At 39.0% G+C, this 144,179-nt stretch overlaps 2 protein-coding genes and 1 long non-coding RNA gene across 4 annotated transcripts; all 3 read right to left on the bottom strand.

Moving 5' to 3' along the window:
* Positions 1 to 5,526: 5,526 nt before the first annotated feature.
* LOC131942368 (uncharacterized) lies at positions 5,527 to 49,276 on the bottom strand. Of its 2 annotated transcripts, none has more exons than XR_009386742.1 (3): positions 49,136 to 49,276; positions 47,096 to 47,372; positions 5,527 to 5,990 (listed from the first exon to the last, which is right to left on the bottom strand). It is a non-coding gene; the product is annotated as an uncharacterized LOC131942368 (long non-coding RNA). The 2 variants fall into 2 exon arrangements; XR_009386743.1 differs by having other exon boundaries at positions 47,096 to 47,348.
* Positions 49,277 to 78,129: 28,853 nt separating this feature from the next.
* Positions 78,130 to 133,980, bottom strand: LOC131942367 (A disintegrin and metalloproteinase with thrombospondin motifs 6). Its single transcript, XM_059302203.1, has 25 exons — positions 133,857 to 133,980; positions 129,267 to 129,694; positions 115,785 to 115,935; positions 114,569 to 114,710; positions 113,978 to 114,146; positions 113,285 to 113,368; positions 108,977 to 109,113; positions 108,471 to 108,514; positions 101,400 to 101,505; positions 97,949 to 98,095; positions 96,961 to 97,099; positions 96,173 to 96,280; positions 95,806 to 95,951; positions 95,285 to 95,348; positions 94,754 to 94,862; positions 93,813 to 93,946; positions 93,135 to 93,258; positions 92,422 to 92,502; positions 91,959 to 92,134; positions 91,306 to 91,447; positions 84,889 to 85,018; positions 82,747 to 82,951; positions 80,690 to 80,866; positions 80,220 to 80,376; positions 78,130 to 79,567 (listed from the first exon to the last, which is right to left on the bottom strand). The coding sequence occupies exons 1-25, from the start codon at positions 133,945 to 133,947 to the stop codon at positions 79,419 to 79,421; spliced, it is 3,540 nt and encodes a 1,179-aa protein (XP_059158186.1). The 5' UTR covers positions 133,948 to 133,980; the 3' UTR covers positions 78,130 to 79,418.
* A 5,924-nt stretch (positions 133,981 to 139,904) lies between these two features.
* On the bottom strand, positions 139,905 to 144,064 carry LOC131942369 (MORN repeat-containing protein 3). Its single transcript, XM_059302205.1, has 5 exons — positions 143,603 to 144,064; positions 141,953 to 142,107; positions 141,702 to 141,861; positions 140,807 to 140,991; positions 139,905 to 140,108 (listed from the first exon to the last, which is right to left on the bottom strand). Exons 1-5 carry the CDS (start codon positions 143,745 to 143,747, stop codon positions 140,040 to 140,042), a joined length of 714 nt encoding a protein of 237 aa, XP_059158188.1. The 5' UTR covers positions 143,748 to 144,064; the 3' UTR covers positions 139,905 to 140,039.
* Between the last annotated feature and the right edge of the window lie 115 nt (positions 144,065 to 144,179).

Below are 144,179 nucleotides of genomic sequence, written 5' to 3'. Positions count from 1 at the left end.
TCTAACTCACATTAGGGCGTAGTGCTGACCAAACTATCCCTTCATGTGCCGAGGTCACAGAAACAGGTGAACTCTACTTCACTTGACTCATAAACCGTCAGGTTTAAAAGGGAATTTTACTTGTATTATAGGGATGTATTAATCCTGCACGTGTATTATAAAATTATGTGTAGTGCTTCATGTATTATAAGAAATGTAATATTAGAGCTTTGCATTGATACTTTTCTTGTATGGTAAGGGATATTTTAATTCTTCACACATATTATACTTTACCATTTCAGACCTGACGGCCAAGAGAGCAGATGAAAGTAGAGTTCACCTGTTAATACGGCCAAGGCTTATGAAGATATACTGTTGTCAGTTCTATGCCCAGCCGTCTTTATTTTCCGTAACGTTAGCTAGGTACTCATCAGAGTTATGTGGACTAAGAACGTCTAATGGACAGATTGGGATCCGAACTCGAGACTTTTGGGTTAGCAGTCGTGCGCTTCTTCTTATTGTGGTGTGTATGACGTTATCCTTGATACTGCTATGATGTTCTTTTCTCGACGAAAGAGAAGCTATTGCTCAAATGTATCACTATGACAAACCCTCAAGTGTCACAGATAGCACCAGGTTATGACAGAACCAGAGCTTGCTATCAACTAATTTCTGTCACGATATATTTTTTTTTCGCGCGTTTCCATTCACTACCGGATAATTAACCCGGAACTTAATTAAACTTAAACTCACAACCCTGTACCATAGTCACGAACCATAACCCCTGCTACACTTGTTGGGTTTAAACGCCCCTGTTCCCTCTCTCCCTCCAAAATCATTACACCCCCCCCCCCCCCCCATTTAAGTTGTAGACAGCCAGCCATGTGATGTTTATTACATTGTTATGGTTTGCTAACAGGCTAAGAGGAACGAATTATTCTCCAATGTCTCGCAAGGTAAGATTAAAAAAAAAACACTCCACACATACAAACCAAAGCTTGTCTGGATTCACATTTTATTTTCTTCTCTTTCTTATTCGCCGAGTTAACTCAAGAAAGAGGAGGGGGGAGAAATTTTTTTTTATCCCCCTTGATAGCCACAACAAGCAGGTTAATGAAGGCGAAGAGATACCTCATCAGGCATGGGTGAGATACCTCACCGGCATCCTGGTTATGGCTTGCATAAAGCGGAGAAGTAAAAACAAAATGTGCATGTTTTTTTGTAAAGGTCTGGTTGAGCATATTGCCGGGTCAGTTTAGACCTGGGGATTTTTATTTCGTTCCAGGAAATTGAAACCGTAAGACCAGATCTAATCATGAAACATATGACCTCGCTAATTTTAACACTCATGACGCACCTTATTAAGATAATTATGATTCCATCTCATTTAAAAAGCTTAACACAACCTATAATTTAATTATTTTTTTTTAATTTTGAGACGTACAACTCACTTTAATTAAGAAACTATTGTTCTCTTCTAATCATGAAACTTGCAATCCTCTCGATTTATACAACGTAGGAACCTTTTCAATTATGAAAAGAACGATCCACTAATTAAGAAATAAATGACCCCCCCCCTCTTGTTATAAAAAGCAGGACCCCTTCTAATTATGCAATGTACGACCCCTCTGATTGAAAAATATATTACCCCTCTCCTGTTATGAAACTTAAAACCCCCTCTAAATGTTAAATGTACTAACCTTCTAAATTTGAAACATACCCCCCCCCCCCCCCCCACCGTCACCTCCCTTATTACGAAACTAATGAATCTACTAATTACAAAATATATCCATCTTTGTACCCAACACGTAATCGCGATGAGAGCTTATTAATTAATCACAGGAAGAGGCAATAACGGTAAGCAGTTTTAAACACCTAATCAAACACAATTTAACGGTAGCAATTTTAAACACCTAATCAAACACAATTTAACGGTAATGGTTTTAAACACCTAATCAAATATAATTTAACAGTTGCAGTTTTAAGCATCTTATCAAACACAATTTAACGGTAGCAGTTTTAAACATCCAATCAAACACAATTTAACCGCAGCAATTTTAAACACCTAATCAAACATAATTTAACGGTAGCAGTTTTAACGCCTTATCAAACACAATTTATAATCATATACCGGAGAAACTTCAAGGTGCCGGTTTGCAGATTTTGGATGCCGTCCAAAATTTGATTTTTATAGTCAAGTAGTAAATTCTCAGTGCAGTTTTGAAAACGCTTGGGTGGGGGTTAGAGCAAATCAGCTCCATGGCCAAGATATACGCGCACGAATTTGACGCTCTGATAATAGCGAATTTTATTATAGTCATATACAAGAAGCGCTATCATAATATTTTTTTTTATTCTAAGATTATTTCGTTGTAAGCGCAATTTTCGTCGCGTTTTTTTTAATATATACGGATGCAAATTTTCAAGATGGCATTTTTTTTTTTAGTTTTCAGGTTGTTATTTTATAATTATAACACCGAGCGATATCTCATGCTTGGATTATTATTTTTTCGCCAATGACGTTTTTTTTTCTGAACCGAAAACTTCAGCGGAAGAAAAAAACAACTCGCGAAGAATTACAACCGAATTTCCAGCGTTTCAAGTAAAATGCTGGCGATAGTTATTTTAAATTTTTTTTTTTGGTTGAGTTTCATTTAAATGGACATAAACTACTTCCGTGAACATAACATGAAGGTATATGTATAGGGACGTAAGTAGCTTCATAGTACAACTGAAGCGTTGGGGATTTTTTTCCCCAAAGGGAAATAACCATCACCATGGGACGTAACCAAGAGGTATATGTTATTTTAACGTTAGAAGGGATGTAAGTATCTTCTTGGTACTACAGGGACATAGGTTACTTCAAAAGGACATACTCAAAGAAAGTATAGGTTACTTATAATGGACTTGAGTTTTCTACATGGTACTCTAAGAGGCCAAAGTTACTTTAAAGGGACGAAACCCACTTCAGGGGACATAACGTTAAAAAAAGTTCAACATTAATGTAGGGTACATAAAAATTACTTCAAGAAAAGAAAAAAAAAACGAGAGAGGATTTTCAAATACACACATGAGCACCCGGGTGGTTTAGGTTTTATGACCTCCCCTTGGTATGTAGATTTTTGTATGAAATAACACGTTTTAGCAGGATTAGATAATTAGCCGGCTAAACCGGCAAAGACAGGCTTCAGGTTGGAACCGGCGTGGAGGTGGGGGAGGGGAGGGAAGAAGAAAGCTTAAGTACATGTCATAACATGGGGAAGACGAGCAGTTCTGACATCCCGGAGTGCTGGGGTCTGCCCCGTGTCACGTGTTGGGAGGGGGGGGGGGGTGGGGGGTGGGATTTGTTTTAGTTGAAGGTCGGGGGTGTTAGGGGGAGGCTGAGGGGTGGGGTGGAAGGAGAGAGATGATTGGGGTGGGGGGGGGGGGGGGGAGGGGCAACATTCCCTCTAAGAGGAAAAGTCTAGTGTGCAACTTGTATATTGTGTGCGCGGTGTTCTAAAAGTCTTAAAGATTTTTGTATTTTACAAAGGACTGCGCGGCAGGGTCAAAACTATTGCGCGGCCGCGCAACCGCGCAGCTTAGAGGGAGCCCTGGGTGGGGGTATATTGAAGGGTGGGGATGGAGGGCTAGAGGTGATTGGGGTGGGGAGGGGAGGTTGAATGGAGGGGGAGATGTGGGTTAGCGTAAGATGGGAGATTGGGGTAACAGATGTATGACAAGAAACCTATAAAAATGTGTGACTAACTACTTTAAGGAAGAATTATGTAGGTATTTACTTCTACCTATTCAGGCTTTCAACACAGGTTTAAAAAAATAACCTAAGCTCTCCACAACAAGAACATATGTTTTTACCAACGTATACAAGCATAAGGGTCGACAGTAGCCTGGTACCATACAGCGAAATAAAATAAAAGCGGGTCTAAATATATGTACATGCATAATAGAGGAGACTACTTAGCTACAGTAATAAGCAGTTAAACTACTTTATTGTCTGCCCGTGTTAAATGCCATAGGTGTGCCAGAATTTTAGCGGAAGTTGCCGCCTCTGGCACTCCAGCACAGGTGGGACAAGGTACCTGTTGCAGGGTCTGGCATTGGCCAGGTAGACAAGAGTAAGGCGCTAGGGATATTTCACAGTAGTCAAGTCTTTAGAGAGGTTTTACGAAAGTTTCAGTTTCACACTAGCCAGTAGTCAAGTCCTAAGAGAGGTTTTACGAAAGTTTCACACTAGCCAGTAGTCAAGTTTTGAGAGAGGTTTTACGAAAGTTTCACACTAGCCAGTAGTCAAGTTTTGAGAGAGGTTTTACGAAAGTTTCAGTTTTACACTAGCCAGTAGTAAAGTTTTGAGAGAGGTTTAACGAAAGTTTCAGTTTTACACTAGCCAGTAGTCAAGTTTTGAAACAGGTTTTACGAAAGTTTTACACTAGCCAGTAGTCAAGTTTTGAAAATGTTGAAAAATCAAAACTAATTCCAAGAGTTTCAAACTCGCGGTCGTAGCTGATTATAGAGCTAGTATGTCTGGCTGAGCTCTATCTAGAAAACTAGACCTCACCCTAACCTGAAACTAGTTATTATAATAGTCCACTAGCCCTGAGCCTAATCCTAACAGCAAAAATTTTTAATACATGCTCACCATGTAAGCTAACTTGGTTACCCAAAAAAAAAAACAAAGAAAAAAAAAACAACAACAACCGACACCCGTGTTTTTCCTCTACAATAAGCCAAAGTTGTATATACAAAGTTCCACCTATCTTTTTAGTAGTTCTACCCTGTGTCGAGTTAATCAATGCTAAAATAATTGTAGACTAGACCAGGTTTATGCCCGACGTATTACTGATAACTGCCGTGTACGGCTATATTCTCTTATCGACTTCCCGACTGCTGTACCACCGACAAATGGCCTGAGCTAAAGGGCTGAGGAAGGGGGCAGGGTGCTTTTTTGTTGTGTTTTACACGAGTAATAGGCGAAAGATGCAATATAAAAACATGTAATGATATTAGCATAATTTATACGCATTAGATATGGTGTCTTCATCAGATTTAATATAAGTACCAATAAGAGTACAACAACAGCTAAAATAAAATAATAATATTTATACTTATATTAAAGTAATAAATTTATAAAATTAGTAAAATTAATAAAATATTATAATAAAATAAAAACGTATAATTAATAAAATTAGTAAAATTAATAAAATATTATAATAAAATAAAATAAAAAAGTATACAATTATTATTATTATTATTATTATAATTAATATTATTATTGTTATTGTTATTATTATTATTATTAATAATAATAATAATAATAATAATAATAATAATAATAATAATAATAATAATAATAATAATAATAATAATAATAATAATAATAATAATAATAATAATAATAATAAAGAAATTAAGGTAAAAAATTATTACGATATTTATTGTGTTTGTGATAGTAATATAATAATGATAATGAAATTTTAACAATTACGCATAAAAAAAAAAAATTCATTATAAAAATGAAATGGACCTACCGGCGGATGGATACGTCCGACTCTCTGAGTGACCGGGTCCGTCGTGACGACCTCTATCCGGCAGCTCTCCCCCTTCCTGACGCTGGACACCACCAGGTCGTCCCGGGCCAGGTAGGTGGCCCTGCCGATGTCCACCACCACCTCCCTCTGCCGGACCACCAGCTGGGCCCCGCAGTCACGTGACGTCAGCAGCAGGATGCACGTCACAGCCGCCAGAGCGGCAAGTTTGGCCAGGTTGACGCTCGACGCCATCACGATCCACCGGATGTGACGTAGGCGAGAGCAGGCTGTGTGAACCGGAACGGTTAGATTCGGCCGGCCGGAACTGGATGAATCCAGTGGGGGGTTATGGCGTGTCCCATCGGTAGGAGCTATCCATAGTGAGGGGCGGGGCTGGGCGGAGGTGACGTCATTCGACCGGAAGTGGATGACAGTGATGGTCGTATGTGAGGTGGATGGAGACAGAGGCTACGTCCTAGCTAGCATCTGAAAAAGAGGTACAGAGGCATGGTCGCTTTATAACGAAATCAAGTACACTCATAATTATAACAGTTATGTAAAGGGCAGAGGCGTAGCGAGGGGGGGGGGGGGGGGGGGTGGGGGGTGCGGACCGCACCGGGTGACACCATTTAGGGGGTGACACCAAGGCAAAAAAGAGCAAAATAGATAGAGAAAAACTTGAGGGTGCAAGTTTAATGGGGGGGGGGGGTGCAAATCGAAAGTTTGATGGGGGAGGGGTGCAAATCGACGAAAATTTGAAAGTTTGTCCCCGGGAATGGTCACTACGCCACTGGGGGGTGACACCATTAAGTGCCGCACCGGGTGACACCCGACCTCGCTACGCCCCTGGTAAAGGGTCATTAAAATAGTTTTTTTTAAAGCTGAGGTAATTAATAACCGTGTGAGGTAACTTCATTGATTACTTTTATCAAGTCAAGGTCAATGATCGTTGTAAAAATTGCACGATTCTTTTTTAAATGTCAAGGTCACTGAATATTTATTTCTTTATTTGAACAAACCTGTAAATAATCTAATCCGACTTATCTACGCCGTTAATGATATTAGCACTTTAAAAGGTAATTTCTACTTAGATTATAAAAGGTCAGATATACTTTTTTAGTTGATTAAGCTCATTATAATAATTAGCTCGTACTTTTAACAAACAAATATAACTCATACATATTAAAAGTCTTGTCTAAAGGATTGCTAATTGTAATTGGAATAAATCATTTTTTAAAAAAAAATAATGGCGTCTTTTTAAAGAACATGTATCACGTGTATAAAATATCATAAAAAAGAAATAAAGTAAAAACCCATGAAAGTCCTTAGATTCATTAGCATATCTATATACTACTAAAACTCAACTTTGTTTACATGTTTGAATATTTATTTGTTTGCCTGATCGACTATTGTGATATGTTCGACTCTATCTGGAAAGCTGTAAAATAGTATGCAGGTAGAGAATAATTTTTTAATGCAGACAGACTGTTGATCACAAATTTATTTAAAGACGTTAATTAATTTATTGATTTATTCATAGTTATATTAACCGTATTTTTTTAAAAATGTTAATACTTTGAATAAACTTTGTGGGGATAGTGACGTCCCTTGATGTGTTTACATTTTTGGTACAATAAAAATGGCGGACCCCATCATAGACTTTGTGGCCCGTTCAAAAGTTTAACGCGTTACAAAGCTAATTTTCTGCCGGCTATAACTTAAACAATACGTCCTCTTGCTGTATTTATTACGTTCCAACACTTATATCAATTTTCAACTGTCTTTTTCATTTAGTTTTACGATAAATTTCTCTAGATCTAAAGATCAGCTATCGAAGGAAATTTATGAATCTAGCCTAGATCTAGATCTAGATCTAGATCTAGCCTAGATGTAGGTCACTAGATTCAATGTAAATTCTACATCTAGAATCTATTTCAGGCCTTAATTATTTTATATAAATCTTTGTTTGGCTTATTTAAGATAAAATTTAATTTGAAAGTTAGTACTACTAGACTTATTTTTAGATCTAGATCTAGAATCTATACGCGTAAATCAAGTTGCATAAGGAGACACATAGTATAGTATAAAAATTCACTTGTGACGTCACGAGTAAATAGCTAAAATGGTAGCGTAGTCAGCTCTCATGCAGGAGGAACGGGTTCTAGACCAATATGTCAATGAAATTTTTTTTTTCAATTTTTTTTTAGATGTGAATGATAACGTTGCCTATCTGAACTTGGCAAGATACAGGGCAGGTGAAGTAGAGTTCATCTGTTTCTTTGTCCTAAGCATATGAAAGGATAGTGTGGTCAGATACATGCTCGGCTGGAATTGTTTTTTAAACGATAAAAACATGTTGTCTGAGACTTGGCAGGACACTGGGCAGGTGAAGTAGAGTTGAGTAGGTCACCTGTGACGTCAGTTTATGAAGGGATAGTCCGAAATCGGTGTTTTCGGTGTTTTTAAAAGATCATATATTTGAATGTGGGGTCTGTTTTTTGTGACGATAAGTGACACTGCAGTAGCGTACCGAGGAGGGGGGGGGGGGGACGGTAGGGGAGGGGAGGCGGGGGGTGGGGAGGGGAGGCGGGGGGGGGGGGGAAGAGGAGGCGGGGGTGGGGAGGTGGAGGGGGAAGGGGGGGGGGACATATGTTGGGGCGCCAAAATGGTTTGGAAAAATAAATTGATAGGTTGAGGGGGGTTCAAATCGAAAGTTTGAGTGGGGGGGGGGGAATTGCACATCAAAAGTTTGAGGGGGGGGTTCAAATCGAAAACTTTGTCCCCGGGCGCCGGGAAGGGTCGCTATGCCTCTGAGTGACAGACGTGATGTTTTTTGATGGATGACCCCCGAAACCCACAGTTATCCAACGGATGACGGGTATTCTAGTATTATATAAAAATGAAAGCAAAAACCAATTGTTCGCTTAACTTTGTACCGACAACATCAAAACTCGAATTACGGAAAACAAAGTTGTGGCTAATGTTTTTCCTAAAGAAGGAGTGAGGTCAAGGTGACATTAGCTATGTTAAAAAAATATAAATCCAGAATAGTTGTGTTTTCCTCAGGACGAATTAAGGAAGTATCAAGGGAAACTTCATCAAAGGCTTTCGTCAAAGACCGAAATCCTCAAACTGTTACTCGCTAAGCTGACGTAATGACACCCGCCCCAAACAAGTCAGAATTACGGGGAGTAATCATGGGAGACAATTTAAGCTAAACAATGGGTTAAAAGAGCTGCAAAGACCGCAAGCAGGTTGGGTTTTTCTTAAAAGGAAGCTGCGCTCATACATTATTTAAAAAGAAAAATGAAATCTTTTGATATTGGCCACATAATTTTCTTTTGTGGTTGAGAAGTTGTAATATAATCCGTTTTTTTTATTAGGTAGTTTTAACAAACCTACCAGCATTATCAAAAGCATAATGTATTATTTTAGACAGACGTAGTAAAGATCATTTGTTTTTGTTGCATAGACTTATAAAAGAAGATTTCGAGTCACATACACTTTCCTCGACTGCTGTCAGGTACCCATCAGAGCTGAGCATACTCAAGTTCGTCATACAGACTCAAATTTTGAGGGCCGAACTTAAGACTTTAGGTTAGTAAGTTAGCAGTCGTACGCTCAAAACCTAAAATCTCGAGTTCGAATCCGGGTTTAAGTCAGTAGTCCGCCGCTGAATCCATCTGATGAGGTACCTAACTCACGTTAGGGAAAGTAAAGACGTCTGGGCATAGTGCTGACCACACAATCCCTTCAAATGCCGAGGTTACAGAAACAGCTGAACTCTACTTCACTTGCCACGTAGACCGTCAGGTTTGGAAGGGAAACTTTACTTCTACTTTACTTGCACTCAGGTTTGGAAGGGGAACTTTACTTCTACTTTACTTGCACTCAGGTTTGGAAGGGAAACTTTACTTCTACTTTACTTGCACTCAGGTTTGGAAGGGAAACTTTACTTCTACTTTACTTGCACTCAGGTTTGGAAGGGAAACTTTACTTCTACTTTACTTGCACTCAGGTTTGGAAGGGAAACTTTACTTCTACTTTACTTGCACTCAGGTTTGGAAGGGGAACTTTACTTCTACTTTACTTGCACTCAGGTTTGGAAGGGAAACTTTACTTCTACTTTACTTGCACTCAGGTTTGGAAGGGAAACTTTACTTCTACTTTACTTGCACTCAGGTTTGGAAGGGAAACTTTACTTCTACTTTACTTGCACTCAGGTTTGGAAGGGAAACTTTACTTCTACTTTACTTGCACTCAGGTTTGGAAGGGGAACTTTACTTCTACTTTACTTGCACTCAGGTTTGGAAGGGGAACTTTACTTCTACTTTACTTGCACTCAGGTTTGGAAGGGGAACTTTACTTCTACTTTACTTTACTTACACTCAGCCTCGCCGTCCCATATATATACGTATTATAGTTATAATTTATTGACACATACCAACATATATAGTTCACATTATACATACATTATCAAAGTAGTAACAGATAGATCGATTTCTGGAACATTCTAGTACCTGTCTAGCACTGAGGTGAATTTGAGCATGTTACGTACACGTGCCCCTTAAAAAGTATAACATAACTTTTTTATTTTATATATATATATATATATATATATATATATATATATATATATATATATATATATATATATATATATATTCAATCTTTTTAACATAACTTAACAGATGGAACTTAGTGAGTAGAAAGAAAACAAAATATTGAAATTTTTTTTTAATAACAAGCTGCAATAATAAAATTAACGGAGGCGCTTCAACTCTCAAATTTTATGCTTAACCGGACCATATGCTCGGCTAACATCAACACGAACAGATGCCGGCCGAGCTTTCGCCAGACGCGTTACATACAAACACAAACACGGCACTGCAAACATCAAGACAAAATATGGCTGAAGCATCCGCCATTCACCACAACATACAGTGCTTCCCAAATTTGTGTTTTCTAAACCCCTTTATATCGAAACAATGCACAAAATATGGCTGAAACATTCGCCTTTCATCACAAAATACAGTGGTTCCCAAATGTGTGTTTCCTATACCCCGATATATCGAAACTATGCACAAAATATGGCAGAAACATTCGCTTTTAACCACAACATACAGTCGTTCCCAAATTTGTATTTTCTATACCCCAATATATCGAAACTATGCACAAAATATGGCAGAAACATTCGCTTTTAACCACAACATACAGTCGTTCCCAAATTTGTATTTTCTATACCCCAATATATCGAAACTATGCACAAAATATGGCAGAAACATTCGCTTTTAACCACAACATACAGTCGTTCCCAAATTTGTATTTTCTATACCCCAATATATCGAAACTATGCACAAAATATGGCAGAAGCGTCCGCCGTTTACCACAACATACAGTGGTTCTCAAATTTGAGTTTCCTATATCCCGATGTAATACGCACACGGCACTGTAAACATCAGACAAAATAGTGCAGAAATATTCGCCATTCACCACAACATACAGTGGTTCCCAAACATGTGTGTTTTATGCGCCCCTATCGAAATGCCTATACTATAGAAACGGCGCGCAAAACACATCAGACAAAATATTAAGGGAACATTCACCACTCGCCACAACATACAGCAGTGTTTCTTGCAGGCATCTCTTCGGGGGGGGGGGGGGGACGACGACAGAGACCCCCGAAAAATGTCTACCGCCCCCTCCGCCCCCTGAAGGAAATATAATTTATATAGAAAATATATACCTTTACCAGTGTCCGCCCCCCCCCCCCCCGAAAATTTTAGTCAGCCCCCCGAAAATTTCTAGCCCCCCCCCCCCCTCCCCGAGAAAAAAGTGGTTCCCAAACATGTGTGCTTTGCTTTTTGAAAAGGTATGTTAGAAACAAAATAAATTAATTTCAGCCTTTTTTTTCGCTTTTAAAAAATTTTTTTTGTAGATATTAATATAACTTGATTAGTATACTCAATTAAGACTGAGCGCAGTAAATATTTTTTAATGTGCAATGTAAAAATGCCGCCATTATACAGTCAAAGTCAATGTGGGGACCAAATGCCGCCATATACATTATACAACATTACTCCGTGCAAGGATAAAATGCGCCCTACTCGACATTACACTAGTCAAGGACACAATGCCGTCATATCCAGCCCTACTAAAGGCAATGACAAAATGCCTCCATATTTAACAAAGCCGCCATATACAGCCTAACTGGTCGGGGTCTTCTTCTTCTTCTTCGTTCTTAATTTTTGAATATGGTGGAGGATTCAGACAACAAGTCCAACTTCGTGGACAAACCGGACTGTGGTTTCCAGTTTGTCAGGTGTCCCATATAATTTTTCCCTGAGTGGGGTGGGCTGGGGCCAGTGTCTGACTCTTGCCCGGCTATACAGAGTACATTCCTGGAGTACGTGCTCCGTGTTTTCCGGGGCCTTGCAATATAGCACCATATACAGCCTAACTCTGGTCGGGGACAATATAGCACCATATACAGCCTAACTCTGGTCGGGGACAATATAGCACAATATACAGCCTAACTCTGGTCGGGGACAATATAGCATCATATACAGCCTAACTCTGGTCGGGGACAATATAGCACCATATATAGCCTAACTCTGGTCGGGGACAATATAGCACCATATACAGCCTAACTGGTCGGGGACAATATAGCACAATATACAGCCTAACTCTGGTCGAGGGCAATATAGCACCATATACAGCCTAACTCTGGTCGGGGACAATATAGCACCATATACAGCCTAACTCTGGTCGGGGTCAATATAACACCATATACAGCCTAACTATGGTCGGGGACAATATAGCACCATATACAGCCTAACTCTGGTCGGGGACAATATAGCACAATATACAGCCTAACTCTGGTCGGGGACAATATAGCACAATATACAGCCTAACTGGTCGGGGACAATATAGCACAATATACAGCCTAACTCTGGTCGGGGACAATATAGCACCATATACAGCCTAACTGGTCGGGGACAATATAGCACACTATACAACCTAACTCTGGCCGGGGACAATATAGCACAATATAGAGCCTAATTCTGGTCGGGGACAATATAGCACAATATACAGCCTAACTCTGGTCGGGGACAATATAGCACCATATACAGCCTAACTCTGGTCGGGGACAATATAGCACAATATACAGCCTAACTCTGGTCGGGGACAATATAGCACCATATACAGCCTAACTCTGGTCGGGGACAATATAGCACCATATACAGCCTAACTGGTCGGGGTCAATATAACACCATATACAGCCTAACTCTGGTCGGGGACAATATAGCACCTTATACAGCCTAACTCTGGTCGGGGACAATATAGCACAATATACAGCCTAACTCTGGTCGGGGACAATATAGCACAATATACAGCCTAACTCTGGTCGGGGTCAATATAGCACCATATACAGCCTAACTCTGGTCGGGGACAATATAGCACATTCCTCTGGCCCAGACATTTTTACAAACTAAAAGTAAAATCAATTCTCATTATAATATAAAACTTTACTAGATAATTTAAATAAAGTTAAGATTCAATGCGGTGTTAAAAAAGCGGGGGTGATCTCCCCTAAATTTTCTAGAATCTATATATATATATATATATATATATATATATATATATATATATATATATATATATATATATATATATATATATATATATATATATATATATATAATTCTCTCCTTGGAGACGTTAGAAAACAAGCTGTAGGCGCGCCTAGCAGTCCCCTCTCTTCCTCTCTATGCATATCGCAACCACCCTCACCTCTCATGGTCTAGTGAGCTGTGGTTCACGCTAAATGTTTACAATCGTAGAGCCGGGTTTAGTGACGCCTATTAGGGGCAGATAATTTAGTTCGAAACTATTTTAAACTTAGGGGGGGGGTGTAACTAAGAGGAGGCTGCTTTCACGGGGTGGGGGGGGGGGGGGTGGGGGGGTTGGGAGAAAGGAGGGTTTTAGTGTTTTAAAGCAAATTTTTTCCAGTGACAGCAATGGTACTGTCAAATTCACAAATTATGAATTACTGAAAAGTAGAAAATAAAACAACTAAATAGCGGCGTGTGATACGCTGCGGGTCGGCTCGTGTTCTTATATAACACTACGGGGAATGGGGGGGGGGGGGAATGGCAACTAAGGATAAAATAGACATGATTTTTTTTACCAATTTCTTATTACTTAAACTTTTTAAAATAGAATATTATAGCACGGAATATTATTACTTTATAAATTCATATGCGTTTTAATTTAGAAATCGGAAATACCGTAAATTTTTACTTCTGTTCAAGAGAAATTTCTCAGAATTTCACAGAAGGCAAAAAAATCGCTAAAAAGTTGGTAAAGAACTACAAATTTGATACAATACTTATATATTAAATTTCATCAACCTAGCTGTAACTGTACTCAAGTTATCGTGTTCACAGATACACAGACACACACACATATACACACACATACACACACACACACGGACAAAATTGCAAAACCCAGTTTTTCCTACTCGATTATGCGTCAAACGCCGACATTTTGATGAATCTGGATTAGTATTTTTGCCTGATTAAAATAAGTCGCCTATACTCCGTATTTGATGAAGGTCAGAGGTGTAAAACTGTAAAAATTGTCAACATTTCAAGTGATTTTTGTGCACTTACACTATACTCTGTATACCAGAAAGTAACAAGATTATTTTTCATTGTTAATATTAAACTTTGAAACTATTTACGTCCCATGTGAAAGATTTAAAACAACCAAGGGATAAAACCAATGAATATGTTACCTAAGTCTTTAAAAAATATATAGATACTCATTAATATAAAATGGAAATTAAAATTACTTTTTACATTAAAGAAATACAAAATTAGTAAGTAATCTTAAAACTTTTAAGTCAGATACTTAAATATTTTAAATTTTAGAATTATCATTTTGAATATATGTTAAATAAAAAACTATTAGATTTTTAGAATGCTCAATTTGTACAAGAGTGAAAGTTTTAAATGGTGAGAGGCTACTGTTAACAGTTCATCGTGGTTATTTTGTCGTAAATACTGACAGAAACCCTCAGATAAACCCCAGCCCCCCCCCCCCATCTCAATGCCTCCAACCCCATGACCTCTCCTCCTTCTCAACTTTGAAGATTTCACTGGTACATCCTAACTGTTTATTATCACCTTGTATACACACTGTATAATAAAATACATGTTGTTAAAATTGTCGAAAATAAGTTTTTGTTATAACCTTTGTAAGCTTATTTATTCCCTAATGAGAACACTGTATACCACACTAGTTGTAATTATGTAAATGAGTTGGATTAAGTTTTCCCTTTTTTATAATTGAAATAAACATATTTTTTAAAAAAGAGTTAACACATTGACTTTTTCAGGTTTGAAATTAAAATTATGCGTTTTGTATAGCTAAACCATCTTCAATAAATGGAAATACATGTCAGAAAAAAAGTATTTTAGTATTTACTATATCCAGCCCACAAGGAAAAGAAATACCCTTATATTTTTCTTTTTTTTATAATAATAATATTATTTTTTTTTTATTTCCAAATTTATTTCAGCTCCATTTATAAGCCCATTCACTCATTGGCGTCGCGAGGTCGGGTGTCACCCGGTGTCACCCCCCCAACCCGAAAAAAACCTGTTATATATATATATATATATATATATATATATATATATATATATATATATATATATATATATATTTATTTATTTATTTATTTATTTATTTATTTATTTATTTATTTATTTATTTATTTATTTATTTATTTATTTATTTATTTATTTATTTATTTATTTATTTATTTATTTATTTATTTATTTATTTATTTATTTATTTATTTATTTATTTATTTATTTATTTATTTATTTATTTATTTATTTATTTATTTATTTATTTATTTATTTATAAAATGTCTAAATATTCCTATATATATATATATAGGAGAGTAAACTCCAAAATCAAACAACCGCTGCCTTGCAGTTAGTTATTGGATGGACAAAGGCTATGGAAGCAAATCCATAAAGAAAAAACAGGTTGAAATAGGTGGTTAACCCCGTCGAACATTATATTTAAGAACGAAGAAGAAGAAGAAAGTAAGCTAAACGAGAATGAGAACGTTGGTGAGTTGAAATATTTCATCTGCGCATGTCTACCACTTCACGACTCAATCAGACGTCTTCCTTCCAGATCATGCAAGCGTCGCCTGATCTAAAGATTCCTCCCAGCAGACGACATGTGGAGAAAACACGTGCTCCTGGCCTGGTTTAGACCCCCGGGATCAGGTAACCCCCAGGTTAACGTAAGGTAACCGCCGGATGCCAAACTCCATCGTTAGAGAATTTTTTTTTCTTGCCTTCTCTCCATAGCCGCCTAAGGGTTAACCTCTCTCTGTTGGGTTAATTCTCGTCTGTCAGGGTACTTAGCGTTGTGGTAACCAAAGGGTTAAAAGGTAGGTTTCTGTGAATTTAATTGGTCGATATCGCCACGCTAACGTAGGCCTGTCGGTGTGGCGTTGAGAGCCGGGCGGATACGTAGGTTTCACCGCGTAAGGTTAAAGGTTTCGGATATTTCCGCAACCGCGTCGTTCTCGAGGAAGGAGCGCTGGGATAGCGAAAGTTGAACAGGCAGAAAGACACGTGAGCTTGCGGTGACGCAACTTCCGTTAATGACTGTTGTTTTTTTTGTCGTGTACTAGGAAACATTGGGTTAACTTATAAAATAGAAGGTTATCTATAACAAAACGCTTGCTGTGTCTCTACACTGTTTTTAGCGCAATTTCCATTCTGGAGAATTGCGTTTATTAACCCGTCATTTCTGGATGGATGGATGGATGAATGTATGGATGTGTGTCCGCAGCTTTAAGTCGTATCTCCTCCTCAACGAAGCAATATCGATGACTAGTTACAAAAACAATTATGTTAAGCAAGTTACGAGGATGAACATAGGCCATAAAAATTCCGGGTTTCTTTCATGGATTTCCCGGAAAAGCCAAAAAACCTCGAAAAAAAGCAGTTTTTTGGCCCATATCTCGGCAACCAGACCACTTAGCGACTTGAAACATGTACCTATCGATTCCTGCCATAATTTAGAACAATATTGCCGAAGAAAGTTTTCAAAAATATCCTTTCGTTTGGTCACACAATTTTTTTTGAATTAATTAAAATTTGGACCGAATTAGTAGGCATTTTATGCAACCACACCACACGCGTCATCACGTTCAATAGCTGCGCCATCACGTTCAATGGCTGCGACGTCACGTTCGGTAGCTGGGCGCGCAATGGTTTTTAGTCATGTTACTCTATTGTAAATAAAACATGTAAAATACTGAAAAAAAATTTAATAAAAAACGTTTTAATAACTAACCAATGGTTTTACTAACACTGCACTTGATTTACGCTACGACAGAGCTATTTTTAGATAACACAAGGAAATTGCGCTAAAATTGTCACTAGACTTTTTTTAATTACTTGTTTTTTTAATGTAACATTTTTTTTGAAGAATATATTAGACTAGAACAATGTAGATTTCGTACTAAAGAACAAGGTTGAAATATTGTTCTACTGGAGGGCGAGATTAGGACAATATTGAATTAGAATTAGAAGAATAACAGCAAAGAACATTTCTGTATTGGAGAGCTAGAATAGAACGATATTTTATTAGAGAACTAGACTAGAACCATATTGTATTAGAGAAGTATACTAAAAGGATATTTTATTAGAGAACTAGACTAAAAGGATAAAGTATTAGAGAACTAGACTAAAGGGATATTGTATTAGAGAACTAGACTAAAAGGATATTATATTAGAGAACTAGACTAGATCGATATCGTATTAAAGAACTAGTCTTAAAGGATATTGTATTAGAGAACTAGACTAAAAGGATAATGCATTGGAGAACTAGACTAAAAGGATAATGCATTGGAGAACTAGACTAAAAGGATACTGTATTAGAGAACTAGACTAAAAGGATATTGTATTAGAGAACTAGACTAAAAGGATAATGCATTGGAGAACTAGACTAAAAGGATAATGCATTGGAGAACTAGACTAAAAGGATAATGCATTGGAGAACTAGACTAAAAGGATACTGTATTAGAGAACTAGACTAAAAGGATATTGTTTTAAAGAACTAGACCAGACCGTCAAATAACGTAGTGTGCCAACCCTCTAGACCTGGTTGTCAGCGAAGATATAAACCGCTAAGTGGTTGATTGGCCTAACATAAACGGGCTGGCACCGCCCATTAACCAACCATAAAAGAGGTAGTCGTACCAAGCAAATCCCAGAAAATGTATCTCAAATTACATCTGGAATGGGGCCCCCTACCCGTGTCTTCGGGTCCCCCTACAGTTAAACGCTGGGTCCCACTAGTTCATCAAGATGGTACCATGCTGGTTTAATGACCCATCTAACGATCTTATTTCTTTTCATTTCACCCTACGCTGGCACCCGAAACATCTCATCCCCGGAAGATGTTCCAATTTTGAGCACGTTAGCATTTTCAAGACGAGATTACAGTTAACCCAAAACAGATTAAACTCCCCGAGGTTAACTACCACTTGTGATACTAACCCTAACGCAAATCAACGCCTTTGACTAAAAAGCAAAGCTTAACATCCTACACACACAGCGATGAGATTAGCCTTTTAAACCGGGTTTTTTTTTTTTTTAAAACGTGGCGAGTTAACGAATACCGATAGACAACCCATCCTCGAAGATGGAACGCGACCATGAGAGTGCTTGCCCCTGCCGTTTCATGGCCGTTTCCCTTGATGGGAGGCTGCTAGCCCGCTGGGTAATGGCTGTTGAAGATGGGGGGAGAGGAACATGCAAGAGGGGAGAAACTGATTTGCAGACGAAATTAAGGACGGGGGTTTAATAACGGGAGGCTTGGTTGGAGATCGTAGACTTTGGCTCTCGCGGTATGGAGGAGGATGAATGGTTCTTGGGGTTTTTGTTTTTGTAGTGCTCACATTGGAATTACAATAAGATGGGATGGGATTTGAAGGGGGGGGGGGAGATATGAGTAACTGAAGAAATTATAGCCTCTGGATGTGAGAGATGTGCGGTGATTTGTGATTGTTTTAAGGGTGAAGTTTCACTTTCGAACCTGACGGTCCACGGAGCAGGTGAAGTAGAGTTCACATGTTTTAAGAGAGGTGTCTTAATTTTATTAGCATGTTGAGATTAATAAAACATTGTGAAAATGTTGGATTATTTGAATTTCTTGTGATTTTTATTGATTAAAGAGATTTGTAATTATTTAATCCCTTGAGTCTTACTTGATTTAGACATTGGTACTTGATCTAGACATTGGTAATTATTTTACTATTTAGATGGTTTTTGCTCAATTAAACATAGGGAGATTGTTTTACTGTTTAAAAATGTAGGCGAGTCTTGATTGTATAACACTAAGCAGATAATGATTGTGTAGACATTGATAGATTGTTGACAGTATTTTTTAGGAGCGGGGGTTGATCGCTGTGTAATGGAAATTGATATGACGAAACAAATTAGAATGGCGACATTCAAAGTCTATGTCTAACACATTGAGAAACGTACATGGAGGGAGAGAGAGAGAAAAGAGAGGGAGAGGGAGAGAGAGAAAAGAGAGGGAGAGAGAGAGAGAGAGAGAGAGAGAGAGAGAGAGAGAGAGAAAAGAGAGGGAGAGAGAGAGAGAGAGAGAAAGAGAGGGAAAAAACGGCATCTTCGAATTTCCACCAGAAACTCAATTTGATTACAATTTGAACTTGCGCTTTACCTGACCAAACCCAACTTTTTTGCACTAATCCATCTTTGGACTTACCTAGTAATATATCAGTTATGGTCTCACCTGGGACCTACCTAACCTTTACACAAATCTACCTTTTACCTCACACATACCCCCTCCCCCCCCCCCCCCCCACACACACACACATACACTCTCCCCATCACTAATGAAATCCGCATAAAAACCTTGTTTTATAAGACGATAAAAAAACAACGCATGGAACCAGCATCAGGCTACAAACCTAAATTTGTTCATATTCTCAAATCAGGCACGGCTACAGTAATTTTTTTTTACCACAAGTATGTTCAGTTTGGTTGGACTTAGGATGAAACAAAACATGAAGATTAAAAAAAAAACGTTTAAACATGAGTATTTTACATGATACTTTAAAACGGAGATGATCCGTTTCTTAGACAACGATAAAACAAATAATTAAATGCTAGACAACTATAAAACACACATCAATTGCTAGACAACTATAAAACACAAAATATCAATAGCTAGACAACTATAAAACACAAAATATCAATTTCTAGACAACTATAAAACACAAAACATCAAGAGCTAGACAACTATAAAACACGAATTATCAATTTCTAGACAACTATAAAACACAAATTATCAATAGCTAGACTACTATAAAACATAAATTATCAACAGCTAGACAACTATAAAACACAAATTATCAATAGCTAGACAACTATAAAACACAAATTATCAATAGCTAGACAACTATAAAACACAAATTATCAATAGTTAGACAGCTATAAAACAGAGAACATTTTAGGCAATAATTAAACAAACAATCAAGACATTTTTTTTATAAAAAAATAAAACAGAAACGAACTTTTTTAGACAACTATGAAATATTCGAATATCTTCTAAGATAACGAAAAAAAAAAACAGACAATATTTTTAGACAACGATAAAAAAGATTTAAATTGTTTTAGATAACGATGAAATAGACATAAACTTTTTTTATTTTTTTTTATCAGGCAATACACATCATGAACTGTGTTTCAACTAGTGCAAGATTTTCTGAAAATCTGGCTAGCCACTTGCGGCAGGGTAGCCATTTAAATTAGGGTAGCCGACATAATTATGATTGCTACGTAAACGAGAGGCTACCTACTATAGCCAGGGTAGCCACTACACTAAGGTAACAGGTCAACGAGGTTCGAATGCTATCTCTCACTCCCCCACCCGTACTGTTTTTAGAAGAAATAAAAACACATAACATTACTGAGTACAAGTTTGTATACAAATGTTAAATCGAAATAACATTTAAATAAGTATTTGATAAAAATAATTAAATACACGCACACACGCACGCACGCACACCCCACCCGGTGAGTGAACGCCCCTGTCAAAAGAATCCTAGCGGCGCTCATGAAACAAATTTAACGACCGACATTACAGTAACTTGAACTCACCATTGATGTCTACTTTAAGCATCTCTACGGTTTGCGGGGGATAATAAAATGATATTGTTACACCCGGTGACAAATACAATAAATAAAGTAATACTTTAAATCACTAGTTTTTGTATTTCCTGCATGATTCGTTACGTTACTTAGAATTTAGAGTTAGAATAACACAAGCTGAAATGATACTCCACAAGGGTTGACAATGCTGACGAAGCCGTAATGTCGAGGCGAGATAATTTCCTGGAGAGTTTTCAAACCGCTTCTCTAATCCTAAGATCTCCAGTCTGTAGTACGTCCTTGAGTCCACTCAGCTCTGATGGGTACCTGACTCAAGTCTATGGGTGGGTGTGGGCGGAAAAGTAAAATAAGGCTCTACCTGGTGTAATATACACGATTTAAAAAAAAAGACCGAAGACAGAGATACACTCTGCTAGATCTACATTTGAAAGGAAAATTTGCTTTCTGTAACTTCTGTTAGATTTATTTTCGCGAGGATAGGTTCATATGAAAATCCCTAATATAGAAAGAGATTGCAGAATTAGGACACAATACACTCTAACAAAGGGGCATAATTAAGTTAAAGGAAGATAAGTGGAATAAAAGGACATAAAATAACTAGGCTTGTGTACACCAGAATTAGGATAAGAAGACGTACAAGAATAAGGATAAAACACACCAGAATAAGGATAAGAACACATACAAGAATAAGGATAAAACACCGGAATAAGGATAAGAAGACATACAACAATAAGGATAAAACCAGAATTGGGACACGGTCTAAAAAAAGATTCCTCTTTAGACCCAGCGATCCATTGGGCTGATAGAGATCACTTGTTTCTTGACCTCGGCATATGAAGAGATAGTGTGGCCTGCACTATGCCCTTCCGCCTTTACTTTCCCAAACACGAGTTAGGTACCCATTAGTGCTGGGTGGACTTAGGGATGTTCCCCTGACTTAAACCCGGGTTCGAACTCGAGATTTTCTTGTTGGCAGTCTAGCGCTCTACCGCTAGGCCACTTCGTCCCACATCATATTAAGGATAAAAGACGTAAACAAACTGGCATTGACGGGGTAAGCACATTTCGATAATTTGATACAAGGATGAAAAGATACAAGGGTATAAGGATATAAGGATATAAGGATATAAGGATATAAGGATATAAGGATATAAGGATATAAGGATATAAGGATATAAGGATATAAGGATATAAGGATATAAAGATATAAGGATATAAGGATATAAGGATATAAGGATATAAGGATATAAGGATACAAGTATATAAGGATATGAGGATATAAGGATACAAGGATACATGGATAAAATTGTACAACGTCTTCATGCACGCTCACCAGTCCGTTAGAGCACTAATTATGATTAGAAAGTGAGCAATAACCGAACTGCATTTTCCGCAAAGGTGGAGGAGGGTTAGGGTGGAGGTAGGGATCCAATATACCTACCCCCCCCCCCCCCACCATTATCTCTAAGTTAAAAACTTGCTCATACCTATACATAAAAAAGTATCCTCTGAAACCGAGGAACGAAAAACGGTTATTTCTAAGAGATATAAAACCCTGCATGGCGCCAACCACCTCCATTAGGCTCTGGTTATCATCCAACATATGAGGGCGCGCCCTCTCCTCCCCCCAGATATTACTTTCCACCAGGCACCCCCCCCCCCCCTACCTGTAATGCGACGACTCAACCAGACAAACACACGTACATTTAGATAAGCCAGTCTAGCTTTAACACTAGGATCGTTACAGGGATCGCCGTATTACCTCAGGATCCCATGGCGTTAAAGGGAACCCTATAAATGTCGACCATTTATTTATTTTTTGCAGCTCATAAAGGAAATAATTCATCATCATCTCTCCAGCGCCGCTATCATTTTATCTGACCCCTAAGTAATAAACTAGGCAGTTAATTGCACGGGAATACCCGAAAGATATTGTTATCTGTCTGCAAGTGTATATACGGTCAGCAGCCAACACCTCGCTATAAACACAGGTCATTAATATCTGCTATAACACGGTCATTAATATCTGCTTTATAACACAGGTCATTAATATCTGTTTTATAACACAGGCCATTAATATCTGCTTTATAACACAGGTCATTAATATCTGCTATAATACAGGTCATTAATATCTGTTATAACACAGGTCATTAATATCTGCTTTATAACACAGGTAATTAATATCTGCTTTATAACACAGGTCATTAATATCTGCCATAACACAGGTCACTAATATCTGCTTTAAACACAAGTCATTACAATCTGAAAGCTGTTTTTAACAATTTGATGGCCGTTTGCTTCTAGCGATCTGCTGATCGTTGTTTTGAATTTAGGGAGTTATGGTTGGTCGATTGATTATAGCAATTAGTTCCTAGTCGGTAATTAGCATTTTGTGTAACAGTGTTTAGCTATATCCTTGTACTTTAAACATTTTGGAAAACAGTTTTTTGCTCATGTTCAGAATTTCTTTCAGTTACAGCTTCAAAATGGGGGTGGGTGCACTGCCTCCAGAAACACGCTCACCCCCCCCCCCCTCACCCCTCCCCAACGAAATAGAGAAAAAAAGTGTCTTATATCGAAAATATACACTTAAACCAGTATCCGATCCCCAAGAAAATTAAGTGCGGACCTCCCCATCTGCCCCCCCCCCCCCAAGAGTAAAAGAAATAAACAGTATTTGTGTTAGGGAGCCGATGTAATCATTCAGGGTGTATTATGTCGTTTCGCTATTTGAAACAGGAGTTTGGTTAGGTACCGATGTTTCCATCTACACATCTTATAGGATCAGGTGCACACTTGTTTCTGGGATAGGAGTTTACAAAACACGAAATATATACAGCATTTTTATTTAAATTTGTACAATACGGATAAATAAATATGTAAACATAAATTAATGACCAATAATTTCCTGCATGAGAATTTCACGCCCACTCATAGTGACATCAATGCTGGTTTTATCCACATCCGACGTATGAGGGTTGCGTGCCTACACCGACCCGCGGGCCGTCAGCATTGAATGCTACACCGACCCGCGGGCCGCCAGCATTGAATGCCTACACCTACACCGACGGACGGTGTACAATTTCTGGAGGAATCTCTGGAGTGTGCGATAAAAGGGTGGACGAGTCGCTCTCTCAGCGAATCGTTAGCGATCCGGCTAAACATTGGATGTTTGACTAGCGACACATTTTTTTTTATTTGGATGAGCAATGGTAAACTTTAGTAGTATTCGTGGTTGAAGTTTATTGTGGTATTTGGCATTTGGAATAGTATTTTATAGAGGTACTTTGCTCTTGGAATAGTATTATTGGTTGAAATTTATAGTGGTATTTTGTCTTTGGAATAGTATTAATGGTTAAATATGATGGTGATTTGCATTTGTAATAGCCAAGCTAAAGTTCCCCTGTAAGATCTAACGATCCAATAGGTGGAGTTCACATCTTGACCTCGGCATATGTCCAGCTGCCTTTACCTTCACTAACATGGGTCAGGTACCCATCAGAGCTGGGTGGACTCAGGCACGTCCTGCGAACCGTAATCCGAATTCGAGACCTTCGGGCTAGCGGCCGAGCGCTCTACAATTCGGCCACGCCGTCCCATATTTGTAATATTTGTTATGTGTTACCTTTCTAGTAGAAGTTTTCATTTGTAACAGCAGAAATATTTACAAGTTCTCATGTCTATGTTTATTTGTTTAAAAGTGTTATCAAAGTAGAAAAAAAGTATCATCTTGTAAGCATAAACTTTGAGAAAAACACTATAGATAAGATGTGAGTATAAAATAGGCCGTCCCGGAGAAAATATTTGCCATTGTTGTCGCTCTTTTGTCTATTAAGGATTATTTCCCTTACCCCCCCCCCCCCCCCCCCCCCCCCCCACTAAAAAAACCACGCGACACTGTAGCCCAACGTTTATGTTTATTTGAACTCGAGCGGGAAGTGCCAACAATAAACACAGAAGGAAATTTCTCTACTCAGTTCGTTTTTATCTGGGTACAGTTCAGCTACAATTACTGGGTACAACTCAATCACAGGGTAAAGTTTTACTTCAATTACTGGGTACAACTCTACAATTACTTGGTACAACTCTATTACAATTACGGGGTACAGTTCCGCTACAATTACAGGGTACAGTTCCACTACAATTACTGGGTACAGATCTACAAAAATTACTCGGTACAACCCTTCAGCCATTTTCTGGCAACTTCTATACAACGTTTTCTGCTTACAAATAAACCAAATACCCAAAAGTCCTGACTAATGAAGGCGTCCCCCTATTTCAAACTAATAAACATGTTCTTGCAATTTAAAGTAAACTAGACTTTCTCCCCAGTTCCTCTCTCCCCAGTTCCCTTCTCCTGTTCCTCTCTCCACAGTTCCCTTCTTCCCCAGTTCCTCTCTCCCAAGTTCCTCTCTCTCCTGTTCCTCTCTCCCAAGTTCCTCTCTCTCCAGTTCCTCTCTCCCCAGTTACCTTCTCCTGTTCCTCTCTCCCCAGTTTCCTTCTCCTGTTCCTCTCTCCCCAGTTTCCTTCTCCTGTTCCTCTCTCCCCAGTTTCCTTCTCCTGTTCCTCTCTCCCCAGTTTCCTTCTCCTGTTCCTCTCTCCCCAGTTTCCTTCTCCTGTTCCTCTCTCCCCAGTTTCCTTCTCCTGTTCCTCTCTCCCCAGTTCCCTTCTCCTGTTCCTCTCTCCCCAGTTCCCTTCTCCTGTTCCTCTTTCCCCAGTTCCCTTCTCCAGTTCCTCTCTCCCAAGTCCCTCTCTCTCCAGTTCCTCTCTCTCCAGTTCCTCTCCCCAGTTCCTCTTTCCCCAGTTCCTCTCTCTCTCCCCCAGTTCCTTTCTCCTGTTCCTCTCTCCCCAGTTCCTTTCTCCTGTTCCTCTCTCCCCAGTTCCCTTCTCCTGTTCCTCTTTCCCCAGTTCCCTTCTCCAGTTCCTCTCTCCCAAGTCCCTCTCTCTCCAGTTCCTCTCTCTCCAGTTCCTCTCCCCAGTTCCTCTTTCCCCAGTTCCTCTCTCTCTCCCCAGTTCCCTTCTCCTGTTCCTCTCTCCCCAGTTCCTCTCTCCCCAGTTCCCTTCTCCAGTTCCTCTCTCCCCAGTTCCCTTCTCCAGTTCCTTTCTCTTAAATTTCTCTCTCCCCAGTTCCCTTCTCCTGTTCCTCTCTCCCAAGTTCCCTTCTCCTGTTCCTCTCTCCTCAGTTCCCGTGGCCTCAATACCTTGAGTACCCTCCCCTTCGATACTCTACCGAGCGATCTATACGGAGTATATTTAACAGCTCGCAGTTTTTGTTATTGACAAGTTTGACAAAGACGTCCCGAGTTATTTATTTTTCATTTACCTTCGCAAGATTAGACTCCAAAAATAAACAGAGCGGATACAGAGAAAAAACTAACCACAAACAGTAAAAAAAAAAAAATAAAAAGAAAGTAAGAATCAACAAAATGACGTCAGCAAAACAATAATACAAAAAAAAATATTTCCGCGTTATTCGTAGGGGGAAAATAGAAATAACAAAAACATAGCATCCTGGGAAACTTATGATGAGTCAAATATAACTCATCCATTTGGATGTATCATCCGGCGCATGCGCAACACTTCCAATGCAGAAGCGATTATTTATTATCCGTTTGGATGGCTGGAAATATGATGCTTGATTAGATATGCTCCCAGACAAATTTATTTGAGGTGCGGTTGTAGTGTTTGCACTGGGCGCTTGTGGTGGGTTCGTTGGTTAAATAAAGTTGTACTCAGGTTAGTGTTGAAAGTTTTCGTCTTGTTATGGTTGGTGTCTTTGTTTAAGGGGGGGGGGGGGGATGTACCATTGTTGGGGGGATGTACCATTGTGGTAAATTGGTTGGCGTCTTTGTTTAAGGGGGATGTATCGTTGTGGTAAATTGGTTGATATCTTTGTTTAAGGGGGATGTATCTTTGTGGTAAATTGATTGGTGTCTTTGTTTAAGAGGGATGTATCATTGTGGTAAATTGTGTAAGAAGTGGTAGGATGGTGGTTAATATTTTTCATATTGGGTTGTGTGTAGCAGGATGGTGCTTTATAATAATTTGTATTGTGTTATATTAGGGATGTGTGTGTGGGCGGGGGGGGGGGTGTGGTGTGCACGTAGTTTTGAACCTGCTTCGAAGTCATTTTGTCAAATTCATATATCCATGTATAAGACTTTTAGAACCCCGCGCACACAAAAATACACTTAGCATACTAACTTTTACCCCTTATAGGGAACATAGAGGGGGAAGGATGGGGTGGGAAGTTAGTTCAATGATAAGTAATTTTAGGAGTGGTGGTCAGTAAAATTGTTACATAATGTTATATCAGGAGGGTGTGTGTAAAAATGTTACAATGTTGTGTTACGTAATCTGTGCATGCTCCCATACCACACAGTTACCTGTAGGGACAATATTTTTTTGTTAAGGTTTTACCATAAGACGAGCGTTGTAAATGTAAGGACCCTGGCAGTCACAGGTGGCGTTTGGGTGGGTTGTAAATATGTTGTCTGACATATGTGACATGTTGTTGTTGTCAATGATATGCCATAGATAATCTGTTATCTGGCTAAGATAATGTGTTAGATAACTATCTGACAAGCTTCAGGTTTCTGACGAACATTTAATTTAATCTTCCATTGTCATTTTTTTTTTTGCATCACAAATTCATACTCAATAAAAACAAAATTGATTCGAGCATATTATTAAAAATTGTCTTGTACTAGTATGAAGATTGTCTCAGTATTATTACTTCAAGTTTTAAATTAGTTTTACTTTTAACGATAAATAAAAGAAATTGTTTCATTGAATCCAATGAGACAAGTTTTGATCTACAACTACCACGAATGACTGCAATGTAAACACGACTATTCCCCCCGCTGACTATTCTATTTAGTGCAAACATTTCAATTCTCCATTTCAGACACACTACACAATTTGCACGCCAAGCGTACAACAATACAATAAATCATGGGTAAGCAAAAAAAAAAAAAAAATTCTCCGGCAGAAAAAAAAGTCGTAAAACTTTTTTTTATGACTACGTCGAACTTTGGCATGTCTGTAAGTCTTTAGTGTCCCGTAAACCTATCTTAACTGAACCGGATCCCAGCGATTAAAATCGAGTCCTGTACTGCTCATTTTTGTCAAGGTAGAGGGGAGGGGTGGGAATACCCGACGATCACATGACGCGGGGGGGGGGGGGGGGGGGGGGGGTAAATATTTTGTTATAGTTCCTAGATGGACGTTACCGCCAAAGACGTTTTATTTTTTTATTGAAGGCTGTGTAAACACATACATCAGAAGATTTGTTCGTATTCACTAGCTAACACAATCACATGCTAGGCATTGTGGCAGCGAACATACCACTGGCATTGTAAAGACGAGCTTCAGTAAATAATAATAATCATTAAAAAAGTTTAAAAAACCCCACGTTTTCTGATTGAACTAAAAAGTAGAAAATAAATGCTATACATCACAATAATGCAAGCGATCACTCTACTATAAGCGATGAAAAACGTGGGGCGCCGAAGTAAAAGTTATATTACTATTGATTAGATAATACTATTGACTTTTATTAGGGAGCTTGTAGAGAGTCAACAGTATTAGAAACTGTAAGAAAATCACGGCGCCCAACGTTTTTCATCGCTTATAGTAGAGTGATCGCTTGCATTATTGTGATGTATAGTTTTTATTTTCTACTTTTTAGTTCAATCAGAAAACGTGGGTTTTTTAAAACTTTTTTAATGATTATTATTTTCTACTTTTTAGTCTTTGTCTGTTTGTTTGCATTGAAATCTTGCTATCGATTTTATCTTTTCACTTTTTTTTGGGTAAACGAAGACAACTCGTAAAAAGACAACTCGTAAAAAACGAGAGACCCTTTCTTCTTCGGTCTCAATCGCAAGTGAATGATTGTCAGAGGTCTAAAATGCTCAATAAAATGTTTCCATTGATCAATTTAGTAATAATAACAATTGAATATTCTATGGTCATCCAAAAGAAAGCTTCCCTGAAAATTTCAGCGCGCTAGCTAACTGGGAAGTACCAGAAATTTCGATCGCAAGATTTGATTGGAAAAACAAACAAACAAACAAAGAAAGCAAGTTAAAGAAAACGTGGGAAAATTAGCGAGCGAGCGGACATATACATAGAAAGCCGACAACCACAACAACGAAACAGGTCCACACTTGGAATCTCAAGTGGGAAAAAAAAAGAGAGATCGAGAAAATCTTTGAGTAACAACACATGCAAGATGGGTTACCACTGGTAGCACTAGCACAATAAGGTGGGTTACCACTGGTAGCACTAGCACAATAAGGTGGGTTACCACTGGTAGCACTAGCACAATAAGGTGGGTTACCACTGGTAGCACTAGCACAATAAGGTGGGTTACCACTGGTAACAGTAGCGCAATAAGATGGGTTACCACTGGTAACACTAGCGCAATAAGGTGGGTTACCACTGGTAACACTAGCACAATAAGATGGGTTACCACTGGTAACACTAGCACAATAAGATGGGTTACCACTGGTAGCACTAGCACAATAAGGTGGGTTACCACTGGTAACAGTAGCACAATAAGATGGGTTACCACTGGTAGCACTAGCACAATAAGGTGGGTTACCACTGGTAGCACTAGCACAATAAGGTGGGTTACCACTGGTAGCACTAGCACAATAAGGTGGGTTACCACTGGTAACAGTAGCACAACAAGATGGGTTACCACTGGTAACACTAGCACAATAAAATGGGTTACCACTGGTAACAGTAGCACAACAAGATGGGTTACCACTGGTAGCACTAGAACAATAAGATGGGTTACCACTGGTAACAGTAGCACAATAAGATGGGTTACCACTGGTAACACTAGCGCAATAAGGTGGGTTACCACTGGTAAAATTAGCACAATAAGATGGGTTACCACTGGTAACACTAGCACAATAAGGTGGGTTACCACTGGTAAAATTAGCACAATAAGATGGGTTACCACTGGTAACACTAGCACAATAAGGTGGGTTACCACTGGTAAAATTAGCACAATAAGATGGGTTACCACTGGTAAAATTAGCACAATAAGATGGGTTACCACTGGTAACACTAGCACAATAAGGTGGGTTACCACTGGTAAAATTAGCACAATAAGATGGGTTACCACTGGTAAAATTAGCACAATAAGATGGGTTACCACTGGTAACACTAGCACAATAAGGTGGGTTACCACTGGTAAAATTAGCACAATAAGATGGGTTACCACTGGTAACACTAGCACAATAAGATGGGTTACCACTGGTAACACTAGCACAATAAGATGGGTTACCCCTGGTAACACTAGCGCAATAAGATGGGTTACCACTGGTAGCACTAGCACAATAAGATGGATTACCACTAGTAACACTAGCGCAATAAGATGGGTTACCACTGGTAACACTAGCGCAATAAGATGGGTTACCACTGGTAACACTAGCGCAATAAGATGGGTTACCACTGGTAACACTAGCGCAATAAGGTGGGTTACCACTGGTAACACTAGCACAATAAGATGGGTTACCACTGGTAACACTAGCACAATAAGATGGGTTACCACTAATAACACTAGCACAATAAGATGGGTTTCTACTGGGGACAGTTGGAAAAACTAGCACAAGAAAGGTGGGTTACCACAGGGGACAGTTATCCGACCCCAACAATCCAAACAACACGTCTTCACCTCGCCTTAATGTAGTTATAGATAATCAGAAAAATGACATGTTTTGTACGATGTTTTTTGAGACAAAAGAAGACGTGTGTTCGTTAAATTACATCACGTTTTGTAAGGACAATGCCGATTTCGTTCTTCAACAGCAAAGAGAATTAAGGTGAAAATTCAAAGACATAAGAAACAAAAACAATATAGAAAATACATGCAATTTAAACATTTCATTCCTGGCAACGAAAGAGATTTTTATTTTTGGGGTGGGGTAAGCCAAAACTTCAAGTAGAGCAGTTACAGGGTTTATTTATCCGCATAAGTATACATGTATATATGTATAAATAAGTAAATAAATAACTATATATATATACAATATACATTATATGAATATATATATACATATATATATATATATATATATATATATATATATATATATGCACGCCGCGGTATTACAAAGGCTCCCACCCATTTAGCGGGTGCCCCCTTAAGCATCTCGCTACCCTAGGGACTGTAAGGCATGAGAACCGGCGATAGCTGACACGGTAGGTAAATAGATGCAGTTATTTGCCGTGTGCCAACGCCTACTTCAGGGGTTTAATCCGTATGTCAACCCCGGCACCTGCCCCTTGCAGGTGTCGCACATACAGGTTCATTCATAGACTTAACACATACAGGTTCATTCATAGACATAACACATACAGGTTCATTCATAGACATAACACTTACAGGTTCATTCATAGACTTAACACATACATGTTCATTCATAGACATAACACATACAGGTTCATTCATAGACTTAACACATATAGGTTCATTCATAGACATAACACATACAGGTTCATTCATAGACATAACACATACAGGTTCATTCATAGACATAACACTTACAGGTTCATTCATAGACAAAAAACTTACAGGTTCATTCATAGACATAACACATTCATGTTCATTCATAGACATAACACATACAGGTTTATTCATAGACTTAACACATATAGGTTCATTCATAGACATAACACATACAGGTTCATTCATAGACATAACACATACAGGTTCATTCATAGACATAACACATACAGGTTCATTCATAGAATTAAAACATACAGGTTCATTCATAGACTTAACACATATAGGTTCATTCATAGAAATAATACATACAGGTTCATTCATAGACTTAGCAGTGTCGCACATACAGGTTCATTCATAGACATAACACATACAGGTTCATTCATAGACACATACAGGTTCATTCATAGAATTAAAACATACAGGTTCATTCATAGACTTAACACATATAGGTTCATTCATAGAAATAATACATACAGGTTCATTCATAGACTTAGCAGTGTCGCACATACAGGTTCATTCATAGACATAACACATACAGGTTCATTCATAGACATAACACATACAGGTTCATTCATAGACTTAACACATATAGGTTCATTCATAGACTTAACACATATAGGTTCATTCATAGACTTAGCAGTGTCGCACATACAGGTTCATTCATAGACATAACACATACAGGTTCATTCATAGACATAACACATACAGGTTCATTCATAGACATAACACATACAGGTTCATTCATAGACTTAGCAGTGTCGCACATACAGGTTCATTCATAGACATAACACATACAGGTTGATTCATAGACATAACACATACACTATGTATAAATTATTGACATCATTACCACTAAGGTCAAATTTGTCAACAGACCACTCTATTTGCTGACCTCTATGTCCGTTGTCTAGTTTGTTCACAGAATAACATATCCAATGACCCTTGTCCACTAACCACTATTCACGTCAAATACCACTACACCAACTGATCACTGTCCACTAATAACTATATATACCAACAACATTTGAACCAACTGACCAGTATCCACTAATCACTATATACCAACTACCACAAAACTGAGCACTGTCCACTAACGACAATATATACTAAAACATTTGAACCAACTGAGCACTGTCCACTAACGACAATATATACTAAAACATTTGAACCAACTGAGCACTGTCCACTAACGACAATATATACTAAAACATTTGAACCAACTGAGCACTGTCCACTAACGACAATATATACTAAAACATTTGAACCAACTGAGCACTGTCCACTAACGACAATATATACTAAAACATTTGAACCAACTGAGCACTGTCCACTAACGACAATATATACTAAAACATTTGAACCAACTGAGCACTGTCCACTAACGACAATATATACTGAAACATTTGAACCAACTGAGCACTGTCCACTAACGACAATATATATTAAAACATTTGAACCAACTGAGCACTGTCCACTAACGACAATATATACTAAAACATTTGAACCAACTGACCACTGTCCACTAACGACAATATATACTAAAACATTTGAACCAACTGAGCACTGTCCACTAACGACAATATATACTAAAACATTTGAACCAACTGACCACTGTCCACTACAACTATATATACCAACTACCACTACACAAACTGGCCACTGTCCACTACAACTATATATACCAACTACCACTACGCCAAATAACCATTGTCCACTACTCACTACCTCCATCACACCCACAATTAACTTCTCAGTAGCCTCCCAACATTCACACCAAATCCTCACACCCCCCCCCCCCTTCAAACTCTTTCCCCCACCCCTGCATACCACGTCTAGACAAGCGCAACAACCCGTGCCTTACGACACACCGGAACATTGTTTTTTCTTTCCCCTCACTAGATCAAATTTGTCACCTTTTGAAATCTCTATTGAAGCCTCGGCAGAGAAAACACTGCCATCAGATATGGCCTAGTTGTGAAAGTCTCACACATCCAGTGCTTTGGTTCTCGTGAAACCTGACCCCCAGCGTTTAAGGCGAGACCGAATTCTTGTAACACAAAACGGTTGAAAGTTTGGAATTTTTTGCTTTTAATGTATGACCAGGAAGAAAACAAAGTTTTGATGGAATTTTAAAAAAAAAGTTTAATAGGGTAGGTGATAATAGCATTTTTGTTGAAATGGGAATAACATCATTTAGATGGAGCAGTGGAGATCTTTTGAAATAGTGTTTTATAATAGTTGGAATAGGGACCTGTTTTGTCGGCATTTAGTTTAAGCAGATTCAAAGTCCAGAAAAAAAGTCATGTTTTATGACGATTACCTTCCACACTACGTCTTACAAACACGCATCGACATAAAAACCGAAATCCATAAAAATGAAAGTATCCCCATGCTTACCATCCTGCTTCTAAGAAAGGCCTATATGTCCGCTGAAGATTTTTTTAAAAATATAAAATAAAAGGCTGCTCACAAGAAAACAATTATGATCTTTAAATTACTATTGCAGATATTTACTTTACAGACTTAGTTCTACAGACTCATTGGTTTCTTACTAGAAAACTATTATGATATTGTATTTAAGTTTCATCCATTACGTTTTTTTTTGACGATTTTACCTCCCCCCCCCCTCCGTCACACAATGTCACAAAAAGCCAGACCCCCTAAAATGACGTCACTACTCAGCCTCAGAGTTTCTTCCAGGCATCTCTTCGGGGGGGGGGGGCGAAGCCCCCCCGAAAATTTTTTACCGCCCCCCCGAACGAAATGAAATTTATAAAATTTATATAGAAAATATATACTTTTAACAGTGTCCGCCCCCCCGAAGAAAGTTTACCGCCCCCCCCGAAGATTTCAAGTGCCCCCCCCCGGAGAAAAAAGTCTGGAAGAAACACTGCTCAGCCTACAACACCCCCCCTCAAAATTGCAGCTGAATTTTTCTTAAAACAGTTTTCTAAAACGCAAAATAAAAGCTAAAACTCGTTTCCTAACATATCTTTTTTATAAAACAAAAGTGTGACGTCGCACCATCTGAACCCCCCCTTTCCCTCATCACAAACCGTCACAAAATTACGGACCCCTACCCCCTACGAGTGTGACGTCATTTATGTACGACCCTTTATGTTGCAGATATTTACCTTACAGACAAATTAAAAAAAATATTAAGGTTTCAATTCAGCAACTCATGTTTGTAAACACAATGTTCGCCGCGTCACATTTTAAAAACTCACCTCATTTCACACCACACATCGTCACGAAATTCACCACCCACTTCCCCCCACTTCCATCCTCCTAGAAGTTGGACGTCAGTTATAGTCAACTCACAAGCTCATACATTTACAATCTTTATTTTTATTTTTCATCAAAACCAAAATGCTTAATTAATTAAAAGCCATATTAGGAAATAGAAAATGTCATTTTACTATCAAGTTTATTCAGTTACACTATGACTAAAAATACATTATAAAATACATTATTTTTTTTCTCTCTTATATATTCCAAGAAAAATACATATTAAGATTTAAATATTTTTAACAAATCCCCCATAAAAATGGTCCAACTTGTCAAAGCATTTGTGAAAACTTAGTCTGAAACTCTTCAGTACTTGACCTTACCTTCGTTCGGTATCGATTTAGTATCGATTGCATAATATAGAGGGGATCGTGAACATTCTATGTAAGACATAATCTTGACATATTTAAACAACTCCCTACCCGATATAACATTTTTAACATTTACATAACATACCCAGCGCAAACCCCGTGAATAAATCAAAAATCCATTTGGTGCTACGATGAGTCTTATTACAAAATAATTACGTGAGTGAAAGAAAACGGTTTTATTCAAATTGACTAGAGATCTTCTCAAAGGTTTCTTTCTTTTAGCCTGTTAATCTTATTCGCCTTAACATTCTTAACAGACATTTTGCAAGAAATAATAAATTTTTATAATATAACCCTCTATTTAGGTATATATCACACCTACACGATATAACATGGAATAACAAAATATTTTAAAAAAAAACGCACATCTCCTTTGTGTTATATAATATGAGTACGTTCCCTTTGTATGTGTTGTACATGATATAATCAGTTATTTAATTAATCATCAGCCATTAATTACTTTTCCTTGTCTAGCTGGTAATTAGCGTACACAATTTGCATCATCGGGTGCCAGATGCACTGACGTCTTTAACTCGAATGAGAAAAATTAACACATTAGGAGCTGTGTTTCTTTCAGACTTTTTTATTCTCCGTATGGAGGGGGGGGGTCGCCACTTAACCACTTAAAACTTTGGGGGTACAAGTATATATTTGCCATATAAATTATATTTCGTTCCGGGACGGGGAAGGAGAGTTGCCTGAAAGAAACACTGATTATTAGAGCCCATTTATGAGGCGTACTACAGTATGGCATCTTGGACAGTATGGCATAGCTTGCAGGAAACGACGTAATGTGAAAACAATAGTGTGAGCGTTCTAAATGACCGGGAGCATTTCGTGACATTGTGGTGAGAATAGGACGTCGTGGTATATTACAGAACTGCGAGATATAGAACAGAACTATGTACCGACTCAAGGACACGGGCTCAAATAAGGATATACAGCTGTCCTTAACAACAGCTCACAGATACCATATACCATATACAGTTATCTGTAGCAGTTCACAGAAACAATATACAGCTATATGTAGCAACAACATATATGTACGACATACAGCTACCTGTAACAACAACACACAGATACAATATATATTTATCTGTAACAACAGCTAACAGATACTAACAGCTTACAGATACGATGTACAGCTATAACAACAGCTTACAGATACGATGTACAGCTATAACAACAGCTTACAGATACGATGTACAGCTATAATGACAGCTTACAGATGCGATGTACAGCTATCCGTACCAAGAACACACACAAAGACACTCAATCCTGACTAGAGAACACACACACTGACATAAATAACCCTGTGTTGACGTTTGATGTTCAATACTCTCTTGGTAAATACGCTGTGATTATGAACACATCGACTATCGTCACCCTACACAAATATTGACGGTAAATATACGCGAATAGCAAGATATACTTACGTTGAAATATTGACCCGAGTGGTACACGAATTACAAGATTTATTTTCGTTGAAATATTGACTGTAAATATACACGAATTACGAGATTTATTTTCGTTGAAATTGACTATAGCTGTACACAGAAACATTAAGTCCGCTGTTGAACGAGTACTGAACATCCTACAGACATGTACACAAATTAATACATCAATGATAGTTTCACACTTACAGACAAACATGCATATATGAATCAGAGGCGGAGTGGTCAAATGGTAGAACGTACGACTACCTAGCCAAAAGTCTAGAGTTCAGATCACGACTTCGAATTCGTAGGACATCCCTGGGTCCACTCTACTTCACCTGCTCCTACTTACACCTACACCAACACCACACTTTAACTAGACCACAAAATCCCACAGCTGTTTCAGATCAAACATCAAAGTAAGTGCGTGACGTCATATTTACAAAATTGTTCCAGTTTCTGGATGCGAGCCATCTCCGCCATATTGAACCCTAAATAGACCCGTGTATACAAAAAACGAGCCTTTCGGGCTCTTATGAACCTACTAACACAGAAGCTTTCACACACGCTATACAATCAACATGACATGTAATCGCTCTACTATTGTACGTTTCATACTCCGGAGTATCATACACGTATAATACACGATGTCATGCATATAGTATGAGATAATTGATACAATTTCATACGTGTTTTTTTTTATTTCAAACATACAAGCTTGCTGAGTATTCCAGGTCTTAATTTATCAAAAAAAAATTTACCCCTTTATTGACACTCCCCCCTCCACTAATCGGAACCATTATAATTTGTTATAGTTTTTTACTTTTATTTCCCTATTTTGTAGGAAAATTATGGTTAAATTGAGATTTTTTCCAATCCCCCCTCCCCCACCCCTGTTTGTGGGACGTCAACCTGTTCTGGGTGTCTGATAGGGTGAATGACCTTGTCGGTGATTTCTTGTCATCCATTGGTGTGTACAGAGAGTGACATGTCACTTTTGATATGTCACATGTCACTTTTGATGTCACTTGTCACTTTTGATGTCACTTGTCACTTTTGATGTCACATGTCACTTGTCACTTTTGATGTCACTTGTCACTTTTGATGTCACATGTCACTTTTGATGTCACATGTCACTTTTGATGTCACTTGTCACTTTTCATGTCACTTGTCACTTTTGATGTCACTTGTCACTTTTGATATGTCACATGTCACATTTGTTATGTCACATGTCACTTTTGATATGTTCCATGTCATTACCGAGACGGTCAATGTCATAAACGACATGGAAATACTGACGGCTGTCACATCAGCCTAGGAGTGGGGGGGGGGGGGAGGGGTAGAGAAAGAGGGAAGTTTGTGACGATGTGCATTAGGGGGAAAGGGAACAAAGATATTGATACGTTTATTTTGTAAAATTTTGAAGAAAATGCGATAAGTATAAAAGTGTGTGTGTGTGTGTGTGTGTGTTGAAAGGGGGGGGGGGTAAATATGTCATCTAATATATGTCATCTAAATTAAGGTTGAGATGGGGGGTGTTGACTTTTTATTTCATGTTCTCGTGTGAAGATGAGTAGTTTATGGTACACATCTGCTAGAATGTTTAACGTCGTAATAAGAATGTGATTCGTCATAACGGAAAAATAACTCTAATTCTCAATTACATTTTTTTCAAGACTAATCTAGAATTCACTATTCCTTAATTATTATCAAGACGTTTTTTTTATTACTTTTATTGAAAAAGCTTGTTTCATTTTCTTTGTGTTATTAGACAGATTGATAGAAATCGCATTTATGACAAGTACCAACATTCCCCTTGCTTATCATACGTTTAGATGCACTTCTAAAAGGTTTTTAAAATACCAAAACTACACTCTCGGCATGGGAATCCAGGTAAGTGGATTTATAATTCCCTCACACGGTTAGTTTAGCCAAATCAATCCCTGAAAAATGAAAAATGGTTGGAATTTCGACTTGTTTGGATGAGTTGTACTTTATCATGTTTTAACCGAGTGGGTTGTTTAATACGTGTATGCTAGTTGCAACATTGCAGACGTTATATTAAATTACATGATAACATATATATATATATATATATATATATATATATATATATATATATATATATATATATATATATATATATATATATATATATGTAAGTACATACTTATATATATGTATATATTGTAGATTGACTGAAGAAAAGGTGTATATGAATTCTATGCGTGCATACATTTTGTTTACATCTCACGACAACACTGGTAAGCAAGACATGGATGGCGTACGTACCCTGCTGTGAATTAATTAAGCGCACCAAGAATGCATTGTTGCCGACAACCCCACTGTCTGAAGAAAAGAGCTTCCACGTGAAGGCATTAGCAAGGCACGGCTTGATAACTACGCGAAGATTGTGTTATTTTAATATTCGCGTAAATTTGTCCGGGTGCAAAAAGTTATTTTCCTTTTCGTTTGTTTTTTCTAAGTTTTTGTTTTTGGTTTACTTTTTTTTTTACCTTTTCAATTTATAAACAAAGTCTTCTATGTTGTTAAGTATATTCACATGTTTAAACGTAGACTCATACTCGTGTAGGTGTGTAGATGTATTAAGATGTGTAGGTGTGTAGATGTATTAAGTTGTGTAGGTGTGTAGAAGAATAAAGGTGTGAAGGTGTGTAGATATATCAAGGTGTGTAGGTGTGTAGATGTATCAAGGTGTGTAGGTATGTAGATGTATTAAGGTATGTAGGTGTGTAGTTGTATTAAGGCGTGTAGGTGTGTAGATGTATTAAGGTGTGTAGGTGTGTAGATGTATTAAGGTGTGTGGGTGAGTAGATGTATTAAGGTGTGTAGATGTATCAAGGTGTGGAGGTGAGTAGATGTATTAAGGTGTGTAGATGTATTAAGGTGTGGAGGTGAGTAGATGTATTAAAGTGTGTAGGTGTGTAGATGTATTAAGGTGTGTAGGAGAGTAGATGTATTAAGGTGTGTAGATGTATCAAGGTGTGTAGGTGAGTAGATGTATTAAGGTGTGTAGGTGTGTAGATGTATTAAGGTGTGTAGATGTATCAAGGTGTGGAGGTGAGTAGATGTATTAAAGTGTGTAGATGTATCAAGGTGTGTAGGTGTGTAGATGTATCAAGGTGTGTAGGTGAGTAGATGTATTAAGGTGTGTAGGTGTGTAGATGTATCAAGGTGTGTAGGAGAGTAGATGTATTAAGGTGTGTAGGTGTGTAGATGTATTAGGGTGTGTAGATGTGTAGATGTAGTAAGGTATGTAGGTGTGTAGGAGGGGGGGCTCTGCCGCCCCCCAAGAAAGTCTACCGCCCCCCCGAACGAAATAGAATTTATGTCCGCCTCACCCCCCCCCCCCCGGAGAAGTAAGTCTGAAAGAAACACTGGTTTTGGTTAGGGTCTGTGGTTTAAGATTAGGGTGTTTTGTGTCTATGGTTTAGGGTTTAAATGTTTGTGTTAAGATTTGGGCGTTTTAGGTCTAGGGTTTAGGGTTTGAAATGTTAGGATTAGGGTTCGTGGATAGGATTTAGGTTTATGGGTAAGAGTGGTTTAGAGCAAGAATGTTTGGGTTAAAATATTTTATTTGAGTTTTTGGGTTTTATGTTAGGGTATGCACCATAAAGGATGGTAGCCTTTGTGAAAGTGTAAATTGAAGTATAATACTATGATAAAAAATATATTTTAGAAATTTTTTAAGTGCTAGGTTAATTAAGCGGAGGCATGTAAAACTAAAGTGCTATATTGAAAAGTTTTTGTAAAGCTAAGCTGTTAAGTTGCAAAGTGCGTGCAAATCTAACCTGTTGGGTTACTGGGTGCGTGTAAAGCTATTATATTGCTGATCAGGGGAAGCTGTTTACAATGTCAATGATATGATAAACGTAAGACCAAGTTAAACAAATACAACAAGAAAATGTGGCTTTGAAATGTGTTATTTCTTCACTTAATAGGCATCATCGCCGTCTAATTTCCAAAAGTGATAGCGAAATAGGTCACCTTGACCTCGAACAGCTTAACTTAACCTCGGGTTAAGAACTTAACATTTGTTTAAACGCAGGTTTCCCCCCCCCCCTCCCCATCCCCAATTTCTTACTTTTTCTTTAAATCCCAAAAAAAAAAAAAAAAAAAAAAAAAACTTTAAAACCCGACTCAATCTATGGATGATTAGAATAGTTAGGGTACAACATCCCTCATCACAAAGTCTAACCCTGCGCGCGTTAAGCGAGGCGTCTGTTGTTATTTCACCCTCATTGAACTAAGCACGCTACTTTACCAGCGAAAGGTGGGAGCGAAGGGAACTGAATGTTAAGAAATCAACGAGCGTTGAGGAACGGGGGAGGGGGTGGAAAATGTGCTAATTAACTCACAGTTCACAGGTGTGAATGTTTCCTCCATTCCAGGGGGGCAACATCAAAAAGTAATCACCCTGCGCGTTCAAACAACGATTACGATTCTGGATTAAGTCGCTCATGCGTGCTCGTGTCATGCGCTTAAGGAATCGATTTCCCTTTTCAATTAGCGATCCTGTGCATGTAAGTATGATAACACGCTTTTTATCCGGGGGAATCGATTCCAGGCTTTTCAATAGGTTTCACTCGATTATTCACAATCTTTTTTTTTACTGACTGGCGTGTGTGTATGTGTAGTTAGTGTGTGCTTTTTTATGTGTAGTTAGTGTGTGCTTTTTACTAAGTAGTTAGTGAATGCTTTACATTTGCTCTTGTCCACAGCACAACATTCACAAGACTTTTCATTTATATTTTTATACTCTCTCTCTCTCTCTCTCTCTCTCTCTCTCTCTCTCTCTCTCTCTCTCTCTCTCTCTCTCTCTGTCTATCTATCTTTTGACTTTTAAGTACACACACATACAAAATTAATAGTGAATTTAGATAAAGCGTATATTTGCAGTTTCTGTAGCGGTTTTTTACGAGGTAAGGTTGCTGGCCTTATGTTTCAACCCCCAACCTGGAGGACCAGGGCCAAAAATATCGTGGAGAAGAACGGTAGAAGACGAGGCAAAGACCGCTGGGCTCACGTGGGCACAGATAAAGTGAGCAGCCCAAAACCGAGTCCGTTGGAGAGGTGTGATTGCAGCCCTTTTCTCCTCAGGGATCACACAGGAAAAATGAACGATGATGATGATGTTAGATAATGTAGAAAAAAAGCCAAGTACGACATACAAATGATGTAACTATCAACATTCCCGGGTCCGTGTGGTAGGTAGGGTCGATAGAGCTCAAGACTCAAGGTTACCAAACATTTAAAGATGCCGAGTTCCAACCCCACTGGCACATGAGGCCCTATAGCTGGCGACAACAACTCTTCTAGGAGAATCCCACTCTAGGGGAGTTAAACAACTGCTGCCGTGTAGTTTGTTCTTGGTTGGGCAAAGGCTATTGAAGAAAAGCAGGCTGAAATAAATCGGAGTCTATGGCGCATAACAGGATGACACGTAATACTGAATTGTGTTAAAGGAAATCCCTTTAAACATTACAATTAAGAACGAAAAAAATCCCAGTGTATTCTATATAGACATGGTATGCGAAAAAGATCTAAAATTAGTGAATATATTGGCCGAGATACTAGAACAGTTGTTAAGACAATCGTCAAAAAATTGTCAAAATATAGTCCAAGATATTGTCAAACTAATCGTCTAATTACTCGTCAGATTATCCTTTCAAAAACCTATCGTTAAAATATTCGTCAAAAATGTTCTAAAAATGCACATAATATACCTGGTCTTGTACGCATTATCACTCTCGTAAAAGTAAATTCACATATTAGATCAAAACGAAACGTCTTAAAGTGTGTAGATTTTTAATAATTGAATTTGGTTACATTGACTTTTTTTGTGTTTATATTTTTATTGGAATATTTTTTCTACGCCAAACCCAATACAAATTCAAACAATGAAATAAAATTGATTTTATAAATAAAATATAAGCGGGGAGCTTAAGTTGACAGTGAGCTTAATTTGGCGTTGAGCTTAAGTTGACGGGGAGCTTAAATTGGGGATGAGCTTAAATTGATGGTGAGTTAAAGATGGCTGTGAGCTAAATCGATGAGCGGCCTATCCACAGCTTGACGTATATTTTGTTTTGACTGTTAATTAATTCGGCGATGGACTGTGAGTTTGGGTGAGTGAGTGATTAGGGATGTGTGTGGTGAGTGAGTGAGTGATTAAGGGTGAGTGAGTTGAGTGGGTGAGTGGGAGTGACTTATGTGAGTGTGGCTGACACTACGCCGACAGTAAAAGAAAAAAAAAACGGACTTAATTATGCATGCAGCTACATAGACCATAAACACGGCGTAACCGACGCGCGAGCTCGACTAGCACTCACCCTCAGCGCACACAGTGTTTACCCAGCACTCCGCACCCACGGGTATATGCATCGTTCACCCCCCTCCCCACTCCAGCATGCAATTTTACTCACTTAATGGAGTCACTATGGTACATGCATTATCCCCCACCCACTGGAAATCTTCTCACTTGATGGGATCATCATTTTGCTATCATTTACTGATCTAGTTAACTTTTTCTGCAGCCAGTCTAGACAGGGAACCAAAATTGCCAATATTGATAGGGAACTAAAAATTTGGTAAAACAAAGATGCATGTAGGCCTACTATTATATTGGCCATTTATGTTGTTAGTTTATCGATCATAAGAAAAGTTCTGTACAGATGATACAGAGCTATTAGTTAAATAAAGGCTAATGACACCTTTAATCAAATGACGTCTTTAGGCTATTAACACCTTTAGCTTATTGAAACATTGAGTCTTGGGACACATAGTAAAAGATACGGCCTTGTAAAACCATAACCTAATAAAACATGTAGCCTAATGAAACATTTAGCCTAGAACATCTGTGGCCTAGCAAAACCTTTAACAATAGATCTGCAGTCAAGAACGGCCTCATCTACAATAGTAAATCCTCTAAAATTGAGACCTTTCACTTGTGATCCAGCAAGGATTTATTTGTGTTGTTCAAATTGTGAGACGAGACTACCAAGACAGTGAGGCTATAGTATAGGACGTCCTAGTGCGTCTAGAACCTAGGATGATTGTGATATTATAGTCTAGTGAGATTGTGATATTGTAGTCTAGGAAGATTGTGATATTATAGCCTAGGTAGATTGTGACACTATAGTCTAGGAAGGTTGTGATACTATAGCCTAGGAAGATTGTGATACTATAGTGTAGGAAGATTGAGATATTATAGCCTAGGAAGATTGTGATACTATAGTGTAGGAAGATTGTGATATTATACCTATGTAGATTGTGACACTATAGTCTAGGAAGGTTGTGATACTATAGCCTAGGAAGATTGTGATACTATAGTGTAGGAAGATTGAGATATTATAGCCTAGGAAGATTGTGATACTATAGCCTAGGAAGCTTGAGATATTATAGCCTAGGATGATTGTGATATTATAGTCTAGGACGATTGTTCTTCTATACCCTAGGAAGATTGTGATATTATAGTCTAGGAAGATTGAGATATTATAGGCTAGGGATATTGTTAAACTATGAAGATTGTGATAATATAGCCTAGGAAGATTGAGAGGCCATTGCCTAGTTAGATAATGAGAATGCGACTATAAAGAAAGTGAGATTATAACGAAGAAGAATTTTACACTATAGACTCACAAATATACTGAGACTATACCAGATATGTGTGAACCTCAGAAATGCTGAGTAAATTAGTGAGCCTGAAAAAAAAACTCTCGATGAATTCAATTAGTCCGCGTCGTATAATCTTCACCCCCCCCCCCTCTCCCCATCGCCCCCGCGTCTAATACTATTTTAAACTATTCCAAATGCTCGTAAGTGAACGAGCAGGCGGTGAGCTAGGTGGACGAGTTGTGGGAGAGGGGGGGGGGGTTGATTGGCTGGCTCACGTACGGGGTAACATCTGCCTACCTGCCTAATTGTGAAACCCGAGGGGGGTGAGGGGGGCGTGTGTAGGGAGGGATGGGGGGGGGGGGAGGTAGAGGCGCTAGAGCGGCGTGGAGTGTAACCATTAGACGGGGACAATTTGAGAGCGGGATTAATAAAGAAAACATGAGGTGAAATCAAAAGTAAACGCAGCACGACAGGTGAGGGGAGAGGACGTCCATTTGGTGTGGGAGGGAGGGGGGGGGGGGGTGAAGGAGTAGTAGGAGTAAGGGGGGGGGGGTAATTCCTGAAACATGACAGGCGGATATGGATTGGCATGTCCGGGCGACGTAGGTGTTAGGATTATGGTTAGAACAATAAACCAGACTTAACTGGAGTTCTGGTACCTGGTACTTAATCATAGAGGTGTCGCGGCCCAGTTGGTCGGTGAAGTGTGTGTATATGTGTGTGTAGAATAGGGGGGGGGGTAAGTTTTTGCTTTATGGCTGTTTCCGATCTCCCAAGGCGCTAGGGCCCTAGTCTTCTTTATGACCCTTTCCCATCGTCCCAGGCGCTAGAGCCTCGCCTGGTTTATGGGCCCTATCGTGAGCCGAGGTGTTGCCGGCGAGACGGTCTTACACGCCAGCGTACGCTAGTAACGGACCGTGACGGGACCCGATGAGCCAGATAGAAGAAATAAAAGTTCAAAAGTTCAAATATCCCCCCCCCTTTCCTCCCCCACACGTACAATATTTTTTTCCTCTCTTACGTCCATGTCCAGGTAAGTTAGTAGTTAAAAAGTTGATCACTCTACGCCAATTTTAAGCCACCGGAAACTACCACCCCCACCTCTTTATTTCGCCCCCCCCCCCCCAGAGAGCATACGATGAACAGAAGGATATTCAACATGTCTAACTCCGACCGCGGCTGGATTAACATTCCCAACCTCGACTCTTCAGTCAAGGGAAATAAGAAAAAAAATATTGCTCGACCAAGGGATACCCTTATCTAAAAGTATTCGTTGGTAGCTTATTTGAAAAGTTAAAAAAAACAAAAAAACTATGGTTATCGCCCCTTAAAAATATATTTAAATATTCCCAGAATCTGTTGAGAGTGTTGATTATTGTTATAAAACTATTAGATCAAGTTTCGTTTCATAAGTGTTTATACTTTGGGTTTTATGTATGTATTGGGATCTTGTCTGTAAAATTCAAATACAAAAGTCTATTGTTAAAGTAGTATAAGGGGGGGGGGGGGGTTAGCGTAACAAAAAAGTTAAAACATTTTATCTACTCTACACGCACATGCCACAAAATTTCAGACTGATCTAACCGCACCCCTAAAATGATGGCCCGATGCAGACATAAAGTATTCTTTCAGGGCCAAAGTAGACATAGGTACGTAATATAAAGCGCATACATCCAACTTATTTTTAAAAAATTCATCATGTTTTAAAAAATAACTAATGCATGTAATTTTTTATTTCCCAAGCAGAAGAGGGCCACAGAGGTTACAATCTCCCCTTCTCACCCTTCCCCACTCCAATCCCATCCCCTCCTTTAACTTGGCGAACTACCCCTTAGACACGACTAGTTAACAAAAACAGTCCTTGAGCACAAAAATACAATCTCCACCGTAACCAAAACCTAATTTAACCATAGCCCTAACTCCTCCGAATCATAACAATAGACTAATTTGATCCCCACCTTAACCATCTATCTATCTTAACACTATAACACTCATTCTGAACCATAACACATCGCTCAATAAACCCTATCACTTAGAATTATCTACATGTTATACTTTTGGCGTGCTATGTCGAAGAAAAGACAAATACCACAAAAAGGAAAAGTACTCAACAACATAAACATTGATGGGATTTTGAGTTGAAAGAGTTGAAAGTCTGTCCTAGGTTTAACATGACTGACTTTTCTACAACTTTTTCATGGTCACAAATGACACGACAATGCCCCCCTCCCCTGCCCCCTCTCCCTTAATTTACATCATTCTTACTGCCAGTAGAATTGCTCTTTACTAAGAGATTTTTCTGCAAGTGTTACTATTTTTGTATGCTGTTTAAGGCTTATTATAAACAGCTTACACAACGATACATATCGTTTAGGAAGAACTGTATTACAAATTATATATATATATATATATATATATATATATATATATATATATATATATATATATATATATATATATAAACATACCTTAAGTATTTTATGTATATATTTTACATCTAGGGATAATTCACAACATACTGCAGGCATGCAATTCCTCCATGAACACACGAACCGATCTTTAATTTACCCCCAATGAAAACTTAATTACCTCCAGCATATCAATACGTGTGACAGTGTATTGTCGTTTAACTGACAATCAATAGCAGAAAATAAAAAAAAAGCCTTTGTTGCTGGCGTACATTGTACCCTTCGATCCCAGCAGACGGAAGACATTTGTCAGCTTGTAGCTCCAACATTGCGACATTCATTGAGCCAGTTTTTTTTTTTTTTTGCTAAGTAAAATATCTTTATCGAAAAAGGGGGTGGATTGGGAAGTGTGTGTGTGTCGGGGGTGATGGTATGTAGGATAACAAAATTGCAGACAAAAGCAGGATAGACAGGTGAATTGTGGGTATAATAACAGGTCTGGGTTCAACTAAAAGCTTCCTACACTATCGAGACGGCGTCGGCCTCAACTATATCTCCCTACCCCCTTCCCTAACGACGACGCCCCCTCCCCCCTCCACGACCCCGTTGAGAACCCTCAAGGAGCCGCATCTCACGGGGCGGGGGTTGTCGCACAAATGACAATAATTAGTACTTACGTTGACATTAAAAATCCCTCATCCGCCTCAAGAGGAGAGCAGTATCCAGCAATCTTCAACCGCGAATGGGAGTTTATACAACAGAGAAAACTGGCATTACACAATTCGCTATTTTGTCGGGCTTTTTTTTTACCCTAAATATCTTTTTTCCTGTGCACTTTCTTCTATTGAAATTGTGTAGTTACTAGAATTTACTTTCCATTTGGTGAAATCTTCTCAGTGCAGCCAAACTAGGAAATAATGTTACCACTATCTATATTCAGGTTTTTTAAAAAGCCTTAAAATTAAAATACCACTATTAAAATAAGTATCGTAAATAATTAGAAACAAGAAAAAATATGTTCAAATTAACAATTATCTTTTAGATTTACAAGTATTTTATCAGAAAACATTTTTAACACAAATAACGTACTGTAGGAATCTAACCAACAAAATTAACTGTAGATCTACGAATTCAACTACAAAATTTTACTTTAAGGAGTTGACAGTAATCTAATATGAAGTAAATGTTTTATATATAAGAGCTAATTGTTTTTAATAATTTTGTTTTTTAAAAAAAACATTACCATGAAAACTCCCAAATACCTGTCCCACATAAGTAAAATATCATTTGATTTATTGCGTAAAATCCGCTATGTAAATAACTATTAATCACCATTAAAACCTGTTTCAAAACGTGTCATTATCATAATATTCCGATTAAGTACTTTATAATCTGGGTGAATGTATGCTTCCTCTGTGTAATTTACACACGATTAATTTGTTTTCTTGAAAACTTTTTTCTTACACCTAGTAAACACAGAATTACATATTCCTTTCTCATTTAGTTTACTAAGGTTTACATTTACCTTAAATTTATTTCATCAATTTTACATATTTTCCTTACATTTACTTTAATTCATGAAATTTTTTTCTTACAACTAGTTTACCCAACCTGATATTTTTCCTTAGTTTATCCAGAATTTGACAGTTTTACTGTCTTAAAGTTCCCCCCAGCTGAGGTTTGTTTACAGGAAAACAAAATTTAATTCTCCAGGTTGTGTAAACAAATTTGTATTCATCTTCACCTCCAACTTTTGTTGAAGTTTTCATCCGTACACTATCCGACGGTATTTAATTCTATGTTCAGGTTATCTATGTGTAAAATAGATTAAATAGATTAGTGTAAAAAAAAGTCTTGATGACCCATGTCGAAGTTACGATTTATTGTCTAAGTTACATATGAATGTATGTTACCTATGTTTAAGCTGTACACGTTTATGTTACCTATATGTCTATCTAAGTTATCATTCATCGTCCAAGTTATTTATATTTAACTTGCATTCATTTATGTTACCTATGTTTAAGTTACCTGTAAAGGTCTGTTACCTATGTTTATTTTGCATTCGTTTATGTCTAAGTTACCATTAAATTTCTGTAATACTTAGTAATACCCAATCACTTATCTTTAAGTTGTTAAAATAAATTCTATGTAAACTATGTTTACTCATGTGTCTTACCTAGATCTAAATAACTTATATTGGTTACCTATGTCTCAATTACCTATATCTAAGGACGGCTCACAACAAGATCTAGATCTAGTGGAATCTAGACAATAAACTGCCGATACTTAACTCTAATGAAGCCGGTTATTACTAAGTTCAGACACAGTTAACATCCCGTATATTTAAACCCATGATCTGATATTTTGACAGCTTTATTAAAGACTGTTTATATTTTTTAACGTCAATTTTTACACCAAAACCATCATTTTATTCAACATTTTACCGATCTAAACAGATTTCCTATAATATACAATTAAGAGTAGATTTAGATAAAAACAAAAAGAATTTAATAATTTAATAAATTTAAGCTTAACTTAATCCCAATATTAACGAAAATTTTAATTTAATTATCAATTGATTTAATGAAATAGACCCATTAGGCCTAATTATCAGTATTAATATTATTTTACATTTTGCGATTTTTCTGTTGGAATTTTAAAAAGATAAAAGAACTGAAAGATTTTAGGTTTAAAAAAATTATTTTACTTTCACTTACTGACAATCTGAATTGTTTACATAAATCACACTCAATCCAATCAAGTTATCCGATTAAAATTCCAAGCCTACACACCGTGTCCGTAGTTCGAACTACACCAAAATAAACGGAACCTAACCTATAGCCACGGTAATTCCGTACAACGATTCAGCGCGCGGGCCCTGGTCGCCTAGTCCACGCTCCGCTGTGTTCCGCGATAGCTCGGCGGGCCGCTTGCTTCGCCGCCCCGATTTCTGCTGCCTGTCAGGGTGTCAGGCTGGGGTTCGTTGACTCTCATTCGATTCTCGGGGCCCGGGGGGGGGGGGGGGGGGGGTGGATTTAAAAAAATTCGCACGAAAATTTTTACATATTATCACATGAGATTGTGTTAGGGTTAATTTAAAAGAATAAAAAGAAACACGAAATAATGACAATTCTTGGTGTGTTTAAAAGTTATAGTCACATTATAGTAATCACTAACGAAATCTGTTTCGGATTCAACTAAATTTTAAAAAAAACAAATTAATAGGACAGCTGAATCGTCTTTATAGTAGGACGATTGATGTTTATAATAATTGTTAACACATATATACATAAGCAGTGTTTCTTTCAGACTTTTTTTCCGGGAAGGGGGGGGGGACACTTGAAATATGTTTGGGGGGGGGGGGGGACACTGTTAAAAGTATATATTTTCTATATAAATTCAATTTCGTTGGGGGGGGGGTAGATTTTCTTCGGAGAGGGGCAGAGCCCCCCCCCCCCCCGAAGAGATGCCTGCAAGAAACTCTTTACATAAGTAAACAAGTTGTGTATACATAAAAATAGAAACATCTTGTTGAATCTTGTTGTTTTGCTCTTTCATTCAAGGAGACATTGTTATTTTTTACATTTATGTTTTCTGTTCTATTTTTTAAAACTGTAACATTGCTGGAAGGTACAGTTTAACTGCCGTTGTTGTGGTTTTGAAGTACAAGGCATATACACAGGCGAAGACATACAACGAACAATATTTAGTCGAACAATTTCAATACAGATTTGATATTCGTATTGGTAAAGTCATCTTATAGTTTTTTTTTTCTTCAGCCTTCACCTTCGTGTTTCGCACCCGACCATTCCGTGTAACTTAGATCTACTATGAATAATACCACAGTCAAACCTAACCCTAATCTACTGTCTTTCTCGGACTTTCACGTGTAATTAATTAAATAAAAAACAAATACCAATAGCTGAAGCGCTTGCTAAACACCACCCATTATTCCGTGAGCACAAGCAGTGAGCGTACTACAGCAAGGTGGAAATGGGGGTGTGGGGTGGGGAGGTGGGGGGGGGTTTGGGGGGCTCAACCAGGAGGTGTCAGTTCCAGTTCATTTATTTGAAGACGATTGGTGCAGAGATAAGACGCAGGACTCATGTAGGCCGCTCACGTGAGTAATTGTTGGGTCGTTGCGTCACGCGGCAGGGCTACCCCCTCACCCCCCCCCCCCCCCCCCACCCTCACAAACACAGGATCGGAATGCCAGCGATTTCGGTTACGAACCGGTCGTATTAAAATTGGATTACCTTTCACCTTTGTGGGCAGAGATGGGGAGCAGATGGGCAGATCAACAAACACAGACGGCAACCGGAGAGTCCAAATATTTCGACACGAGACTGTGGAGGTGATGTGGATGTGGATGTAATGTGGATGTTATGTGGGTGTGATGTGGATGTCATGTGGATGTCATTTTGATGTGAATGTAATGTGGATATGGATGTCATGTGAATGTGGATGTAATGTGGATATGGATGTAATGTGAATGTAGATGTCATGTGGATATGGATGTCATGTGGACGTGGATGTAGATGTGATTGGGGATGTGGATCTGATGTGATGTGGTCGTGGATGTAATGTGGATTTAATCTGGATGTAATGTGGATGTGGTTATGGATGTGATGTGGATGTAGATGTGGGTGTGGATGTGGGTGTGAATGTGCATGTGAATTTGGATGTAATGTGGATGTGATGTGATGTGGATGTGGATGTGGTTGTGGGTGTGATGTGGATGTGGATGTGGGTGTGGGTGTGGGTGTGAATGTGCATGTGAATTTGGATGTAATGTGGATGTAATGTGGATGTGGTTATGGATGTGATGTGGATGTAGATGTGGGTGTGGATGTGGGTGTGAATGTGCATGTGAATTTGGATGTAATGTGGATGTGATGTGATGTGGATGTGGTTGTGGGTGTGATGTGGATGTGGATGTGGGTGTGGGTGTGAATGTGAATGTGAATGTGGATGTAATGTGGATGTAATGTGGATGTAATGTGGATGTGGGTGTGATACGTCAAATTATGTACAAACAAAAAGCCATTATTTCTTTAACAGCAAAAATTCTATTTGATTATAATTCTATTAAATGTTTGTTTTTTTAAATGGAACTTTGTTTTTATTGTTATCCTATCGTCGTGGTTGACAATGTTGGAAACTTTATATATAGATCTATTTCTTTCTTTCTGTGAGCAAGATTTGCCACCCAAGTTTAACGAAAACATCTTGTTTGCAAGGATGAACTAGCCTGGAGGATTTGTCATTCTGGAGATTCAGGTATTTATAGTTTTAAAAGGACAACCATTAAGCATTAGCCAACAATCACCATGAACTTTTTCAAGAACCTAACATCGACGCTGACGTTTCGACCGGATGGCTTCATCAGAAAATGAATAGGTCTGTCAAGCAGTGAACGGATCTACGTGTAGATGCGACTTGTTAGAGTAGGGGGAGAGGGAGTGGTGGGGAAAATAACAACTATCACAAACATTTCGACATAGAATTTTTCCTCCCCCCCCCCCCCTAGCCCGACCCCCACTGTCTGCCACATCGTTAACACAGGTGGGCGGAAACAATATAAAAAAAAATTTACCTATTGTAAAAGTTCTTTACAAACAGATGAAGACGTCGGCTTGTGAGGGTTCTGATAACATCTGGTGTACAGGTGGGGTATTGCGGGGGGGTGGGGGGGGATCAGGTGGGGGCACGCCGACACGTGTTGTGTGGTCGGTTGTTTGGCTGCTGAGAGAGAGAGAGTAGGTCAGTTTGGTGCATGGTCGTTAAGTCGTTGGTAACGGTCAAGGGTTTTTGTAGTTGGGGCGGGGGGGGGGAGGGGTAAGTAGCCGACTAGAATTGGAATTGATGAGATTTTTGGTGGTGACAGGTATGATGCTGTTGTTGAAAGATGTTGGTGCTGCGGTCAGTTGGTTGGTAGATACGGTAATAAGGTGGGGTTTAAAAAAACAAAACATGGGTAACTGTTTGTACTTTAGAATCGCGATTGTTTGTTTTGATTTCAAGTGGTTTTTGTGGTTTCTTATATAAAACTGACTTTGTTGAATACTTTACTTTTATTGTTGTTGTGACATGTTGTTATTGATTGTGACGTGTTAGTGTTTGTTATAACGAGCTACTGTTGGTTTTGGTGTGTTAATGATGGTTGTGGTGTTGGTTGTGATATGTTATTGTTTGCTGTGATGTGTTACATTTGGTTATGATGTGTTACTTTTGGTTATGATGTGTTATGATATGTTATTGTTTGCTGTGATGTGTTACATTTGGTTATGATGTGTTACTTTTGGTTATGATGTGTTATGATATGTTATTGTTTGCTGTGATGTGTTACATTTGGTTATGATGTGTTACTTTTGGTTATGATGTGTTACTATTTGTTGTGATGTGTTATTGTTGGAATATATTGTGTTACTGTTGACTATGATGGGCTACTTTTGGCTGTGATGTGTTACTGTCAATATTTGTTGTGATGTGCTACTGACGGCTGTGGCATGCCCATGTAACGTGTTACAGTATTATACACGCCACATCGCTATACCCAAGGTCAAGAAAAGATTTAAAATCAACCAATTTCAGCATACAATCCACTGAATGCGAAACTAACCGGACCTTCATTAAACCGGACCGCTTGTTTAGCCGGTTATCCGGTCGTTTGGGGAGTCCTGGGCAAACTATTATCTTTACATTTAACGGGTCAGATCATTTTGAATACAAATCATGACCCCACGAGTGCCCCCCCCCCCCCCCCTGTCCCATTCCCTCAGCTCGTGAAGGGTCGCTTGACACTTCTTCGTGTCAAAAGTAAAGGGAAAGTTGGTGTGGGGGTGGGGGGTGAGATTTAATCGCAATCAGGTTTTTCACAATACAAACTTCACATTAAACAGCCACCAACGATTCAATACGAAATCAATTGATTACCGACCAATTATTGAACCCCCAGGTGTCGTCCACAGTGTCGCCATTATCTCACACATATTGTTAAGGGGAGGTAACGCGGATTTTTTTCCCCCTTTCTTCTTCTCTCCCCTTAAAGATAACAACCACTGTCCAGTCGAAAAGTGACATTCTTGACCGGTAAATGGGAACGGTCACGTCCAGGGGCCTCAACTCCGGCCTCTCATTAATGAGAGTTAACGGCCTTTTGAAATTACGGTTGTCGCTCCTTGGATGAATGTACAATTGCGGCGCGATTTCTTCTTAAGCCTACTCATTTACCGCTGGTTGGCGGTAGAGAGATATGGAGCCAATTTACAAGGTGGGAAGAAAAAATGCCTGATGTAATCAATTTACTATTTAGACAGCGCAGTGGGCGGAAATGTAATCGTTGGCTACACAACATGTTTTAGTTTATTCAGCGGAATTAACGGCACTACAGTCGGTATTGATAGGATCGATTGGTAGATTATAAACTAAGGTTTATAGGCTTCATGGTTGGCCGGTAGTTGAAGCATATTTCGGATGGCACATGAAGCGACGACCAGCAGTTGAAGCAATGATTGGTCGACAGTTGAAGCAAAGTTTGGCCGGCAGTTGAAGCAAAGATTGGTCGACAGTTGAAGCAAAGTTTGGCCGGCAGTTGAAGCAAAGATTGGTCGACAGTTGAAGCAAAGATTGGTCGACAGTTGAAGCAAAGATTGGTCGACAGTTGAAGTGAAGATTGGTCGACAGTTGAAGTGAAGATTGGTCGACAGTTGAAGTGAAGATTGGCCGACGGAAGATATCTACAGGTGACTACTAACATGAAGTGGTCGGAAAAGTTTCAGCAAAAGACCTTTAAAGGATATTACGTCATTTAATGATGGTCTAGTAAGGATCCGGATGTTTTGATACTTTTGACTCATATTTAGTGTGTCCTTGTTACCCGTGTTCTAGACTATTCTAGTCTAACCTCTAAATGACCCGAAACATACCTTGACTGCCGAGGGCGTATTTTGTCCTTGACAAGCTGTGTCCTTGGTGTACGGTGTCCTTGTCCTACTGTGACCTTGACGAACTGTGTCCTGGAGTATCTTGAGCGTGTTGTATTCTGCACTTATCAGATTGTGTCCTCTGTGTCGGTCTACTGTGTCCCCGGAGTGCTGTGTCCATGACCCTTGACACATTTATGAACTGTATCACTGGCTAAGTGTGTTGTCTCCGCTTTTGTCCCTGATCATTATATTTTATATCAATGTTTTTTTTAAAATTACTGTATAATCTCGTATCCAAATTTGGATCTATGGTTTCCATGTAAAGTCAAGCACGGTATCTTATTGATAAAATATTCAAGACTCGCAGCATCTTGTAGATAGGGGTGGGGGTGTGAGGGGGTGTGTAGATGGGACTTAACCGATACTCACTTATGCTTCAACACACAATGCGTGTACAACGACACGTGTTAATGCTTGAGTGTTATACGACTCGTTTTAATGTTTGGTATAATACAATGAGATGTTTTCATGATGATATGCGACGTCGTGTTATAATGTTCAGTATACAACGACACTTTTAATTTTGAGTTTATGGACATGTTTTAATGTTGATTCTATGGATGTTTTAATTTTGAGTTTATGGACATGGTTTAATGTTGAGTTTATGGACATGTTTTAATGTTGAGTTTATGGACATGTTTTAATTTTGAGTTTATGGGCATGTTTTAATTTTGAGTTTATGGGCATGTTTTAATGTTGAGTTTATGGACATGTTTTAATGTTGAGTTTATGGACATGTTTTAATTTTGAGTTTATGGGCATGTTTTAATGTTGAGTTTATGGACATGTTTTAATGTTGAGTTTATGGACATGTTTTAATGATGAGTTTATGGACATGTTTTAATGTTGATTCTATGGACATGTTTTAATGTTGAGTTTATGGACATGTTTTAATGTTGAGTTTATGGACATGTTTTAATGTTGAGTTTATGGACATGTTTTAATGTTGAGTTTATGGACATGTTTTAATGTTGAGTTTATGGACATATTTTAATGTTTAGTTTATGGTAGAGGCGTAGGGGGGGGGGGGGGGCGGGGCGGGGGTCATATGTCCCCGGGCGCCGACCTTAGGGGGGGGGGCGCCAAAATGAGTTGGAAAAACAAATTGAAAGTTTGAGGGGGGGGGGTGCAAATCAAAAGTTCGAGGAGGGGGTGCAAATCGAAAGTTTGTCTCCGGGCGCCGGGAAGGGTCGCTACGCCTCTGGTTTATGGACATGTTTTAATGTTGAGTTTACAAGCGACACGTTTTAATAATGTTTCATGCGCACACATAATAAAAGATTTCAATGTAAACAATAGCCGTGATAATTTTTATTTCAACTCGTGACCTCAAAGAGGCAACGCCCCATCCGTAAATTCCACCATTTACTCGCGGTTTTAAAGAGACAATTTTAAACCTTAAACCTCTTTATCTAAAGAAATATTTACTCAAATCTTTAAGAAAAATAATTTTTGTGTTCGTTTCAACCTTTACTTAAAAAAAAATAATTGTAGACAAATCTTTGTTTGCTTATGCTCGACGGTTGAAATTAGGTCATTTTTAAACTAAGAAAAAATAATGCCTGGAATATCTTTGCATTGAAGAGGGCTACACACAACCGCGACTTGCCAGAAAAAAAAGTCTATTGATGGGGAGACAAACGTGGGGAGAGAAAAAAAAGCGAGACCAAAAGTCTCACAAAAATCGTCTGGTCTACTTGGATTAATTCTAAACACGGCAGGTCATGTGATGCACATAGCCGGGGACGGGACCAATCGGAGCAAAATGCGCTGTTTAGCCCTGCCATTATGCTGTGCCGTTGCTCGTATGTAAACATTCGAAATCGTTCATTGCGGGGAAGAAAAAAAAAAGGGATGGAACTCTTACGGCGGAGAATTGATTTCAATAAGAGTTGCCGTTCTTGGTTTGAAAAGACCCGCGTACCCTGAGGTGACAAAATGGAGAAGAAAGGGGAAGTAATTGTGTACGGCCAGAGGGCGGAAATGTGAAATTAAATGGAATTTAATTTTCTTTTAGAATACGGGGAATGCTCAATAGATGTCACCAGAAAGCGCGTGGAGAAGGGTTTTTTTTTTCTTCTCTCCCTTCATTAATCGGAGTGTGCGGAGGTGTGCGGAGGTGTGCGGTTGGGAAAATGAACGAACGCAACGACGTGTAAACTGTTAATGCCTGCAGACTTGGTGGGGGTGGGTGAAAGCAGAGGTTTCGCTGATCCAGACATCCGGACATAATTGGGGACCTAGCCTAGTGAAGGGGGGGGGTAGTTTAATAGGTGTCGTGGGTTATAGGTGTGTGTGTGGGGGGGGGGGGGGGCTTAAACAAGTGGAGCACTAGGCTATGTAGGGGGGTCTAGGTTATAGGGGTCAAACTGGTGGAGTTCTAGGCTAAAGGGGTCCCGGGCTAGCTTTTGGGGCCCCTAGATTAGTGGGAGCACCAGCCTAATCGAACCCCTACGATGTTCGCGCACCTTAGCTAGAGGGGCCCTAGTCTATTGTGGACTTCAAGGTTTATGGGATTAAAGGATAGTGGAATTCTAAACTAATATAGCGCTTAGACTGGGGTTTCTAGGCTTGTCGCCTTTTGCTAATGGGGCCTCGACTGATTGAGGTTCTAATCTAATGTGGCTCTAGACCAGGGGTCTCCAAACTTTTCAGCCCGAGGGCAGCATTAACTATCAAATATCAGTTGGGGGGGGGGGGGCAGTGTTTCTTCAAGACATCTCTTCGGAGTGGTAACCCCCCCCCCTCCGAAGAACGTTTACCGCCCCCCCCCCCCCCTTAACGAAATATAATGTATATAAAAATATATACAAATTTCAAGTGTGCCTCCCCCGGAGAAAAAAATTCTGAAAGAAACACTGTGGGTGGCTAACAACCCATTGGAGGTCCAAGTTTGCTGTCAAATTATTCTTCCAAAAATTTGAAAGGTACTTTGATGCAAAAGTTTTAATATTAGGAAAATCTTCCTTTTGCAAAAACTTATAAAAACCCACCGCCTTCTTTGAACGTGTCTCTAATGACCTCCAGCTGCATTTCATCTTTGCAACTGGCCACATTTGCTTCAAATGGGTTCTGAAACAGTTTCACTTTTCTGCCTTTAAATCCAAGTCAGAAAACCGCTACTGAAACTGCAGCTTGAAGTCTTTGATTATCTCGTATGCAAATGACGTGGGGAACTCAGTGGTTGCTTCAGCCGTAAAGACCTTGCACTACTGAGAGTGCGTCAAGTTGTTGGCTTGTACTTGTTCCAAAAACATGACAAGTTTGGATCTGAAGGCCTTTAGGTGGATGTATAGATCAGAAACTAGGTTTCCATCTCTTGTAGTTTTAGGTACAGAAAATTTAAATGACTTGTTACGTTTGCAGCAGAGGCCAATTTCTATACCAACTCTTCATCAGACAGTAAGTGTATCAGCTTGTGGCTTGCCTTTACTTTCAAGAAAGTCACTTATTTCCTTTCTTAACTTAAATACTCTGCTCAGAAAAATTTCTCGCAAATTAGCCATCTTACTGCTGTGAAATATGGTAAATCTTGTGATTCTGTGTTTCTATCTTTTAACATGTCTCTGAACTATCTATATTCTCTCCGGTAACAGTGCCATACATTCTATGTAGGGAAGCCAGCTCTTGTGTTATGTTTATGCCTTCATCCACACCTCTAATGAACATAAGCAGTTGAGATGTTAAACAGCTGTCCAGCAACTGATCCAATACCATTTTAAAAAATGCGAAACTTGCTTGCATTTTTCGCTATTTGAGTCACGATGTTTTCACCAATGTCTGAAACACGGCGAGAAATGATATCTGCACCCAAAGCTACATTTTCAAATTGTTTTGAATTTTCTGGGCATAGTTTCTCAGCCACCTCTAACAAACATTTATTCAGTGGACAAAAAGATCGCCGCGGGCCGGACGAGAGGACCTCGCGGGCCGCATCTGGCCCGCGGGCCGTAGTTTGGAGACCCCTGCTCTGGACCAATGAGGGGCCCCTATGCTAGCGGGGGCCCTGTCTACTGATGGCCCCCACCACGTAGATAAAACCACGTATCACGATTCATCTTTACTTTGAGAAGAAAATCAAAGTAAATACTTTCTATTTATCAGTTGGGCTATATTTTGAAACAGTTTATTTTTAAAGATGGGTCGAATGTCCTTATTAACGTAAATCATTGCCATTTTAGTTTAATTAAGAGCTGTCGATAATTGATATATTTTAACTCAGAGCTATAAGCAGGTATGTTATTGGCGTTTGTAATTTTATGTTTGGGTTTTGGTGCGATGGGTGGGGACAGGATGTTAATGTAGGGTTGGGGGGGGGGGGGGGAGATCAGATATAATTAATAGTGGCTCGATGTTTGATCGAACTATTGAATTGAATGCGATACCACGTTATTGGCGTTCTTGTAAGGAAATCTGGACATCGATTTCGCAAGTCAATCATCCAATCACCCCCCGGCTATATATCAGAACCAGAAGTTGGTAAAAAATGTTGTGTGAGGGATACAATTGTTGATGCCTAAATGTTTTTAAGAGGGGTGGGAGGTGGGCTGGGTGGCGAAGTGTCGATGGTGGGGGGGGGGGTTCTGGAGTTAAATGCAACATGTAATAGAGCTTACTGCTTAATTAAAAAATAACGATAACGCGAAACACACTAACCAAATCAGCGACTTTTTATTTTAGTACCACCATATTAACGTCACTACCACTCCAGTGGTAAAAACATCATTTCCTGTCAGTCAATTCACACATTTAAAAAGATTGACATTTTCACACTTACGATATAACTGAGTCTAGGTTTACTCTAGCTAACCCTAATCCTATATATAACCGTCCAGGTTTAATCTAACTAACCTTAACTTATATATAACAGTCAAGATTAAATCTAGATAATCTTAACCCTATATATAAACGTCCAAGTTTTACCTAACTAACCTTAACCCTATATATATGTATATGTATATATATATATATATATATATATATATATATATATATATATATATATATATATATATATATATTATATATATATATATATATATATATATAAAAAACAGTCCAGGTGTAATCTGGCTAACCTTAACCCTGTCGTCTAACACAGGGGTCTCCAAACTTTTCAGTCTGAGGGCCGCATTAACTATCAAATTTCAGTTCGGGGGCCAGTTTCTTCCAGGCATGTCTTTGATTTTTCTGGGCAAAGTTCCTCAGCCATCATCAACAAACGATTTTTCTTTGGACAAAAAGATCTCCGCGGGCCGGATTAGAGGACTTCGCGGGCCGCATACGGCCCGCGGGCCGTAGTTTGGAGACCCCTGGTCTAACACATCCTGGGAAAACACCAAAAACATTTTTCATATTGTCCACCGACCGACTGGACCTACCAACCTTACCCCACCCCCCTCACGTCCCCCCCCCCCCCAACCTCTTCTTCTCATACAACATATTCACCATGTCCATCCCATCAATCCTGCCCCGGGGCTCAGTCTTTGCCCCCCCCCCTCCATTCATCCTCTGTGTCTAACCCTCGCTAATCCCTCTAACACTTTCCCTGTCGGAAACAGGAGTCGTCCACACATAGAGGAAATATCTCATTCGTCCCACGGAAAAAAAAAACAGTTTCATCAGATCATGATTTACTTGTCACTGGACCTCACGATTCACACTTCAAAACTACCATTGCTACTAATGTGGGACGGCGTGGTCGAACGGTAGAGCGTTTGGCTACTATCCCGAAGGTCTCGAGTTCGTATTTTGGTCCGGACTCGGTACAGTAGGACGTCCCCTGAGTTCACCCAGCTCTAATGGGTACCTGGTTCACCAGCACATCGTGTTGACGTCATTTATATACTGAGTTCAAGAAACATGAACTCTACTTTATCTGCCGTATTGATAAACGTTGACTATTTCCTTGTGCACAAAAAAAAGAGGTCATGAACCGTAGAAAACATCACGTGTGTTCATGTTATTTTCTCAACTCTTGATGATTTATGGACCAATGAGGGGCCCATATGCTAGCGGGGGCCCTGTCTTCTGATGGCCCTTACCACATAGATAAAAACACGTATCACGATTCATCTTTACTTTGAGAAGAAAATCAAAGTAAATACTTTCTACTAGATCATTTATTGAGCCAGACCTATAGACAACGTAGCAGGATATTAGAGGACAAATCCTATTGTTACCAAAGACCCGTCTCAATAATCTTTGGCTGTCTATAGGAGGACCAGAAACACTAGAACTACTAATGTACAGGTCTCACTTTTGCTATTTATTACATGAATGATCTCATTTTGGCTGTCTATTGGAGAACCGGTCTCACTTGGACTACAAAAACTGTCTCACTTTTGCTGTTTATTGAACTTTGGCTGTATATTGGAGGACCCACCTCGTTAATCCACAAACCCGCAGACTAGCTGTTTCTCCCTCTCATCTTGAAGCGACACCTAGCGACAAAAGCCAATAACTTCACACAGAATCTATCATCTCTCTTCCGTCAAATCCATTGATAATATTCATCCTTTAATCCAACTCGCCAGTGACTCTTGGAACTATTGAAACACATCATCACCTCAACAACACAAAGCAGCCCTTCTGCAAACACCCCGGTAATCTCTGTGGTAAAACTTGGAACTATTGAAACACATCATCACCTCAACAACACAACGCAGCCCTTCTGCAAACACACCCTTAGGTAATCTCTGTGGTAAAACTTGGAACTATTGAAACACACCATCACCTCAACAACACAATGCAGCCCTTCTGCAAACAGCCCCTTCGGTAATATGTGGTAAAATTTGGAACTATTGAAACACATCATCACCTCAACAACACAACGCAGCCCATCTGCAAACACCCCGGTAATCTCTGTGGTAACATCGTGTTAATTAGCTATCGGCGGAGTCTTCCAATTTTTTTTTTTACCACCGTTCCGACAGACGTAAAGGTTTTTAGCCCGGGGGTAGGGGCTCTAATGGCGAGTTGTCTCAGGCGTTAAATACAATAGGGCAGACGAGGGGAACACGTGTTACTATAAATAGCGCTCATTAAAAGACGGAAAAAAAATGAGATTTACATTATTTTTTGTGTTGGTACAAATATTTCTTTCTTTAAAAAAAATAACGATTCAGATTTAGCCATTGTCATGTTTAAACATTTGTCGTCAAATAAAAGCTTTTTTCTTTTTTTTTTTTTTTTTTCTTTTTTTTTTTTTTGAAAGAAAAAAAGGAAAAAGGGGTTTTGTCGTTATAATGATACAAACAACAACAAAAAAAAAAAAAAAACAATATTTTATCACCGATGAACACCAGTACATGGTTCAGATAAAACCATTCCTCTCTTAGCACGTGCTTACGAGGCTTGCAACTTGCCTCATCAGATAACAGAAATAATTAATTAGTTAATTTAATCAGAAGGAAAGTAGATGTAAAAAAAAAAAGAACGGTGGACGTTAAAAAATTTAAAACCACTTGAGCTCAGGTTATGATGACAACAGGATTACATGATTACCATTTGTTTGGATCCCCGTGGGGGTGGGGGGGGGGAGGCGGGAGATGAGTGTTGTTTGCTGAGGGCAGCAACCTATTTAGGAGGAGAAAACTCCAAAGGCTATGGAAGCAAATCCACAAAGAAAAGCAGAATAAAGTGTGTTTGGGGTAATCCTCTTCAAATTATAATAAAGAACGAAGAAGAAGAAATCGTCACTATAACACCCTTTGCCTGTTACATCCCTACACCACGAATAGAAAAACATGTCGACATACATTCTTGTATCCAAATACATTTTATGTCCGAAAAATATTAACCACACAACTACATTTTCACGCAACCAAAGTAACAATCAAGTAAAACGAATGTATTCAAACAAGCTTCCGGACCCAGCAGAAATGTTATTACAGTAACATTGATCACACAATTCTCCCAAAAATACCAACAGACCATGGTACTGTCCCTTTGAAAATGACAAGTTCTGTCCTCTGGATACAAAATGACAAGTTCTCTCCCCTTAAAACCAACTGACCACAGTACTGTCCCCTTGATACCAGCTATACATAGTACTGTCCCCTTGATACCAGCTATACATAGTACTGTCCCCTTGATACCAACTGCCCGGTTTTGTACCCACGTTACCAACTGCCCAAAGTACTGTCCCCCTGGAAAACAACTGACCACAGCTATGTCCATTGAACCAACAACCTGCTTTATTGAGCTGACCCCACAGCAAACGCCAACCACTTGTATTGATATATTCCTCTACGCCGATAGTAGTTCTATTCTTAGCTCCTGAGGTCACTTCCGCCTGAACGAACGGATATTTTTTTATGGACCAGGGGTCAACAACCACGGATCACAGAATGTTAATTTTGATGGTGGGGGTGGGGGGGGGGGTGAGGCACCGGAGGGAGGGTGAATTATTCAGTATCGATTAAGGACGATCGCAAACTTGGGGGTAAATGTTGTTTGACGGGGTGAATCACTTAGACGGGTGTAAACAGTAGGGAGGGGGAGGAGGGGGAGGGCGACGAGTGACGTGCACTATTGTCTAAAAATACCCAATATTTGACTTTGTAGAACGCCGATGAAGGCACTCGTTCTCTTGATATTTTCTACTTGCTGTGAGAGTGATCGCTCACGTAGGCCATACAATCAGAAGGTTTATGAATTCCACCATGTTGTATAGTGCGGGGGTTAGGTAAGGTTTAAGGGATAAGGATCAAAAGTTTCACACTGCAATGGCTGTTCGGTAATCCGTCTAAAAAGTACGTTTACCTGTGGGATGAAAGTATAATTTGAAGTCATTTAATGATAAATTCACTACTGTTAAATATCTTTGTTACCATCTGATATGCAATAGTCACCGATGCTGCCATTATCATATGAAGTTGATAACGTTAGATGACGGTATGAGGTTGTAATTGTTGTTGACATTATATATATATATATATATATATATATATATATATATATATATATATATATATATATATATATATATATATATATATATATATATATATATATATATATATTTTATATATATCTGTGTGTGTGTGCGTGAACAATGCCGCTGCTACTATTTAAACTAGAAGAGCCGTCGTCGCTCTCAGTATAATATATAGCACAGTTCACGCCGTGTCTTTGGAAATGTCCAGTCAACATTTATACAGCAACTAGATTTTGTCCGTGTAAATATTTCACTCACTACTTCCACTGTGAGACTAAATCATCACATTACCAAACCAACAGCTACATCATCGCGCATGGTGTCAAACCAAGGACAACATCAACACATCAAACTAACGGCTACATCATCATGTTACCAAACCAACAACGACATCATCACGATATCAAACCAACACCTACATCGTCACGTTATCTAAACAACACCTACATCATCGTGTTACTAAGCCATTTGCTACATCATCTCGTTACCAAACCAACGACGACATCATCACGATATCAAACCAACATCTACATCATCACCTTACCAAACCAACAGCTACATCATTCCAATACCACCGACCCAACTCACGACTCGACTTAACCGCCGTAAGTGCTCATCTATTAGAAGCTATCGACTCCCCCCTGCAAGTAGAACGAGTAGCAGCAATTATCAACCCCACCCCCACTCCCCGTCCCCACAGCTCAGCAGGAAATCAAAGACTATTACGTGCTACAGTTTAGGCAGGCTAATTTAGTTTGATCAATAACAACACCAAACTCCGACATTATATTTCTTGTTCCCACTCGCCCAGTAGCTGTTGGTATGGAAGATGTGTTATTGTTTGATATAAATCATTGCTGATGATGTTTTATTGTTGACTTCGTTGACTGTGTTGTTATTTGTAATGTGACAGCCTTATTGATTACTAAAAATGCTTGTTTATAATAGTTCATCGTCTACAAAATATAATTGTTAATGAGTTTCTCATTAATTTTGGACTGGTTGTATCGATGAGGTCCGGGAAATTTTAATAGGGGCCCCAACCCCCAGATAAATAATTTCATTGTGCATTCCCCCCCCCCCCCCCCCCCCCCCCCCCCATCAAAACCTGATGCTCATCGTCAGCTTGATGGAAATTCTTGCGACAAATTGTTTAAAGAAATATGAAAATACTTATAGACATAGTACAGCTCCATTTTTGGGGGACGACCGGAATATTTTACCTGGGGGCCCATCGGGATATTTTAACTGGGGGCCCATCGAGATTTTCCCCGGTAGACGGGCGGGCCAGTCCACCCCTGCATGTCATTGTTAACTGTGTGATCATCGTTTATGTTACTATTGACGCACAAATGGCCAGTAGGTTTTATTTGGATGAAAAACTTGCTGAGATAAAACACGTTAGCTTTTGTCTGGCTGTTTGACAGCTCGCAATGGCATAATATCTACCTAAAATGTATAGACCCGAATGCTAAATGTTCGATAGGAAAATAAATATCAACCCGTGGTATAGGAGCTTCTACGTTCACCATCCTATAAAATCCTTTATATATACCCGACATGTATGGATCGAATTGTCATCAGTCATAAGTAGACCTTAATGGACACGTGTCGTATAGGGACCTAAACGTTCACCTATCCGCTATCCAATATGGACAGGAATTTCCACCCATTTAATACGGAATATCCACACATTCAATATAAGCATGAATATCCACCCACCCATCCGATATAAACCTAAAAATCCACCCACCCATCCATCCAATATAAACCTAAATGTCCACCCACCCATCCAGTATAAACATGAATATCCAACCATCCAATATAAATATGAATGTCCACCCATAAAAAAAATCGGAATGTCCACCCACCCATCCAAGATAACCCAGAGTATCCACCCACCCACCAAATATAAACCTGAATGTCCACCCATACAATATAAACCTGAATGTCCACCCACCCACCAAATATAAACCTGAATGTCCACCCACCAAAAATAAACCTGAATGTCCACCCACCCACCCAATATAAACCTGAATGTCCACCCACCCACCCAATATAAACCTGAATGTCCACCCACCCAATATAAACCTGAATGTCCACCCATACAATATAAACCTGAATGTCCACCCATACAATATAAACCTGAATGTCCACCCACCCACCAAATATAAACCTGAATGTCCACCCACCAAATATAAACCTGAATGTCCACCCACCCACCCAATATAAACCTGAATGTCCACCCATACAATATAAACCTGAATGTCCACCCACCCAATATAAACCTGAATGTCCACCCACCCACCCAATATAAACCTGAATGTCCACCCATACAATATAAACCTGAATGTCCACCCACCAAATATAAACCTGAATGTCCACCCACCAAATATAAACCTGAATGTCCACCCACACACCCAATATAAACCTGAATGTCCACCCATACAATATAAACCTGAATGTCCACCCACCCACCAAATATAAACCTGAATGTCCACCCACCAAATATAAACCTGAATGTCCACCCACCCACCCAATATAAACCTGAATGTCCACCCATACAATATAAACCTGAATGTCCACCCACCCACCAAATATAAACCTGAATGTCCACCCACCAAATATTAACCTGAATGTCCACCCACCCACCCAATATAAACCTGAATGTCCACCCATACAATATAAACCTGAATGTCCACCCACCCACCAAATATAAACCTGAATGTCCACCCACCAAATATAAACCTGAATGTCCACCCACCCACCCAATATAAACCTGAATGTCCACCCACCCACCCAATATAAACCTGAATGTCCACCCATACAATATAAACCTGAATGTCCACCCACCCAGCAAATATAAACCTGAATGTCCACCCACCCAATATAAACCTGAATGTCCACCCACCAAATATAAACCTGAATGTCCACCCACCCACCCAATATAAACCTGAATGTCCACCCACCCACCCAATATAAACCTGAATGTCCACCCATACAATATAAACCTGAATGTCCACCCATACAATATAAACCTGAATGTCCACCCACACACCCAATATAAACCTGAATGTCCACCCACCAAATATAAACCTGAATGTCCACCCACCAAATATAAACCTGAATGTCCACCCACACACCCAATATAAACCTGAATGTCCACCCATACAATATAAACCTGAATGTCCACCCACCCACCAAATATAAACCTGAATGTCCACCCACCAAATATAAACCTGAATGTCCACCCACCCACCCAATATAAACCTGAATGTCCACCCATACAATATAAACCTAAATGTCCACCCACCAAATATAAACCTGAATGTCCACCCACCCACCCAATATAAACCTGAATGTCCACCCACCCACCCAATATAAACCTGAATGTCCACCCATACAATATAAACCTGAATGTCCACCCACCAAATATAAACCTGAATGTCCACCCACCCACCCAATATAAACCTGAATGTCCACCCACCCACCCAATATAAACCTGAATGTCCACCCACCAAATATAAACCTGAATGTCCACCCACCAAATATAAACCTGAATGTCCACCCACCAAATATAAACCTGAATGTCCACCCACCCACCAAATATAAACCTGAATGTCCACCCACCCAATATAAACCTGAATGTCCACCCACCAAATATAAACCTGAATGTCCACCCACCCACCCAATATAAACCTGAATGTCCACCCACCCACCAAATATAAACCTGAATGTCCACCCACCCACCCAATATAAACCTGAATGTCCACCCACCCACCCAATATAAACCTGAATGTCCACCCACCCACCCAATATAAACCTGAATGTCCACCCACCCACCAAATATAAACCTGAATGTCCACCCACCAAATATAAACCTGAATGTCCACCCACCAAATATAAACCTGAATGTCCACCCACACACCCAATATAAACCTGAATGTCCACCCACCAAATATAAACCTGAATGTCCACCCACCCAATATAAACCTGAATGTCCACCCACCAAATATAAACCTGAATGTCCACCCACCAAATATAAACCTGAATGTCCACCCACACACCCAATATAAACCTGAATGTCCACCCACCAAATATAAACCTGAATGTCCACCCACCAAATATAAACCTGAATGTCCACCCACCAAATATAAACCTGAATGTCCACCCACCAAATATAAACCTGAATGTCCACCCACCCAATATAAACCTGAATGTCCACCCATACAATATAAACAAGAATGCCACCCACCCAATATAACCTTGAATGTCCACCCACCCACCCAATATAAACCTGAATGTCCACCAATCCTGAACAAAATGTGTTCACCATCCTCTTATAAATACCCATCTCAACAACTCCCTGAATGCCCAAACACGAACCATAACCCGTGGTTGAAACTCCTCTAAAGAAATCTACCAGTCTCAGACCATCAACTCCGGGCTCTGTGAATCGCCAGGATTATCGTCCTTAGCCCGAACAAACACCACACAAAACCCCTCGGAGATCTTCGATTATTAGGCTGTTCTTCCATATCGCCTTCCTCCCCCGGTTGAGCTGGCCAACAGAATTCGATTGTCCCCCGCCTCTTGACTCTGCGGCCCTCTCGGCAATACAAGGCTAATGGAAATTATAACGTGTTCCTCGGCTCGAACAGGGTTACACAAAACACGCGCAATTTCATCGCTGTATTCATGACGTCGCGCCGAACAAGCGTAATGTAACAGCGGTTCTGATTGGATAAGACGCGAATCAAAATCACGTCACTAAGTGTATCATACCGAATGTGTGCCCGTGCTCAATAGAGCTCTAGAAAACAAAGAGTTCAAAATGGCAGCGATTTAAGTTTTGTTTACAAGAAGAGCAGAGTAAACGACGTAAGCGTGGATTAATTTTACATTTGGCAGGGTTTATAAGGGCTCTGTTAAAATAGCACGCTATAGCGGAGAGGAGGAGGAAGAATAGAGGGCCCTGGACTTTGGTGAGATGAGGGAAAGTCGGGCTCCGGAAGCGTGAAGCACTCATGTAAAACTTGTTTTTTTTTTTTACTTTTATTAAGAGTAAATGTTTAACTGAATTTTTTTTTTTTTTGCAACCATTTAGCGTTATTTAAAAACACATTCGTCATCTATGGTCCACGTTTGTCCTTTTATCATCCATTGTCCACGTTTGTCCTTCTATCTATCATCCATTGTCCACGTTTGTCCTTCTATCCATTGTCCACGTTTGTCCTTCTATCCATTGTCCACGTTTGTCCTTCTATCCATTGTCCACGTCCGTCCTTCTATCCATTATCCATTGTCCACGTTTGTCCTTCTATCCATCATCCATTGTCTACGTTTGTCCTTCTATCCATTGTCCACGTTTGTCCTTCTATCCATTGTCCACGTTCGTCCTTCTATCCATTGTCCACGTTTGTCCTTCTATCCATTGTCCACGTTTGTCCTTCTATCCATTGTCCACGTTTGTCCTTTTATCATCCATTGTCCACGTTTGTCCTTTTATCATCCATTGTCCACGTTTGTCCTTCTATCATCCATTGTCCACGTTTGTCCTTCTATCCATCATCCATTGTCTACGTTTGTCCTTCTATCATCCATTGTCCACGTTTGTCCTTCTATCCATCATCCATTGTCCACGTTTGTCCTTCTATCATCCATTGTCCACGTTTGTCCTTCTATCCATTGTCCACGTTTGTCCTTCTATCCATCATCCATTGTCTACGTTTGTCCTTCTATCCATTGTCCACGTTTGTCCTTCTATCCATTGTCCACGTTTGTCCTTCTATCCATTGTCCACGTTTGTCCTTCTATCCATTGTCCACGTTTGTCCTTCTATCCATTGTCCACGTTTGTCCTTTTATCATCCATTGTCCACGTTTGTCCTTTTATCATCCATTGTCCACGTTTGTCCTTCTATCATCCATTGTCCACGTTTGTCCTTCTATCATCCATTGTCCACGTTTGTCCTTCTATCCATTGTCCACGTTTGTCCTTCTATCCATCATCCATTGTCTACGTTTGTCCTTCTATCCATTGTCCACGTTTGTCCTTCTATCCATTGTCCACGTTTGTCCTTCTATCCATTGTCCACGTTTGTCCTTCTATCCATTGTCCACGTTTGTCCTTCTATCCATTGTCCACGTTTGTCCTTTTATCATCCATTGTCCACGTTTGTCCTTTTATCATCCATTGTCCACGTTTGTCCTTCTATCATCCATTGTCCACGTTTGTCCTTCTATCATCCATTGTCCACGTTTGTCCTTCTATCATCCATTGTCCACGTTTGTCCTTTTATCATCCATTGTCCACGTTTGTCCTTTTATCATCCATTGTCCACGTTTGTCCTTCTATCATCCATTGTCCACGTTTGTCCTTTTATCATCCATTGTCCACGTTTGTCCTTCTATCATCCATTGTCCACGTTTGTCCTTCTATCCATCATCCATTGTCCACGTTTGTCCTTTTATCATCCATTGTCCACGTTTGTCCTTCTATCCATCATCCATTGTCCACATTTGTCCTTCTATCCATCATCCGTTGTCCACGTCTGTCCATCAGTCCGTCACACAGACGTATGTTTTGACCCATTGAACGCCATAATAACAGATCTGATGTCTCGATGTACCGTGTCCCCAAACAAGGGGAAGCTACTCCGGCACCAAGCAGGGGAATGAACTCAACCAGTTGAACGTTCAGACACATCTTATTTTATACCGTACTTTTTTTTCCCCATGTTATATATTGATATATTGTATGTGTTTCTCAGACATTTCCAACCATGTTATGTGCCATATGGCCAGTTCACTCCAAATTATTTTCATGTCCGGATATGATTCCAAAACTTTTGTCAATCAAAGAAAAAATCTACAAGGCAGAATTTGATTTGGCAGTTTTCTCTCCTAGATGGGTTGCCTCTTCTACTCGGGGTCCGAACTCTGGACTTTTGGTGTTAGTAATCACACGCTCCCTCCCGAGTCAGCTCGTCTCGGTCCGTGGCTCACGAGTCAGCCATCCATCACTCGCGGCCTGACATCCCCCAGCCAGCTCCCTCGGCCGTCCGCGCCCCAAATCATGTCATCCAACCACCGCGCTTAACCCCGCCGGCGGGTAGCAGACTAGATGAATCCCAGGGGCTGTCAACTGATCCAGTGGGGCCCAGCAGGACCGCGGGGACCCCGCTATTGTCTCCCTCACCCTCACTGACACCCCGGTCACCTTTAACTCTAGCCGTAATTCTGCTAAACGATAGATAGTCACAAGACCCCCCCCCCATCCCTAAGACCGCCCCTGTTTAATAATACGTATGATAAGATAACTTTAAAACCGTTTGAGAACCTCCCAGACCAACATGGATGCGGGTAATGCAGACGCCCCAAAAAGAGACGGAGTCACCAACCATAAAATGACTTGTAACCTGACCCCCCAACCATTTCTTTCACACTGACGTTTTTTTTTTACCCGTTCTCTGGCGCTTTAACCTGTTGCTGTCGTGGGGTGCTTACGTGTACACGGGCGCTTTTGTTGTCGTACCCTAGTGGGGTAGGGTATTCTTGTTATCAAATGAACAAAGTGTTATTTTTTTAAAAAATATATTTAATTCCCTTCAGAAATTCCCATCAGAAATACAAAAATGTAAGGGGTAAAATCACATAGTAGTAGGAAATGTGTGTTAAATTGTGTTTTTTTTTTTTTTTTTTTTAAAGTGCATTTTCATTTGCTTGCAGTGTAGAAAGAATCAGTTGTATCTGTGTTTTGTATGAGGGTTTGTGTGCTGTGTGTGACATTGTGTATTTGAGTGTGTAGTTAACTGTCTCGAATTTTCTGTATGTGCTTGTGTTTTGTGTGCTTGTGTTTGTGTGTGCGCAAGTGCACATGCATGCGTATGCGCATAAGGCGCCATATTTTGTATACGAAAATTTAGTTAAAAATTAAAAAAAAAAATCCTTAATAGCTTATTTCTCGAGATCGTGTTTTCTTACCTTTTTATGGCGTGTCAATGAGGAATACAAAAATAATTAGCCAAAACTGCAGGGAGAAAAAAACTGACGCCCAAAATTGCGCGTTTTTTCTTATAATGCACAAAAAAATGGATATTCCCGTTTCTGAACCTGAATATAGCTTCACCCGAGAAGAAAGTGCCTCTCTCTCGTTAAAAGCATTGGCTACTACCTTTCAGCTAAGATCTTTTGCCTTTTTTATAAGCTTCAGTTTATTTTTATACATCGCTTGTTTTTTTATTTTTTTTTTTCACTTACCAAGACTAACATTTTTGCATGTCTTCTCTTTCAAAAAATTAGTTCTGTCTTTCTATTTTTCATTCTTTCACTTGGTCCTTTGGCCAGACTTCCAGTTGATAATTGTGCACATACCTTACTTTTCTTACCCTCCCTACCTCTCTTTTTAAACCCCCCCCCTCATCTCTCCTCTCTCTTTGTCTCCTCTCTAATTCTGCTTCTCTTCTTCTCTTTCTCCGTTCTTCTCCACACCTCGTTCCTCAGTCTGTCTCCTCTTTCTTATTGTCTTCTCCCTCGCTGTCTCTTTCTCTTTTTGTCTCTCCTCTTTTGACGTCCGTCTCTTATTTTTTCTCTCACTCTCTATAGTTCTGTCATTCTCTACACATTTTTCACTTTATCTCTATCACTCTCTATATTCTCTTTCTCTATTTTTCTCTGTTTCACTGTTTTTCTTTTTTTTCTCTCACTCTCTCTCTGTTCTCTCTCCCTCCCTTTCTCCCGCTCTCTATCTCTCTCCCTCCCTCCGTCCCTCTCCCTCTCTCCCCCTCCATCCATCTATCTCTCCCTCCCCCTCCCTGTATCTCTCTCCCTTCCTCTCCCTCCATCCCTCCCTCCCTCCCTCGCGCCCGCCCTCCCGCCTACCCCCCCCCCCCCCTACCACCATGTATTTCTATCCCTGCACGTCACTTGTCACTGACTACGAATCTCAAATTCCTCCATTAGGGCGCTGAAAGAACCGGAAGTTGTCACTCTGAGAATTTCGCGTGAACCGAAATCAAAGTCGAGCTCTTCATTCAAATTCTTTCCCCTCTTTTTTTATCGGCCGACACCTCCTAGCCGAATGTTTTTTTTTTTTTGGCCCCTGCCCACATATTCCCCACACGTTGCTGTATCCACGAAACGTTACCTCAATGAATGGTGTCAATTTGTAACGTACTTGAAATCCACACACCTTAACCATTCTCAAGCCCATTCAGCCTTTTTTTTTATTGCTCTTTAAATTGTCATAAACATGGACTGCGCATGCGTGAAGCGTCTGGTTTCCTGTGATAAGCCTTGGAAAAAAAATATTTTTCTAGAATCAGATAACTAATACGTTTTTATTTATTAGACTGTGTATTAATAAACTATAAATGTTTTTTTAGCGTAGATTAGGAGATAGTGGATGTAAAAAAATTGTTCGTCAAAAGTTGTTTCTAATTTTTTTTTTATGCAAGAGCTGCTCAAGTTTTTCATCACCAGAGACATTTGCTTAGTCAAAGTATGTACGGTAAAGTAGAATTATATTCGGTAACGGAAAATTTTGTTCGGTAAAGTAAAATTTTGATCGTGTAAAGTGTAAAGTAAAATTTGTTCGGTAAAGTTAAATTTTGTTCGGTAAAGTTAAATTTTGTTCGTGTAAGGTTAAATTTGTTCGATAAATAAAAATGACAAACCGGAAGAAATTAAGAAATATTTAAATCGCACATCCTTCACGTAATGCCCCCACCCCCACACACACTGGGAGCAAACTGCCCGAAAGAAACCATGAGTCTCCTACTCCCACACGATTCTAGTCAGTAAAATGTAAGGACAGCTAGGCATTCTGATGACAACACGGGTATTTTAAAGAGAGCTACAGTAAATGTAACGTTTCGAACTCGGCGGTCCATGTGGAAAATGAAGTAGAGTTCACCTGTTTGTATGACCTCGGCATTTGACGAACGTCAACTTAGGGGCGTCGTAGAGGTTCGAACCCGGGATCCGAACTCGAGACATTTGTGTTCGCAGTCGTACCAATTCCGACCATGTTGTCTCATATATACATTATTAAGTCACAAATCAGCTGCGAATGTTGAACGTCTAATTTAAAAAGGTGTCTTTAAAAAAAAATAACAGAATAAGTTAAAAGGTTTGTCTAATCTAATCACAGTACAGCCGATTTTACTGTTCTAAAAATTGTTCAATTCTACAATCAAATAATGTAAGGAAATTTTATTTCGTAGTTTGTTCTTGGACATTTAGAACATCTTAGTGTTTTTTTTTTGTTTTTTTTTTTTTTTAAAAACCGGTTTCACATATTTCAAATATCATAATTATTAATGTTTTACCATATGCGTTGCACAAATACGACAGGTTTAAATAATAATTTCTTTCTTTCTGATGCTCTTTGGTTTTTTTTTTCTTTTATTTTCTTTTATTAGCTGCTGCAAGTTTCTTTTATTTTCAAGGGCACCTGCACTGTAGGTCAAAGGTTGAAAGGTCACGTCTTTACTCTCAACATCTTACAAATAACTCAAATAACTAGGCTTATGTACTGGGGGAAAAGCATTACATCAAAACACTTGAAAGCTCTTATAATCAATTATATATTCTGGCTTTATGAGTTTTAATTGATTTGTTAAGCCATCTATGTATACCGAGTTGTGAATAATAGAACGGTCTCCGCGTTTATAGCCTCCTTAACAGAACCCACCATAGCACTTCTAGTACATTCTAGTAAATTACCGTCTACATTATCCATTCCTACACCCCCACCATAAAATCACTTGTAAATTACCGTCTATATTATCCATACCTACCCCCCACCATAAAATCACTTGTAGGCCTATATACCGTCTATATTATCGATATATCTTCATAAAATCACGTGTACATTACCGTCTATTTTATCGATACATAATCCTCTTCATAAAATCACTTGTAAATTACCGTCTATATTATCGATACATAATCCTCTTCATAAAATCACTTGTACATTACCGGCTATATTATTCATACCTACACCCCCCCCCCCCCTTACCATAAAATCACTTGTACATTACCGTCTATATTATTAATACCTAACCCCCACCACAAAATCACTTGTACATTACCGTCTATATTATCCATACCTAACCCCCACAATAAAATCAATCGTACATTACCGTCTATATTATCCATACCTTACCCCCCCCCCCAATCATAAAAATCACTCGTACAAGATCGTCTATAGGTAGTCAAAGTTCACTGACATCTTTACCATCTCCGCCCCCGTGGTCAAATCACGTGATACCCGTCAAACTCCCTAGAGAGGCGACGAGTACCCGCGTTAAGAAAACGTTGGACGAAACGACACTTTAACGAAATGTAGAATGCTGGACTACGTATTGACACGTCGGTAAAGCGAGCCGGGCTTATCAATGCTGATGGCGAATACACAGTGGTAGTTATTCCCTAAGGGAGGTAATGAAGGTTGAACAGATCAGAGTTGTGGTACTTGAATTTTTGTTTTAAACGAAAAATTTACTTAAAAAAAGTAATTTTTAAAAAAATCCTTGCTCGTATATTTTGCTCCAACCAGGAAGTAAATAAAAATTATCTTCAGTATTTCAGGAATGATTTGTGTAACCATTGCTTTAGTCAAGTGGAGAATTGCAAAGTACTTAAGCGGCTTTTTAAAAGCTGGAAAGTAATATTAGCGATGAATGCGTTGATATTGTCAAGCTTTGATATTCTGTATAGAACTAAGGGCGTCATAACCAACATAGAGAAATATTCTTGGAATTTACTATGCTGAAAAGGCAAAGTTTGAAAAATTGGAAATTAGGATATGAACCTCTATCTGTGTAACATGAAGTACAAAGTTCTTTTGAAGGACACTGAGACAGTGAGCAGAACAACTTACAGTGGTTCTCATTTTATAAGTGTAAGGGGGCTTTTTGTTGTTGGCTACTGTGTATATTCATTCATTCCTATTTAACTTCATTTGAAGGTCCCTTCATTCGTATGTCACTTCATTCACAGGTCCGTTCATTCATAGGTCCCTTCATTCCTAGGTACCTTGACCAATAGGTCCCTACATTCGAATATCTGTTCATTCATAGTTCCCTTTATTCACAGATCCTTTAATTAGTGTTTCCCTTTATTTATGTCCTTTATGTGTATGTTCATTTTTCGGTTTTTATCTAATTTACATGCATTTTTACATGACCTTTTCATCTAATTTATAACTTCATGTTTTTGTTCTTTTTTTTCTCTAATTAACATCTTCACTAACTAGACCCCTTTTGGTTGTCATTTAGAGTTCCAACAATTATCAAATTGAAAAACAAATCAACACTTTTGACTAAATACATACACTGCTGGTAAAACTGAAAATTGGGGAGAAAAAACAACAACAGCGGTAATCACATTATGTGTTTAAAAAAAAAGAAAAATCTGAAAATAACATTTTTTAAAAATGTTTCTTTAAAAAAATCTGGTCACACCCGGAGACTGCTATTATTGCCCAGGCGCTGAATGGGGCAGATAGTACATCATTTTTCGCACGGTTACTCCCCGAGAGTGTCGACCAAGACAATTTTATAACGATATAATCTGTATCGTCGAGTCGGGCTAATCTTTTTATCGGGCGTCCTCTTCGAGCCTCTTGGCCCGGGGGTGGGGGTGTGGGGGGGGGGGGGGGGACACATGCGGATAAAAGCGCCGCGCAGTGCTGGTCTGAGGGTGGGGATTGGACGTCGATGAGGGCAGGAATTACGGACTGCTGAGTCACACAGGGGGGAAATTAAATACAATTTCAAATACTTCCTCCCTCGGTGACAGTACCTCAACATCGGGCATACACGCTTTAAAAGTGTGCTATTTAGGTCGGCGGTACCCCCGGCACAGACACGCTCTCAATAGAGCCAGGCACTTGTCATTCTCGTGGAGAAAATCTTCATTTTCTGTGCGGCACTCCAATAAAATGTAAATCTCTTTGTGGTTGCTGTCTTTTAAAAAAAAAAAAAGTCTCTTCTCGTTTTACCGACATCAACAAGAAAATCTGGCCATCCATTCGTGTGGCCTTTTGTACGGGGCGATTTCTTTTCGAGTTGCCACTTAGTTGTGTGTGTGCGGGAGAGTGGCGATACAGAAAGTAAATAGATATTTTAAGCTGTTTGCTTCAATGGGCATTTAGTGGAGGAACTAGGTCATGTTAGATTACATTTTATTTATTTAGAAGTAAAATAAGCTTTTGTATGGGGACATCATCACATAATTAAAATAGGGACATAAAACTGCGGGATCATACACACTTACAAACACACACACACACACACATATACATATATATATATATATATATATATATATATATATATATATATATATATATATATATATATATATATATACAGTGCTATCTCGAGATGGGGCTTTATTAAATACCATACAATTGTTGGTAAGCCAAATTGCTATTCTATCAAAGCTATTTTTTCATTTAAATTAATAGAAATGCCATTAATCTGTGCTAGTCCCCAAAGAAAATTGAATTTTTACACGACAATAATACTGTATAACAGCACACTAATATTATATTGTAAAGAAATAAACTGCTTTAAAAAAATGTATTTACCTTTGAACCAGCTGGCTTGAAATTACCCAAGATGCTGGCGGTGGTGTATAGGGTGTATGGAGCTTCACCCTTACACTTTGGTAAGTGTAATTATATAGTCCATGGTAGTTTTTTCCCCCCACGATCTGTGTAACCCGCTAATCCACTTCCTCGTATCTCAAACTTTGCTCGTAATTCAAAGCAAATGATCGCACGCTCGACGGCTCATACCCAAAAAATATCGTATGCTGGGGCGCTTTTATTCAGAGTACGCCTCTTGTGTGTCCGCAAAATATTACTAGCTGTGACATTATTTCTTCTCGCAATACCATGAATGATATTTGGGTGTAGGAATTAGGTAGACAACCACTACTGAATTACAGCAGTAGTGTCATCTTAATGCTATTGACTGGCACCTAGCCCTGTTGCAAGTAAGATGCATATTTTGTAATTTTAATGGATCCGCCACGCCCAAATCTAACGTTTATGTGCCTTAAGCTGCTGCTACCTAAGGGGAATTATATACATCATTAGATAATTTAAAAAAAAACACATCTCTACTCTCTAAGAGAAAGAGAGAAATATAATTGTGTTAAATTTATTTACATTTCGACTTTTTAATAATACCCAACTACTACACTTTCTCGCTAATAAGTACACGTAAATAAAAAGTTTTTATGGTGTGTGAAATTATGTATAAAATAAATTTTTTTATGGCTAGTAGTAGTTTTTATTTTCAAGCAGCTATTTATCTTTTAAAAAGTTAAAACTGAGTATAAAATTATTCTAATTTAAACAAAAAAATTATTATTATTCTAAATCGCAATTGTTCTAAACAAGATATACATACACATAAAAGGGATATAATCACTGTTTATGACTAAATTACTTAAAGCTTAGTATTGTTTCCCTTTAACATTAATATGTGATAACAGCTATTTTCTAATGGAATTGATCACAAATGAAATGTAATATTAAAGAATATTGAAATACTTTCAAAAATAATTTTAGCCATCTTTAATTTCATCAGTGCAATTCTCGTAAAAATTATTTTTATTTTCATCCACATTAAAAGATGTTTAATTGGAGTAATTTGAAGGTAGGGGGAAGAACTCTTGGTATAGACAGCTTTCAAGGAATGAGCTGACCAAATCCATGACATTCTAAGATTTATTAGACAGACAAAAACAAAAGGAAACAGTAATAACATAAGCAACTTTATTAATTATATTGCTAAAAATTAAATTGTTACAGTAAACAATTACGCTCATTTAACTAAATTCCCCAATGAAATTAAATTTTCTAAATTTAAGTGATGCATAAAAGCTAATAATATCATCTAAGTGAAATTGATTTGAATATTAACCAACTTTCACGGGAACCACTGCAAGAATCACTTCATTTATTCAATCGTAATTTAGCCAGCATGTCTTTATGACTAGTTATATTCCAACCTTTAATAGATTATTTTAATAATTGTTTGCATTGTCCATTATGTTATTTATACACGATGTCTGTAAAAGATGCGCTGATATAATTTATTCCTTTACTTTATTTACTAGCTGGAAAGAAAATGGTTTTAATTATTTTGTTTACTAATAAATCTACATAGTTTTATTTCCACAATAACTAACAGTACATTTTGAGATAAATACTAGATCTAGCAAGCAAAAGAAAGACGGTCTAAAATATTAATATGTACATCTATTTATTTTGAAATCAACAAAGTAGGTTTCTTACATTTAAAAAAAAATAATATCAGCAACAAGTGTTTATTTTTATTTTTATGAATAATGTCTTTACTATATATCAATTAGACTAATTGTTAATTTCATTTTAATATCGTATTCCTAAACGAAAGACTAGAATTTAAATCAAATACTATTAGTGAAAGAAAGAAAATCCCAGAATCTTGTTAAGAAAAAATTATTTAAACTGAAATAGATAATGTGTTTTTAAGCATCTAAATTTAGGTGTTGTGATTTAATTTCCATTCGACATATTTCATACGCAAGTCTAATTAGGATGTTGGAATGTATTATCCAGTACTGGAGATATTAAGGTTAATTTTTAAATTAATTTAATTACGAATCTTTAATATATCTTTGCTGTCTAGCAATATTGATTAAAAATTTCAATCAAACAAATAAGATTTTAAAAAGCTTCAAACACAAAATTAATCAATTTTTTTTTCTATTTCGATATCTGTTTGCCATTTCAATAAATAACATGAATATGGGGCATATTTTTGTAAAAAACTAAACAACCTCAAGATTCATGCTCAGCACAAAATAAAATAAAAATGCATGACCTTGTGGTAATTAATCAAATCTAGTTCGGTGACTATGATCAATGTAAAAAAAAATATTTAAATCTAATTATGCTAATGTTACTTTACAGCAAATAAATGTACCCATTGGATTACGAAAACGTAATCTTGATATTCAATATTTGAACAATGTCTACGAATAAATGTAACTAATACTGATAGTTTCATCGTTGGTGTCGTCTGCGTCTTGAGGTCATAGTGTTCTCTCCCTTGGAGCACGTCTCACAGCACATCGTTTGGAAGTAGGTGCGTTTACAGTAGCCGAACTTTAATACAAGGGGACAGTAGGCCACACGAAACTTGTCCACACAGACTGAAAACAGAATTACAGTAGACAAACTTTAATACAAGAGGGGGGGGGGGGCAGTAGGCAGAGTTTCTTGCAGGCATCCCTTCGAAACTTTTAAGTGCCCCCCCCCCCCCCCCGGAGAAAAAAGTCTGGAAGAAACACTGGCAGTAGGCCACACGAAACTTGTCAACACAGAAAAAACAGAACAGTTTTTTTTATAGGGGATCTACACATTATTAACATAGGGAGTAGTCAATATAAAAAAAAGACTTACATTTACATTAAGAAATGCTAATTAAAAAATGTTGGAATGACTTAAGTTCAAAATTAGAAAAAAGGGGAAAGAAAAATGATCCTTTCTAAAGTATGTAATTCCTTGTCTAGTGAATGTGATTATTCAACTATCTAATGAATTCAATTAATCACCTGTCTAATGAATGCAATTACTCACCTGTCCAATAAATTTAATTACTTGCCTGTCTAATGAACGTAATTACTTACCTGTCTAATGAATGTAATTACTCACCTATCTAATGAACGTAATCACCCACCTGTCTAAGGCATCTAATTACCCACCTGTCTAATGAACGTAATTACCCACCTGTCTAATAAACCTAGTTACTCACCTGTCTAATGAACGTAATTACTCACCTATCTAAGGCATCTACTAACTCACCCACTGCCTGAGCTGTTAGCGACTCAGCTTTTTTGTCGCACGAGCTGTTGCACTTCTGACTGGCCTTGGGTTCTATCTTGGGGTCACAGGTCTCAGAGGTGAAGGATTGGCACTGGACTAGCCTCACCTGGGTGCCCTCACCGCAGGTTACTGAACACTGGATCAATGACAATAAATAACATATTTCCAATTGCTGTTTTTTTGTGTGTTTTCTCACAATGTAACTTTTAAAAAAACTAAGGTTTTGTAGTTTTGAATATGTACTGATATTTTATTTTCTAAAACAAGAAGGAAAATAAATCTCCTAATATTGTTTTCCCTGGATAAAACACAATGTAACTTTATAAAAAACTAAGGTTTTGTAGTTTTGAATATGTACTGATATTTTATTTTCTAAAAAAAATTGAAAATAAATCCACTAATTTATTTCCTCTGGATAATACACAATTAAAATTTTAAAAAAATCTTACCTGACTCCATTCCCCTTTCCTCCACTGTGGAGGGGGACAATCCCTATTGGAGCATGCCATTTTTTGTGGGGGTTTGTCCTCAATCTTACACCTCCTGTCCTCTAAGTACGTGGAGGCATCGCTGGGCATACAGAACACACGGCGTGTCTTCTCCCCGGGCCCACAGGAGGGCACACACTGAGTACACAGAGATAGAGAACACATGTGTACATAACAACACAGTGATCATGTATAAGGACATAGAGGTGAGTATACAGTGATCAGAGAACACATGTGTACATAACAACACAGTGATCATGTACAATGACACAGGTGAGCACACAGAGATAGGGAACACATGTGCACATAACATCACAGTGATCGGCATACACAGGTGTATAAAACAACACAGTGATCAGGGTACACAGATGTATATAACAACACAGTAATCATGTACAAGGATACTAAGGTGAGTACACAGAGATCAGCATACACATGTGTACATAACAACACAGTAATCATGTGCAAGGACACACAGGTAAGTACACAGAGACCAGAGAACTCATTTATAACATAACACGTAGCTCATCATGTACAAGGACACCAACTGAGATGAATATAGGAAACAGATCAAATAGCTGATTTATTGCATAAAAACAAAGTGATCACATACAAGGACACAGATTGAGATGCTAACAGGAAACAGAAATCAAATGGCACATTTATTTCATAACAACGTAGAGATCATCAAATATTATTTAAGGGCAAGGGGCAGTGAGCAGTTTATTGGGGTAAGGTAATTGTAAAATTTCGCGATTTACATTTAGATTGTACTGACTGGTTAGCTATCGCAAGTCTACCGTTTAATCATGCCACATAGGATACCACATGAGAAATGAGAATGAGAAATGAATGAAGATACCAGACAGAATGAGGAATGTATTTGGATACCAGACAGAGTTAGAAATGAGTTAGGATACCACACATAATGAGAAATTAGTTAGAATACCAAAAATAATGTGAAATGAGTTAGGATACCACATAGAGTTAGAAATGAGACAGAATACCACACAGAATGAGAAATGAGCCAGGATACCAGACATAATGAGGAAGTAGCCAGAATACCAGACAGAGTTAGAAATGAGACAGAATACCAGACAGAGTTAGAAATGAGACAGGATACCAGACAGAGTTAGAAATGAGACAGGATACCAGACAGAGTTAGAAATGAGACAGGATACCAGACAGAGTTAGAAATGAGACAGGATACCAGACAGAGTTAGAAATGAGACAGGATACCAGACAGAGTTAGAAATGAGACAGGATACCAGACAGAGTTAGAAATGAGACAGGATACCAGACAGAGTTAGAAATGAGACAGGATACCAGACAGAGTTAGAAATGAGACAGGATACCAGACAGAGTTAGAAATGAGACAGGATACCAGACAGAGTTAGAAATGAGACAGGATACCAGACAGAGTTAGAAATGAGACAGGATACCAGACAGAGTTAGAAATGAGACAGGATACCAGACAGAGTTAGAAATGAGACAGGATACCAGACAGAGTTAGAAATGAGACAGGATACCAGACAGAGTTAGAAATGAGACAGGATACCAGACAGAGTTAGAAATGAGACAGGATACCAGACAGAGTTAGAAATGAGACAGGATACCAGACAGAGTGAGAAATGAGACAGGATACCAGACAGAGTTAGAAATGAGACAGGATACCAGACAGAGTTAGAAATGAGACAGGATACCAGACAGAGTTAGAAATGAGCCAGGATACTAGACAGAGTGAGAAATGAGCCAGGATACTAGACAGAATGAGAAATGAGCCAGGATACTAGACAGAGTGAGAAATGAGCCAGGATACTAGACAGAATGAGAAATGAGCCAGGATACTAGACAGAATGAGAAATGAGCCAGGATACTAGACAGAATGAGAAATGAGCCAGGATACTAGACAGAATGAGAAATGAGCCAGGATACTAGACAGAATGAGAAATGAGCCAGGATACTAGACAGAATGAGAAATGAGCCAGGATACCAGAGTTAGAAATGAGCCAGGATACCTCTGTCCACTCAAAAGTGTGCCACTCTGGCGGACACTCCGCCATATGACACTCACTCTCCGAGGGCGGCTTGGTCTCGGTACACTCCGTGTCGTCCAGCACGATCTGATCGTTGTCCCCCACCAGCTGCAGACACACGACCTGACGTGACCTATGACCTTCACCGCACGACTGGCTGCACTCAGACCATGGACCCCAGGACCATCTGCACAATTGGGAAAATAATAGTGGTGTTTTATTTGTTTTTTTTTTAGTCTTGATTACTTAGGGGCTAGGGTTAGGACTAGGGTTAGTTTAAGAAAATAATATTAATTATATTTTCCAGTCCAGAACAAATGTTAAGACATTTTAACTATATCAATGAAAAAAGAATCTTTTGATGCTTATATCAACATTTTATTATTTTTATGTAGTTTGTTTTCCCTCATACAATTTCATCATACTGTAGAGGAAATACGCATGTGCTTATATTCTCACTCATCCTGTCAAGGAAATAAACACTGTGCTTATGTAACCCTCACTCAGTGGGGATGCTTTTACCCACTGAGGTGTTGTGGTTAAGACGGGCTGACCCTGAGATTAAGTACACACCGACACCGACAGTTGTTGTCCAGTACTCGCTTTATTTACAGCATCGAGCAGAGGCGTAGCGAGGGGGGGGGGGGCGGGGGGGGGGACATATGTCCCCGGGCGCCGACCTTAGGGGGGGCGCCAAATTGAAAGTTTGAGGGGGGGTGCAAATGAAAAGTTCGAGGGGGGGGGGGGTGCAAATCGAAAGTTTGAGGGGGGGGGGTGCAAATGAAAAGTTCGAGGGGGGGTGCAAATCGAAAGTTTGAGGGGGGGTGCAAATGAAAAGTTCGAGGGGGGGGGGTGCAAATCGAAAATTTACTCCCGAGGGGGGCGCCAAATTGAAAGTATGTCCCCGGGCGCCGGGAAGGGTCGCTACGCCTCTGGCATCGAGCCATGACGGCGATGCAACACAGTAGTACAAAACAAACTAGCCAAGAAGAAAAAATCCAAAAGACCAAAACCAAAAGACCAAAAGAAACTGTAGCCCTAAAACAAATGTAAATAAAAAAAGTTACATTCCTGACAACACCATGTGTACTCTACAATATACACGGGTAACAATAAAATATGTTTTGGCCAGTACACAGTACTGCCAACAAGTACCAATACGTAGTACTTCAAATAAATACTTATATTAATACTCACCCTAACTAGTGTGCACATGCAGCACTAGCAGGAATACACAACTAAGTATTTTAACAAACATAATTTATATAACTACCTTCATTAGGTCTACATCTTGGTCCACAGACAGCAGCCTTGCGTGTGCGACACGGCTAGGCATGAAACTACCCACAGTCCCATGTCACATGACATGGAACACAGGTAACATCGCTCACAAAAGCATAAAAAAACAACGTCAACAGTTCAGTTGCAGTCCCACAGGGGCCGCAACCCAATGAATAAAAACTTCATATTTTTATCCCCCTTTGGCTGGTAACCATATGTGTTACACTTATTTCCTCTGAACTGTAAGAGGATATAAGCACGTTGCGTATTTCTTCTATTGTTAGCTGAAATAAGCACTATCCATAAAACTTATATAAAAGGTCTTAAATACTTCATTTAGAAAACAATAATTACGTATATCAATAACTCTAGCAGTTTGTTATAAAATGTTACGACTTGCTTACAGATATCTAACGACTCCGCTTTAAAAAATCTTTTGACTTGCTTAAAGATATCTAACGACTCGCTTTAAAAAGTCTTACGACATGCTTAAAGATATCTAACGACTAGTTTTAAAAAGTCTTACGACATGCTTAAAGATATCTAACGACTAGTTTTAAAAAGTCTTACGACATGCTTAAAGATATCTAACGACTAGTTTTAAAAAGTCTTACGACATGCTTAAAGATATCTAACGACTAGTTTTAAAAAGTCTTACGACATGCTTAAAGATATCTAACGACTCGCTTTAAAAAGTCTTACGACATGCTTAAAGATATCTAACGACTAGTTTTAAAAAGTCTTACGACATGCTTAAAGATATCTAACGACTAGTTTTAAAAAGTCTTACGACATGCTTAAAGATATCTATAATCTAACGTCTTGTTTTAAAATGACGCTTACTTGGGCGGGCAGGGCTGTTCATTACATTTTCTGGTGTGGTCAGACGGACGAGGCTGTCTGTCACAGTAGCTGTTCTCGGCTGTCCGACCGTCGGATTTGTTGACACATCTCGCTTTAGAGGTACTGGTTCCTGTAATAGTGACAGGAGTTAGTACTGGTTCCTGTAATAGTGACAGGAGTTAGTACTGGTTCCTGTAATAGTGACAGGAGTTAGTACTGGTTCCTGTAATAGGACAGTGACAGGAGTTAGTACTGGTCCCTGTAATAGTGACAGGAGTTAGTACTGGTTCCTGTAATAGGACAGTGACAGGAGTTAGTACTGGTTCCTGTAATAGGACAGTGACAGGAGTTAGTACTGGTTCCTGTAATAGGACAGTGACAGGAGTTAGTACTGGTTCCTGTAATAGGGCAGTGACAGGAGTTAGTACTGGTTCCTGTAATAGTGACAGGAGTTAGTACTGGTTCCTGTAATAGGACAGTGACAGGAGTTAGTACTGGTTCCTGTAATAGGGCAGTGACAGGAGTTAGTACTGGTTCCTGTAATAGGGCAGTGACAGGAGTTAGTACTGGTTCCTGTAATAGTGACAGGAGTTAGTACTGGTTCCTGTAATAGTGACAGGAGTTAGTACTGGTTCCTGTAATAGGACAGTGACAGGAGTTAGTACTGGTTCCTGTAATAGGGCAGTGACAGGAGTTAGTACTGGTTCCTGTAATAGGGCAGTGACAGGAGTTAGTACTGGTTCCTGTAATAGTGACAGGAGTTAGTACTGGTTCCTGTAATAGGACAGTGACAGGAGTTAGTACTGGTTCCTGTAATAGGGCAGTGACAGGAGTTAGTACTGGTTCCTGTAATAGGGCAGTGACAGGAGTTAGTACTGGTTCCTGTAATAGTGACAGGAGTTAGTACTGGTTCCTGTAATAGGGCAGTGACAGGAGTTAGTACTGGTTCCTGTAATAGGGCAGTGACAGGAGTTAGTACTGGTTCCTGTAATAGGGCAGTGACAGGAGTTAGTACTGGTTCCTGTAATAGGGCAGTGACAGGAGTTAGTACTGGTTCCTGTAATAGGGCAGTGACAGGAGTTAGTACTGGTTCCTGTAATAGTGACAGGAGTTAGTACTGGTTCCTGTAATAGGACAGTGACAGGAGTTAGTACTGGTTCCTGTAATAGGGCAGTGACAGGAGTTAGTACTGGTTCCTGTAATAGGACAGGAGTTCAGTGGAGGCAACCAAGAGGTAAAAGTACGCTTTTCAGCAAAGGTCAAATAGAACAAAAAATGTATAATTATTTGGTGTTATTTTAAGGGATTTTGTTTGTTGGTTTATTTTTAAAGGTTTCAAGTTAACTTACCTGTAGAGCAGGACTTGCAGCAAGGTGTCCAACTCACCTGTGGAGTGGGACTAGAGCAAGGTGTCCAACTCACCTGTAGAACAGGACTTGGAGCAAGGTGTCCAACTCACCTGTGGAGCAGGACTTGGAGCAAGGTGTCCATCTAACTAACCTGTAGAGCAGGACTTGGAGCAAGGTGTCCAACTCACCTGTGGAGCAGGACTTGGAGCAAGGTGTCCATCTAACTAACCTGTAGAGCAGGACTTGGAGCAAGGTGTCCAACTCACCTGTAGAGCAGGACTTGGAGCAAGGTGTCCATCTAACTCAACTGTAGAGCAGGACTTGGAGCAAGGTGTCCATCCAACTCACCTGTAGAGCAGGATTTGGAGCAAGGTGTCCATCTAACTCACCTGTAGAGCAGGATTTAGAGCAAGGTGTCCATCTAACTCACCTGTAGAGCAGGATTTGGAGCAAGGTGTCCACATTAACAAACCTGTAGAGCAGGACTTGGAGCAAGGTTTCCAACTCACCTGTAGAGCAGGACTTAGAGCAAGGTGTCCATCTAACTCACCTGTAGAGCAGGACTTGGAGCAAGGTGTCCAACTCACCTGTGGAGCGGGACTTGGAGCAAGGTGTCTATCTAACTCACCTGTAGAGCAGGACTTGGAGCAAGGTGTCCATCTAACTTACCTGTGGAGCAGGACTTGTAGCAAGGTGTCCATCTAACTGACCTGTAGAGCAGGACTTGGAGCAAGGTGTCCATCTAACTCACCTGTGGAGCAGGACTTGGAGCAAGGTGTCCATCTAACTTACTTGTAGAGCAGGACTTGGAGCAATGTGTCGAACTCACCTGTGGAGCAGGACTTGGAGCAAGGTGTCCATCTAACTTACCTGTAGAGCAGGACTAGAGCAAGGTGTCCAACTCACCTGTAGAGCAGGACTTGGAGCAAGGTGTCCATCTAACTCACCTGTGGAGCAGGACTTGGAGCAAGGTGTCTATCTAACTTACCTGTAGAGCAGGACTTGGAGCAAGGTGTCCAACTCACCTGTAGAGCAGGACTTGGAGCAAGGTGTCCATCTAACTCACCTGTAGAGCAGGACTTGGAGCAAGGTGTCCAACTCACCTGTAGAGCAGGACTTGGAGCAAGGTGTCCAACTCACCTGTGGAGCAGGACTTGGAGCAAGGTGTCCATCTAACTTACTTGTAGAGCAGGACTTGGAGCAATGTGTCGAACTCACCTGTGGAGCAGGACTTGGAGCAAGGTGTCCATCTAACTTACTTGTAGAGCAGGACTTGGAGCAATGTGTCGAACTCACCTGTGGAGCAGGACTTGGAGCAAGGTGTCCATCTAACTTACCTGTAGAGCAGGACTAGAGCAAGGTGTCCAACTCACCTGTAGAGCAGGACTTGGAGCAAGGTGTCCATCTAACTCACCTGTGGAGCAGGACTTGGAGCAAGGTGTCTATCTAACTTACCTGTAGAGCAGGACTTGGAGCAAGGTGTCCAACTCACCTGTAGAGCAGGACTTGGAGCAAGGTGTCCATCTAACTCACCTGTAGAGCAGGACTTGGAGCAAGGTGTCCAACTCACCTGTAGAGCAGGACTTGGAGCAAGGTGTCCATCTAACTTACCTGTAGAGCAGGACTTTGAGCAAGGTGTCCAACTCACCTGTGGAGCGGGACTTGGAGCAAGGTGTCTATCTAACTCACCTGTAGAGCAGGACTTGGAGCAAGGTGTCTATCTAACTTACCTGTAGAGCAGGATTTGGTGCAAGGTGTCCAACTCACCTGTAGAGCAGGACTTGGAGCAAGGTGTCCAACTCACCTGTAGAGCAGGACTTGGAGCAAGGTGTCTAACTTACCTGTAGAGCAGGACTTGGAGCAAGGTGTCTAACTTACCTGTAGAGCAGGACTTGGAGCAAGGTGTCTATCTAACTTACCTGTGGAGCAGGACTTGGAGCAAGGTGTCCATCCAACTCACCTGTAGAGCAGGACTTGGAGCCAGGTGTCCATCTAACTCACCTGTGGAGCAGGACTTGGAGCAAGGTGTCCATCTAACTTACTTGTAGAGCAGGACTTGGAGCAATGTGTCGAACTCACCTGTGAAGCAGGACTTGGAGCAAGGTGTCCATCTAACTTACCTGTAGAGCAGGACTAGAGCAAGGTGTCCAACTCACCTGTAGAGCAGGACTTGGAGCAAGGTGTCCATCTAACTCACCTGTGGAGCAGGACTTGGAGCAAGGTGTCTATCTAACTTACCTGTAGAGCAGGACTTGGAGCAAGGTGTCCAACTCACCTGTAGAGCAGGACTTGGAGCAAGGTGTCCATCTAACTCACCTGTAGAGCAGGACTTGGAGCAAGGTGTCCAACTCACCTGTAGAGCAGGACTTGGAGCAAGGTGTCCATCTAACTTACCTGTAGAGCAGGACTTTGAGCAAGGTGTCCAACTCACCTGTGGAGCGGGACTTGGAGCAAGGTGTCTATCTAACTCACCTGTAGAGCAGGACTTGGAGCAAGGTGTCTATCTAACTCACCTGTAGAGCAGGACTTGGAGCAAGGTGTCCATCTAACTTACCTGTGGAGCAGGACTTGGAGCAAGGTGTCCATCCAACTCACCTGTAGAGCAGGACTTGGAGCCAGGTGTCCATCTAACTCACCTGTGGAGCAGGACTTGGAGCAAGGTGTCCATCTAACTTACTTGTAGAGCAGGACTTGGAGCAATGTGTCGAACTCACCTGTGGAGCAGGACTTGGAGCAAGGTGTCCATCTAACTTACCTGTAGAGCAGGACTAGAGCAAGGTGTCCAACTCACCTGTAGAGCAGGACTTGGAGCAAGGTGTCCATCTAACTCACCTGTGGAGCAGGACTTGGAGCAAGGTGTCTATCTAACTTACCTGTAGAGCAGGACTTGGAGCAAGGTGTCCAACTCACCTGTAGAGCAGGACTTGGAGCAAGGTGTCCATCTAACTCACCTGTAGAGCAGGACTTGGAGCAAGGTGTCCAACTCACCTGTAGAGCAGGACTTGGAGCAAGGTGTCCATCTAACTTACCTGTAGAGCAGGACTTTGAGCAAGGTGTCCAACTCACCTGTGGAGCGGGACTTGGAGCAAGGTGTCTATCTAACTCACCTGTAGAGCAGGACTTGGAGCAAGGTGTCTATCTAACTCACCTGTAGAGCAGGACTTGGAGCAAGGTGTCCATCTAACTTACCTGTGGAGCAGGACTTGGAGCAAGGTGTCCATCTAACTGACCTGTAGAGCAGGACTTGGAGCAAGGTGTCCATCTCACCTGTATAGCAGGACTTGGAGCAAGGTGTCTATCTAACTTACCTGTAGAGCAGGATTTGGTGCAAGGTGTCCAACTCACCTGTAGAGCAGGACTTGGAGCAAGGTGTCTAACTTACCTGTAGAGCAGGACTTGGAGCAAGGTGTCTAACTTACCTGTAGAGCAGGACTTGGAGCAAGGTGTCTATCTAACTTACCTGTGGAGCAGGACTTGGAGCAAGGTGTCCATCCAACTCACCTGTAGAGCAGGACTTGGAGCAAGGTGTCCATCTAACTCACCTGTGGAGCAGGACTTGGAGCAAGGTGTCCATCTAACTTACTTGTAGAGCAGGACTTGGAGCAATGTGTCGAACTCACCTGTGGAGCAGGACTTGGAGCAAGGTGTCCATCTAACTTACCTGTAGAGCAGGACTAGAGCAAGGTGTCCAACTCACCTGTAGAGCAGGACTTGGAGCAAGGTGTCCATCTAACTCACCTGTGGAGCAGGACTTGGAGCAAGGTGTCTATCTAACTTACCTGTAGAGCAGGACTTGGAGCAAGGTGTCCAACTCACCTGTAGAGCAGGACTTGGAGCAAGGTGTCCATCTAACTCACCTGTAGAGCAGGACTTGGAGCAAGGTGTCCAACTCACCTGTAGAGCAGGACTTGGAGCAAGGTGTCCATCTAACTTACCTGTAGAGCAGGACTTTGAGCAAGGTGTCCAACTCACCTGTAGAGCAGGAATTGGAGCAAGGTGTCCATCTAACTCACCTGTAGAGCAGGACTTGAAGCAAGGAATCCATCAAACTTACTTGTAGAGCAGGACTTGGAGCAAGGTGTCCAACTCACCTGTAGAGCAGGACTTGGAGCAAGGTGTCCATCTAACTCACCTGTAGAGCAGGACTTTGAGCAAGGTGTCCAACTCACCTGTAGAGCAGGACTTGGAGCAAGGTGTCCAACTCACCTGTAGAGCAGGACTTGGAGCAAGGTGTCCATCTAACTCACCTGTAGAGCAGGACTTGGAGCAAGGTGTCCAACTCACCTGTAGAGCAGGACTTGGAGCAAGGTGTCCATCTAACTCACCTGTAAAGCAGGACTTGGAGCAAGGTATCCAACTCACATGTAGAGCAGGACTTGGAGCAAGGTGTCTATCTAACTTACCTGTAGAGCAGGACTTGGAGCAATGTGTCTAACTCACCTGTAGAGCAGGACTAGAGCAAGGTGTCCATCTAACTCACCTGTAGAGCAGGACTTGTAGCAAGGTGTCCATCTAACTCACCTGTAGAGCAGGACTTGGAGCAAGGTGTCTATCTAACTTACCTGTAGAGCAGGACTTGGAGCAATGTGTCTAACTCACCTGTAGAGCAGGACTAGAGCAAGGTGTCCATCTAACTCACCTGTAGAGCAGGACTTGGAGCAATGTGTCTAACTCACCTGTAGAGCAGGACTAGAGCAAGGTGTCCATCTAACTCACCTGTAGAGCAGGACTTGGAGCAAGGTGTCCATCTAACTCACCTGTAGAGCAGGACTTGAAGCAAGGAATCCATCTAACTTATTTGTAGAGCAGGACTTGGAGCAAGGTGTCCATCTAACTCACCTGTAGAGCAGGACTTGGAGCAAGGTGTCCAACTCACCTGTAGAGCAGGAATTGGAGCAAGGTGTCCATCTAACTCACCTGTAGAGCAGGACTTGAAGCAAGGAATCCATCTAACTTATTTGTAGAGCAGGACTTGGAGCAAGGTGTCCATCTAACTTACCTGTAGAGCAAGGTGTCATCTAACTTACCTGTGGAGCAGGACTTGGAGCAAGGTGTCCATCTAACTTACCTGTGGAGCAGGACTTGGAGCAAGGTGTCCACGGCGAGTGGGCCCAGGTAAAGAGAGAGATGTCTGGCTGTGACTTGTCCGTCTTGTTGATTGGCAGAGTATACTGGTACAAGATCCCTCGATTGTCTTCCTGCATCAGGATCTACAACACAAGTTTCTCAACATTCAGTATGACATTCAATGGTTTTCTCACCATCCAGTATGACATTCAATGGTTTTCTTAACATTCGGTATGTCATTCAATGTTTTTTTTTAACATTCAATATGTCATTCAATGGTTTTCTTAATACTTCGTCTTGTATCCAACAATTTCGTTAACAGTAAGTCTTGTATTCAACAATTTCTTTAACATCGAGTCTTGTATTCAACAAATTTGTCCTATATTCAACAATGTTCTTAACGTTCATTGTAATATTCAACATTTTTTTTCGCCTTGGTGTAACCACCCTCAACGGTGTCCACCAGTTTAGTCCTTATTGTATGTTACTGGCCAACTCTTCTGTCTATCACAAGAAAGAATTGCCAGGTAAAATTTTAACATTTCTGTCAGGAAATAATAAGCTAATCTAAATGGAAAATATTTCTGCAATAAAAAAAAGATATCAGAATATATGAGAAGAAAAAACAGAAAACAAAACTCTGGCAACTCTCACCATAATGACCAAGTCTTCAGAGGTTGGCCCGTTGGCTCTCAGAGACTCCGGCTCATGTTCGGCCAGCCTGTAGGTGAAGACTGTGCCGGCCACACGGAACCTGCGTGGCCAGTCAATGGTCCAGTCACCGTTGATGAAGTAATTCTCTTTACTGTTTCCTTTTGTATCCTTCAGAGCTAATGAGTATGCATGTCCACTTACATATATATATATATATATATATATATATATATATATATATATATATATATATATATATATATATATGTGTGTGTGTGTTTTTATGTGTGTGCATATATATATATATAGGCCTATTTATACATATATACTGTATATATATATATATATATATATATATATATATATATATATAAATTATGTGTATAAATAATTAATGTGGCTGTTTATACACAAAAGTTGTTAAGCTTATCTGTTGTTAATAAAAGAGTAAAATTATTGGTACCTAAATAGTTTCTGGAAAATTTGGCTTCTGACACTTTTATATGCATAGCACCTTTAGGAATAGTGACAACTTCTTGGTAGTCTAAAAATGAGACATTTGGATGTTATTTCTTAGTTACACAATGTAACATTTTATAATATTTTTTAATTAAAATTTCTACTATTTACTTTAAACAAAAAAAAACAAAAATTTTAATTCTCTTTGGTTATACAACAAATACTGGAAAATAATCCAACAATTCATACTACTGTCAAGATTTCATCAAAGCAATGCGCGGACATCATTGCTTAGTTAGCTAAAAATAAAACAAGTGATATGCGGCATTCAACATCTACAATAAAGCCAAGGAAATGTAAAAGAAGAAATAATTGACTGATATGTTGATTCACTTAAACTTTACTTTGTACATTAGTACCAACATTTTTTTAAAATCTAGTTATTTTAAAACGATGTGCTGTTATGAGACACATCACGATGAAGTTGAAAAATAAAATATTTTTTATTGTTAAACCAATAGGAGAATTTATGTGACCAACATGATTCACTTCAAGTTGACTCTTATAACAAATTGTTAGTGAAAATAAACAAGGTATTCACTTTAATTAACGAAGATGCTATTCACACGAAATAAATCTATTGATAAAAATTAGACAATCATCTTGCTCTCTTCTAAATAAATGTGTATTTTCGCAAGTTTAAGCAAGGGAAGGCACCTCCTCTGGGCAAAGGTTTATCAAAGAGTCCAGATATTGTCTTGCATGCTGAGTTGTCTCCTCCACAGACCCTGCAGTTGTCTTCCTTGACTTGAGATCCCAAGTACCCATCACAACCAACAAACTGGAATAATTCATGGAAAATCTTGAACACGTGATAACAAGCGTATAAGAAAAGAATGCATGAACATTTTTATTTGTAATTAAGTTACGCTTCTATTTATATTGCATTGATGCCCTAGTTAATTATAAATAGTAAAAAAAATTCCCTTTTCGGAACTAACGGTTCATAGAATAAATGACGTAGAAAATATGTTTCTTGACCAGGGCTAGTCGTTGTTATTGTCAAAACTTTGCCCAGCCGCTACTTCTCTTCACATTAGTCAGGTACCCACCAGAGTTGGGTGGACTCAGAGACGTCCTATATAATGAGAATCCGAACTCGAAACTTTAAAGTTAGTTGCAGAATGCGCTACCACTCGACCACGCTATCCCAGTAAGTAAAGTCTGTCAGGTTGACAATGTCAAGGTCCCAACACTTGCTACAGTAGAGCAGATGTGCTCTCGGCGTGGCTTACGTTACATTCGCTATCCCAGTAAGTAAAGTCTGTCAGGTTGACAATGTCAAGGTCACAACACTTGTTACAGTAGAGCAGATGTGCTCTCGGCGTGGCTTACGTTACATTCGCCGTTGATGCAGACGTGGGGCAGGTCGGAGTAACATTTGGTGCCGTCCTTCACCTTGGGCGACCTCTCCGTGTAGAAGTTTTGGCCGTCGGCCATGCAGACAAGGGAGCAAACTTTGGAGAGTTCTAGACGGAGAGAGAGAGAGAGAACTACACGTCAATATGGGTGTGGGGGGGGGGGCGTGTGTTTAGTGTGTGTGTGTGTATTTGTGCGTGTGTGTGTGTGTGCGTGCGTGCGTGTGTTGATGTGTGTGTGTTGGTGTGTGTGTGCGTGCGTGTGTTGATTTGTGTGTGTCGGTGTGTGTGTGGGTGGGTGGGCGTGTGTTTAGTGTGTGTGTTGGTGTATGCGTGTGTGTGCGTGCGTGTGTTGATGTGTGTGTATGTGTGTGTTGGTGTGTGTGTGTTGATGTGTGTATGTGTGTGTATGTGTGTGTGTGTGTGTGTGTGTGTGCGTGTTTGTGTTGGTGTAGCTGACCGACATAATACACGTGGTCTTGATCCTTATCACAAATTGTTAGTGAAATTGTTGGCGCTGTAAGCAAATGAAGCATTTTGGTGATGGCGGGGGCGTGATCGACAGGGTGGAGGGGGGGGGAAATGTCCTGCTCCCACTTTTTATACAGCATTATTCAAATCTTTTATTCATATTTACACATTCACTTTGAATTTTTCAACTTAACGAAAACCTTTTTCCACGAGTTGTACATTTCTCTCCACTTGTTAGTACACACGGATCTTCCTTCTTGCACTTTGATACAATCCATTTTTCCAGCCACTTAACTGTATATATTTCGCAATCCTCTACCCACTAATGCCACAATACCCTCATCACGCTGCCACATTACCCTGCCCAAGAGTGCCGTATTACGAATATCACAATGTCCTGCCCATCAATGGCATAATGCCTTATCTACGGATGATACTAAGCCCTACCGTCATTTCCTGAGTATGGCACCCACTTGTAGAGCTTGCCACGGAATGGAACTTCATTGAAACTGCTGCACTGGACATGGCGGAAATCCTCACTGCCCGCCGGACATGGCTAGAGGGAAAATTAAAGGAAAACAAAATTAAAGGTTAATGAAAAAAATAATACCACACTAGAACATATATATATATATATATATATATATATATATATATATATATATATATATATATATATATATATATATATATATATATATACTTATTTATTTATTATTAAAATTTTAAAATATTTATTTACATTTTTAAACTTTTAAAATGTCTCTTATTTATCTTAGTCTTCTAAGTTTCGGAGGTAATTTATGAATAATGTATTCTCTTTGCACCAAATTTTGTTTTATTTTTATAGTACACCAAGTTTATACTTTAATCAGTTTAAATTCCGCCGAATGCCATTCAACATACAGAGGGGAGATAAACGTATTTTAAACCCTCAGCTTTAAAGATGACAGAGTTATCTACACATGGTTCACTCACCGTGACGTTGCAAGACCGGTATCTCCTCCGCTGCCCGATACAGTATCGGCCGCCATCTTTGGGCCTAGAGTTAAAGCAGATAAGAGCAGTAAAACAAGAAAAATTTGAGGTGCGACACCCTACTAGTGTCGGCAAGATATAGGTGGGGCTGCCGCCCCCCTGCCTTCAAAAAATTCGGCCTACTAGATAAAATGTTAGATTAAAACTGGAGCGTAGACTTATTAAATCGTGTGGGTGACTTAGTCCACCTTACTTAGTTTGTGTTTGTATCGCTACACAATTTATGTTTGTATTCCCCTCACAATTTACATCAAAGCAGCCAAATAGCAACAAATTTCAATGTTAAAACTCGATTTTGGAAATCTTTTTAAAAAATAATAATAGCGAAGTTTGTATTATATTTAATAAACCTTAAATAACAATATATTTGGTCTGTAACGGTATTTTTATTTAAAATTTTTGCGTCTCTTCACTTGTCGGTGATATAAACTATACTGTGAATAGTGGTATAAACTACTTACTGAGGATTATCACATTCTCTCTCGCTCGTGGAGACGCCGCCCTCGCAAGTTCTGGAACATTCTCCCCACCCTCCCCAGGGCCCCCAGCTCCCGTGGACAGTGACAGACTCGTACTTTGGGTTACGGCACTCTCCGTGGTAGCACCACTGTGGGGAGGTAGAGAAATTACATCAAATTAGCAACATTGTCTCACCATATCCAACAGTATATATATATATATATATATATATATATATATATATATATATATATATATATATATATATATATATATATATATATATATATATATATATATATATATATATATATATATATATATATATATATATATATATATATATATATAAAGGCAGATATTCCTCACCCCCTTCTTGTGTCTGGGCATGGAACATTCGGTGCCCTCAGCTGCTGGCATGCCGAGTGTCTCGCAAGTGCTGTTGTCGTTCATACACCACAGCTCCAGGCATGCGTACTAAAAGAAAAAAAAAAGATCAATACGTTACTAAAATGTTTGTTCACGGAGTGAGAAAAAAGTAATTTACACTATGACATTCATAATTATATTTTAGTATCCCATCTATAGATAATGCAATACAGACAGGCTTTTGCACCAATGGGAATGTTAGAATAAAGTTGATAAATAACTCATTATTTAAATTTGAAAACCAGTATTCGAAACCCCTTCCCACCGTTAAATACTCTCCAGATTAAAAAAACCCTTATATCCCCCTATAGGTAAAGTAATAGGACTAGGATGGACATTTGAACAGGTATAGAGGTATAAAATAGGTAACCTAACGTGGCTTGAGGGTTCGTCGTTCAGGTAACATAGGTTATAGCATAGCTAACAATATGTTTGTGACGGCCTTTATACAGGTAGCATCTGTTGGTCAGAGACGATTCTTTAATCTCTACCCTACCCTTAGGTGGACGACAGGGGGGGGGGGGTAATATATAAGGAAGTAGTTCGTCTGGAGACTAATTGGCCGAGGGGTGGGGGAGGGTAATCTATTTTGCCACCCGTAGATGAGCAGTTTCATAGTGAACTCACAACATAAACGTTAAATACAATACACAAAATAATGGATTAAAAGAAAAAAAAAGTTGGATTGGTTAATAAAAACTTGCAGATTTATTATCATCACCGCCGACCTTGAACTTGCATGCCTTGGATGTGGGGCCGAACTGGAACCGGCACTGGGCGTTCATGTCGTAGACGTCACCCGGCAGGTCACGTGGGTAGACGTCTCTCTTGAGGGGCACGTTGTCCAGACACCAGCCCTGCCCAGAGCTGTCCAGACGATATATGTAACAGTTCATGATCGTATGGATAGATGTCAGGCTGGGATTTATATAAAGCTGAGGCTAATAAAGCAATGCTCAGTGAGATGTTGATGCAATGTACATAAAGCATGTGGTTTATGTATATAAAAAATGTCGTTAAAGGGTTAAAATTGGGTATTGTTTATCAGGCGTTCTGAACACCTGATCACGTGACTAGTCACATCGCTGACGTCACTTGTACTTTAAATTTATGTTTAGGACAAGCATAGACATGCAGTGTTAGAGAAACGTATACTTTGATTTTTTTTATGTATTTTCACGATAGCATAAAATGTATACTAATTAACACATCCATGATTAATTGAACTATAGAATAAGTTATCTTCTCAATTGCTTATGTTTGAATAAAACTTTGTTTTTTAAAAAACTTATAATAAACTGCAAAAAAAGTATGTTGGAAATTCAACGTCTGTTGGGAGTAACTATTGTAAATAGCGTAATGTTCTTTACTTACAAACACGGTATATTTTACATAGTTTAGAAACAACGTAAACTTTACACATACAATGTTACTGTAAACAGTGCAATGTCATGTACCTAGCAACACAGTATTCTTTACACATATTAACAATACGGTATACTTTACAAGGATTGTATTACTGTAAATTGTGTAATTTTCTGTACCTAGAAAAGCGGTATACTTTACACAGATTATATTACTGAAAATTGTGTAATGTTCTGTACCTAGAAAAACGGTATACCTTACACAGATTAGCAACAATTATAAACTTTACAAATATTAGCCACACGGTATACTTGACACAGATTATATTTACAAGCAATACTGATGTCCTACTCCAGAAAGTCCGTGACGTATTTCCGTGAGCAGCTGGACCAATGAAAGGACGAGGTTTCTTTGCTGAGTCTAGTGGCCATTAGCTGGGCTGGTTCCTTACCCGGCGTGCCGCATTGGTTCCCGTCTCCGTCATGGTGCATCCCGATACTGTAAGTAGATTACATTATGTAAGCATATATGTTGTACTGCATCCCAATGCTGTAAGTACATTACATTATGTAAGCATATATGTTGTACTGCATCCCAATGCTGTAAGTAGATTACATTATGTAAGCATATATGTTGTACTGCATCCCAATGCTGTAAGTAGATTACATTATGTAAGCACATATGTTGTACTACATCCCGATAATGTAATGAAAGTATATTAAATTATGTAAGCACATATGTTGTACTGCATCCCGATGCTGAAAGTACATTACATTATGAAAGCACAACAGTGGCGTCGCTAGGTCGGGTGTCACAGGGTGTGGTACCTCCTGGTGTCACCCCCCCTGTTTTCCACTGCAAATTTTGCAGTTATTTTCACCCCCCCCCCCCCCCAGTAAAAGCTTAAATAATGTACTTAAATAAATTTTAACTCTTACTTATTAATCATTCTGTGAACTGGCTAAAACCCATTAATTCTATATATATTTTGCAATTTTAGTCTTGGTGTCACCCCATTAAGTGGTGTCACCCCGTGCGGTCCGCACCCCCTCCCCCGCCTCGCGACGCCCCAGAGCACATATAATATTGTGGTGCTTTCTGAAGCGAAAAGTACAATGCATGTGTAATGCATTCTGAAGCATTCTTTAGCTACAGATTTACATTTTGTTTCATCCAAATTAATAGGACCCTCAAAAAAGTGTCTTCCAACAAAATGGACACTTTAACCCTTAAATGCATGACTTTTTAATAATGATTGAAAAAAATATTTTTATATTGTTTTGGTGGGTATATGAAGAGTATAGTCAAGTAAAAAAATATTTTTAGTTTAAACATGTTCTTTAATTAAAATCCGAAATGTTGCATGTCTGCAACATTATGTAGTAAGGTGATACTTTTTAAGACAGTTGTTTGTCTTGTTACAACAAAGATATATGTTGCACTTGTGGCAAACTGTTTGAGCTTGATGTGATTTTGCACCTGTCATTGCACTATTCCACGAGACTTAAGTGTCCACACAGGTCCAGGAGATCCAGGGTCCACACGTATCCAGGGTCCACACTGGTCCAGGAGATCTAGGGTCCACACTGGTCTTGTAGATCCAGGGTCAACACTGGTCCAGGATATCTAGGGTCCACACTGGTCTTGTAGATCCAGGGTCAACACTGGTCCAGGATATCTAGGGTCCACACTGGTCCAGGGTATCTAGGGTCCACACTGGTCCAGGATATCCAGGGTTCACACTGGTCCAGGATATCTAGGGTCCACACTGGTCCAGGGTATCTAGGATCCACACTGGTCCAGGGTATCTAGGGTCCACACTGGTCCAGGGTATCTAGGGTCCACACTGGTCCAGGATATCTAGGGTCCACACTGGTCCAGGATATCTAGGGTTTACACTGGTCCAGGATATCTAGGGTCCACACTGGTCCAGGATATCTAGGGTCCACACTGGTCCAGGATATCTATGGTCCACACTGGTCCAGGATATCTAGGGTCCACACTGGTCCAGGATATCTATGGTCCACACTGGTCCAGGATATCTAGGGTCCACACTGGTCTAGAATATCTAGGGTCCACACTTGTCCAGGGTATCTAGGGTTTACACTGGTACAGGATATCTATGGTCCACACTGGTCCAGGATATCTATGGTCCACACTGGTCCAGGATATCTAGGGTCCACACTGGTCTAGAATATCTAGGGTCCACACTGGTCTAGAATATCTAGGGTCCACACTTGTCCAGGAGATCCAGGGTCCACACTGGTCCAGGGTATCTAGGGTTTACACTGGTACAGGATATCTATGGTCCACACTGGTCCAGGATATCTATGGTCCACACTGGTCCAGGATATCTAGGGTCCACACTGGTCTAGAATATCTAGGGTCCACACTGGTCCAGGGTATCTAGGGTTTACACTGGTACAGGATATCTAGGGTCCACACTGGTCCAGGATATCTAGGGTCCACACAGGTCCAGAATATCTAGGGTCCACACTTGTCCAGGAGATCCAGGGTCCACACTGGTCCAGGGTATCTAGGGTCCACACTGGTCCAGGATATCTAGGGTCCACACTGGTCCAGGGTATCTAGGGTTTACACTGGTACAGGATATCTAGGGTCCACACTGGTCCAGGATATCTAGGGTCCACACTGGTCCAGAATATCTAGGGTCCACACTGGTCCAGGATATCTATGGTCCACACTGGTCCAGGATATCTAGGGTCCACACTGGTCCAGAATATCTAGGGTCCACACTGGTCCAGAATATCTAGGGTCCACACTGGTCCAGGATATCTATGGTCCACACTGGTCCAGGATATCTAGGGTCCACACTGGTACAGGATATCTAGGGTCCACACAGGTCCAGGATATCTAGGGTCTACACTGGTCCAGGATATCTAGGGTCCACACTGGTCCTGGAGATCCAGGGTCCACACTGGTCCAGGATATCCAGGGTCCACACTGGTCCAGGATATCTAGGGTCCACACTGGTCCAGGAGATCCAGGAAGATACTCTGGATTACCAAGAGCATCTACTTCATATTATTCTTCACCTTGATTCACATTGATTTCTTAATGATTATGCTGAAACTAGAAGAAAAACAAGGTACTATATAATCACCAATGCTGATGTATAAAGTAAAAAAAATAGTGCAAAAGTAGGTCAATTTGCATAACGTTGCAGCACTGCAACCTAAGTTTTGTGAAGATTTTAAAATAAATTATGAATTGATTTTCAAAACAACACATACAATATGTAATACATACCTTAGGTTGTCAGAAACATATTTTTTGAAATTTCAAAACCAGTTTATTTGACTTTGATGAACTTTGAAACGCCAACCAAAAATGCTGATATAAAAAACCTTGTGATCATGCACAAATTTGAGATCGGCTTGGCGGTAAAACAAATCTAGGTCACTTAGACATGCGCAAGATGTAGGTTAACATTGTAGTAATCAAACAACGTGATGCACAGAATAAAAGATGTTTAGGCTAATATTTTATAGGAAGGTAACTGGTATGTTGCAGATTTGTACCGGTTTGCATTTAAGGGTTAAGAAACAACTTTTCTGGCAAATGTAAGCAAACAGAGAAGGCCATTCGATACAGCCCAAGCAAATAGATTGTGCCAAGTTTTTAAAGAATCTGGGGGTGAGAAAAAAAAATTGAGGACCCTGAAATTAAAAGGATGGGGCTGGATGCAGCCAGAACGCCTACTCCCCCCCCCACTCCTTATCCACCACTGTGATCACGTGTCTGATGACGTGATGGCTATCTGAACTACCCCAGCACTCACTTGTGTCCGATCTCGTGGGCGATGGTAAACGCCGAGGCCAGCCCGATGTCTTGTATGATGCTGCAGCTCCTGAGCTTGTTGCACATGCCCTCTACAGCTGCCAGACCTGCTCACGTGCAGGTAACATGGGTAAATATAGGTAAACATAGGTAAAACATAGGTAACATGGGTAAACATAGGTAAACAGGTAAGCATAGGTAAACATAGGTAACATGGGTAAATATTGGTAACATAGGTAACATGGGTAAACATAGGTAACATAGGTAACTTAGTTAAACATAGGTAGCATGGGTAACTTAGGTAAACATAGGTAGTATAGGTAAACATAGGTAAACATAGGTAAACATAGGTAAACATAGGTAAACATAGGTAACATAGGTAACATAGGTAAAATTTAGGTAACATAGGTAACATAGGTAACAAGGGTAAACATAGGTAACATAGGTAAACATAAACATAGGTACATAGGTAAGATTGGTAAACGTAACATAGGTAAACATAGGTTACAAAGGTAACATAGGTAAGCATAGCTTACATTGGTAAACATAGGTAACATAGGTAAACATAGGTAACATGGGTAAACATAGGTAATATATGTGAACATAGGTACAAACATAGGTAACATAGGTAACATAGGTAACACATAGGTAACATAGGTAAATAAAGGTAACATAGGAACAGTCATAGGTAACAAACATAGGTAAAGTAATATGACTTTGATGGACCTTAGTACAGGTATAGATGTATAAAATAGGTAACCTAACGTAGCTTGAGGGTGCTTCTTACAGTTAACATCTATATATATAATTCTCTTCTTGGAGACCATAGAAAAGACCAAGCTGTAAGCGCGCCTAGCAGGCCCCTCTCTACCTCTCTAGGCATATCCATACCACCCCCACCCCCACATGGTCTGGTGAGCTGTGGTTCACGCTAAATGTTTACAATCGAAGAGCCGGGTTATGTGACGGCTATTAGGCAGATAATTTACTTTGAAACGATTTAAAACTTAGGGGAGGTAACTAAGAGGAGGCTGCTCTCACTGGGGGTTGTAGGTAGGGGGTGGGGGAAAGGAGGGTGGGGGGGGGGGTTATCGTCCTTAATGACCTACTGATAGTGTTTTAAACCAAATATTTTCAGTGGCAGCATTGGTACTGTCGAATTCACAAATTATGCAATACTGAAAAGTAGAAAATAAAACAACTAAATAGCGGCGTATGATATGCCGCGGGTCGGCTCGTAGGTTATAACATAGCTAACAATATGTTAATGACGCTTTTATGCAGGTAGCATATGTTGGTCAGAGACGATTCTATGCATGCCTTATCACACGTTTAAGTAAACTTGAGGAAGTCTACTGTTCTGTTTAAGCAGAAAGAGTTGAGTAATGTCACAATAGTTAACACAGGTATCAACATACGTAACATATTCTAGCTATTACGGATATACATGCAGGTAAAACGTGTAACACCATATGTCGGGGAAACATAGATAACAATATCTGACTGGTATCAACCTTTCATACAGGTAAAACATATAACCCCATATAGCTTGAGAGGTAACAACACACCTGTGATCGACCTTTAAATTTACAGGTGTTAACGACCCCTCAGATTAGGTGAAATGTAAAACAAAGATGAGAAAGGTCGGATCCGAACCCACAACTGCACGTGGCTCAGCTGGTATTGCCATTCGTCACGCACACTCAACCGTGTGAGACCTGGTACCCACCAGCACACCTGAACACAAATACCAGATCAACAGATACGGCAAAACGCACGTGACCCCCTCTGTAATATACTCACCCACCCCCTGGTCTAACTAGAGCCTGGTCGTCTTATCTAGCACGACCCCTTGTGAGATAGGTTTTTTTATATCGACTATCCAAGAAAAAAAAACGCGCCGTTAAAAAATCATTTGAATGCATTTTGAACCGTTGATTTAACATACGGTCTATCTCTTTTTTTTTTAAATTTTGCGAGGCAATTCACCTGATTTTTATTTACCATATCTAAAAAGAATTTGTTTTTTTTTTCGGACTAAAAATGTTTTCAGCGTCTACACCCAAGGAATTGACAACATGTACGTTTTTTTTTTTTAAAGAACATTTGCGGGTATTTTGATATTTTGGTTTTGTTGTGATTTTAAAAATCGCAAGAATATGTAAAACATGGTTGCTTCCCCTCTCATTTGTTAACTCATTCCCAGCTCCTGCTAGATCAGGCAGATAGATTTTAATTAAGAATCGAGCTTCCCCTCACCCCAGGGCATGGCACCGCCTGGTATAGGACAGACTCTAGCACTTCGGGTATGGAACACGACCCACGGTTTCGAGCCTGGGTTTCGAACTCAAGATTTTCGACTTTGCTAGCGAATTCTGCCTCTAGACCACGTTTTTTCCTTCTATTTCACATTGGCCGTTTATGATGAGCGTAATGTGCATTTTAAAGAAATACTTTTAAAATCATAAAAGATAAGCAATTATCATATATGAAATTAGATTACTTGGTGAAATAGAAGTAGCAAATAGATTACCTCGCCGTAGTGGTGTACTTTTGATTACCTGCCTTTAATGGTTTACCATTTGATTACCTCCCAGTCCTAAATGTGAGATAACCATCAACCCAAAACTTACTATTTACCCCTCCCCCCCCCCCCACCACCCCCACCACTTTCCAGACCAGTAACATATTAAGTCAATCGTGCCGGATGCCAGAAAATAAACCGTTCGTGAACCACATACATCACATGTGTACGTTTATTCTACACCGAGACGTACATGAAAATAACTGTTTCAAATACCTGGCACGATTATTTTTTTTTACAATTTGGCAAACACATTTTTATTTTAATATACTTTTATAACGGTTGAAAATTCATCTTGGAAAGGAATTTGGTTTAGTTTATCATTTTAAAAAACAGTAAATGTGTCTAAAATAAAGACTGGTGCCTGTTATCAAGGTTGAGTAAGGGGTAGTTTAGCAGAGATTTTGCTAGAAATCACCTTCAGAGACCAACAGGCTATGCTGCAGCTACCCAAGGTAACACCCAGGGTCTGACTAGATTTGCGACTACCTTAATGTCCATAATATATTGGGGGTGGGGGTGGGGGGTGTCTTCCTATTGATGGCACCCGCGGGGTACACTGTGTGTGGGACCGTAAACATAGCACCTCTGTTAAAGAGTGATCCTGGTGAGTAATTTATTTCCGTACTTTTACTTACACACAGTGGCGTAGCGAGGTCGGGTGTTACCCGGTGCGGCACTTAATGGTGTCACCCCCCAGAGGCGTAGCGACCCTTCCCGGGGACAATCTTTCAAATTGTGGATTTGCACCCCCCCCCCCCCTTCAAACTTTTGATTTGCACCCCCCCCTTTCAAATTTTTCTCTATATATTTTGCTATTTTTTGCCTTGGTGTCACCCCCCTAAATGGTGTCACCCGGTGCGCTCCGCACAAACCACCCCCCTCGCTACGCCTCTGCTTACACAATAGAACAGAAATGACCAAGGCACATTTTAAATAACATAACAATAAGCCAATAGGGAAAAAAAATTTGCTTCACCACAGCAATATCCAGAAAAGCTGACTAAGATTACTGTTGTCTGACTTTAAAGCTACTATAAATATGTTTATTACATACAGAGAATGTATTTATTTTATTAAATTAATTTTCCATCGATTATACTTTTTGAAATTTTTAAAAAATTTATAGAGGATCATCCTACTTTTACAAATCAACCATCAACAACAGAATATTTACGTTTCATTTTACAAAATTTGAAAAAAAAAATTGTTTAGCCCTTGGCTGAAGAGAACACATGAGTCTATCGTGCACAGACTAAACAAAATGGCGTTTAAACAGAAGGTTTCTTGAACTTTAAAAAACAAGTTATTTAATAACAGGCCGACTCAGTTTGCATGAAGAAATGTCTGAAATATCATAAGAAAGTAGCTTCAAGACTGAATTCCCATACAGTATTTTATTTGGCTCGGTTATGTTTATATTTAAAGTAACATACACTTTCGCCATTGGCTTCGTTTATATTTCATTTTGAGTTTGATAGACGGCAGATAGCGGGCCTGGGTGATCGTTCTTTGGCAAGGAGAGACGAATTTTCTAGAAGCTTTAGGTCTGGAATTCTGTCGTGATATTGGTTTAGCTACAATACGTGAGTGAGTTTCCGGCAGCAAGTCTTCATCTACATTATCTCCGATACTCGAGGGGATCTACGCACAGACGCCGTCATGGGTTGTCAAGCTAAAAGCAAGATAATATATGTGTGTGTGTGTGTGTGTGTGTTACGGTCAAAGACGGAAGTCTATTCGGGCCTTGGCCAAGAATGACGGCCAATGCGAACATTGACCGGCCAATGCGTACTTTGGCCGAACTTCGGGCTATCATCGTAATATATATATATATATATATATATATATATATATATATATATATATATATATATATATATATATATATATATATATTCTAATCCATGCATAATATAGATGTTGGTCTAGTTAAGAGACACAGCAGACGATATTGTAAACGTTATTTTTAACCATTGTTATTTTCAGACGTTTGTTTTTAAGATCATCCACTGTCTCAAATATGTTGCCTGTATTTTTTGTCTAAGAAATACTGACAGTGATTTTTGAAATTTTAACCTGTGAGATACTCTCCGTAATATTTTAACTAAATTTGAATCTCCCCTCAGCAAAACTGACGGTATTTTAATATTTTGACCGAATTGTTTAAATCTGTAAAATGCTGACTGTGAAATTGTGTCCTTAGATATCATGTCTGCGATTTTTATCCAATGGGTTTTTGCCTTGAATTATTGAGTCTGGTTAACATTGAAAGAGTTCACATTAATGTGTATCAAAATTTTTCGTTTTTTTTTCTTCTCGGCTACTTTACATGTGCCACATACGTTTCTAGCATACTTATAATATCTAGGTAAGCAGGACGCTGCCAAACCTTTTAAGATAATAAAATAATTTTATATAAGTTAATAGGCTGGTGTGCAGATAGATATATTCGAGTTATATATATATTTTATCCCCCCCCCCCCCCAAAAAAAAATTAAATAAATAAGTTCGTCTAGAAATTTATCAGAAGTAAATTTAATTTAACATGTTCATGGAATAAATAAAATCAAAACATATGTAATGATAAAAAAAATGTTGCTTAAAATTTGTGTACACCAATCAGATACGTTTGCGTGGACCAATCAGATACGTGTGGCTAGTGTTACCATCAATAGGTTTTCAATCTAAAAATTCTAGTTTGTTCTTAATTGCTAGATATGTAAGGTAGCAGATGATTGTTATGTAGAGCAGTAGATGCTAGTAGAGCAGTAGATGATTGTTATGTAGATCAGTAGATGATTGTTATATAGAGCAGTAGATGACTGTTATGTAGGGCAGTAGATGATTGTTATGTAGAGCAGTTGATGATTGTTATGCAGATCAGTAGATGATTGCTATGTAGAAAAGAGGATGCACGTTTTCAGTTCTTATGACAATGTGTAGTGTGGATATTAGTGATACCCCCCCCCCCCATCATCATGTTAGAGTTCAACCCTATCCTTATATATTCCTCGTTTGGCTGTATAACACTATCCTTATATACTCCTAAGTGTGGCAGTTTATACTTATATTTTCCCACGTGTGGTTATTTAAAGCTATCTTTATATATTCCCACATGTGGCTGTTTAGATGAATTAATGCGGTTCTCTTCACCATGATTTAAAACTTGTTATTTTTTGGGGAAGAGGTAAAAAATAGACATCAAACATCTACTTTAATGTAGCGTCTACATTTTAATTATCATAACTTTCATATGCGGCTCTAAAAATAAATTTTTAATGAAATAAAAAAAAACGTAAAAACTAATTTGCTAAACATTAAACAAAACATGACCCGCACCTGTATTAGACAACCAGCTAAATGAGTAACCGCATTTTTCACTTTTGTTCGAGAACTTTCCCACGCCTGCTAGCACCTCCCATCAGACACGCCCAGGGCCGTTAATTAAATTAATTAATGAGAAGAAACTGAAACTAAAAAGATTTCCTCTCTCGCCCCGGTTGGTAATGAAGATAAATAGGTCATGGTTAACTCGTGGTTTCTCCCGCCGGCCCAACACTGCAGCAGACGTCTTCCGTTTTGGCAGACGAGAGTTCATCCGGTGTAGCTGCAACAGGTATCACTTCCGGGGAACACTTTCGGTACAGGGTGACGCAGTTCGCTGGTTTTTTTTTTTTTTTTTGTTTTTTTTTTAACTTATATAAGTAGGTGTAATTTTTCTTTAACATTTTTTTCTTTTTAATTTTTTTTTACTTATGTAAGGAGCCTAGGTGTAATTTTTAATATATATTTTTTTTAAAAAAGCTAGCAGTTGAAAGTTTAAACGAAGTTAAAGGTTAACTTTGTGAGGAATGTTTCTGAAGTTTGAATTGCTACTTGAAAAATTTTAAGTTAAAAAATTGCCGACGGGAAATCAGACAGACGTTTTTTGGTATTTTATTATTTATTTTTGCAAGAAGCAGAAAACTGAGAAAAACTCGTTTGGTAAGGAATAAGTTCTAGCACATACGAGGAAATGTATGCACGAATGAACAACACGCATAGAAGAACCTAAAATGTTTCTGACGTAATAGCACAAACACAGTACGTCAAGCACATTTTCTAATTAATGTAATTAAGTTAATGACACACATACACAACACATATCTAGAAATACGTGTGTAATAAACAGCCAATGACACAAACACAACACATACATAGCACATGCGTGTGTAATGAACAGTTAATTACACACATACACACACAATACATACCTAGCACATGCGTGTATAATGAACAATTAATTACACACATACAACAACACATATCTAGTACCACGTGTGTAATAAACAGTCAAGGACACACATACACACACAACACATACCTAGCATATACGTGTGTAATGAACAGTTAATGACACACATACACACACAACACATACCTAGCACATACGTGTGTAATGAACAGTTAATGACACACATACAACAACACATTCAAGCTACTCACCTAATGTTCCACAAGGATCGTTTTTGTACGTGCAAATATCGTATCTGTGGACGAAAGACATTCTTCTCGTTATAAAACAAAACTTTACTTTGTAAGTCACATAAAACAATTCATTTCTGAAAACGGATTATTTGAATATTTTTATCCTAACAACAGCTGTCAACAAGGGTAAGTCAGAGACATGTGAACCAACATAGGTATATAGTTAATCTAGTATCTACAGTTGTTCAGTTGTTTTTTTTTTTTAAGTCAGTAGTGTGAGACAAATACAATTAGATTGCGCTAAAATGTTAAGTGATCTACAGTTGTTCAGACGATAAATACTTTATTTTTTTTTTTTAATTTTATTTTTTTATAAAATATTTCCTATAAATTCAGAAACTATAATAGCTATCCAAAACTAATTATTACAAGGGTCCCATTGTTAATGTACCCTCAATTGACCACATAAAAGAAAGCTGACCTGATTGTAAATAACCGTATCATTTGTATATTTGTTAACTTACCTGGTAATCAAGACAGCATTGTCGTGATTGAATGAATAATCCGAGCTGTTCTCGCCTGCTGTAAAATTGTACTGCCACTTACAAAAGTTGTCTAAGGACATATCCGCGTGATGGTTAATTACAGGCAGGTTGTCGCCCTTGGATAAAATTAAAATGAAATCTCTGCTATATCACATTGCAATCACTTTGTTCTCATGATAATTTTTTATTTATTTATTTTTTTAATAAACAAGCATAACAATCTATAAAAAATAAGCTTTTAAATGCTATATGAATAAGACAGAAAAAAATAACAGAACAGAAAAACAAATCGCATTCTGGTCTTCTTTTTTGTAGAAATTAATTAATTAATTATTTTTTACTATTGTAGCTAAAGAAAAACTATGTTATTTTTTTTTTTTTTTTTGATGCATTAAAAATATTTATTTTTACACTTGTTTAATTGATTACTTTCTACTGTTTATATATGTTAAAAATATTTAGTCTATATTTTGTAAACAATGAATCTGAGATTATTGTTTCTTTTCCGACTGCCCGAGTAATGCCTGTCACTTAAAGCAAGTTATAATCTCACTTTGTTACTGAACATAGTAATCTTTAAATAAATCTTTACAAACAATTTAAGATATATAATTTAATTGAAATAATTGTTTGAAAAGTGATAGAAATATGTTCGATAGAAATAGTCAAAATGTAGTTAAAACGATACACCGATATATATATGTATATATATATATATATATGTATATATATATATATATATATGTATATATATATATATATATATATATATATATATATATATATATATATATATATATATATATATATATATATATATATATATATATATATATATATACCAACAGCAACAGCTACACGTACACACACACACGCTCACGCACATATATACAGACATATACAGTCATATACACGCATATATAGACATATACAGACATATACTCACATATAAACACATATTAATATATTACATTTATTTATTTTTATTTACACGTTTACACATATGTGTATATGTATGTCCTTAAATAAAAGGTTCTTATGTTGAAATATACAACAACCACCCACCGGTTGAAAAAAAACCAAACGAAATTTCCGCTCCTATTGTTGGCTAAAACGAGCGGAAGTGACGTCATAATTGGTTAACTGCCCGAGGCGGGCACGCTGTTCACATCTGCGCGAGGTTAGCTTTTTATTCACGAACTACAACTTTTTCCTTTGGTGATGTTTTGTTGGTGGGCATTGGTTGATGAATGGGATAACACGATTGCGATCGCGTAGAGATGTTGTTAAAGATTTTTAGGTTGAAATTTTTAAAAGTCTAGTCTTGGAATGCATGTCTTTTAATGGGAATGACAAAGTGGACAATATTGGAATGAATGTTTTTGAATACAAACATTTAAACTTTTATGTTGCTCATGTATTGTTCGTCTTAGTGTGAATGTAGATGTTTATGATGTTGTTGATTTTACTGTTGACATTTTTGTAAGTATAGAGTATTAGTCTACACGTTTTACCGTGAATGACAAACAGGACAGGATTTGAATAAAAAAAAAATTCTTGAATACGTTCATTAAAACGTACATGCTCAATAAGGATATAGTTTGACTTCTTTTATATATAGTTCCGGCATACCCGTAATTCCGGCGTACCGGTAGCCGGTAGTTCCGGCATACCGGTAATTCCGGCATAACGGTAATGTTCGAGATATTAACATACTTTATCAATCATACTTAGACTGTTATAGACCATACCTTTCATCGCATACAGCGTGAAACCAATCTCATCTTTTCTCACCTGTAATTACCTGCATTTTAACTCTTTTCTCGCCATTTATTACCTGTATTTTAACACCTTCCACACCTTAGATCGCCTGTCTTTCAACACTTCCCACCTTATATCACCTGTATTTTAACACCTTTCTCGGTTAAGATCACATTTATTTTAACATATAACTCCCTTTTATTTTACTAATATATTAACATTTTCACCTGTAATTACCTGAGCTTCTTCCAGGCAACTCTCTCCAGCTCCCCAACCCCCCCCCCCCCGCGAAGTAAGTCTACCGTGCACCTCCCCCCCCCTTCCCCAAACGAAATGGAATTCGTATAGAAAATATATACTTTTAACATTGTCTGTATTTTAACACACCCAACTTACCTATTACCACCTGTATTTTAACACCTCTATCACCTGTATTTTAACTTCTCACCTTAGATCACCTGTATTTAGACACCCAACTTACCTATTATCACCTGTATTTCAACCCCCGACTTTCCTATTATTCCCTGTATTATAACTTCTCACATTAAATCATCTGTATTTCAACACCCAATTTACCTATTATCTACTTTATTTTAACACCCGACTCACCTGTATTTTAACTTCTCATCTTAGATCCCCTGTATTTAGACACCCAACTATTATCACCTGTATTTCAACACCCGACTCACCTTAAATCACCTGTATTTCAACACCCGACTCACCTTAGATCACCTGTATTTCAACACCCGACTTACCTATTATCACCTGTATTTCAACACCCGACTCACCTTAAATCACCTGTATTTCAACACCCAAACTCACCTTAGATCACCTGTATTTCAACACCCGACTTACCTATTATCACCTGTATTTCAACACCCGACTCACCTTAAATCACCTGTATTTCAACACCCGACTCACCTTAAATCACCTGTATTTCAACACCCGACTCACCTTAAATCACCTGTATTTCAACCCCGACTCACCTTAAATCACCTGTATTTCAACCACGACTCACCTTAAATCATCTGTATTTCAACACCCGACTCACCTTAAATCACCTGTATTTCAACCCCCGACTCACCTTAAATCACCTGTATTTCAAACCCCGACTCACCTTAAATCACCTGTATTTCAACACCCGACTCACCTTAAATCACCTGTATTTCAAGACCCGACTCACCTTAAATCACCTGTATTTTAACACCCGACTCACCTTAAATCACCTGTATTTCAACACCCGACTAACCTTAAATCACCACTCTTTCAACACCCTTCTCACCTTAAATCACCTGTATTTCAACACCCGACTCACCTTAAATCACCTGTATTTCAACCCCCGACTCACCTTAAATCACCTGTATTTCAACCCCGACTCACCTTAAATCACCTGTATTTCAACACCCGACTCACCTTAAATTACCTGTATTTTAACCCCCGACTCACCTTAAATCACCTGTATTTCAACACCCGACTCACCTTAAATTATTTCAAACCCCGACTCACCTTAAATCACCTGTATTTCAACACCCGACTCACCTTAAATCACCTGTATTTCAACCCCGACTCACCTTAAATCACCTGTATTTCAACACCCGACTCACCTTAAATCACCTGTATTTCAACACCCGACTCACCTTAAATCAGCTGTATTTTAACACCCGACTCACCTTAAATCACCTGTATTTCAACCCCCGACTCACCTTAAATCACCTGTATTTCAAACCCCGACTCACCTTAAATCACCTGTATTTCAACACCCGACTCACCTTAAATCACCTGTATTTCAACACCCGACTCACCTTAAATCACCTGTATTTCAACACCCGACTCACCTTAAATCACCTGTATTTCAACCCCCGACTCACCTTAAATCACCTGTATTTCAACCCCCGACTCACCTTAAATCACTTGTATTTCAACACCCGACTCCCCTGTTATCACCTGTATTTCAACACCCGACTCACCTAAATCACCTGTATTTCAACCCCCGACTCACCTTAAATCACCTGTATTTCAACACCCGACTCACCTTAAATCACCTGTATTTCAACACCCGACTCACCTTAAATCACCTGTATTTCAACACCCGACTCACCTTAAATCACCTGTATTTCAACCCCGACTCACCTCAAATCACCTGTATTTCAACACCCGACTCACCTTAAATCACCTGTATTTCAACACCCGACTTACCTTAAATCACCTGTATTTCACCACCCGACTCACCTTAAATCACCTGTATTTCAACCCCCGACTTACCTTAAATCACCTGTATTTCAACACCCGACTCACCTTAAATCACCTGTATTTCAACACCCGACTCACCTTAAATCACCTGTATTTCAACTCCCGACTCACCTTAAACCACCTGTATTTCAACCCCCGACTCACCTTAAATCACCTGTATTTCAACACCCGACTCACCTTAAATCACCTGTATTTCAACCCCCGACTCACCTTAAATCACCTGTATTTCAACACCCGACTCACCTTAAATCACCTGTATTTCAACCCCCGACTCACCTGCTCAGATTCCAGAAAGAATATCCGTGTGACGACGATGTTTAGAGCGTTGCCAATGGTCGGGTTGTGGAACAGCTTGGCCACCTGACCTCAAGCGAGAAAACAGACAATACTATAGCGTCGGTACGGTATGTTTCGTCGTCAGATAGCGTCGGTACGGTATGTTTCTTCGTCAGATAGCGTCGGTACGGTATGTATCATTGTCAAATTTCGTCTTCAGATAGCTTCGGTAAGGTAAACATCTACTTTAGATAGTGTTGGTAGGGTATGTATCGTCATCAAATAGCGAAGGTACGGTTTATATTATCGTCAGATAATGTAGGTACCGTGTTGTTAGGTAACCTTGGTAAGATATGCATCATTGTCAGAAAGCGTCGTTATGATATTTATCGTGGTCAAATAACGCCGATGCGATATCTATTATGGTCAGATAGTGTTGATAAGATATTTATGACGGTCGGAGAAACGTCTAAACAGTGACGTCATGTAGACGTAATGGTCAGATAAATGTCTAGACACTGACGTCACTTATTCACGATGGTCAAATAAACGTCTGATGACGTGACACTTACGATATTCAGGATGGTCAGATAAACTTCTAGACAGTGACGTCACGATGGCCAGATAAACTTCTAGACAGTGACGTCACTAATTCATGATGGTCAAATAAACGTCTTATGACGTGACACTTACGATATTCATGATGGTCAACACGTAGGCGGTCAGGGCCGCCCGGCTGCCTTCAAACGTAGAACTCAGGTGATAGTCCAGCATCTTCTTGTCCACTACCACCAAGGTTTCGACGTGTTTCTCTATGCTGGCAGAGCGCCGAGCGCGCTTCTTCGCTTTGTCGCTATTTGCGCTAAAGAAAAAAAAACAGTACAAATAAGTTATCGTCAGATTAGGCCTAAAATGTCAAAGCAACACAATAAATATAAGCTAGGGATCGCGTGGTCGGTTGGTTGAGCTTACGACTTCTAACCCAAACGTTTCGAGTTCGGATCCTGGGTTCGAGTCTGTAAGACGTCCCTGAGTTCACCTAGCTCTGTTAGAAATAATTCTCACTACACAATGACCTTTGTATGTCAAGGTCATTGAGACAAATTAACTCTACCTGATCTGCCCTATGAGTCTTGAGCACGAATGGGAAAAGATGAAAATGTGAGATATAAGCAAACAACTTTATCCTATTGCATTACAAACGTTTCACCTGTTAATTTTATAGTATTACCAAAGTGTTATTTTTTTAAACAGAGTCTAATATAAAATAATTGTAATTGGTACCTGTGATTGGTCGGCTGCTTTTGCGTCTGCTTCAGTTTAGGGCGCCATTTCCAGAATGGAGACTGGTGTTTGGGTTTCAGAACATCGTTTTGGTTTCCCGGTCTTTTCCGGTACCATTTGGTGTATTTCTTCCTTCTGTGGTCTGAGACACGTAGGTTAGGGTACACGATAAATTACACTATGTGATGTGATACACAAGTGTACATGATAAATTACACTATGTGATGTGATACACAAGTGTACATGATAAATTACACTATGTGATGTGATACACAAGTGTACATGATAAATTACAATATGTGATGTGATACACAAGTGTACATGATAAATTACACTATGTGATGTGATACACAAGTGTACATGATAAATTACACTATGTGATGTGATACACAAGTGTACATGATAAATTACAATATGTGATGTGATACACAAGTGTACATGATAAATTACACTATGTGATGTGATACACAAGTGTACATGATAAATTACACTATGTGATGTGATACACAAGTGTACATGATAAATTACACTATGTGATGTGATACACAAGTGTACATGATAAATTACACTATGTGATGTGATACACAAGTGTACATGATAAATTACACTATGTGATGTGATACACAAGTGTACATGATAAATTACACTATGTGGTCTGAGACAAGTTGATAATAAATAAACAAAATGGAATAGAACGGATGGAGACGAGTACCCAATGTGGCGCAATCTTAGGATCAAACAGTTTGTAGCTGTTACTGTAAACCTGGTACGGCAGATGTACACATTAAACTGGCTGGTACAAAATTTATCAGAATACCCCTTACCTCCAACACCCTTGTCCCCCCCCCCCCCCTCAAAGCCTGATGAATTCAAGAAAGATTTTTTTATTTGATATCATTCTTGTTTAACCGTAGCCCCCACAGAACATGCAGAAGCCAAAATAACTCAAACTGTAACCCCTCCCCCCCCCCCCCCGCTCGACCACTAAGACGTCACTACCAACCCCCCCCCCCCCCCCCGTGACGTCGTCCAGGCTTACCCGTGTCCTCACAAAACCTAACTCTAACCCCCACGCATCCCCAATGACGACACTAACCCCCAAATGACATTATCAACCCTATGACGTCATCAACCCCAATGACATCACCAACCCCCAAATACGTCATCAACCCCTATGACATCATCGACTCTAATGACGTCACCAACCCCAGCTTACCTGTGACCCCACAGAACTTGCTGAGGTCGCCCAGTTTTAACGAGGACCGGCTGTAGACGACGTGGGGGTGGCCCTCGACCCCCACCACGTTGGTGTGGTTCCAGAGGGGTTCCACGAAGTAGTCATCCGTGTCGGTGGAGAAGACGCCGTGCTGCAAGAGAGGTGGAGGGAAGGGGGGGGGGAGAAGGCAAATCATGCTTGAGTGGATCAGGTTAAAAGTAACACAAGATGAAAGTAACAAGGGTTGAAAGTAAAAACACAAAGTAACAAAGAGTAAAAGTGAATCAGCACAATGCAGAGCCGGCGCTACCCATTAGGAGAACTAGGGGGGGGGGCGCAAAATGTGCAATCGCTATTATCAAAAAGTACTTAATAATTAATAACTTTTATAAAGGAGTAGCTATCTATTTCGGCACCCAGGACGAACTATCAATTTTGCACCCCCACCCCAAAATTAGGTCTAGATCTATATAGGCCTACATTTATTCGCGTTGGTGAAAATGCAATTCCACCTCACTAATTTGGAAAGGTCGGGGCGCTTTTTACCAGTCACATTGCCTTTTTAATTTGGTGTCATACAAGTGATGTAGAAAACGATTAAACAAGTTCGTAGTTTACATTTCGAACATTTCAAACGGTTATCTAATTTCAATAGGGCTTGTAAGTCTTGTTTTCTCTGACTTTGAATTAGAAATCTGTCCTGGTGTATAAAGTTTTGTATTGACGGGGTGTTCAATGTATTGTACTTGTTTGTTAAATTTTGATGAATCTTTTAGATTTTGGAGTAACGACGGAATGCTGTTGCTGATATAGTTTCGTAGGTATAAAGTATCGAAGTGTTAAAGTGTCATAATTTTTACAAACTTTTATTTAACTCACTTCCTCTGTCGTCAGTCGTCTTCAGTCTGTCTGTCTAGATCGAAACGCCCATGTGAAATTGCAGGCACTTCTAACTGACAGAGACGGCTCGTAGTTGGTACGTTGGTCAAGACATGAAGACAATGCATCGTAACATTTAATTTGACTTAATTGGTCGCTTAATTACTTTTTATGAATTATTCGGCTGTTTTGTAGTTGAAGATCTAGTGGTCTCTGATTGGTAATAGAGAAATGAGAATGCAGGTGATGAAGTATCGTAGCTCTGGAGTTCGGGATGATTGATTCTTGTGGTATTAAGGTATCGAATTATATTGACTGTTAAAGTGTAGTAGTAGGTCCAGTGAAATCGTTGTTGATTTGGAGTGTCATTTGTAGAGCTTGGTTAAGTTAAGCGAATTGGTGTCATAGTTCTGGAGCATCGAGTCTAGTTATGTTTAGGTATCGAAGTTTGATATAATGTGTTGTGAATGTAGTAGAGTATATCGAGTAGTCGAGTTTATCGTAAGTTAGATGATTTCAATTCCGTACGGAACACATGAGAAAGGTAGGCGTTCTCTTGTAGAAAAATCTTTAGTTTTTTTAGGAATCTATATTACCACTCTTAAAGTATTAATATATAATATTAAATAGGATAGAATCTATATATATAATTCTCTTCTTGGAGACGCTAGAAAACAAGCCGTAAGCGCGCTCCCTACCACCCCCACCCCTACGTGGCCTGGTGAGCTTTAGTTTACGTTAAATGTTTACAATCATAGAGCCGGATTTGGTGACGGCTACTAGGGGCAGATGATTTAGTTTGAAACGATTCTAAACTTAAGGGAGGTAACTAAGAGGATGCTGCTTTCACGGGAGGGGGTGTAGGGTAGGGGTTGGGGGAAAGGAGGGTGGGTGGGGTAGTATTGTTCTTAACGACCTACTGATAAAGTTTTAAAACAAATATTTTCAGTGGCAGCATTGGTACTGTCGAATTCACAAATTATGAATTACCGAAAAGTAGAAAATAAAACAACTAAATAGCGGCGTATGATACGCCGCGGGTCAGCTCGTTTATAACTAACTGTTAACTTTGTTTTTTCAAATATTTTTTTTTATTCAATCAATAATTCTAGCAATGTCTAAAACAGTTACCCGTGTTTGATCTTTCGAAAGATGTCCCTGTTTTTTTTTTTTTTTTTTTTTTTTTTGTCCCTTTCGTTTATTTTTTTTTTTTATTTTTTTTTTTTATTTTTATTTTTCTTTTCTTTTTTATTTTTTTTTTTGTCGCCTCAGACATGTAATTTATAGCGTCAGTTGTGTGTTCGCTTTAGTATTACAGTTTTCATCACCGGCTTGTGAGGACTGATACAGATTTACAATAGTAACATTTCTTTCCCACTTGTAGCCTACTTTCATTCATTAAGATGGTTTACTTGTACATAGATCTAATACAAAACGTCTAAATTTAAAGAAATACTAAAAATTAAAAAAAACCTTTTTTAATTTATTAGTTTTTCTTGTCCCTTTTGTTTATGGGATCCAAAATTTTAGATTAGTCATGATGGTATTACCATAAATGTAAGGTAATGTCATCAATATTGTATAGAAGTATGTTATAATAAAGTTACAGGTTTTTTAGGTTTTTTAGAATTTTAAACAAAACCTACAGTTAAGTATTTAATAAGTAAAATATATTGTTTTTACAAGGTTACATAGCTAATATAAAAGATTTGTTATAATTATTACGTAAAGAAATTTAAAGCTTTTAATTGTGTTTTTCAAGCATTTCTTAGTTACACTTGGTTAATTTAGCCATTCTTGTGAAAGTTCTTTCCCTTGAATAAAATTTTGGTATTTGGATTTTCAAATGGGACATAATTCGTTGCTTAACTACATTCATTTCAAATTCCTGCACCTTAGGTTGACCGCTTACGTATAAATACACCTTTAAGTTATTATTTGCTATTGTAACAATTATATAGCGCAGAAGTTCTAAACAAAATAGTTTGGTATGTTTTTTTAGCATATCAAGCTGAAAAACAACTCCAAAATCAAACAACTGCTGCCTCGTAGTTTGTTCTTGGTTGGACCTGGCAGATAAGGCCCGATCCCTTCCAACACTAAAAATTAAGAACGAAGAAGAAAGAAGAAGAAGAAACACCTAATTAATTGTCTTTTCATATTTTTCACCCTCCCCTAAAGGATTCATACATAACAATTTTAGGCTGGAATTTATAACATTTATAACCTTTTATTTTTCAAAAACTAAATAATCGTTACATAATCACACAATATAGACATTTTACAATTATAACCAAAGACAGCCAAGCTTAAAACAGGTAAGTTCCGTTTTGGAACTCGCCTTGTGAGGACTGCAGAGAGCACAACACTACAAGAACTTTTTTTTCATTGGTTTTTTCCAGACTTTTCCACCCCGGAAGGTAGGGGAGAGCACTAAAAATTTTCTAAGGGGAGGGGGGGGGGGCGGGGGGCTATGTCGTAAAGTACAAAGTAGACTCGTGGACTTAGCAACACTTTCAATAAAATGTGATTACGCTTGTAACCTGGAATTGAAGAAATTAGTACAAACTTTTGCGATGAAGGAGGCAAGTAAAATGTTATTTTGATGTCTACTTATAACGCTTATGCAATTGATGATAAATTAATATGTCACTTTTAATTAATTGTTTTCTTATACGTATGTTTTAGTAATTAATTTTTGTGAAAGGAGGCGTTTTTATAGGTTTTGCCTAGGGCGCTAAATAACCTGGCGCCGGCACTGGCACCATGTGAAAATAGGTAACACAACCGAATTCAAGGAAAATAATACACATAAACAGTTGATTTGGAGAACCAAAGCTAGTGTATGCCTATATAGAGAAATATATGTGAGATCCTAATTTAACCTTCGACACAGACTAAAACAATACCTGAGATTTTTCAGGGCATGTACCATTTCAAAAGAGTCAACTGAGAGATTTTCAAATCCATTCTGGTTAATTTGTTGATTTTTTTTCCCCTAAAGTTAACCATGTACATGATCTAGAGGCGTATGTGTAATTCTTTATTTTAGACATCTTTGCATTACAGTTTGTTTGTTGTTTTTTTTTTGTTTTTTTTTTTGTTTTTTCGTGGATAAACCGATACTTCATTGTCCTGATTGAAACTGTCGTACAACACCACATCCATGACTTCCGGGGAAAACCTTTTATTTGCGATGGGAATACTAGGTCGGGAGCTGTCAATTCAAGCTAAATTATTTGGAAACTTTGCTGTTTCTATAAATAGACGTCTGGAAATTTCCGATATTCAGATGAGGGGATGGGAAATTCACTGCGTGTCCTAGTCAAGAACGTGCCTTTGTCTTGATTGGTCTGTTTTCTCAGGGGGGCGGCGGCTACATCGCCACTTCCGGGCGGGAACGGCCGCAGATAAAAAGAATGTGAAGGTCACTCGCAATTTATGTCACGTGATACTGTAGCCATCAAACAGCTATGTGGTTGTTGGTAGCGACATTGTGTAGTGCTACAGGTAGCAGGAATTTAAAAAGGCTGCTCAATTATTTTTAAAAAAAATAGAGGTGTTATATATTTACATTATATGTAATCTACTCATTCTCGTTTTCACTTCGATACCCATTTCACCTCCCATCCTTATCTTCAGTGTTTCTTCCGGGGGGGGGGGGGGCACACACTGGTAAAAGTAAATGTTATATATATATATATATATATATATATATATATATATATATATATATATATTTCTCCCCACCCCCCACCCCTCCAATTTTTCACCCAATCCCCCCCCCCCCCCACCCCCAACAAAGAACAAACACAACATTCTCATCCATAGAACAATCATAAATCCTTTTTATTTTATCTCTTTGGCAAACGTCTTAGACATAACTTCAGGTTAGCATTGTTTATTTACATCAATCTCAACATCATGCTCGTATGTTAGCAATGTTTTATATTACCGTTTTACAAATAATACTGTTATTTTTTTCTCTTTTCTTTTTATGCTTCTTAAACTTCTGTTGTTTTATTTTACTTATTCTTTTTGTTAAATAAGTAGAATCCATCGGCTATTTTCCGTTCACTCTCTGTATAAGCATTACTTCTATGTCAGCAATGTTTTATATTACCGTTTTACAAATAATACCGTTATTTTTTTCTCTTTTCTTTTTATACTTTTTAAACTTCTGTTGTGTTATTTTACTTATTCTTTTTGTTAAATAAATAGAATCCATCGGCTATTTTCCGTTCACTCTCTGTATAAGCATTACTTCTATGTCAGCAATGTTTTATATTACCGTTTTACAAATAATACCGTTATTTTTTTCTCTTTTCTTTTTATACTTTTTAAACTTCTGTTGTTTTATTTTACTTATTCTTTTTGTTAAATAAATAGAATCCATCGGATATGTTACGTTCACTCTATGCACAAGCATTACTTCCCCTTATGTTTTCTACAACGAAAAAAAAATATTGCACAATGTTAACTTTTCGCGTATCAAATACGGACGTTCACGTTTATATGACCCTGGTATCATTCACCTCATTAAACCAGATTTTAACCAGATAATTGGCCTGCACGTTTTAATTAACCACCTACCTGGTGGAACCCGATCCTGCAACTGTCTGACTTTTGGCAGGTACAGCTGGTGGTTTGTCAGGGGCTTTATCACAACTGCCACGGCTAAATGGCTATCTTTACCAGGGTTACACCAGCCACGGTTACACCAGCCACGGCTACACCAGCCACGGTTACACCAGCCACGGCTACACCAGCCACGGTTACACCAGCCACGGTTACACCAGCCACGGTTACACCAGCCACGGTTACACCAGCCACGGTTACACCAGCCACGGTTACACCAGCCACGGTTACACCAGCCACGGTTACACCAGCCACGGCTACACCAGCCACGGTTACACCAGCCACGGTTACACCAGCCACGGTTACACCAGCCACGGCTACACCAGCCACGGTTACACCAGCCACGGTTACACCAGCCACGGCTACACCAGCCACAATTACACCAGCCACGGTTACACCAGCCACGGCTACACCAGCCACGGTTACACCAGCCACGGTTACACCAGCCACGGTTACACCAGCCACGGTTACACCAGCCACGGCTACACCAGCCACGGCTATACCAGCCACGGTTACACCAGCCACGGTTACACCAGCCACGGCTACACCAGCCACGGTTACACCAGCCACGGCTACACCAGCCACGGTTACACCAGCCACGGTTACACCAGCCACGGTTACACCAGCCACGGTTACACCAGCCACGGCTACACCAGCCACGGTTACACCAGCCACGGTTACACCAGCCACGGTTACACCAGCCACGGTTACACCAGCCACGGTTACACCAGCCACAATTACACCAGCCACGGTTACACCAGCCACGGCTACACCAGCCACGGTTACACCAGCCACGGTTACACCAGCCACGGTTACACCAGCCACGGCTACACCAGCCACGGCTACACCAGCCACGGCTATACCAGCCACGGTTACACCAGCCACGGTTACACCAGCCACGGCTACACCAGCCACGGTTACACCAGCCACGGTTACACCAGCCACGGTTACACCAGCCACGGTTACACCAGCCACGGTTACACCAGCCACGGTTACACCAGCCACGGCTACACCAGCCACGGTTACACCAGCCACGGTTACACCAGCCACGGTTACACCAGCCACGGCTACACCAGCCACGGTTACACCAGCCACGGTTACACCAGCCACGGCTACACCAGCCACGGTTACACCAGCCACGGCTACACCAGCCACGGTTACACCAGCCACGGTTACACCAGCCACGGTTACACCAGCCACGGTTACACCAGCCACGGCTACACTAGCCACGGCTACACCAGCCACGGTTACACCAGCCACGGCTACACCAGCCACGGTTACACCAGCCACGGTTACACCAGCCACGGTTACACCAGCCACGGTTACACCAGCCACGGTTACACCAGCCACGGCTACACCAGCCACGGCTACACCAGCCACGGTTACACCAGCCACGGTTACACCAGCCACGGTTACATCAGCCACGGTTACACCAGCCACGGCTACACCAGCCACGGTTACACCAGCCACGGTTACACCAGCCACGGCTACACCAGCCACAATTACACCAGCCACGGTTACACCAGCCACGGCTACACCAGCCACGGTTACACCAGCCACGGTTACACCAGCCACGGTTACACCAGCCACGGCTACACAAGCCACGGCTACACCAGCCACGGCTACACCAGCCACGGTTACACCAGCCACGGTTACACCAGCCACGGCTACACCAGCCACGGCTACACCAGCCACGGTTACACCAGCCACGGTTACACCAGCCACGGTTACACCAGCCACGGTTACACCAGCCACGGTTACACCAGCCACGGTTACACCAGCCACGGTTACACCAGCCACGGTTACACCAGCCACGGTTACACCAGCCACGGTTACACCAGCCACGGTTACACCAGCCACGGCTACACCAGCCACGGTTACACCAGCCACGGTTACACCAGCCACGGTTACACCAGCCACGGCTACACCAGCCACGGTTACACCAGCCACGGTTACACCAGCCACGGCTACACCAGCCACGGTTACACCAGCCACGGCTAAATTGCTATCTTAGCCACGGCTACACCAGCCACGGCTACACCAGCCACGGCTACACCAGCCACGGCTAAATTGCTATCTTAGCCACGGCTACACCAGCCACGGCTACACCAGCCACGGCTAAATTGCTATCTTAGCCACGGCTACACCAGCCACGGTTACACCAGCCACGGTTACACCAGCCACGGTTACACCAGCCACGGCTAAATTGCTATCTTAGCCACGGTTACACCAGCCACGGTTACACCAGCCACGGTTACACCAGCCACGGTTACACCAGCCACGGCTAAATTGCTATCTTAGCCACGGTTACACCAGCCACGGTTACACCAGCCACGGTTACACCAGCCACGGCTACACCAGCCACGGCTAAATTGCTATCTTAGCCACGGCTACACCAGCCACGGTTACACCAGCCACGGTTACACCAGCCACGGTTACACCAGCCACGGTTACACCAGCCACGGCTAAATTGCTATCTTAGCCACGGCTACACCAGCCACGGTTACACCAGCCACGGTTACACCAGCCACGGTTACACCAGCCACGGTTACACCAGCCACGGTTACACCAGCCACGGTTACACCAGCCACGGTTACACCAGCCAAGGCTAAATGGCTATCTTAGCCACAGCTACATGGCTATCAGCCTAGTCTAAACAGCTATTTTAGCTATGGCTACACAAGTCTTAGCTACTCTAATTACGCCCCCCCCCCCCCCGGAAATTTTAGTCCGCACCCCCCACCCCCCAAAAAAATATTTCAAGTGCTCCCCCAACCTATCTCGGAGAAAAAAAATTCTAGAAGAAGATGAGGATGGAAGGTGAAACGGGTACCGTAGGGAAAACTAGAATGAGTAGATTACATTATTATAACGCTTTATATAACTCCTCTACGATATTGGTAAATCGTCCAGTTTGAGAACCTACAATTAACCTGAATCGTCCGCTTTGAGAACCATAAGGAATCGCAGACAACAGAACGTTTAATCTTAACAAAGAACAGCAACAACTATATACTCGAGAACACTCTCTCCCAGACGACTTGCAGAATTCCCGCTTAAAGTCCTGTCCGTCTGAAGAGCTCTTGTTGGACAATTACAGGTGGAACTTAGTCAGACACCTAGAACACCAAGGTGTTATAGATCACAAACCCATACACCCCACCCTCAATTTTCTATAACCCTCCAACACACACCTGTAAAAATAAGTATGTTTAGTCCTATGCTTTAGGGGAAACCCGCTCTAATAATAAATACTTATGAAATCAAAGCATTGATAACCATAAAAAAAACGGCTATAAAAATTCGCTATTTATTTGCCGTCTTTTCGTTTTATTTCTGCTGCGATATCTTTGTTCTTTCTGATCTCCATTCTGATGTCTACGTTTTTAGAGATTGGATTTTTTTTTCTCGAAAGCTGTTATCGAAATTAGTTTTAAATTGATGTAGGCCTACCAGTTGTTCGTGTGAACTAGATTGTGGAGAACGGGAATGCGCGAACTCGGGTTTTCTTTTTATTGCAAGGGGAGGAATTCGAAGGATGGTGTGTGTACGGATTGTCGGACTTTGATGCGCCTTCTTTTATAGATTCATCCCCCCTTTGACGTAGTGACGTATTGTAAACTGTGTAGGTTAATATTGCCGTATCATAATAAATCAAAATGAACATGTTAAGAAAGATCAGACTACAGTGGAACGATGAGTAAATGATAAAATATACCCCCGCTATAGACTCGTCCAGGCCGTTTTGTCAGAGGCTTTTTGTCATTGGCCGTTTGTTAAGGCCGTTTTAAAGAGGTATATTTCATTATTTAACAGCTCAAAGCGTTTTATCAGTTGTGGTGGCGTTTAGGGGTTAGCCATACTAAACTACTCTAGATCTTAAAATTAAATCGACTTCGGGTGAATGCATTGTGTTTTATGTTGTTTTGGTGTAGACTATGGCATGATTCTCTAAGTGCTATAAGACTTCAAGGCTCAATGGCGATACCTAGCAGATCGACCCGGGTGGAAAACGTGGAATAAACTTCACGCATTTATTCCATGCATCTCATTGTTTTAACTTCATAAACAAAAACCGGATCGGCGTTGTTGGGTCGGTAAAGCTCATTTGTACTAAAGCGGAAAGTTCCGTGTTCGAACCCTTGTCCAGAAAGCAGGCTCAGATACGAGTCAACGGCCTAAATGGTGGCACGTAATATTTAACTGAGTTGGAGAAAATCACGTCCAACATACAATTAAGAATAAAGAAGACAAATAAAATCAACAAAATCAGCCCTCATAACCGCGTTGGCATGTCTGGCAATGCTTCAAAATCTGGCATACGCAACAGGAAATAGTGTCAGGCACTTTATCAACTGCTAATGACATTAATGTCATCAACTACTCATGACATTAATGTCATATTTCCCCCACAATCAGGCTAACACCCCCGACACCACATCATTCCTCTGAGGATCGAACTAAAGACTTTTCGTTCGCGCTGGACCACAACTTTAAACGAAAGTTAGTTTCCGAAAAGTTGAAAACTAAAACACTTACGGTAGAAAAAAAGTTGAATCTCCATTCCAAAAAAAAAGAGGATCAAATAATGTATTTCTGTCTACTCAAAGTCGTCAAGCTGTCTTTCAGAGTATTGCTAAAGCATTTATTCTCGAAAGCTGAGAAATTTTCCCCCTCGATAAGCGATCATGTAATTTCTTTGTGTTTTTCTACTCAGCGACTTTACAGAAAAAAAAAAAAAGTCACCGCAGCCGATAGAACAACCCTGCAATAGACGCAGCCAATTATTTCAGGAATGCAAACACAAATTAAAAAAAAAAATCCCCTCCTTATGAAAACGCATGTATGAGAGACACAAACAAGCTGACCGATCTGCCTATGGGTAAACCCGTTGTTTGACTTGAGGTAAAACTATTGTTTGAGTTGTTGACACGGCCATTGTGTAATTAAGTTTGTCTGCATTTTGGGAAAACCCGATTTCAGAGCAGTCACGGGGTAAGGTGTGTGCAGAATTTTTTTTTCTTCGTCGTATAAAAAAATTTCAGGTTTCGAACTCAATATTCTATATAAAAAACATCTTGACAAGACGTCTAGATCTATTTCGAATCAGAATTTTTAAAAAAAATTTTTTATTGTTTTTATTTTTTTTAATTTTGTTAAAATTCAAAAGTATGGCTTAAAATAAAAACTTATTTCAGAACCCTGACGTTTTAGAATTATCATTTTTATATAACATTCTATCTTGGGATTACAGATAACTTTAATGTGGTTATTTGTAATGTCGTTTTGTTCGTGTTGATTCATAAGTATCAACAAGTCAATTTTATAATTTGTTTATCCGTTGACATAAACAACTCATCTAGTATGGCGGGGCGAGAGAATGCTTGGCAAATCAATGACAGAATATAGGTTGACAACATGTCTTTAACTCAACTGTATCTGTGAATGTATGTTGATAGTATTTCCTTAACTGAAATAAATCTGTGAAATTTCCTTAATTCAACTGTATCTGTGAATTCATGTTGAGAGTATTTCTTTAGCTCAACTGTATCTGTGAATTTATGTTGAGAGTATTTCCTTAACTCAACTGTATGTGTGAATGTATGTTGGCAATATTTCTGTAACACACAGTCGCCTTGAACTTGTGTATTCTAAACGAGGGTTGGAATCAGGTAGTTTTTTGCATTATCAACTGGCAGGGAATAAGTTATAGTGAGCTTGTTTCAGCGTGTGAACATATGAACAGTTTCTTAGATACAGTGAAATACTTTTCAGTACAACAACATAAACTATAGGAGTGTTCGTTAGATCTCAGTGACTAGTTCCAGAATACAACAGGAACCGAAAGATCTTTGTCTTGGGCACAATTTCACACAGTATACATAATTTTTATGACAATGATTGGCACATGAGATTTAGAACAAAGAAAAAATTAAGGTAAAGAAGTAAAGAAATGGGTGTCGAGGACAACATTGACGGCTGTAGCATTACACGACAAGACAGGGCGGACGGTACAGGGTGTCACCCCTAAAGGGAGAAAACAAATGTCCTTCGGAATGGAAAAATATTCTTTGTCAGATTAATCTTCTACACGATTAAAGGTGTAAATATCTTTGAGCACGGGATGACATCATGCATTGATGATTCCAGATTGCTTGTAGTTATTGTGTCATATATAGTCATTTAAGGAGGGGAGGGGGAAGGATTGCGGTGGCGTTACAAAGTGGGGCGAGGGGTGCGGTGACACCATTTAGGGGGTGACACCACCACAAAAATCGTAAACTTTACTGTCAAAACAATGTTTTGCCAAGTTAAGGTAACAAAAATAGTAGGGGGAGAGGGGTGACACCAAACCGAAAGTGCTAAATTTTTGAAAGGGGGCGGAATGACAAATTTAGTTACCGCACCGGGTGACACCCCACCTAGTGACGCCGTTGGTGATTTTAGGCACTGAATTACAAGAGATATGTGCTGCTGACAATATTTTATATGTGACAGGATGTCTTGTCAAGACAACAACTTCATGATACAACTAAACCTGTCTTATAGCTTGCACTCTATGTGTGTATGTGCATATATAAGTATCTGTATGCCTCTATGTATATATGTGCATCAAAGGAGTAGCGAGAGGGGGGAGCGGGGGGTACATATGTCCACGGGCGCCGACCTTAGCGAGCGCCAAAATGGGTTGAAAAAAAATTAAAAGCTCATTTTAGCTGCAGTTTTGCATTATGAATATTAAAAAAATATATGGAGGTAGGGGCGCCAAATTCAAAGTTTGAAGTTTGTCCCCGTGGGGTGGGGGGGGGGGCAAATTGAAAGTTTGTCCCCGGGCGCCGGGAAGGGTCGCATGCATGCGTGTGCATGCATGTGTGTATACGTAAGCGTGTATGTCTGTATGCGATTTTATGTGTATGTGTGTGCGTGGGTGTGTGTATGTACACATGTGCGTGTATGTTTGTGTGTATGTGTCTCTCTCTCTATGTGTGTGTGTATGTGTGTTATCATGCCGGCTGTACGTCTTTTACCTTAAGCAAACTAACTCGTGGTTCAAGTCCCCCAAGGGCCGCCATATTACCAGATTTTAACCCATGTTTTCAAAATATACGTGTGAACAACGGCAGTTGTATTGAAGCCATTTTTTTGTATTGGGTTGAGAGGGATCCAGTTTCAAGACATGTCGCATAAATGACAAGGGAAATAATATATGGCTGGGTGCAGGCGAGTTTTCTGTGTCGTGAGATTGAGAGTTCTCTCCCTGTATTCGTCGCTAAAACCTTAACGTTAAACTAACAAAAGATTTTTTTTTTAAATAAATGGATTTCTACTCAAGCTAGTGTTCAGCAAATCTTGCTTAGTTATAAATAGATTACACACCACAGCCCGATATTTTAAAAGTGATCATTTGACGAGTATAACTTTTTACATTGGAATTATCTGACTTAATATGTTTATTTATGGGTAATGTTGAGTCAAATAAATGCATATGTCGAAGTTAGACTTTTATATAAGCAGTACTTGACTTGGTCCGCTAGCGTTCTAGCGTTGGCGGGGTTATACAAATATCAATATATATATATATATATATATATATATATATATATATATATATATATATATATATATATATATATATATATATATATATATATATATATATATATATATATATAAACGTGTGTGTGTGTGTGTTTGTGTGTATGTATATATATATGAATATGTATAGGTATATGTATATATATATATATATATATATATATATATATATATATATATATATATATATATATATATATATATATATATATATATATATATATATATATATATATATATATATATATATATATATATATGTATGTATATATATATATATATATATATATATATATATATATATATATATATATATATATATATATATATATATATAATATGGACGTAAAGGAAGAAAGGATAACCTACCAGTCCATTACAGTTACTGATTGCAGCATCGAACCCATCATGCCCTATACTGGCCCCCGTGTAGTGACAATCCCAGATCTGCTCCTGGCTCTTGGTTCTCGAAGACTTCCCGAGGAACTCCACGGCGAAGTCCTTGCTGAGCAGCTGGTTGTTGAGGGTGAGGTTCAGGTGGAACTCACGCCCGTTGGCCGACAGCTTGTAGAACACGTGACTCCGCCCAATCTCCCCGCGCTCGTCGAGAAATATTTTGGACTTTTTGGATTTTTTGCCGGAGGGGCGTTTGGCCGAGCGCTTGCCGCGGGAGTGGGCCTCGGCCGTGTGACGTAGTACGCTGGAGTGTCGGACGTCGTAGCTGAGGAAGTTGCCTCTGTGGTCGACAAGCTGAGGTATTGTGGTCTCAAAATGGTTCAGTTGCTCCAGTATATCGTCTGGGGAAAAGTAAACAGGACTATATATATATATATATATATATATATATATATATATATATATATATATATATATATATATATATATATATATATATATATATATATATATATATATTCTAAATAGAATTATATCCTGCATTTGTTTTGTGTTGTGTCTAAAGTCTGTGGATGTGTAGACTCTCTAAGTCTAAAGTCACATGCTGTGTAGATTGTCAAAGTTTGGTGTCAAAGTATGTGAGGACCCAACGTGTACTGATCTAAATGTGTCCTATGTCAAGGGATGTTTTACTCTCAGTCTAATTTCACAGTATGTCTAGATCCTGTATCCATTGGTCTTAAGTTGGGCTAGTTTTTATTCATCCACCTGTCTTAGGGTGCCCGGGACTTTATTCATCCACCTGTCTTAGGGTGCCCGGGACTTTATTCATCCACCTGTCTTAGGGTGCCCGGGACTTTATTCATCCACCTGTCTTAGGGTGCCCGGGACTTTATTCATCCACCTGTCTTAGGGTGCCCGGGACTTTATTCATCCACCTGTCTTAGGGTGCCCGGGACTTTATTCATCCACCTGTCTTAGGGTGCCCGGGACTTTATTCATCCACCTGTCTTATGGTGCCCTAGACTTTATTCATCCACCTGTCTTATGGTGCCCTAGACTTTATCCATCCACCTGTTCTAAAGTGCCCTAAATTGTATTCATCCACCTGTCTTATGGTGCCCTAGACTTTATTCATCCACCTGTTCTAAAGTGCCCTAGACTTTATTCATCCACCTGTTCTAAGGTGGCCTAGACTTTATTCATCCACCTGTTCTAAAGTGCCCTAGACTTTATTCATCCACCTGTTCTAAAGTGCCCTAGACTTTATTCATCCACCTGTTCTAAAGTGCCCTAGACTTTATTCATCCACCTGTTCTAAGGTGGCCTAGACTTTATTCATCCACCTGTTCTAAAGTGCCCTAGACTTTATTCATCCACCTATTCTAAAGTGCCCTAGACTTTATTCATCCACCTGTCTTAGGATGCCCTAGATTGTATTCATCCACCTGTTATAAAGTTCCCTAGACTTTATTCATCCACCTGTTCTAAAGTGCCCTAGACTTTATCCATCCACCTGTTCTAAAGTGCCCTAGACTGTATTCATCTACCTGTTCTAAAGTACCCTAGACTTTATTCATCCACCTGTTCTAAGGTGCCCCAAACTCTCCTCTCCTGATGACTTATCTGAGAATCTCCGGCACCGACAGGTATGTCTAGTTGTGCGAGAAACACCAACAGCTGCCCCACCTGCAGGCACTAGGGTCAAGTCTGGCATCTTCTCGCTTGTCTGTTTGTTCTAAGTAATTCAACATTAGCGGCTACATTTGGATTCGGACATTCAGTTGTTTTATTAAGGTTAAACCACCATAACCCTGCAACTTAGCAGAACGACTGTGTTTAGATTGTTCATAATTTATTTTACTTCTTACACCTAACGGATACAATATTGTTATTTATTTAGATTTAGCATTAAGGATGTATGGTGTATTTATAACAACGTAACATAGCTGCAGAACATAGTGATTGTGAAGACATACCCTGATAGAAATGACTGAGTATTGACATGGTAACCACGTCCCATTTTGAGTATTTTACCTGCAGTTTAACCCAGTCAAAGGTCTGATGTTGTGTCTACTTATTTACGTTTGTAGCTGCTAGTTGCTCGCCCCCTATTTATAAACGAGAAAAATGGCCCGTTGAGGAAGGATACACCGGGCGCTAGGCTGATAGTGCTGTCTCTTTTCTCTAAACTAAAACCCCCCCAGCCCCCCCCCCCACACACCCCACCACCCCCCCCCCCCACACCCCCCCCCACACCACCCCCACCCCCCCCCCCCACCCCGAAAAACATGTATACCGTCCCATTCAACGAAATATAATTATATAATTTTTCCAGTGTCCGCCCCCTCCCCGAAAATTCTACCCCCACCCCCGAAAATTTCAAGTACCCCCACTACTCTCCGGGGAGGAAAAAGTCTAAATTAAAACCACCCCCCCCACTCACCCCCCTACCCCCCCCCCCCCCCACCCCACCCCCCCCCCCTCTCCGGGGAGGAAAAAGTCTGAAAGAAACACTGGTGTCGCGCTTAGCCACTACGCGAAGAATTGCATTAAAGAAATTGCGAGAAAACCACTTTTTAGATTAGACACATTAATTAGGCGGTAATTTTATTATAGAGCATCGATGAGGAAATTTCTTTTGAGTTGGGGAGGCGGGGGGGGCTCAGACGTTCTTACGCGGGGGGTGGGGCTTCGCCCCTACTCGAAGAATTCTATGCAAGAAACTCTTCACGCAAACCATTTAGATTAGACAACATTTCCTTTTTTTCAATGTTTCAATGACGTCATTACATTACTGTGTGCACTCTCTGGTTTGAGATTATGTTCTACTCTACGCTAAATGTGTCGACGTCATATTTCGTTTTTCGAATTACTGTGCAGGTTTTTAAATTCCTTGTGTTTTCTCTAGAGCGTTCTTGTCAGACAGATAGATAGATAGATAGAGAGACAGCGAAACTATTATTATAGATTATATGTCTAGCTGTAGGGCTCTGCTGGTCTACTTTCGTTTTCGCCCAGCTCTGTTATGTTTCTTGTTTAGTCTAGTGTATCATCAACACACCAATCTAGTACAAATTAATGTGGTCTATTGTTTAGACTAGTCTATCATCAAGGTGCCGATCTATTACAAATCTATTTGGTCTATTGTTTAGACTAGTCTATCACCAAGGTTCCGATCTATTACAAATCTATCTGGTCTATTGTTTAGACTAGTTTATCATCAATACACCTATATAATACAAATTACTTAGGTATATTGTTTAGAGTTTTCTATCATCAGCGCGTCGAACTTTTATCCGTACAAGTCTATTTTTATCAACTCTCATTCTATTTATTACATAATAACAATGTTAAATCTTTGAAGACAGGATATATTAGCCAGTTTACTAATTAGGTAAAAAGCGTTGAAAGACGTTGAAAACAGGAAAAAAAAACTGATTATATTTAGAACTTCAAAATGTTAACTTCGCCTCATTGCCTTCTGTTTAAAAATAAAATGGGCAGTCTACCAAACGACCACTAGGTTTAAACAAATTCTTCTCAACATTAGAAAGTGGAACGCTGAGGTATGTCTGGTAGAGCAACAGTGGAACATGCGTTGAAGAGTCCACTCTTAGCAAACTAAACGGTACTAAATACATTGGTCAGGTTTCCGCAAATTTACAACTGTTTTCTTGCTTACATGCTTGCCAGATTTATTTTTAATAAATAATAGTCAACAAAATAACGAAAGTTCATACTTTAAGTATTGAATAACTGTAATAATTTTTTCATATAAAAACAACAACCCAATCACGTTTACTGTTAGTTGTTTGTTTTAAGCGATAGGCTAGTAACCATAACAACCAGAGTAAACAACGTTGCTGTGTAGCTTTCAAGTAATATCTGTCCACATCTGAGTGATCACACAGTAAAGAGGTTTATGTATGAAACCACAGCACTGTTATATTTCCATGTTTTCATATTTTAACAATCACGCAATAAAAACATTTCCCTTCCATTGTTTGGCTTCCTGTATGAACCGTTTTCAGATATGTATAACCTATAGAAAGTTAAATGTCTACGTGTTTATACGGTGGTGGGGGGGGGGGTGCTACGTGTTTATACGGTTGGGGGGGGAGCGAGGGGCAATGTGCTCATTTACCTTTCGGTAGGCCGACAGTCTAACCGGTGGTTGTTGTTTTTTTTTTAACACGAAGACGTAAAATTATGTAACTTGTAGCCTACATATCTGAACTTTCCACATGATGACGCAAATTTTACGTAATTTGTAGCCCACATACTTCTTTAAATACGAAGACGTCAAATTATGCAACTTGTTGTCTACGTAGGCGTACCTGTCTTTCAACATGAAGAGGTAAAATTATGTAACTTCTAGTCTACATACCCGTCTTAAATATAAAGACGTCACGTAAGATTATGTAACGTGTACCCTATATACCTGTCTTAAAACTTACGTAAGTTGTAATCTACATACCTGTCTTTAAATACGAATATGTAAAATTTAAGATGTAATCTACATACCTGTCTTTAAACTTACGTAAGTTGTAATCTACATACCTGTCTTCCTCTGAAGGAATTCCCTGTCAACAAACATGTTAAGTGACCAACTCGGCATGAAGAGGACACCAAATAACACTACAGACAACATCGCGTGAACGAAGTGAAAATAAAAATCCTGAAAACTTTCTTATTATTTTTTTATCCGGAACTCACTGTCGTTTTGCTTTGATAAGACTCAGCATCTACCAAACTGTTGTATATATCATCTTGTAGCCGGGTAATATTCACTCGGCACTATAAATAAAAGATTGTATTCCATTTCGTTCCTCAACATGAAGATGTAACCTATCACAAATATAATAAGAAATCGGAAGGAAAAAAAAGTCTTTTCCAGTTTGATGTACTTGCTTTACTTATCTCCCTTACGTTACACAAAAAGGGCTTTTAAAAAAAAAATCGTTCAAGGAAATTTTTTTTCCCGATCTCGTTCGAAGTTTACATTTCGTCGACACAAGCCCCGTGAGATCACACAGACAAATATACCTACAGACCAGACGACAGACAATGAAAGTTAGACCCAGGGAGGCGGAGCAGGAGAGGGGAGGCGCGCCGGTGCTACTTGGTGGGCTCGGTTTGGCGCGAACACGTCTTTATCTGTCTGGGACGAATCGTCTGCTCACCCCCCACCACCCCTGCCCAATTTTTTTTTTACATATCAATCTGTAGAGCAGCTAGATAGGCCCAGGGCGCGACCTTTAGTGGGCTACAGACTTCACATAACTGTCTGTCTCCTCTCAACATAAATGTCTTATCAATTTTTCCCCCCCTGTATACCAATTTTCCGTATTCATGTCCGTATTCGAATCACATCCACGGTAAGGGTCTACGAGCTACCTGTAGGAAGATAGGGTGGGAGGGGGTAGGGGGGAGGGAGAACGGTGGTTATTGAGGGTCAAACAGGTACGCTTGAGATTTGTTTTAAAATTTTTACCATATAATATATATGCTAACGGTGTTGGGTTTTAGTTTGACTTATTTTTTAAGATTTAAATTTGCTATCAGTGTTATTTTTTTTAACCTAATAATTTGTTACATATTTGCTATATAAATATTTTTAACTTGCGTATCATAAGAAACCGTGTTTGTTAAGTTATGTTTAACTTGTTTCTTATTCTATTAAGTGTCTACTGTTTTATGTTTTTAAGAGCTTAACATTTTAACATTTACAATATATAACCTACAACAACACACCGTGTTAGATTTTGCTTTAGCTCAGGCTTAAGGATTAAGAAAGGCGATCTTGACCTTTGGATTGTGAGTTACCCTGATCTCTTCCATTTTCTCTCATAGCTATGAATACAATGATTATAAAATTAATAATATACTCAACAACAGAGTTTTGGGCTCAAGAAATATTAAAACAAATTTAAGCGGTAGTTGAAAATGCTAAATTATATAGGCCTATATTTCTTTTTTTTTTTTGTAAATTGTTATACAAATTGATCAGTGTATTTAATTCGCTGTGCGATAAGGTAATTTTTTTTGTATTAAGTAATGATTAGCGATGATTTCGGCAAAATGAACTTAGCTTTAAAAAAAATTAGTACCCAAAATTCCAAACATCACCTCAATACCACTTTAGCGAACACCAGCAGAAAACAAACTATTTTTTTCACACAGATTACAACTAGCTTATCGTTATGCAATGTTTTATACTGCTCTGCTGTTGTGCAACTGCTTCTCGGTGCTCACATTTTTTTATACTGCTCTGCTGTTATGCAACTGCTTGACGATACTCGCAGTTTTTATACTGCTCTGCTGTTGTGCAAATGTTGACGATACTCGCAGTTTTTATACTGCTCTGCTGTTGTGCAACTACACATTTTTTTTCTATTGCTCTTCTGTTCTAAAACTACAAATTTTTATACTGCTCTGTTCTTCTACAACTACAAATATTTATACTGTTCTGTTCTTCTACAACTACAAATATTTTTATACTGCTCTGTTCTTCTACAACTACTCTTTTTATACTGCTCTTCTGTTCTACAACTACACATTTTTTATAGTGCTCTGCTGTTCTACAACTACACATTTTTTATACTGCTCTGCTGTTCTACAACTACAAATATTTTTATCTTGCTCTTCTGTTCTTCAACTGCTAGTCGTTAAAAACGAACAGGAAACTGGGGAGGGAAAAAATGTCTTCAAGAAAGTACCTCCTCATGCTTTAGAGGTCTAACCTTTTCCCGAATTTGTCCGGGTTGATTTGAAACATCCTACGGCATGAGTGATTAAATAAAGCCCCTGTTTTATTTCTTGTGCGGGCTAGTCGGTGACGTGAAATCGCTGGGTATCGTTTAGGTACAGGCTGGTAATGATGGATTGATTTGGAGGCCGTGTACACCCCCCCCCCCGTTACACCTTCCACAGGTGGCGCTGTTGTTCGAAGCCCACGTTCTGTGGCCCACACGCCGACGACCCCCGCACACTGACGACCCCCTCACACACGTGTTTTCTTCTGGTGGGGGGGGGGGGGGGGGAAGCGCTACCCAACGTGTGAGGATCTTTGGTCCCTTTCAGATGTAGGTCGGTGTACGCACGAACCCGTCAACCCGCACGTGCGTTAATGAAAGCTGTTAATTAATTAGGAGAGTTGGTCGTCTGTTGTTCTAATGATATCACCTTCAACTTCCCAGTTAACTGACCAAAACGAAATCTATATATATGTGTGAGTGTGTACTTCGCATGTATGTGTGCATCTTCTTCTTCTTCTTCGTTCTTAATTATTAGTGTTGAAGGGGATCGAGATTTATTTGCCAGTGGGTTTGAACTCGAGACTTTGTTCGAATTTATCAACCATGAGCTTTTTTGCCGACTCGACCACGCCTCCAACAAAATTAAGCGTTACGTGTCAACTGGTTATGCGCCATTGAGGCCATTGACTCCGATTTCAGCCTGCTTTTCTTTTTGGATTTGCTTCCATAGCCTTTGTCCAACCAAGAACAAACTACAAGGCAGCAGTTGTTTAATTTTGGAGTTGTCTCTTCTAGAAGAGTGGCTGTCCCCAGCTAACGAGCCTCATCTGCCCGAGGGTTCGAACTCGAGACTTTTCGGTTTAGCAACCATGAGCTTTACCGACTCGACCACGCCGACCCCTTATGTGTGCATGAGTTCGTATGTGTGTGTATGTGTGCGTAAGTTCGTATGTGTGTGTGAGTTCGTATAAGTGTGTGAGTTTTCTTCTTCGTTCTTAATTGTAAATTTGGACATAATTTCCTCCAACACAATGATGTGTACGTGTCGATCTGTTATAGGCCAATATAGGACGTCGACTAAGATTTTAGCCTGTTTTATTTCTGAATTTGTTTCCATATTTGCAGTTGTTTCATTTTTGAGTTTTGCCCCTTGATTCGTCTAAATCCACAAGTCACGTCACATTTTAACACACAAAACACAACATTCATCCAACATTCAGTTCATCATTTAGATTTTCAAAACTGATAACACAAGGTCACACAGTATAAAACAATTCTCTAAAAATAACCCCACCAAAAAAAAAAAAAAAAAAAACTCTACCCAAATCTGCTATCCACAGCCTCCAACAACTTACGTAGTCAGTTCCAATACCCCATCTTTTTAAAAAGGTTTTTATGTACAACCCTGTCGTCTCCCTTGACGTAGAACACTACTCACCTTTCCAACTACCTGCGGGGCCGGGCAATAAAATGTGCTGCCAGAGCAGACGTCAAACTTTTCAATGGGAATTTTACTTTTCAGACGTCCCAGTCGCGAGCTACCCAAACACACCTGCCCGTCTGCTGCTTCTGTTAAGTCCAATTTCAAACTTGCAACTATCATGTTGGAAGTTGTGCTCGAAAAGTTCAAACTCTTAAATTGTTATTTATACCTGAAAAATTCCAACTCTTAAATTGTTATTTATACCTGAAAAATTGAAACTCAATTTTCATTTGGATCGCAACGTCTGTCTTTGGATGGGTGGGTTTTTGTTTCAAAGTTTTAACTCAGTTTTACCAAATTGATATATATATATATATATATATATATATATATATATATATATATATATATATATATATATATATATATATATATGTATATGTATATGTATATGTATATATATATATATATATATATATATATGTATATATATATATATATATATATATATATATATATATATATATATATATATATATATATATATATATATATATCCAAACATATATATATATATATATATATATATATATATATATATATATATATATATATATATATATATATATATATATATATATATATATATATATCCAAACATATATTCTAACGGACTAAACTGTGAAGAAAGAAACATAAACAGTTTATCTTAGATTTGAATTTGTTGCTGGGATTCTTATTATTTCTTTAATTGCTGCTTGAGTCATTAACTAGGTTCTTAAACTACAACTAAAACTCATTAAATCATGAGCACAATTAAACGTGTTTAAATGTGGTTTATTTACACAGCAAGCGTAAACAAAATTGAAAAAGAAAACTCAAGATGTATTACCGTGTTACTGGTATATTTTAATAGTGCAAAACTTTTTACTGAACTTTTTTTTCCCTCAAACGAGCAAACATTTCCGTGTGGAATTCGCGAGGTGAGCAATATTTTTTTAACCCAGTATTTTACTTTTCTGTCTCGTGTGAACTCTTTGGTCACTAAACCACATCAACTTACAAAACGATTAAACACACTTTAAAGACTAACCCTGCTTACCTCCCTTCTGGCAACGGTGTCTTCCCCTTCCTTTACGGCCCAGCGCTCAGATAGCTCACCCCCCCCCTCCAAGTAAGTTATCTGGTGAGTACACACGTGTGGTCAGGCACACCTGGTGAACACAGTTCAACTCAGTTGCTCGCCTCAAACCAACCAACAGCCAATGTAGTGGGAATCAAAGTAGTTTAACAGTTTATGGATATTAGACTCTAATGGGAGCAGGATAATGACTAACGTTTTAGTTTGATCTTTCTAAGTACTATTTGGAGTATTTACTTAAAGATGTTTAATTTACATAAATTATATATACATATATATATATATATATATATATATATATATATATATATATATATATATATATATATATATATATATACACGCATATATATATATATATATATATATACACGCATATATATATATATATATATATATATATATATATATATATATATATATATATATATATATATATATATATAAAACACAAAAGAAGTTACAGATATGCATCTAAGTTATTTTAGTTCGGTATATTTATCCCTATGAAGATTGAAATCTGGTGTCAAACTGTGTTATTTATACATCCATGCGATCACTGTTTCTATTTTTCATTTTAAAACTTTTTTTTATTTCTGTTCAGGCCAGTGACAAACTCGTTTTTTCTGGCAACCTTATTCAAAATTTTGACATGCTCGAACAGTAGCAAAGTAAGTGGTCTACCATCCTTTAGGGAGATCAACTCAAATATTTATTTTTTTATTAAACACAAAAATGCTAGGCTACTTTCTTTCTAGATGATGAATTACAACTTTTTTTTAAAGGCATAATCTAAGATATAAGCTAGTCATTTTCTATACAAAATATTTCACCAAATTTTTAAAAATATTTTTTTTCTTCAAATACAAAAAAAAAAAAAATTAAATCATATGTTTTATACATTACTTTAATTACAAGGTTTAACCAAAATTTAAAAAAAATTTGTTGGATTATTTGAACCAAGCAGACCTATGCTAGCCGACAGTTTATTTTGTTTACTAAATAAATACATCTTTAAAGTAATGAGCATTTAAATCTGCTTAAGTTTGATAATTTGGTTAAAAATGTAAAAAAAAAAGAAAAAAAGTGAAAGACTTGTTTTGTGTAAGTTGATTCTACACAAAAGATTTTTTTTAAACTGACAGAAGGGGAGGCTAAAATGTTTTATGCATGGCGTAATAAATCAAAGTTGTCTCTCTTTAATATTTTTTTTAAAACACCTCACTAAAAATTCACAACACAAATTAATAAAACTTGTCTGTTTAAAGTAAAAAAAAACACTGCAATTTTCGTAATCATTTTTATATTTAAATAAAGATGGGACATCTACAATTTGAGGGTATATATTTTTTTTATTGATTCTTACAGGCATTGCACAGTTATTTACAAGGTATTCAATCAAGTACATGTCTTTACAGCTGTCACTCATTGTCGTTCAAGAACTGATCCTCTGCATCAGCTATTACACTTTCAGGGTCAGCTAACTTTATCTGGGAATATAAGGTCAATACATTAACTATGATGAAACAGTTAATGTTGTGGAGAAGTCTTAGGGTGAGCTAACTTTATCTGGGAATATAAGGTCAATACATTAAACATGCGCAGTTAATGTTGTAGAAAATGTTCAGGGTTGGCTAACTTTATCTGGGAATATAACAACATTCAAGCATAGGACACACAACACATATTGTTTTATTTTTGTGGTACATTTCTACATCTTCCTTAGCTTAAATTGTGCAAAATGTAATTACTCTTAGCAAGAATTAATTTACAAATAAATAACATCTAATTCACAACTACTTTAATTTTTAAACACACTTATGGTTTATTATATTTTATTTAAAATATTTATTGAAATATTCTATTGAAATAAAATTAGTAAAAAATTAATCTACCATTTTGCCAAAAAGTGAACACATATTTTTTTATTATTAAATGGGAATTTTTTTTTCTTATTATGGTTTCATTGCTTGGCTATTTTAAGCCGAACATTAGATCTGAAGTAGTACATCGTTGATTATTTAAGTTTCTTAACAGAGAAAGCAGAAGTCATAACTTAATGACTAGCTCGGATCAGACTCAAGAACTCTACATCAAAATCATATAATAAAAGAGCTGGAAATAACTATTGTTTGGCTAGCCTAGACCAAATAACTTCACATCAGAATCACATCAGAAAAGAGCTGACCTCTGGTATAGGGTACTGTGTTGGTTCGGGTGCGTTGTCTCTCCCAAAGTCCCGCATGGTTCCGCACTTGGGGACGTCATCCTTCCACACCCCTTCAAATACCTGCCCTGAGTCCAAATAATAAAATTTCCCAGCTCCGTTTTTCTTGTCTTCTTTCCATGAGCCTTCATACCTGTTCTCATTGGCTAAGGTAGGAAACAGATCACAATAGTTTTTAGGTTATTTTTATTTTACAGTTAATTGCTTGGTGTTTCTGGGAACATAAAGTTATAACATACTTTGTTATAGTTCTATATCATTCATATTGTATTGGTTGAGTCTATAACAACAGTTTATTTAATTGCGATACCATTTTAGCTACACATAATTTAAGATATGGAATGCAAGAATATATACTATGCTATTCAGGGCAGATAATGACATCAATTTGGTATCTATTTCATCAACATTTTTTGCCCTTTCTTATTTGTTCTAAATTGTAACATTGGAGGGGATTAAACAACTGGTAACAAAATAATTACAATGTAATATTGCACGACAATATGGCCTTTAATATAACAATAATTCTTTGATATATAACTGAACTTCCCAGCACTTTTTCATTTCCCAAAGAAAATAAATTAATTACCTGAGTTTTGAAGATATAAAAAATGTAATTATTTTTTTTTAAATATTCCTACTGAGTCTAAAACTACAGAAGTTTATCTAAAACTGTAACAAACAGAAGCTATGGCACAGAGGTTAAAACTCAATTCAACCTATAGTTAAGCTTTCTGAAACCATTAGAAATAAAAATACATGTTTATAATTTTTCTGAAAATTTATATAATATTAATATTGAATATTTATCAGAATGATTTCCTCTAAGTTTCCCTTGAACTATGTTGCAACTTACTTAGTCTTAACATGCCCTGTCCACTTCGCTGATCATCATACCATTCTCCCTCATAAATTGTTCCATCTTCAAAGTACATTCTCCCCCATCCAGATCTTTTCCCTGCATACCATTCTCCTTCATAAAATGTTTCATCAGAATAGAACTCCGTTCCATAGCCCTAAGTCAAAATAAATATACAGATTTTAGTTTGAATAAATCATCTAACACACGATTTGATTCCTCTGTTTGGGGAAATACACAATACTCACATGTTTTAGGTCATTTTTCCAGCCCCCTGAATACTCTTTTGTGAATCCACCTTTTCCATCTGAATGAGTGAGAGTACCGAATCCACTTCTTTTCCCTTTCTTCCAATCACCATCATACACTTTGTTTGTTTCTTTCCATTTGAAAGTTCCTTTACCTGTTCAAATAATTAAAAATCCTTTGTGTATAAGCTGTAATTTTTAAAAATAATTGGGTGTTGTATAGTATAAGGTGAATGTTTAATACAGCAGATATACATTGTGACATGTTTTTGAATAATAAACAAACTACAGAATAGCAAAAATTTGCATTGAAAATGACCTGCTGGTAAATATTCCCCATTTTATAATACTGGTTCATCTACCACTAGTTCATTATATCCAGTACCAGTGATAACAATGCACCCAACACTAACAGTGTGGATCCAACTAAAATACTTAGTGCTGATCCACCCAAAACAATAGAACTGATCCACCAAGACCCCACAGCCATGAAGAACATAAATCCACTCAAAATTTATAAAAATGTTATTACATGCTGAAATAGTTTCCATCAATACTGCAAACTCTAAACCTTTGAACTCGTGGTAACACTATATCTGTCCAAGTCTTAAATCTCAGTGCCAAGACACACCGATAAATCACTATTCGACACCTTACCCCAGATCGATAGCCAAAACAAAAATGTGTGATTAAAAAAGTATGTAACTAGTAATGTTTAAATTGTAGTAAGTTACTATCAAGGCTGTGCCTTGTAAATTGTTTATTGTGTTTATAATTTACAATTTAAGATGGAAGAACGATTTTAAAATTCCAACAATCAGCATTCTACCTATGTCTTCACCTACGTCGGTCTGAAAGAAGGGTCTACCTACACAGACAACTGGCATACTAAGTCAAAGTAATGGCGACAGTTCATGTACAAATTGAAATAATAAAATTAATCCTGTTGTTACACTCATAGTCTTTATATTTTATTTAAGAGTCTGTTGTGGGTACGTTTAACTAAGGAGCTCAGGGGCATGGGGAATGTAGGTTCAGGAGTTAAGGCTTCAAAGGTTAAGTTTGAATTCATAATTCTAACTCTAAAAAAGCTTTACAAATCTTGATACATCTTAGAGATCATAGGAAAAACCTCAGTTTGCTGTACGTTTACCGACACAATATAAACTGAAAGAGCAAATGATATTTTAAAACCAAGCATTAGGGTAAAATTAAGGTTTATGTGGCTCTGCAAAAATGCATGTATGGTTAGGATACAACCAGTGACTAAATGTCCAAACAATATGTCTTGAGCCTATAAAAAGAGTGTGATATAATTGTGATCATTGTATATGTAGAGGGAGTTCTGACTTCAATTATATAACTTGGGAAATGTGTTCAATTATTTAGGAGAAAGGAGTCAAGCCTCTTTTGAATGTGAGGGTAGAGCAGAGGGAGTTAAAATTTGCTAAAATTATTATTGAGTGGATAAAGATTATGGAAACAAAAAAATGATATAGAACAGCGCAGCCTGAAGTCAGTTAATGAGCCATATTTGGTGCAGAGGGCCCTTTTATATTTTACAATTGGTTGCTATTTATAAAATATATTTTTTTAGTGTATCAGTAATATTAATTCTTTCCTTGAATAATAAAATCAGAAGCTACAAACCATGTTTTTTGTTATCTAGCCACTCTCCATTATATTCATCGCCATTTACAGAGTAAACTGTGCTCCTAAATCCTTTTTTCTGTGCCTTGTAGTCCCATTCTTTCCAAAGTGGCTCCCTCGATTTTGGTTCATGTAGAAATGGCATTGTCAATGTTACTGCCCAAAAGCTTTTTCGATGTTTATTTTAATATTTTTTGTTGTTTTCTCATTCGAATGATGGAAATAAGAAATTGTATAAAAGTGTTTCTGCACAGTTTTTGACACTTTCTAAAAAAGATTTATGAAGAGCACCGGACTAAAGCGCAGAATATATTTTAACATTTCGCCTTGAATGTCTAGGCAATATATTAATACTTCATATTAAACAAACGTGATGTTATAGGCCAAAACTGTGTTTGATAAGGCTTGGTTGAATGGTACTTTGAAAACTGTTTACTTCCTGTTGTTACTATGGAGCTGTTACTTGCTAGGGGAAACTACTCCCAGTTACTAGAAGCTCTTTGCAATCGTCTTTTTTTTTTCATTTATGCGATAACATTATTATCCAATTATCTTCATAAGTCTAGATCCAAATCTT

This window comes from Physella acuta, unplaced genomic scaffold (genome assembly GCF_028476545.2).
Source record: "Physella acuta isolate Inbredline_101_S28 unplaced genomic scaffold, ASM2847654v3 ptg000403l, whole genome shotgun sequence".
Classification (NCBI taxonomy): domain Eukaryota; kingdom Metazoa; phylum Mollusca; class Gastropoda; family Physidae; genus Physella; species Physella acuta.
This window is presented reverse-complemented; position numbering and strand designations above follow the sequence as displayed.

Bases quoted from the DNA above. Each gene is read 5' to 3' on its own strand.
- LOC131942367 (XM_059302203.1), bottom strand. From the start codon at position 133,947: ATGTTGTCTGTAGTGTTATTTGGTGTCCTCTTCATGCCGAGTTGGTCA. The intron at 98,096-101,399 runs GTGAGTGCTGGG...ATCTACTTACAG, and splicing joins GCCCACGAGATCGGACACAA to TATCGGGATGCACCATGACG. The intron at 93,259-93,812 runs GTAAGCCACGCC...GAATTATTCCAG, and splicing joins GCATCAACGGCGAATGTAAC to TTTGTTGGTTGTGATGGGTA.
- LOC131942369 (XM_059302205.1), bottom strand. From the start codon at position 143,747: ATGCCATTTCTACATGAACCAAAATCGAGGGAGCCACTTTGGAAAGAA. The intron at 142,108-143,602 runs GTTTGTAGCTTC...TTATTTGAACAG, and splicing joins GCTAGATAACAAAAAACATG to GTAAAGGAACTTTCAAATGG. The intron at 140,992-141,701 runs GTAAGTTGCAAC...TTCCTACCTTAG, and splicing joins ACAGGGCATGTTAAGACTAA to CCAATGAGAACAGGTATGAA.